This window comes from Hemitrygon akajei, chromosome 11 (assembly GCF_048418815.1).
Source record: "Hemitrygon akajei chromosome 11, sHemAka1.3, whole genome shotgun sequence".
Classification (NCBI taxonomy): Eukaryota; Metazoa; Chordata; class Chondrichthyes; order Myliobatiformes; family Dasyatidae; genus Hemitrygon; species Hemitrygon akajei.
In genome coordinates, this window is record NC_133134.1 from 103,767,949 (window position 1) to 103,912,127 (window position 144,179).

The following is a 144,179-nucleotide window of genomic DNA, read 5'->3' on the forward strand; positions in this document are numbered from 1 at the left end:
TGTCCACAGAAAAATGAATCTCAGAGTTGTATATTGTGACATATATGTACTTTGATAATAAAACTTCCTTTGAACTTTGACTCCCCTCTTACTCCTTGCCTCCTATCATCTCCGTCTGGTGCCCCTTCTCCTTCCCTTTCTCCCTCCCTTTCTCCCATGGTCTATTCTCCCCTCCTATCAGATTCCTTCTTTTTCAGCCCTTTAACCTTTTACTCTATCACCTCCCAGCTCTCACTTCATCCTACCCACCATCCCATTCACCTGTTTTCACTTATCACCTTCCAGCTTGTCTTTGACTCAATTCCTTGGCTTTTTCCCCCTTCCTTTCCAGCCCTGATGAAGGAAATTGGTGTGAAACATCAATTCATTCTTCCTCTCTACAGATAGCCACAGTATTATGCTGAAGTAGTCCTGCAGACTGGCCTCTACATTGCTGAGGCCAGGCGACAACCGTCAAACACCTCCTCTTACCTACCCCTCGAACAGGACCACACTAAGGAGCATGAGGCCATTGTCTCCCACATGATTACTAACCTTATTTACTATGGGGATCTCCTGTCTACTGCCACCAACCTCATAGTTCCTGCATCCCGCACCTCCCGTTTCTACCTTCTACGCAAGATCCACAAACCTGCCTGTCCAGGTAGGCCCATTGTTTCTGTTCGTTCCTGCCTCACTGAATTTATATCTGCAAACATTGACACAGTTTTATCACCCTGGTTCAGTCCCTCCATAACGCTTCACATGTTTTAATCTTTTCAATAATTTCAAGCTCCCAGGCCCCGATCATCTTATTTTCACTATGTATGCTCAGTCCCTATACACCTCTATCCCCACCAGGAAGACCTCAAAGCTCTCTGTTTCTTTCGGGACACCAGATCCAACCAGCTCCCCTCCATACTGGTGGAACTGGTCCTCACTCTCAATAATTTCTTCTTTGGCTTTTCCTACTTCCTCAAGCAAAAGGTGTAGCCAAGGGCATGTGCATGGGTCCCAGCTATGCCCGCTGCTTGTCGACTATGTGAAGCAGTCTATGTTCCAAACCTACACTGGTATCACTCCCCAACTTTTCCCTAGCTACATCGACAACTGCACTGGTGCTGCTTCCTGCACCCATGCAGAGCTCATTGACTTCATGTCTCAAAATTCCACCCTGCCTCAAATGTATATGGCCCATTTCTGACAACTCCCTCCCCTTTCTCAATCTGTCTCTATCTCTGGAGACAGCTTATCTACTGATGTCTATTATAAACCCATAGACTCTCACAGCTACCTGCACTATTCCTCTTCCCACCCTGCCACTTGTAAAAATGCAATCCCCTTCTCTCAATACCTCTGTCTCTACTGAATCTGCTGTCAGGATGAAGTTTTTCATTCCAGAATGAAGGAGATGTCCTCATTCTTCATAGAAAGGGGCTTCTCTTCCTCCACCATCAATGCTGCCCTCAACCACATCTCTTCCATTTTGCACACATCTCCCCTCACCCCATACTCCCGCCACCCCACCAGGGATAGGATTCCCCGCCCTCACCTACCACACCACCAGCTTCTGTGTCCAGCACATAATTTTCCGTAACTTTCACCATCTCCGATGAGATCCCACTACCAAGCTCATCTTTCCCTCCCCTTTCTGCAGGGATTGCTCCCTACGCAACCCCGTTGTCCATTCGTCCTCCTCTTTAATCTCCCTCCTGGCACTTATCCTTGCAAGCAGAACAAATGAAACACCAGCCCCTACACCTCCTCCTTCACTACCATTCAGGGCCCAAGCAATCTTTCCAGGTGAGGTGACACTTCAGTTGGGTTCATCTACTGTACCCGGCACTCCCGGTATGGCCTCCTTTATATCAGCAAGACCCGACATAGATTAGGAGACTGCTTCACCGAGCATCTACACTCCATTCATCAGAAAAAATGGGATATCCCAGCGGCCACCCACTTTAACTCCACTTCCCATTCCCATTTTGACAAGTCAGTCCATGGCCTCTTCTAATTCTGCGATGAGGCCACAGTCAGGTTGGAGGAGCAACACCTTATATTCCGTCTGAGTAGCCTCCAACCTGATGGCATGAACATTGATTTCTTGAACTTCCGGTAATGCCCCCCCACAACTTCACTATTTCTCCATTCCCATTTCCCTCTCTCACCTTATCTCCTTACCTGCCCATCACCTCCCTCTGGTGCTCATCCTCCGTTTCTTTCTTCAATGGCCTTCTGTCCTATCATCTCAGATTCCCTCTTCTCCAGCCCTTTGTTTCTTTTAGCAATCGTCTTGCCAGCTCTTTACATCACCCCTCCTCCTTCCTGGTTTTACCTATCACCTACAAACTTGTATTTCTTCCCCTCCCCCCCCCCCCACCTTCTTACTCTGACTTCTCATCTGTTTTTCCAGTCCTGATGAAAGGTCTCAGCCCAAAATGTTGACTGTTTACTCTTTTCCTTGGATGCTGTCTGGTCTGCTGAGTTCCTCCAGCATTTTATATGTGTTACTCTGGATTTCCAGCTTCTGAAGAATCACTTGTGTTTAGGACATAAGTGCTACTGGACAATAGTGATTGACCTGGGTTACCATGTCCTTCTTGGGCCTGCTTGAAGCAGGTGGGTATCTCAGACTGCTGAAGTGAGAGGTTGAAGATGTCATTTAACATTCCAAACAGTTGACTAGCAAAGGTCTTCAGTATTCAGTCAGGAACACCATCTGGGCAAGATAATTTTTCTGACTTTCCTGAAGGATGTTTTCACATCCTCAGAGACTGAAATAACAGGGTTGATGGGAGTTGTGAAGGTTCGTGAAGTTGCCTCCATGTTCTACTTGTCTAACCAAACATAAAAGACATCTAGCTCATTTGAGAGTGAAACTTTGTTGTCAATGATAAAGTTTCAAGATTCATATTTAATTATCATTCAACCATACATGAATATAGCCAAGCAAAACAGCATTTTTCTGGGGCCAAGGTGCAAAACATATTACCAACGGCACACTGCATGCTGCACATAGGTTCAAAGAATCAAAACGTTTCAAAGGCTTCAAATGTCAGAGAAATGTATACAATATACATCCTGAAATGCTTTTTCTTCACAACCATCCATGCAAACAGAGGAGTGTCCCAAAGAATGATTGACAGTTAAATGTTAGAGCCCCAAAGTCACCCCCCCCCCCAGCTCCCCTCCCTCCCGCATGTAAGTGGCAGGAGCAACAACCCCCTCCCCCACAGCAATAAAATCATCGGCACTCGCCACTGAGCACTCAAGCGTGAGCAAAGTAACGGCAGACACAGATTTGCAGTTACCCCAAAGACTTCACGTTTCACCTGGTATTTGACATACCACAGGCTCTCTCTCTCCCTAATAAGGGAGAAGGAAGTGTCTCCATTTTCACAGCGAGCGGGGAGACATAACAAACAATTCGCTGGTTCATTTATTATCAATGTATACAACGCCGAAATTATTCTTCTCTGGGTAGCCAGAAACCAATAAAAAGAAAAGAAAACATGAGGAAATCTGCAGATGCTGGAAATTCAAGCAACACACACAAAATGCTGGTGGAACGCAGCAGGTCAGGCAGCATCTATAGGAAGAAGCACTGTCGACATTTCGGGCCGAGACCCTTCATCAGGACTAACTGAAATAAAAGGTATCTGATATCTGAAATGATAGGAGAAGACAGGAGGGAGTGGGGTGAAGCTAAGAGCTGGAAAGGTGATACAGAGCTGGAGAAGGGAAAGGATCATTTCAGATTTCCCCCTCCCCCTCCTACTTTCAAATCTCTTACTATCTTTTCTTTCAGTTAGTCCCGACGAAGGGTCTCGGCCCGAAACGTTGACAGTGCTTCTTCCTATAGATGCTGCGTTCCACCAGTACTTTGTGTGTGTTGCTTAAAGAGAGAAGAAGAAAGGCAGCCTGATGAGCAACCCCCAATTCCCCCCCTCCTCACACAAAAAAGTGAACAAAAACAGAACAGGCTCATCAACCCCCAAATCCCTACCCCTGAACAAAAAAAACAAGAAAATTTGGGCGAAAAACACAGAATGCAAAGAAACTATGTTATGGACGGAAAGTTATCCGACCAAGCAGGAACGTGGTATCAGAGAAAATGTATCCGCGACAAGAATGAGACTAGACCACGGATCACAGTATTACACTTGTTTATTGGTAAGGTAAAATATTAGCATAAATGACACTTCATTGCGAAAAGCGGCTTAACTTAACTACCCACAGCTGTGCAACTGCCCTTTTCCCTATACAAGCAATACTTATCAACGTGTGGTTAATCCCACTCCCACACGACTCATACGGGGCCAGGAACAGGTGTGATGAAGCACCCACGCCAGCGAACGCGGTCTTCACCTGGGATGTTTCGTCCCCACCTGGGGTTCCTTCTGGTCTTGCTAGTTGTTGTCCTTCTCCACTTGTCTGGATTGCCCGGTATTACCGTATGTTCAGCCCCAGTATCAACCAAGGCTAGATGGCGCTGGTCATTCCCCTTTCCCCAGTGGACTATTACAGGTATATAAGGCCTGGGGTCACCCTTTATCCACTCTGTGGTGATGTGATACACCAGGGCGACCCCGCCAACCTCCTATTCTTTACATGGCACTGGTGCCTTCCATTTAGCCGCCTCCTCCTGCAATGTTTTACGCACCAGCTGTTGCACATCGTCCAAGCTGGGATAAAGGGAAGGGGACGACTTGCTCACATCATTACGCTTCAGACCCGGTCCTCCCTCCACCTTTCCCTTCACTTTGGTCTTATACAATGCATGCAGGACAGAGGTGGGCTTACCATCTATTTCTTCCTTACGGACACCTGCCTGCAACAGTGAGAGGAACAGTTCTCGCCTACTCGGTCCTGGCGGTCCCTCTTTCTTCTGCCGATCCGTAGACACGGGCCGAGCCCGGCTACGGGGGGTGGCTATTTCAGACAAGGTCTGCATGGCCCCTATAACACGGGCGATAGGGCTCCCGATCAAGGGTCCCGTTATTGATAATACAACTCCCCATAATGCGGGAGCCGCTGAGCGGACCAGGCGGGTCTGCATACCGGCGGTGAAGAGTTCATCCTCTGGCCCTCCCCCATGGGCCCACTGGCCCAGCCGATGTGCATATAGGGCAGCCGCCAGGGCTTGCTGCCGCAGCACCTGTGCTCCTTCCTCCCCCGCCTCCCAATCCGCAACTTTATGGTCCCAATCCATAGCGGAAGGGAAGACTCTATGGGCGGCTGCAGTAATAGTATAGAACAAATAATCAGTGTCGACGCTCCGACCCCGCAACTCTTGGTTAAGGCGAGGGTCTGTAGCTAACGTCCCCATACCTACCAACTCCTCCGGAGTTAGATAGATATGCCCCCCTCCTTCTTCCCATATCCGTTATAACCAAGCCGCCAAAGGTTTCGATGGTTTCTGCCAGAATCTCTGGCCCATCCCGGACAATTCCTTCATGGTGTAATCCTTATATTGTACCTGCCTTCGACCCGTGTTTAGGGCCTCTCCCGGTCTTACCCGCGCATTGCCCTCGGCCTGAGCATAGTCAGAATCAAAATCGTTTCCCTCCGCCTCATCCTGGGGGGTAGGATAAGTATACGTGGTGACCATTGCCGGCCGGGCTTGGGCTTGGGCGGTATCCTCTCCCTGGCCATTGCCCGGGAGAGGTGGATAAGATGGTTGATCCGGATATCGGTCGTCATCATCATACCAGATATCACCATCCCAGGTATCAATGTCATCCCCTTGTGCTAACATTGCCCTTACTCGGGCGGGATCCGGGGACATAGATCCCTTTTGCTTATACAACTGGTGTTTCAATTGAAGGGCCCTACATGCCAATTTGACCCCCGTTTCTTCCAGCTCAGAAGCCCGATTCTGACTGGTGCGCACTACTTCGCCCATCATAGCACACCTCTGTTGCATGGCTTCAACTTCCTCCCTTAATGCACCCAATTCCTTCTTCTTAGCAGATAATACTCCTGATTGATGCCTCAGGGCTGTGGCCAGCAGCCAAAAAGCATCCGTCAGGGACCCCTCTTGCTTCGGAAAATTCAGCTCTCGCAATAACCGTGCCACACTTTCCCCGATAGGGGTTTCCCGTGGCAGCAGGCGATCCTCCCAACTGAGAGGAGAGCCCAGCTGAGACAATGTATTTGCCAGCATCCCGAACCCGGCCGAATTATCCGTCCAGCCGGGAATAAGGAACTGTTCGGGAGTGGCCTCCTTCTTGCGGCGGAACAAATTCATCCTGATACCCTGCTCGCAGCGCCAATTGTTATTTACGGAAAGTTATCCGACCAAGCAGGACCGTGGTATCAGAGAAAATGTATCCGCGACAAGAATGAGACTGTACACCAGATCACAGTATTACACTTATTTATTGGTAAGGTAAAATATTAGCATAAATGACACTTCATTGCGGAAAGCGGCTTAACTTAACTACCCACGCTGTGCAACTGCCCTTTTCCCGATATAAGCAATACTTATCAACGTGTGGTTAATCCCACTCCCACACGACTCATACGGGGCCAGGAACAGGTGTGATGAAGCACCCACGCCAGCGAACGCGGTCTTCACCTGGGATGTTTCGTCCCCACCTGGGGTTCCTTCTGGTCTTGCTAGTTGTTGTCCTTCTCCACGGACTGCATGTCATCCTCTCTCTGTCTACCTGCTTGTCTTCTCTCTCTCTGCTTCTCCCCGCACCTCACAGCCCCTGGCCCCTTTCTATATCCCCTTAGAACAATGAGAGCAATAAATATCTTCTTAAAACAATGACATCCTGTACAGTGTACAGTGCCCCTACATGCCTACACGGTACAGTTACCACAGGACAATTTAGGACGCGTTACGGTTGACGAGCTGGGACCGATTGCATTGTTACATTTCCTGGCCCGACGCCATCCATCCTGCTACATTAACAACCCACTACCCCACCAAATACCACCTGCTCAGTGGGAGCTTATAGCAACCCATTAACCTCTCAAGTCCCACAGTCTTTTTCCTACAATACAAACTATAAGACCACAAAAAGTCTATAGTTCAAGACGACATCCAAAAAACAGAAAACCTGGGCAACATTCTCTGTGCAGAGCGGCATGCTCTCCCCTCTCCGCTGGAATAGCAAGGCAATCCTTGGCAATCAAAAGGCAGCTAGCTGGTGCTCACCTTCCATACTCGCCTCGATGTTTCAACCTCTCTCATCGCTTTACTCAGCAAAATGGAGTCAACATCAGCTTGCGCCCCTTTCCACAGCCTTCCCTCCTTGAGGTTCTTCTATTCTTTCTATTAGTGCATCAGTTTTACTGGGCTTGATATGGTATCTTGTTCTAACAATTTTTTGGTAAAATAAGTTTCTCCTAAATTCCATCCTGAATGTACCAGCTGCATGATCCCCTGTTTGAGGAATGGTGACGTTTTCTTAGTGCCTATACTTCTTGCCCTTTTAAGAGACCTTTATGGGTTGACTTTTACTCTCCCATTTTCTACAGCCACTGAGCTTGGAAAATTGTTGACGTATTTTCAACCTACTTCTCAAATTGTGATGATCAGATTGAATGTGCTTACTGACAGATCCACGCTACAACAGATGCCGGAGCATCTGCCATGCACCTGGCCCTGATACACCTTGAAAACAAGGGTTATTATGTCAGATTGCTGTTTCCCGATTTCAGTTCAACATTCAACACTATTGTCCCATAGATCTTGTTGAACTAGCTCTTACTCCTTGATCTAAATACACCACTGTGCAACTGGGTGTTGGATTTCCTAATGAACAGACCTCAGATATTCAGAATCCATAACTGCTCCTCCCTCCCTATCATCCTCAAAACTGGCACTCCCCCTCCCAAGGCTGTGTACTATATACTCTGCTCACACATGAGATGCAGGACCAAGCATCAAACAATCACATTGGCATGGTCGCTGATGTCACAGCAGCAGTAGGGCTAATCACTAACAAAGGTGAGATGATGGAGTGGAAGAGCTTGAAGCCTGGTGCCAGGCAAATAGCTGCTTCCTTAAAGTCAACAAGACAAAGAAGATGGCTGCCGACATGATGAAAACCCACACCAGTCAAGCCCCACGTTACATTGGTGGCACAGCAGTGGAAACTGCGAGCAGTTTCAAACTCCTGGGAGTGCACATCACTCACGGTCCCAGGACACATCCTACATCGTCAAGAAAGCTCACCAATGCTTCTCCCCTCTGAGGAGGCTGACTTTGGACATCGATATCTGCCATTTTACAGATGCGCAGTAGAAAGCATTCTAACAAGCTGCATCACTGCCTGGTATGGAAACTGCACTGAGATGGACAGGAGGGCTTCACAGTGGGTGGTCAAAACTGCCCAACACATCACTGGCACCAGTCTACCTACCATTAAAGACATATATACAGAGAAATACTGGAACAGGGCCAGTAACATCATGAAGGACCACACATACACACTGCTCAGGGACTGTTTGCCCCATTCCCATCAGTGAGGAGGCTACAAAGCATCTACGCCAGGGCCAGCAGACTCAAAATCAGTTACTGCAAACAATAGCCTGTAATTTCCATTTTGGAGTTGAGCTTTTGAATTGCCTGTACAACCTGGCATTTTTGCAGTGTGAACTGGTCCCAAAGGCCCAGGATGGTTGTGGTGTGGTGTGTCTGGGTCGATTCAAAGTGGTGGGGTTTGGGCCTGGAGAAGGGAATGAGCCAATGTTTGGACATTGCTGGACTGGACTTGAAGGTGATTCGATGTGGCAGAACTGAGGCAAGGCGAGTGGAGGCAAGACAGAATCGAGGTGGAGCCTGAGATTTGAGGTTTGATCGATTTAAGTGCCAGGCTGAATTGGAAAGGTCACGTACGGGCTAAGACAGGGTGGTGAGGCTTGGGCAGGAGAGTGTACTGAAGCAGCAGGGCCCGGGTCCAAGACCAGGGAACAACCTGAGGTTTGGGGAATTTAAGCACTAGGACAGATTGAAAAGGTCAGGCTCCAGAGTCGAGGAACAGCCCAGTTCGTCTCACTGCTCCACAAGGTTTAACATCTCTGCGCTGTACTGAGGCTTAGCCTGCAATTAATGACCTCCTGAATTGGCTGCAGTGATAACTGACTTTGCAGCTATGGACTCTCTTTTGAGAACTGCAGTTCTAAATGCTGTTTGCTTACTTTTATTATTTGCATGATTTGTCTTTTTTTTCTCTACACATTGGGAGTTTGATGGGCTTTTTTAATAGGTTCTATTGGATTTCTTTTTTTTGTGGCTGACTGTAAGGCTGACTCAAGGTCGTATAAAATATACATACCTTGATAATAAATGTACTTTGAACTTCCCTCAAAGCAGAAAGACTGCTCAATATCTCCACCCACTAACTCCACCACTATTTTATTATTTCCTGTCAGTCCCCTTATGTGCAGCCTAGCACTACATTGTGGTAATACAATCAATCTTTCTGCAGAAGCTACCTTATGTATAATATTTATATTTATTGTGCTTTTATTGTTAACATTATTGTTGTCTTTATCATTTGTGTTTTTATTGTGCCTGCATTGAATCTGGAGTAACAATTATTTTGTTCTTCTTATACTTGTGTACAGGAAATGACATTAAATAATCTTAAAACATGAATCTTGAAGGAAAAATAATTTCATTGCTGAAATTGCTAAGTATATTTGGAAGAAGCTAATATGTTGAACAGATCAGTCAGATGGGGGAGAATAGTTAGCACTGGATCCTTTCAAACTGCTTCTTCAAATTTCTCCAGTTGAATTGAGAGGATAAGAATAAATCTTTGGTCCTGGGTGCTAAGCAGAACAATGTTGACCCCCACCCACACTCACACCACTTCTGAAATCTGGCTCATCGAGTGTTGGTGCAAAATCGTGCCTGACCAACCAAGGATGCATTTTAACCCCCGTGTATCCTCTTACAGCTGCAGAGATCAGAAGAGGCTTAGAGTTCTTTCAACACTGCACTGGGTGCTGTACCTCAGTTCTCCGCATGTCTGAGCACTAGAGTTTGAACTTAAAAGATCCTGCTCATCACTGTGCCAATCAAGTCTACATTTCCCATTTGCAAACGATGAAAGACTATATCTGAAGCAAAGCAAAAACTTGTCACGGAGTCACAGAGTGAAAAAGTGTGGAAACAGTTTCTTCAGCCTAATCATTCCACACTAACTCACTTACACAAATCCTGCATTAATCCCATTTTTTTATTCTCTCCATATTTTCAACGAGTGCCACAGTATGTTACCATTCACCTACACACTAAGAGCAATGTACAACAGTCAACTTGCCGAACACTCGCCGCCTTTGGAGGTTGGAGAAAACTGGAACTCCTGGAGGAAACCGACACAGTCCCAGGTAAAAAGCACAAGCTCCATCTAGACGGCACCTGAGGCCAAAATTGAACTGGAGCATCAGGCGCTGTGAGGCAGTAGTTGAAAGTGGCATCTGAAGTATGTAGACAAGACAGTGAAAGAAGACTTTTGACACACTGGCCTACATTAGCATTGATAAAAGTCAGGATGTTATGTTGCAGTTGGCCAAGATGTTGGTGAGACAGTGTTTGGAATGTTCTCTTCAGCTTTGGTCATTCTTAGGAAAGATATCACTGAATGAGAAAGAGTGCAGAGGATGTTTATGAGGCTGTGGAGATTGGGACTTTATTCACTGAGGAGTAAGAGAATGACAGGTGAACTTATAAAATTATGAGGAGCATAGATAATGTAAACACACAATCCTTTTCCCAGTCTTGGGGGAAACAAGAATGAGAGGGCATAGGTTTAAGGTGAGAGGGGAGAGATTTAACAGGAGCACAAGCACTTCTCCTTGCAGCCAGAAATGAGCTGCCAGAGGAAATGGTTGAGGCAGGTACATCAACAGTATTGGAAAAAGCATTTGGACAACTACATAGATAGGAAAGCTTTAGAGAAGCATTGGTGAAATGTGTTTAAATGAGAATCTTCATCATGTGGACCAACTTGGCTTTTTTTCCATGCTGTATGACTTGATGACTCTGTGTTGTGTAAAATGTGTATATATTGTTTTTCTGTTTAGAGTATGCTTGGTACACCCTCCTGTGTTGCAACCATTAATCTCTTACACATCCCTCCTGATAAACTTGCATATGTACTCCAGAATATATTGCTTAAAATATGTAAACACAAGTAATTCTGATGATGCTGGAAATCTTGAGCAATACACACAAAATGCTGGAGGAACTCAGCAAGTGAGGCAGCATCTGTGGAAATGAATCAACAGTTGATGATTCAGTCCATGGCCCTCCACCAGGACTGCAAAGCAAAAATAAGAAGATGGAGGGAGGGGAAAGAGTTCGAACTGGTAGGTGATAGATGACACCAGGTAATGGGGAAGGTTGGGGGGAATAGGGGAATGAAGTAAAAAAGTTAACGGCTATATTTCATTAGGAGTCTGGGGCTATTTGGTATGTAACCAAAGATTATGGAAGACTCTCTTCAACCCTTTCAAGCAGCTACATTTCATTAGGAGCTTGAGAAAATTTGGTATGTCAGCAAAGACCTTAGCATGTTTCTACGGATGCACTGCAGAGAGCATTTTAACTGGTTGCATCACTGTCTGTTATGAAGGGGCCATTGCACAGGATCAAAATAAGCTTCAGAGGGTTGCAAATTTAGCCAGGTACATCATGGACACTAGCTACCACCACCTCCCATCCCCAACATTGAAGGACATCTTCACGATGTGATGCCTCAATAACACAGCATCCATCATTAAGGGCCGCCATCACTTAGGACATGTTCTCTTCTTATTACTACCATCAGAGAGGAGGTACCGGAGCCTGAAGACACACACTCAAGTTTTAGGACACCAGTTACCTCCTGAACAAACAAGTATCCAAATATGAGAGGGCCAAATGTTGCTATAACTTTATCATCAGCTGTTTTATTTGAGGTCAGCAATGAGAGTTGTTGCTCAAAAAACCTGGACTCCAGTCTCTGCTCAATTTAAAGCGGGAAATGCCAGAAATACTCAGCAGGTCAGGCTGCACCGTTCATGTTTCTGGCTTCTGTACTCCTTTGTGACAGGGTCTGGTTTTGAACACACAGAATCCCAAAGCTAGATTAGGAACTACCATATTGTTGCAAATAATGCTGCTTAAAGTTTGAGCATCAGCATGTCCAGATTTTCAGAAAGATATCATCAGGTCCATTTCTTTGGCTGTTATCCAAGGCTGTTTTTCTTGTTGACTAGAAGTATGAGACTGAAATTTAAGTGCAGAATATATTGCACTCATTAATTATTGACACATCACCAGTAATTAATACCTTTTTGTACCACCATTCACCCTGGGTCCAGTAATGGTCCTGATATGAATGATGGTGCCTTCCCAGACAATAGCCCATGTCCTCTGTGTATCTGTGCAGCTCTGCCACACAAGACACCTCAGTAGAAATTCTCAGGAAGTTTTGTCTCTGTCATTTGTTCTTTCACTGTTCACTGCTGAAAGTTAATCGGCGTTTGGACAATATAAAAGCCACACAGGAACTTAGCCAATGTTCCATCAGTCAGAGCAAACTACCCCACAGGATAAAATATCACTTGTGATCGAGTCCCTTCTACTTACTAAAATGAATTGTTTCCAATTACAATACATCATCAGTGTTTTAATTATTTGCAATCGAAGTAGCAGCCTCAGCTTTGAACTGCAAGCTTTCTATTCAAAGGGGCAATTCTCATGGGAATTTAATTTCACTGAGAAGTGAATACTTTTCTTAATCTCTGCCATCCGTTGCCAGGAGCTGCGCTCAGCATTAACATTGGACTACACCTCTCATATCTTGAGTAAGAGGGTCTTGTTATGAAGGCTCTTCTCCCTTGCCATCCATCAGTTCTGATCCAAAAAATTAAACGACTATTAAAATTCAATGGTAATTGTTTTCTGTGTTTCAGAAACTCAGACCTTAAATTTCAATTTGTTTAAAGGATGATAAATGACATAGCTTGCCATGAGCTCCTATTGAAGCCGTGCTCTTGTAGTCAAGATGAGGTACAGGATTCAGACAGGATGAATAATTGCTGACTTGTACCTTGTTTCCATTAGCCCCCTTTTTAGTTTGTTTGTAATGAATACCGTTTTGAGCTCTGTGTCCGATCTGTTTGGCTCATGGTTTGATCTATTGATTATTAGGCAAAGCAAAGGCTTTTCATCTGCCACTACTGCCTTCAAAGTATGAAAGGTTTTCTTGTCAAATATTGCATCTACACTGGTACTCAACAAACTGGAAATACTTGCTGTAGAGTTACCACCAGACTCTACATGAAATGTGGTCTATTAAAGTCTAACAGTGTACAACATATACATATGTACGTATATCTACTTTTAATTTCTGTGTTGCTTCCTCATATTCAGCATCTGCTCTTCCATTTTCCAGACACCTGAAGATACTTTAATGAAAGTTAATCAAAAACTGATATGAATTGCATCAGGGATGGAAGAGGGCTGGACATTTTAGGGAAGGGGGTTGGTTGTGAGTGTAGGCTACTTAGTCTGTCTTACAAAGACTACAGATGATTGTTGTGTCAGGGTTCCAAAGGCTGTAGTATACCAACCTCTAAAAAGTAAAAACAAGTTATAAGTGTGTACGGTGTACAGACACTACATCACAGGACAAGTCTGTAGTCAACAGAAAATCCTAAAAAATTGAGTATGAATGTGATATTGCAACTGGTTGAACATCTTCACCTCTGCTGCATTAGGAAATGTCCGTTCAGTTTCATTGTGTGGAATATCTCATGGCGGACATTGTAAGTAACATTCAGGTAGCCCTGCATCAATATTTGAATGGTGCGGTAGTTTATACTGCTGATTCATGTCTCCACCAACCAGGGCTTGATTTTGACCTCCAGTGCTGCCCATGTGAAGTTTGCATGTTCTCCCTGTAAGCACTGGTTTCCGCTGGATGCTCCAGGTTCCCCTACATCTTCATATATGCTGGTAGAGTCTGGCTGCTCCCCGTTGTCCTGAAATAGGTTCATGACAAACATAAACAAAATTGATGGGCGAGAATTGAGCTACAGAGTCTAAGAACTGAATGGACACAGGGAAATATGGAAAAAGGATTGGGATTGGGGCTTCGCTGGGAAATAACATGGTCTTGATGTGCTGAATGATTCTGTTTGCATTGAATTCAGAAGAACTTTCATGCAAGTAGTGATGAAATTAACTTTTGTCCTGCAGAGTGAGGTCACCTTACACATGACTTCCAATAGCGAAACATCATCTTCAGATTCAAGGAGGTGGTAGATGAATAGTTAGGGATTTTACTAAATGACAGTTGGTGGGTATACACACCATGTGCCATTATCTCCACTGAAGGATTAGATGCGATTTGTTTTGTGAAACGTAATGTCAATTCTTTGAAGTTTTCTGACAGAAATAAGATTCCGTTTTATTTACTTTAAGTTTATGCTTTTAACTTTTATTTGGTAGGAAATAGATGACGATGACTTTGAAGCTGGAGTTTATAGAATTGAAATGTACTGCACAAGGAGACATAAGGGACTGCAGATGCTGGAATCTGGAGGAAACATTAGACTACTGGGCAAACTCAATGGAGCAAATAGCATCTGAGGGAGGAAAGGATTTGTCAATGGTTTCAACCAGAAATAACAATAGTACCTTTCCTCCCACTGATGCTACTCAATCCACTGAGTTCCTCCAGCAAATTGTTGTTGCATTATGAAATGAGCTTTTTTTTTAGCTCATCCTGCTTGGCATGATCCTTGAAATACTGCACCACCTTCACTCTCTGGCCCCAGTGTGATATAATATTATCAATGACCACCTCTTTTCAAGACTACCCCACTTCTCCTTCATCAAATTCTTCTAACAGAGAGAGAAACTGGATGGTATTTCCTTTAGACATGTGATGCTCCTTTTGAGGAGTTGATCTCTTTCCTTTCTGGTCCATGTGAACATTTAACTGCTGACCTTAAATCCAGATCTTAGTATCTTAAATCAATTTTTATTTAATCCTTAGCACCAAGTTAATCAGAATCAGTCATGCTTGTTATCACTGACATACAGTATGTTGTGAAATCCATTCTTTGTTGCTGCTGTACAGGACAGGCATAAAAATTACTATGAATTTATTAAAAGATAGTGCTGGAGATGTGAGGCAATGTTCATGGGTTCATCGATCCATGAACATTTATGGCAGAGGGGAAGAAGCTTTTCCCAAAACACTGAGTAGGAGTTTTCAGGCTGCTGGACCTTCTCTCTGATGGTAGTTATGAGAAGAGAACATATCCTAGATGGTTAGGACCCTTAACGATGGGATTCCACCTTCATGATGCACCGCCTTTTAAAGGTGTCTTCAATAGTGGGAAGGGTTGTGCCCATGAGGGAGTTGGCTGAATCTACGACTCTCTGCAGCCAATTTTGATCTTTGTATTGGAGCCTCCATACCAAGTGGTGAAGCAACTAGTTAGAATGGTCTTCATGGTACACCTGTTGAAATTTGCTAGAGACTTCAGAGACACATCAAACTCCTAATGAAGTACTCAGTGGTGTGCCTCATTTGTAATTGCATCAATATGTTGGGCCCAGGATAAATCTTCTCGGATGCTAATGCCCAGGATCTTGAAGTTGTTCATCCTTACCACTAATGACCTCTCAATAAAGATGTTTGTGTTCTCTGGACATCCCCATCCTGAAGTTCACATCAATTCCTTGGTCTTGCTGACACTGAGTGTAAGTTTTCTGTTCCAACGTTACTCAACAACCCGATCTAACTCATTCTTGGATGCCTCCCCATTGCCAACAACAGTGGTGTCATTGATAAATTTATAGATGGCAGAAGAAATGTGTCCAGCACAGGTTCATACAAAAATCAACAGTGGCATTTGGTATGATTGTGAGAATCCCTCCGTGCTTGTCTCAACCAGTCTGCATTCTTTATCATATTTTGCCACAATGCACAATTCTGCACCTCCATCAAGATCACACACATTTGGTTCTATTCTTCTCTACCCAATGATTTCCAGAGAATCTCCAGAAATGATTTTTCTTTCCTCCAACTTACAGTTATCTTACCTGATGTGGAAAGGGACCACTGTTATTGAACAGCCCTCAACAACATCATACACAAATGCACAGCTTGCATTTAGAATTGCCTCAACATCATCTCCCTTGTCCCTACACAGTCTTTCAATGTCTGAAATTCTGAGCCTTGTACAAAATTTAACAAGTATCCAGATGAGCACTTGACTATCATAAAAGCTTGGAGTGCTATGGACCATGTGATGCTAAATGGAATAAGCATAAATGGCAGGCTGGCATTGACATAAGCCCATAAGCCATTGGAACAGAATTAGGCCACTCAGTCCATTGAGTCTGCTCCACCATTCCATCATGGCTAATTTATTATCCCTCTCAACCCCATTCTCCTGCCTTCTCCCTGAAACCCTTGATGCCCTGACTAAGCAAATACCTTTTAACCTCTGCTTAAAATATACTCAAAGACTTGGCATTGACAGCCAACTGTGGCAATTAATTACACAGATTCATCACTCTCTGACTCACAAAATTCCTTTTCATTTCTGTTATAAATTGATGTCCCTGTATTTCTAGGCTGCGCCCTCTGGTCCTAGGCAAACCCACTACAGAAAGTGTCCTCTCCACCTCCACTCTCTCTAGGCTTTTCAATATCTGATAGGTTTCCATTTATACCACCTCATTCTTCTAAACTCCGAGTACAGGTCTAGACCATCAAACACTCCTCGTATATTAATCCTTTCACGTCCGGAATCATTCTTGTGAACCTCCTCTGGACCCTCTCTGATGCCAGCACATCTTTTCTTGGATAAGGGTGCCATTACTCACATTACTCCAACTGAGGTCTGGCCAATGCCTTATCAAGCCTCAGTATCATATCATTGCTCTTATATTCTAGTCCTCTCAAAATGAATGCTAACATTCCACTTGCCTTCCTTACCACCAGCTCAACCTGTATGTTAACCTTTAGGGAATCCCACACAAAGACTCCCAATTCCCTTTGCATCTCTGATTTTTGAATTTTGCTCCCAATTTAGAAAATAGTCTGCATCTTTTTGCCTTATACCAAAGAGGATGACCATACACTTCTCTACACTATATTCCATCTGCCACTTCTTTGCCCATTCTTCCAATCTGTCCAAGTCCATCTTGTCTTTGTATCATCTGCAAACTTGGCCACATAGTCATAAATTACATTATCCAAATTGTTGACATATAACATTCCCCCAATACTAACTCATGCAAAACACCATTAATCACTAGGCAGCCAGTTCTGGTCATTCTGTCTCCTGCCAATCAGCTAATTTTCTATCCATATATTTTCTATAATTTTCTATCTTCCTTCCAATACCATAAGACCATAAAACCATAAGATATAGGAGAAGAATTAGGCTACCTGGCCCATCAAGTCTGTCTACCATTCCATCATGACTGATCTAATTTTCCTCTCAGCCCCAATCTCTGCCTTATCCCCGTATCCCTTCATGCCCTGACTAATCAAGAATCTATCAATCTCTGCCTTAAATATACAAAAATACTAGGCTTCCAAAGCTGCTTGTGTCAAAAAAATTCCACAGTTACACCACTCTGGCTAAAGCAATTACTCTTCATCTCTTTTGTAAAAGGATGCCCCTCTTTTCTGAGGCAGGGCTCTCTGGTCTGAGATTCTCCTACTATATGAAGCATCCTCTCCACATCTACTCTATCAAGGCCTTTCACTATTCGATTGATTTCAATGAGGTCCCCCCCCCACCATTCTTCTGAATTCCAGTAAATACAGGCCCAGAACCATCAAGTGCTCTTCATATGACAAGCGTTCAATCCAGGAATCATTTTTGTGTACCTCCTTTGAACCTGCTCCAGCTTCAGCACGTCCTTTCTAAGACCAAGGGCCCAAACCTGCTCACAATACTCCAAGTGAAGCCTCACCAGTGCTTTATAAATTTTGAATATTACATTCTTGCTGTTATATTCTGGTCCTCTTGAGATTAATGCTAACATTGCATTTGCCTTCCTCACCACCAAATCCACTGCAAATTAACCTTCAGGGAATCCTGCACAAGGACTCCCAAATCCCTTTGCATCTCAGTTTTAAAAAAAATATTTTCTCTCCATTTAGAAAATAGTCAACCCTTTCATTTCTTCGACCAAAGTGCATGACCATACACTTCCTAACACTGTATTCCATCTGCCATTTTTGCCCATTCTCCTAATCTGTCTAAATCCTGTAGTCTCTCTATCTTCTCAAAACTAATCACCCCCCACTTAACTTAATATTGTTTACAAACTTTGCAACAAAACCATCAATTCTATCATACAAATCATTGACATATAATGCAAAAAGAATCGGTTCCAACACAGAACCCTGCGGAACACCACTAGTCACCTGCAGCCAACAAGAAAAGGCTCCCTTTAATCCCTCTCTTTGCCTCCAGCCAATCAGCCACTGCTTTATCCATGCCAGAATCTTTCCTGTAATACCATGGGCTCTATCTTGTTAAGCAGCCTCATGTGTGGCAGATTGGCCTTCTGAAAAGCCAAGTACACAACATCATCTGATTCTCCTTTGTCTATCCTGCTTGTTATTTCTTCAAAGAATTCCAACAGATCTGTCAGGCAAGCTAACACCACTAGTCAGCAAATTCCAGGCTGGATGTGGTCCATCTACTACCACCCTTTGCAATCTACGGCCAAGCCAATTCCAAATACACATCCTAGCCAAGTTTCCATGGATTCCATTTCTTATGACTTATTGGATGAGGCATTATGGGAACCTTGAAAAAAGCTTTATTAAAATCTGTATGCATCTTATCTACTGCTCTTCCTTCATCAACTTTCTTTATCACCTTTCATTATGTAGAACAATGAATAAAATTCAAAGAGGCCCAGGTCTCAGTATTGTCCAGCAAAGGCTGTTTTCTGTTCCTCTTCTCACCTTGTGGCATATTGGGTGGCAACATTTGCTGTTTCCTTCACCTTTGTCTGTTTTTTTAAGAAGCTGAGTTGCTAGCTCAACTCTCAACCCAGCACAGATGAAAAGCGTGCCAGGAGCCAGCCGGGTTTGAACCCAAGACCACTCACCTCGAAGTCTGGTGCAGATGCCTCTACACCTTGGCCAACTGCCCAGGAAAGGTGGGTGACATTATCTGACCTATCACTTTTAAAACACTGATCAAAATATTCCACTTCACTGGCGGTTCCTCGTGCCTGCATTTCATCCTCTGATTTCAAGTTTATCATGGCCCTCTGTCATTGACTGAACCTGCTGTGATCAACCTAGTCTCTGGAAGATAAAATATCCAGGTAAAGTGACATCAGTTTCTATGCGCAGTTCCCAACAAAGGCCTCGGGGATGTATCCCAGCTGTGGGCCCTAATGTTTCTTTGTAATGTGTCATTTACAATCATGTTCCTGGCGAAGTCATTGACCCAAAACATTAACTTTGTTTATCCACAGCTACTGTTTTGGATCTGCACTCAATCACTGAATCATGGTCATACAGGCCCTTTGGCCCATTATGTTCATGTTGACCAGGAAGTGAATGTCTGCACTAATCCCCATTTATTAGCTTTCGTTTGCAGCCTTCTATTCCTTGGCAATACAAGTGCTGGTCTAGATATTTTGTAAATGTTGTGAGTGTAGCTGGCATCACTAACTCCTTAGTTAGATTCCATTCACCCTCTTGATGAAACATTTCTTTCTCAGATGCCCTCTAAATCTCTAATTCCTTACTCTAATCCCATACCCTTCAGCTTTAGATAACTCTGCTAAGAGTATAATTTTTCCTACCATCGACTCAATTATTCCCCTCATAACTTTGCTCACCCACCCAAGAGAAGCAGGTAAACCAATCCACTCTCAGCTCAAACATTCCATCCTGATGAATTTCTTCTGCACCCATTCCTGTCCAGTCACATTATTTCAATAGTGTAGTGACTCAAATTGTATGTACTATTTCAGCACTAGCAAACAAATAAGTTTTATGAACTTGTTACAATGTCCTTCCTTTCACATACTGAAGGTAATATTCCCGTACACCTTTTTCACCACCCTATCTACCTGCACTGCCACCTTCCATGAAGTAGTCCCTCTGTTCCTCAGTCTTCCCTGGGATCATCATATTCACTCTGCATGTCCTCTCAAAATCCATCACTTCACATACATCAGGATTAACTTTCATCAGTAATTACTCTGCTCATCTTACCAACTAATCAAAATCATCCCATGGCCTATAATTATCACTCTCACTGTCAACAACCCCACTAATTTTTGTGTCACCTCTGAATAAAACAAACACACCTCTGTCATTTATGTCACCATTGAACAAATTTAGCACACCCCTGCCTTCATACCCAATTGTTCTTCTGTTTCTTTTGAGATTTTTAACATCCACAGCTTTGTGATGAAAGCAGTAACCCTGGTGAAATGTGGGACATTACCTTCACAGCACATTACAAATAAAGTCATATCCTTCGCATGTTGTGAGGTATTATTGGGATAGTAGCAACGTCATCGATGACTGTCAAAGTATTTCTTTACTTGCACCACTGAAGCCAAAAAAAAAGATATTGCAATGTGTCTTGATCTTCTGGATTCAAACAACATCATGAAGTGTTATGCTTGATTGTAATGCTCATCCTCCTCCGGTTCCTCCAGCTGTATTTTGGATGTGAGTTGCTGGAACAGAGAGAGGGAAGATTGCTCTTGATATTTGCAATGATTCTGCTCTGAGGTCAACCAGTAGGGGGCACTGAAATGCAGCTTCTGTGTTTGAGTATTTGCAGGCATTTCATTCCAATGGATTGTGAAAAGCACAATTACGCTGTAGAGTTCACTTAACATATACATTTCATGCTGAGGAGAGAAGTTAGGAATAAAATAGAACTTGCCAGTTTGTTGCAACCTTCATTAGTTCACATTTCCTCCTTCAAAAAGATTTGCAACTGTTATGAATTACTAATAAAATGTCATCCAGGTAGTGTCTTGCCATTTGAGAAACTACTAAAACATAATTAAAGTACCCACATTCCACCTTTAAATGAGCAAAGCAATTCACTTTACATCATTCAGTTACACAGTTATTTAATAGGAATAAGAAGTAATTATAGATAAATATCCAATGGTGCTTTCCAGGGACAGGGCAGAAATATAACTGAAGGAGAACTAAAGAGTAAATAATAAATGATTAGCAAGATAGTTTTAAAATGAAAGCTCTGCAGAAGTGAGCTGCTTTGTTGTTAACTGTGGTGTTGGCACAGGAAAGAGTTTGGACAATTCCCAGAGGCGGTGAATACTTAAATTCAGCAATTATTTGTTGATAAGCATTCAAAGGTTTGGGACAGCACTGGTAAGGTGTGAATTTCTAACCCATCCTTGTAAGGCTTTTTCCAACCACTAGCTCCCATTCAGCAGATCCTCCCACAGCACCTCAAGTAGGGGGTTCGAGACTGATACAAGAACATTGAAACAAATGCAGAGCGATGAAAGATGGGTGAAATTGATAATCACTCCACTGAATGCATTGAAATAAATGAAACAGTTTGTAATATAATTAATTATCATTGATTTACATTACAGTAGTGAAAAAGTAATATTTGTAATACATTGAATGAGCTTTACTGAATACATAATATGGTGGAACTCTGGCAGTTTTCAATTAATCCCAGATGGTAATCATATCACTTGCCACAAGTACATAAAGGTAGAAAAAAAGAGTCAGAAATAGATTTCAGAAATGAACTGAATGATAATAGTCACCATGAGGATGGTGTCAAAATCCATTCTGTCTTCAAAGCTTCTTTTTTGACTTTGTCAGTTAACATAAAAGGTTGTTGACCCCAGTGTGGAGCTATAGCTGTGTCCTGTGAATTGTTGTATCTCACCCACTTCAGAGAAGGCTGCCCTAAAGGCAGCCCGAGCAGGAATGCCAAGTGGGATAGTACATAGGCAGGTAGATTTGAAGTAAGCTCCACTCCAACATTATAGATTTTGGGAAAATGGAGAACTGTGTGAAACACAGAAACACAGTCAAATTGTGGTGAGGATCCTCACAGGAGTAGAATTGTTCATCTGCCACTAAAACAGTACAGAAAAGCAGCAAAGGGAAGGTTACGTAAATTAATTCTACTAAATGGAACAGTTGATATAAAACCATATGAGCAGAATCAGGCTATCTGGCCTATTGAGCCTGCTCCACATTAAATCATGTTTGATTAGACTTTCAACTCCCTTCTCTTGTCTTCTCCTCATGACCCTTAACCCTGCTTCCCAATCATAAACCTGCCAACCTCTGACTTAAATACATCAGTGACTTGGCCTCCACTGTGACAACAATTTCCACTAATTTACCATCTTTGGGTGAAGAAATTTCTGTTACCTCAGTTTTAAACAGACATCCCATTAATCTAAGATTGCACCTCAGATTCAAGAGCCTCCTACGTACCTTAGGGAGTAAGAGAACATTCAACAAAAGCAAAGTTTGTTATTAATTACGGATATCCTTCCAGAACAAATCCACAGACCCCTATGATTAATGGTGGGAGTCCATGGCATAAAAAAGGTTGGGAACCCCTTTTCTGGAACTTCCCCTCACTCATTTTCCAAAAAATAGTTTGCCTTCTACTGAATTCTGTCTTTCAGTTTCAGTGTCATTCTTTACTGACCGAATTAATGATGTATGCAACGAAAGAAATGGCCTTCGAGCCAAAACCTGATCATGTTCTACCACTGCTAACAAACTTGCCCTTAAGTGTAGCAAAGGAGCCACAGTCTAGAAGATTTAATGTTGGAATGCTCAGCTGAGCCACCAGCTTGCTTCTGTGCTACAGTCCTCTCCATGTGCTCTTTTCCAATTTAAAACACCAATTATTTTTGGTTGGAAAGTTTCATCTTGTATATCTATAATTTCTCTTGGTGAACTAACTTACAGGCTAATGCTTAGCTGAGCATTAGAAGAGAACAAGTTTGCTTAGGGCTGGGATACGTACATCTTTTCTGCTGTCAGGTCCTTGACCAACAAATATCTTTCACACAATTCTGACTGTGGAAGACAAATTGCAAGTGACATCACTAGCTTTGGTTGCCCAAAGGTGCCCTCGGACATACAGTTACTATTTGCCTAACGTACTATATTTTTTACCAAAATTAAAATTATGTATTAACACTGTGAGGGAGCCTGGTATTATTTTTTTTAGCAGGTATTTAACATAAAGTAAAGACAATTCTCACCAGATATACAAAATGCAGCATGCAGAATAAATTACTGAGCAATATATGGTAATCACCGGACAGTGTAGGTAAACTCTAAAGTGGTTTTTATTGATATAATCTCCTCAGCTATTTATTGCCCATAAAAGAATGGAGGGCAAGCTGGCACTCAGCAACATCATAAGAATCCGCGACTGACATGCAGGATGTTTCTATGAAAATAGGAACAAGGCATCAGAGGAGTTGACACAGTCCTCGCTCAGATCCCTGTGGGTCCTCCTCATTATTTTCTTCCGTGTGTGAATCTACACCTATCACTCTAACTGTGGCCATCAGTCAGTACCTTAAGCAGGGTTCTGATCTGCCCGAAACTGCAAGTGTAACAGTCTTTACTGGTAGCCCTTGAAAATATCATGGTCAGAAATTACCTCCTGCACCGCTTTGGTGACTCTTTGAAAACAATAATTTGCCCTTTACACAAAGCTGATTCACTCTGTACTGCTGAAACAATTCAGGATGTTCAGTCACTGTAGTGGCATTTAAAAGGTTGTTAAGTAGGCACCTGAATACATGGGAAATGGAGAGATATGGATCATGTATAGGAAGAAATTTAGTTTAGTTTTACTTCATACTCAGTGCAGACATTGTGGGATAATGGGCATGTTCCTGCGTTGTACTGTTCTATGTTCCATATATCAGAGAATGAATTCTAATGAGATGGGAGGAATACTGTACAGACTGCCAATGTATTCAAAGGATTGTCATATCACCTGTACTATCTTGATTGCTCCAAGTAGGTAAAAAAAAGTTTTAAAAGAGTTAAATCTGTTATTTGACAGGTAAGTCCTGGATGGAGGTAGATTTCTGCATTATTGTATGTCCTTGTCTGCTCAAATGGAATTGTTACAGGAACCTCTAAGCCAAGATATTTGTGGGCATTGAAAATACTGTGCCATATGATTATAATCCCACAATGTCTACACTGAGTATGAAGTAAAACTAAACTACATTTCTTCCTATACATGATCCATATCTCTCCGTTTCCCATGTATTCAGGTGCCTACTTAACAACCTCTTAAATGCCACACCCCACCCACAGCTCTTTCCAGGCACCTGCCACTCTCTGCATAAAGAACTTGCCCCAGTCCAAAAGAAATCCGTGTCCTCACTTAGGTTCTATTCAACTTTCACCCTGCACCTTAAGTACTAGCATTTGGAATTTGGCATTTCTGACCTGAGATAAACATTCCGGCAGTCTGCCCTCTCAATTCCTCTCAATTTTGTGAATTGCCTCCTTTGTGCTTCCTTTCCCTTAGCAGCCCTACAGGCATTTCCCTGATTTTTCATTGAACTCAGTCCAAAGACTTTGTTGCAGAGAACCCACGCACATTGGCACACAAAGTTACCTGCAGGGATTAGAACATAAGAATTGACAGAAAATAAGAGTTTAGAACCATTTTGAAAAGAAATCTCAACTTAAACCAGAAAAAAATAAGTTGGTAGCTCAAAGTCTAGGAGACAGGGAAGCTGAAACATTATCCCAGGATGACCTATTGCCCAACTATCGTTTGTATATCCTCAGATGTAGATAGATTTCTTTATTCTTCCAAGTCTCTTCATTCTGTAGTGACACTTCTAAACTCCCTTCACCCTGAGAAGGATATCCCAGATGACTTCCTCCTCATCAAAGAAGACCCAACAATATTTCTTTTGCCTGGTTCAAAAAACAGGCTATTAAAAGGAAAATAGAATTTGATATACGTGCATTGCCAATCGAATCATGTGTAAAAGAAAAACCCTAGCTTATTTGTGCTTTTAGAAGAAGGAAATAAGTTGTCAAGCCAACTTGAGTCCTTTTACTTCTGTCATCTCAATTTAAAACAGAGATGCCGAGAAATTTCTTTAGTCAGAGGGTGGCGAATTTGTGGAATTTATTACCATAGGCAGCTGTGGAGACCAGGCCGTTGGGTGTATTTAAAGCAGAGCCTGATAGGTTCTTGATTGGACAGGGCATCAAAGGTTACGGGGGAAGGCCGGGGAGTGAGGCTGAGGAGGGGAAAAAAGAATCAGAAATGATTGAATGCCGGAGCAGACTCAATGGGCCAAATGGCCTAATTCTGCTGCTATATCTTGTGGTCTTACGCTCTTATATCACAGTTACTTCCTCCCAAGACCAAACCAACATTCTTCTTCCACCAAAACCAGCAAAGGCATCCTTTCCCTCATCTTTGTGTGAAGGACCCCAATCATCCAGGACATGCCCTCTCTCATTGTCACCACCGGGAAGGAGGTACAGAAGTTTGAAGGCACACAGTCAGTGATTCAGGAACAGTTTCTTTCCCTCTGCTATGTGATTCCTAAATGGACATTGAATCCATGAACACAACCTCACTTTTAAAAAATATATTTTATTTGTTTTTAATCTGTTCAATATACATATATATGTTTACTGTAATATAATTATCTATTTATTATTTTTTCTTTCTATATTACCATGTATTGCATTGAACTGCTGCTGCTAATTTAACAAATTTCATGACACATTCCAGTGATAATAAGCCTGATTCTGATTCCTTTCTAGGCTTTTATTCACTGTGTGCCTGTGGGAGTTGCCTGTTGCATTACAACATACAAATGCAGGTGCTTTGAGAGTATTTCACTGCGTGAACAGTTATTGAATGCCCCTTATGTAACAATGAGCAACACAAAGATGGTGAAAAGGAAAATTTTGAAAGAAAAATATATCACAGAAAAGCAACCCCTTCACTAGATTAAACTTAGTATTTCCTATTGAAAATCTTCCTACATTTGAAAAATCTTCAGATCAAAGTCCACAGATCTCTCAAGGCTGCCATGCAGGTTGATAGAGTTGTTTAACATAGAACATTGAACATAGAAATCTACGGCACTTAACAGGCCCTTTGGCCCACAATGTTGGGCCGGCCATGAAACTGCCTAGAATTATCCTACTGTATAGGTCTCTATTTTTCTAAGCTCCATGTGCCTATCTAAGAGTCTCTTAGAAGACCACATTGTATCTGCCTCCACCACCATCACCGGCAATACATTCCAGGCGCCCACCACTCTGTGTGAAAAACTTACTCCTGACATCTTCTCTGTACTTACTTCGAGGCACCTTAAAAGGCATATAGGTGAAAGGATGCCCTTGCCGGTTTAGAAGGCATATGGTGAGCTGGCCTTCATTGGGTGGGAGACTGAGTTCAAGAGCCATAAGGTTATGTTGCAACTCTATGAAACTCTAGTTAGACCACACTTACTGCATATGTTCAGTTTTGGTTGACTCGTTACAGAAAGGATGTCAAAGTTTTAGAGATGGTTCAGTAGAGATTTACCAGGATGCTGCCTGGATTAGAGAAAATGTCTCATGAGGAAAGTCTGTGTCAGCTAGGCTTTTATCTTCATTATGACAGAGGATGAGAGGCAACTTGATAGAGGTGTATAAGATTATGAGAGGCTTAGATCAAATGGATATCAAGCATATTTTCCTGCGGGCAGCAATGGCCAACAGCAAAGAACATGAACTGAAGGTGAGTGGAGGAAAGTATAGAGATGTCAGAGGTATGTTTTTTATGCAATGTAGTTGAAATTTGCTGCTGGGGGTGTGGTAGAGGCTGATACAATAGGGATATTTAAGAGACTCTTACAAGGACGTAAGAAAAATAGAGGGTTTTTTGCTGTGTAGGAAGGAAGGGTTAGGTTGATTGTAGAGTAGCTTTATACAGGTTGGCCCAACATTGTGTGTTGAAGGGCCCAAATTGTGCTATACTGTTCTATGTACTGTTTAACTTCCCATTCTCCTCCACTCTGCCTGCTGAAATCAGAGCATCAGTGAGAAGTCAAAACATGAGTAAAGCATTCTCTAGACCTTATCTTAAAATAAGCACGGTTGTAAGATCTTATTCTTGTAGGAAGCCATCTGATGAGCAAGCTATCTAGCTAAAATAATAACTGGATGTGCAAAAGTTAATTGTAACTCCCTACAACAAATATTTCAAATTTTAAAGCAATTTATTAAGTTGTGCCATTTAATTTTTAAAGTTAACCTCAAATCATTTTCTCAGCAAAATGTTAAAATGTTTATGTAGCTCTGTGATGCTTGCCCCTGCTGTTGAGAATGTTTCAGTGTGGTTTGATGCTGAAGTAGCTACAGGCCTGAGGCCAGTTTGTGCTAGATGGTGATAGAGAGGAGGGAGCCACTTGTAGAGTTGGCTCAGTGCTTTGGATGGCTTTATTTGAGGTTAATGCTGAGCACCACCTCTTGAACCATGACTGTGAAAGGACTATTGTTATTCTGAGCAGAAAGAGCATTGTTGTTTTTAGACTTTAAGCACTGTAGCAAAAGAAGTCAAAGTTGAGGTTATTGTCATATGCATAAGGGCATGTATCCAAAAGTATGATGGAAAACCTACCTACAAAAGCATCACAGAATCAGATAAGCACCATTTTTTTCAAAAGAAAAACATAAAAATAAGTTATACCGAAGTTTTAGAAGGCACACGATGCATTAGCCTTCATCAATCATGGGATTGAGCTTAAGAGTCGAGAGGTAAAGTTGCGGCGATATAGGACCCTGGTCAGACCCCACTTGGAGTACTGTGCTCAGTCCTGGTTGCCTCACTACGGGAAGGATGAGGACACCATAGAAAGGGTGCAGAGGAGATTTACAAGGATGTTGCCTGGATTGGGGAGCATGCCTTATGAGAATAGGTTGAGTGAACTCGGCCTTTTCTCGTTGGAGCGAAGGAGGATGAGAAGTGACCTGATAGAGGTGTACAAGATAATGAGAGGCATTGATCGTGTGGATAGTCAGAGGCTTTTCTCCAGGGCTGAAATGGCTAGCACAAGAGGGCATAGTTTTAAGGTGCTTGGAAATAGGTACAGAGGAGATGTCGGGGTAAGTTTTTTTATGCAGAGAGTCGTGAGTGCGTGGAATGGACTGCTGGCGGCAGTGGTGGAGGCGGAAACAATAGGGTCTTTTAAGAGACTCCTGGCTGACTACATGGAGCTTAGAAAAATAGAGGGCTATGGGTAAAGCTAGGTAGTTTTAAGGTAGGGACAGGTTCGGCACAGCTTTGTGGGCCGAAGGGCCTGTATTGTGTTGTAGGTTTTCTATGTTTCTATGTTTTACAAGAAAAAAACAAAAGGAAAGCAAAATGTATTACAGTACAATTTGATTAAAGTGGCCTTAGAGGGGCTATACTGAGGTAGTGATTAGGGTTGTACAGATTGGTTCAAGAACTGAATAGCTGAAGGGAAGTAGCTGTCAATTCACCTGATCATGTGTGACTTCAGACTTCTGTACTTCCTGCCTGATGGCAGATAGAACAAGATGACATAGACCAGATGGTGGAGATCTTTGATGACAGTGCCCCTTGTAGATAATATTGAATGTGGGGAGGATGTGCTGGGCTGCATCCACTATTCACTGAAGCTTCTAGCTTTCCTGCACACTAGAGTTGTTGCACTAGGCCATGATGCAACCAGTCAGGTTACATTCAACAATACATCATAGATGTTTGTTAGAACATTACAGTACATTGCAGGCCCTAGTTCACATTGTGCCAATCATTTAACCTGCTCTAAGGTCTGTCACGTACCCTGTAACCGGGTTAAAGAACCAGCAGAAATGGAAAACACTTTGGAGTCTGGTATCACTATGAACTAATAATATTTATTAGTAACTAAGCAACACAGTAATATAAATGCAAATATATGGAACAGGTTAGCAATGGTGTGTGTGTGTGTGTGTGTGTGTGTGTGTGCATGCGTGCGTGCGTGCGTGCGTATGTGTGTGTGTGTGTGTGTGTGTGTGTGTGTGTGTGTGTGTGTGTGTAAATAGGAACAAAACTAGGCTCTTTCAAACCTAGGGGTAACTGGATACAGTCTTACGATGATGAAGAGAGTTCAGTTCAGTTCATGGTAGTTAGTTGAGTAACGTTGGAGAGAGAGAGAGGTGATGCCGTCTATCTTCCCGTTGTCTTCTGACATCCTGTTGTAGTCACCAACTATGACCATAACATGTACAACCGTTCTTCAGTGGTAGAATTATCACCCAGGTGAGGGTGGACGCACACATAATTCCCCACCGGTCGCACCTTTTCACACTGTGAGCCACTGATCGATTTCCCCGAATCGATCCTCCAAAACCCCACCTTCACGTGGGTGCACAAAGCTCGTTCAGTGTCCGACACTGTGTGCCTCGTGGTGTGTCTGTCTGTGTAACAGTGGATCTGCTTTTTACCTCCACATGTTGGACACCAGCTGTTCATCAACCTGCTCCTCCATCGCTTTCTGCAGACTCTCTGCAAGCAGGCAAGTGACCTTGTGAAAGGTAAACAATCAGCAGAGGAACCATAACATCATTCTTTCAAGCAGTTTATGTCTCTCTCTCTCTCTCTCTTATTGTTGTGCTGGATGCCTCCCTCTCTCTCTCTTAATAGCAACACAGTTCATAGGGTCTCTTCTGGACCCCTTTCCAAACTAGGATGACCCCTAACAGGTCAATCTAACACTTCCCTCACACATAGGCTTCCATTTTTCTATCATCCATGTGCCTATCTAGGTTTCCTAAATGCACCTAATTTAAGTATCTGCCTCTACTACCCTTGGCAGGGCGTTCCACACACAACCGCACTCTGTGTAAAAGACTTAATTCAGACATCCCCCCTATGTTTTTCTCAAATCTCCTTAAAATTATGCACCCTTATATTAGTCATTTCCACCCTGGGAAAAGGGTCTCTGGTTGTCTACTTGATTTATGCCTCTTATCATCTTGTACATCTGTTTTAAATCACTTCTAATCCTCCTTCACTTCAAAGCAAAAAGCCTTAACTCACCTAACCTTATCTTATAAGAGTACTAAGAGTTGCTATCAATTCAAAAATGTAATTGTTGAGATAGAAAGATCCCTGATACGAGATGTAAAAGCATCACATCCTTGGATAAAGGTCCTTCAGAGAACATTTAATTGCCCTGGAAACCATTTTAATTTGGGCACTGCTCACTGTTTCATCACATTAAATCTATTTTCTACATGAATGTTAAAACAAGAGCTTCCCTCCCCTTCATAATTTGACAATTCATACTGAATCAAACAATTAAACAGCAAGTGTTTCATTAGCCACATCCTTAATCAGAGTCATTGAGCCTTATGAGAAACAACTGGAAAACTGGCCCTTCAATCCAGTGAACTGATTCTGATTCATTTACACTAATATTTCACATCGCATCAACACCCATCAGATTTTACCACTCACTTAGACATCAGAAGAAACTTACAATGCCCTATTAATGTAAAAGTTCAAACCTCTTTGGAAGTGGAAGGAAACTGGGACATCAATAAGAAACCCATGCAGTCTCGGAGGAAGGTGCAATTTCCACACAGACAGTATCCAAGATCAGTATTGAACCTGGGTTTTGGCACTGCGAGGCAGTGCCTCCAGTTGCTGTGACACTGTGCTGCTCAGATTTGTTCACTCTACTTATTACATATTCCTGCTTTCATGGCAGAGCATTTCATATGCTGACACCTCAACTTATATTCTGTCTACTTCCACATCACAGAATTTTAACCTTGACTTCATTGTTATGGGTTGTAATCAAGATGTACACTCTGTGATCCAGGGAGAAAATTCATGTCATGCTTTGTAACTTCAAAACAGTAAAATAATTCAAAAGAAGACAAAGAAAGTCTGAAAATACAGGTGTAACTTTGTCTCTACTTTAAGTGAGGCAAGCACGTATCATGTGATAGCATAATGACATATGCAATTAATGTATTGTATATTTACATATAATCCAAAATTAATTATTTAACCAAACAAGAGTGCTTTATCAAACAATATATTTACAAGATTACTCAAATATTATTGAAATATTAAATAAACAACACTCCATCTCGCTTAGCTGTATACAATGCATCTTGGCTATCTACACATAATACAACCACTATATGGAGACATCCACAGCACAGTAAATTTTAAATTGTCCCATTCAAGCTTAAATATTTAATCACTGTGTAGGATTTCTTATTCTTGTGGGATAACATAATTCCTGATAAGGGCGAACATTCTGCTTAGCAGGTGAGACTAATGGCTCTGAAACAATCTCAGGTTCTGGTCTCTTCCATGGTAATGGTAGGAGTTGACTCTGAAACTGAAGGAACTGGTTCTGACAGCTCTGGACTCCTTTCTTCTCCTTTCCCCTCTCTGGATATGTTTTGATTCCTTTCTTTTTCTTGCTCACATTCCTATTCTCTTTCACACCATTCTCTTTCTTGTTCACATTCTTTCTCTCCATCCTTTTTCTGCTTTTCCTTCTTCTAATTTGTGCACTTTCATCTTCGGAAGGTGCATTTAATTCACTTGAGCATGTTCCTCATTAATTCTTCTGTTGCTCCTTTACAATCTGATCTTTCCTCCTGGTTTTCTCATCCACCACATCATCCAAGGAACCCTTTGTTTTGTATCTTCATTAACTCTGTTCTTCTAGGACTTCCATTGGGTTTGGTCTTTGCATCTACTTTTACAAGCAGCTTTTTGTCTCCCACTTGAAGTTCATCAAGTAACCTTAATGCATACAGAGTAGATTCTGAATCTTTATACCCACAAAAGCTGAATACTTGCAACTTTCTTGAAGCTCCTCGAACTCTCTTCTACCTTAAAACCAAGCCATATTTTGCAAGTAACTGCCTGATTAACATATCAGAGGCTTTTTCAAATATATTGTCTATGAAGACGGTTAGAATTGGACCATAGCTTTCATCACTTTCATGCTTCCTCTGAGCAGCATGGTCTTTCCTTGGTCCAATATTCTTTCCAACAAGAGGCACAGAGGTTGGGCAGCAATGCCACTGTTGGGCAATGATTCTTGGTGTTTTGCATGGAGACAGTTGTGGCATCATCCAGAGCCTTTCTTAATTCACTTTCAGTTGGGAATGTGGCATGCAAATGGTGGCTGGAGCTCCAATCAAGTTCTAGTTTTCTTAGTCAATTACCACATCAAGATCAATGTGGCTTGTTGGCTGTTGTACTTCATGGTTATGGATATCATTTCCATAGGCATTACCTTTTCACCAGTATAAGTTTAGTTGGATATCTGCAGGCTTCAGATTGGTATCTTTGAAATGCTGTTCAAGCTCATTTTCTGGAATGACTGAAGCAGCCGAACCAGTGTCCAATTCCATTTTAATTAATTTGCCGTTCAATTCTGGCATAAGCCATATTGTTTGTCAGTTCTTAGTTTTCACATTGTAGATCTTAATGCTACACAATGCTGTGTCACTCACATCATTACCAGATTTTTCATTGACAGTGTGCAGATTAGTGCTCTTTCTGAAACTGTAACTTAACTTTTTAACTCTTTTTCTTCCCTGACTAGTCCATTTATTTTCATCTTCCCAAAATGCTGTTTGCATGTGTCTTACTTTGTTGCATTTTCTGAAAATTTCATTGTTAAATCTACAATTGTTAGTGTATGTGAGTCCTACCTCGATGGTAACACAATTTGTTCAACTTTCCTGTTTGGACAATGCAATTTTGTTCATGCTCATTTTCATTCCTGACTGCAAGCTCAATTGTGTCTCTGTCTGTGGTTTCCCTTGAAACAGCGACTTCCGGTACTGTGCTTCAGTCAGGACCCATTTCAGACTGCTTTCTTTTAAGATTCCACAAACTAAACAATCTCTTAATGTGTCATTAAACCCATTTCCAAGCTGACAATGCTCAATCAGTCTGCTCAATTCAGCCATGTACACTAAAATGGACTCCCTTTCTTTTTGATTTCTCTTATGAAACCTAAAGTGTTCTGCAAAGAATAATGTTCCTGCATCTCTTGTACAAAAACAGAGAAGGTCATTTCTGCAGGTTTGGTTGGAGCAGTCAAAATACAAAGCAAACTGTATGCCTTTAAACCAAATGAGCTCAGTAAAATTGGCACCTGCTTCTCATTGCTATTTCATTTGCTTCAAAACACTGTTCCATTAGCTCAGTATACATGAGCCAATTGCCCATCAAACTCGTCAAACTTTCTGATGTAACCAGCCATTTCTGAACATTTTATGATTATTATCACTTGGTACTCATTCTTTATGAGCTCTGATATCTTCCATTCACAGCCATTTTACCCGATGTTTCTCCAAATGTTTCTCTGTTCTGTCTGTTTCTTCGTTCCTCACTGTGCTGTTTCTTTTAACATGGAAGCCTCGCTATGCTTGAATGGGTCGGTAACTATTTTGGGCTTGTTTTTAAAAATACCTTGTCATCAATCTTATGTTTTGTAACCTCAAATCATTAAATTAATTCAAAGGAAGACGTGGGGAGTCCGAAATACAGGAGTAAATTTTTCTTTATTTTAAGCGTGGTGTACTCGTACCACGTGGTAGCGTGATGACATACTTAGTTATCATATTTTTTACATGACACCTGTAATGCTTAATCAAACAAAGCATACATACAAAATTACTCGGGTATTATTGAAACACTAAATATACAACAATTCTATTTCTTATACCTGTATAGCAACTTCTGGTAATAGTTCCAAAACCTTACGGCTGCATACCATGTCAGGTGTAGGGACAAAGATGAAGGGACCTGGAGATCAGGAGTAGTAAATGAAGAAGAGTTAGCTGAAGGAACTGGAGGTCAGAGTTCAGGTTAGAGTACTCTGAGGTTGAGGCCAGCAATCCCCAAGGATGGAGGTTCATGATCTGTAGCCCTAGAACAAGGTCTGTGATCCCCAGGTTGGTGTGTCCTGGGTTTGTATGTTGGTAGTCAGAAAATCCTGGGATTGGAGGCCTGAATTTGGTTGGCAACTCCTGAGGTCAGAGGCCTGTGATTGGCAAAAGTCTGGAGGTTGAAGTCAGGGTTGGCGGGTAGAAAGGTTGAAGTTTGAAGCCTTCTGAATTCAGAAGTCAGAAGCCTGATGTCTGCTGATCAGGAGCTTGGATGTGACCTGCCCATGGTTGGGGGCCCATCTGTGTGTACAGGTGGGGTATGGTTTGCTGTTGTTGCCTGCTGTATGTTGGCTGAGTGTTCTCCTGAAAATTTTAGGCATGCTATGTTGGCACTGAAATGTGTGGCAGCACTTGTGGGCTGCCCCAGCACATCCTCAGACTGTGTTGGTTGTTAATGCAAATGATGCATTTCACCATACGTTTCGATAAATATGATTAATAAATAAATCTAATATCATTTAATCTAATCTAAGTTAACCTAATAGATTCCTAGACCGTGCCGAATCATTTAAACTGCTTACTCTATTTGAATTGCACCAGGACCGCAGCCCTACATACCCCAACCATTCATGTACCTATCCAACCTTCCAATAACAGTTAGAACTGAACGTTCATGTACCACTTGCACCAGCAGCTCGTTCCACACACTCACAGCCCTCTGAGTGAAAAAGTTTCCCCTCATGTTCCCCTTAAGCTTTTCACGTTTCACCCTTAACCCATGAATTCTCATCGGAGTCCAACCCAATCTCAGTGGAAAAAGCCTGCTTGCACTTATCCTATCTATACCCCTCATCATTTTTTATACCGCTATCAAATCTCCCCTCAGTCTTCTACATTCCAAGCAATAAAGCCCTAACCTATTCAATCTTTACTTATAACTCAGGTGTTCCAGTCCCAGCAACATTCTTGTTTATTTTCTCTGTACTCTTTCACCCTTATTTACGTCTTTCCTTTCCTGCTAGGGCCACTGCACACACTACTACTACAAGGCCTCACCAACGTCTTGTACAACATTCCATCCCTGGTACTCAATACTTTGATTTATGGAGGCCAATGGGCCAAAAGCTTTCTTTATGATCCTGTCTACCTGTGCTGCTACTTCCAATGAATTATGGACCTGTATTCATTGATCCCTTTGTTCTACTGGACACCTCAGTACCCTACTGTGCACTGTGTAAGACCTACCCTGGCGGGCCCTACCAAAGTGCAACACTTCATATTTGTCTGCATTAAATTTCATCTGCCATTTTTCAGCCCATTTTTCCAGCTGATCCTGATCCTGCTGCAAGCACTGATAGTCGTCCTACCAGTCCACTACACCCCAAATCTTGGTGTCCAGATCTGCATCCAGTTCATTGATATAGGTGACAAACAACAAAGGACCCAGAACCGATCGCTATGACATTCTACAAGTTACAGGTCTCCAGTCAGTGAGGCAACCATCCACTACCACTTTCTGGCTTCTCTCAGAAAACCAATGTCTAATCCTATTTACTAACTCATCTTGAATGCTGTGTGACTAAACCTTCTTGACCAACCTCTCATGTGGGAACTTGTCAAATGCTTGGCTAAAGTCCTCGATTTCATTAACATTCCTAGCAACTGCCTCAAAAATCTTCATAAGATTAGTTAGACATCACCTTCCATGCACAAAGCCATGCTGACCATCCCTAATCAGTCCATGTCTATCCAAGTACTTATATATCTGGTCTCTTAGAGTATCTTTCAATATCGTTCCCAATGCTGATGTCAGGATCTCTGGTCTGCTTTATTTTTAGAGCCTTTCTTAAACAACAGAACAACATTAGCTATCCTCCAATCCTTCAGTACCTTGGCTGTTGCTAAGGGTGATTTATATATCACCTTTAGGGCTCAGGCAATTTCTGCACTTGCCTCCCATAGGGTCTGAAGGAACGCTTGTTAGGCCCTGGGGAATTAATCCATTCTAATCTGCCTCAAGAGAGTGAACACCTCCTCCTCTGTAATCTGTACAGGGTCCATGACCTCACAGCTGCTTTGCCTCACTTCTACGGACTCTGTGTCCATCTCCTGAGTAAATACAGATGCAAAAAATCCTTTTAAGATCTTCCCCATTTCTTTTGGCTCCATGCATGGATTACCACTCTGATCTTCCAGGGGACCAATTTTGTCCCTTGCAATCCTTTTGCTCTGAACATATCTGTAGAATCCCTTCAGATTCTCCTTCACCTTGTCTGCGAGGGCAACCTCATACCTTCGTTTAGCCCCCCTGATTTCTTTGTTGCACCGTCTCTTGCATTTCTTATATTCTGTAAGTGCCACACCTACAGCATATTACAGGCCCTTCGGCCCACAAAGTTGTGCTGACCATATAACCTACTCTAGAAGCTGCCTAGAATTTCCCTACCGCATAGCCCTCTATTTTTCTAAGCTCCATGTACCTCATGAAGAATCTCTTAAAAGACCCGATTTTATCCAATTCCACCACCGCCGGCAGCAATGCATTCCCTGCACCTTAAAACTATGCCCCTGTGTGTTAGCCATTTCAGCCCTGGTAAAAAGCCCCTGGCCATCCACATGATCAATGCCCCTCGTCATCTTATACACTTCTATCAGGTCACCCCCTATTCCTCCATCACTCCAAGGAGAAAAGGCCAAATTCACTCAACTTATTCTCATAAGGCATGCTCTCCTTTCTAGGCAACATACTTGTAAATCTCCTCTGCACACGTTCTAAAGCATCCACATCCTTCCTGCAGTGAGTTGACTGGAAATGAACACAGTACTCCAAGTGGGGTCTGACCAAGTTGTAACATTACCTCATGGCTCTTGAACTGAATCCCACAGTTGGTGAAGGCCATCACACCATATACAACACTCTCAACCTGTGCAACAGCTTTGTATCCTATAGACACAGACCCCAAGATCTCTCAGATCCTCTACACTGCCAAGAGTCTTACCATTAATATTGTATTCTATCTTCAAATTTGACCTAACAAAATGAACCACGACACTTATCTGGGTTGAACTCTATCTGCCAGTTCTCAGCCCAGCTCTACATCCTATCGATGTCCTGCTGTAACCTTTGGCAACCCTCCAGATCATCCACAATTACCCCCAGCCTTTGTGTCATCATCCAACTTACCAACCCACCCTTTTACTTCTTCATACAGATGTCGGGATCTTCTCCAAAAACTTGCCCACAAATGAAGTAAGACTCACTGGTCTATATTTTCCAGGGTTATCTTTACTTCATTTCTTGAACAAGGGAACAAAATTTGCAACCCTCCAATCTTCTGGTACTTCTCTTGTCCCTATTGATGATGCAAAGACCATCACCAGAGGATCAGCAATCTCTTCACTCACTCCTACTGTAGCCTGGGGTATACCTTATCCAGTCCTGGTGACTTTAACCTAATGCTTTTCAAAAGTTCCAGCACATCCTCTTTCTTAATGTCTATATGCACAAGCATTTCAGTCTACTGTAAGTCATCCCCACAATTGCCAAGGTCCTCTTACTTGGCGAATACTGAAGCAAAGTATTCCCTAAGTACCTCTGCTATCTCCTCCAACTCCTTGCACACATTTCCACTATTGCACCTGATATCACACCTAATTTCAACTATCATTTGTTCCTACCAGCCTATATCTGCTATGCACCTCCTTTTTCCTTAACCAGAACCTCAATATCTTTTGAGATACAAGCTTTCCTAAATCTGGTATCCTTGGATACTTTTGTACTGACAAGCACATACAAGCCTTGTATTCCCAAAATTTAATTTTGAAGGCCTTCCACTTACCAAGTACACCTTTGCCAGAAGGCAGCCTATCCCAACCACACTTGCCAGATTGGCCTTCTCCAATTTAGAATCTCAACCTATCTTTTTCTGTATTTACTTTGAAACTAATGGCATTGTGATCACCAGATGCAAAGTGTTCCCCTAAACAAATGTCTTTCACCTACCCTGTCTCATCCCTAATGCAGATCAGGTATCGCACACTCTCTCACTGGGAATTCTATTTACTGATTGAGTAAACTTTCTTGAACACATTTGGCAAACTGTATCACATCTAGTCCTTTTCCTGTATGGGAGTCCCAGTCAATATGTGGACAGTTAAAATTACCTACTTTCACAATTTTATGTTTCTTGCAATGGTCTGTGATCTCTCTTCAAGTTTGTTCTACTAAATCCTGCGGACTGTTGGGTGGTCTGTACTAGAGCCCCATTAACATGGTCGTACTTTTCTTCTTTCTCAGTTCCACTGATAAAGCCTCACCAGACGAGCTTTCCGGTCTGTTCTGACAGAGCACTGCTGTACAAAGTACATCTATTACCAAAATATGTACACATCATGCAACCTTGACATTCGTCTTCTGACAGGCAGCCACAAAACAAAGAAACCCAAAAGAACCCATTAAAAAACGAAAACTATCAAACCTCAATGTGCAGAGAGAAAAAAGCAAACCAATCATGCAAATAGCGAAAAAGGATCTCGTGCTTTTGCAATGTATATAAACTCTTCTTGGGCTTCCAATTGGGTACAGGTATCGACTATAATCAACATTTCGAGGACAAACTCTGCCATCTTCATCAGAGATGATGCCTAGGTGTACCACCAGACTAGACATACCCAGGCATCATCCATGATGAAGATGGCGGAGTTTGTTATCGGAACATCGCTTATAATCAATGTCTGTACCCAGCTGGAAACCCGAGAAGAGTTTACTTACAAGCAAGTAGCATTCGAAACTGAAGTCCACAAAGATAGTTCTGTCCACAGACACTTTGTTCAGCGCAGAGCAGAGCAGCAAGCTGAACTGGCCCATCCCTCACCTTGGGCCCTGACACCCTGACCTTTACGTTCTGGCCCAGCGCCTAAATCATCGTCCAGACATTGGGTTCATTTGCTTTGATGCACTCTGGGGCCTGGAACCCACCGCCTTGATTCAGCCTGTACCTGATCTTTCCTATTCGGTATGAGTGATAGTATTGAGGCAGCCCCTGCTATTCTTGGACACTGGTATAATTGTTGCCTTTCTGAAGAAGGTGGGAACCTCTGAATGCAGCAATGAGTGATTGAGGATGTCCTTGAGCAGTCCTGCCAGACAGATGCCCCAAAGCCTGCTTTGGTCCCAATTAATATATGCCCATGGTGATAGGGATAAAAGCTAGTTTCAAGCTTTTCCATGATGTTTTTTTGTCTTGTGTCTCTCGATTACAATTGTACCTGTAACTCATATGTTTCACAGAGATGCCTAGTTGGAATAATGGAGCAGTGACAGATGAGTTTTGTGCATTGTCTCCATTAAGTCAGAGGAAGATCCCTACCAACACACTCAGGTCAGAATTTATCTGATCATAGCGAGTATGAACAATCTGCAAGATCACAGACCTGAATAGCAATAGATACAGAATGCATGTGTTGCCTGGACAGCGTTGCCCAGGATACGAAGTTTCTCACATCATGGCATCAGACATGGAAGTCTCTTTTATTTTCTTCAGGCTTGCTGAGCACGTATCGGCAACTATCAGCCTTGCAGATATTGACCAAAAAGATGGCTGCCAAAGAGAAAAATAGCAACAAAAAGTCAGTGAAGGAAGATAAGACCCCCAAAAGCACTAGTTTCCTGGCTGGTTCAACAATCCATTTATAGGGATAGCAGCAATTAATACAAATACAAACCCATCTTCTACTTTGGGTAAGGACATATGCATGAGTATCAGGAGAGTGGGCCATTGTTTGCAGAGAGAAATATCCCTCAATGGAGTTGGAAAAGAAGGTTATTCTGAGTGTCCAAATTCCCAATAAAGGTGTTATTTAAAATTCTGATATTCCTGTCAGAAGAAATATGCTCCAATGTAAATGTAATATGGAACCATATGTCTCCACCAAAAATGTTGAATTTAAAACTATATTTGTTGCTATTTTTGTGCTTAAAATATCAATATATTTTCAGTTCAAAGAGGTTGTCCAGAGAGTGCAATGAGAGATTTTTCCAGGACAAAGACTTCCACCAGGGATCCTCTTGAATGTCTGCTTGTGCTGAATAATAACCTCTTACATCTACATCTTCAGTCTCAGTGTGGTTTATTCATGGTCACAAGAAGGGCATAAAAAATCCTAATGATAAATGTGAAATTGAAAAGTTAAATAAACAGAAAATGGAAGAAACTATGTAGGAATTAAGAGATTAGTAAAACATGTATATTTGCCAATTTTGTAGAACATTCTTACTTTGTCTTTTCATGCTGGATAGCATAGTTAAAAATCTCTCAGAGTAGGATCTCAAGGAGCAGAGATTTGGTAGGGAATTGTTTGAAGTTGCCAGTCTTCCATTTGGCCTATGGTTTCCCATTTACACCTAGTTATTTTATTAGCTCTCTCTGCTATTTTCATCTTACTCCATTCAAGGCAAAAGAGATGCAAATAAGGAGGATTGACAACCAACAGACATTTAATGCAAAAAAGAGCAAAAGACTATGAGAATGTTCTTGTTAGTTGCTATAACCTGGTAGGAAGAGCCTGAAAGGATTGTTTAGGCACATTCTTTAATAACCTCCAAAACATAAATTCAATAAACATTTAGAAGTTAAGACTTTGTATGTCTTTGGGGAAAGATCAGGAGCATGATAGATCACCGCAGGATTACAGTGTATTGGTCTCTGTCTAGGAGAAGATGTACTTGCAGCAGAGGGAGTACAACAAAGGTTCATCAAACTGATTCTTGACTTACTGAATTCCTTCAGAGGTTTTCTTCTTTTGGTCCAGAATCCAAAATCAAAGTCACATTTATTGTCATATGCAAGAGTTCACACAGGTGCAATGAAAAGCTTACTTGCATCATAGATGGGTAGCATCAGATAGGCAGCAATCGCAAGATAAAATATAACAAACATAAATTATGCAAAACTTTTACAGGGAAGAACGTAATTAAAAAGACTTGCTGTGCAAAGTGATAAAAGTAGTCATGGCATGGTGATTATTGTTGTGCTGGTTGGTTCAAGAACTGCATGGTTGAAGGGAAATAGTCATTCTCAAACTTGGTCATGTGGGACTTCAGATTTTGGTACCTCCTGCCCCATGGTAGCTGCGAGAAGATTGCATTTTCCAGCTGGTAGGGATCTTTGATGATGCAGGCACAAGAAAGATTGCAGGTGCTGGAAACCTGGGCCACACAGAAAACACTAGAGGTTGGGCAACATCTATGGAAGAAAATGGATCTTAAGTGCTTTTGGTTAAGGCTTTTCATCAGGACTGGAAAGAAAAGAACAAAAGTTAACCAGTGGAAAAGTTGGGAAAAGAGATGGAGCAAGAGCTGGTGGGTGATGGATGGATTCAGGATATCTTCAATGATGCCTCTTCAGAAGTTAGAATGTTCATTAGCCAGCCAAATCTCCTTAATCCCCTAAGTAAGTAAAGATGTGAAATACCTTCCTTCTGATTACATCTATGTGTTAAACTTAGTTTCTGCAGTGCAAAGAACCACACTCAATGTCTTAGGAACAGCTTCTTTCCCTCTGCACTCAGATTCCTGAATGGTCCATGAACCCATGAATACAACATTATCACTCTTTTGCATTATTTATTTGTTATAGTTTTACTGTGACAGTAATTTTTTATGCTATGCACTGTACCACTGCCACAAAGCAACAACAAAAGAATATTGCCTGCAGTTCTGGTCACCATTATGAAGGAAAGGTGTGATTAAGCTTTAGAGGCTGCAGCAACGATTCAAGAGGATGTTACTGGGCCTGGAAGGCTTGAGTTATAAGGAGAAATGGAATAGACAGAGACAGTTTTCCCTAGAGTGGAGGAGGCTGGGGGGTAATCTTATAGAGGTTTATAAACAGGGCCAGCTCAGGATGACCCCTTGGTCAGCATAGATGAGTTGAGCCAAAGGACCTACTTCCATGCTACATAAATCTGTGACTCTATGACTCTATCCTTGTTCTGTTCCAGAAGACAGGGCATGACAGTGGAGGCACAGGAAATTGGTGAGATGCCGTCACGGGCTTTGTTAAAAATCGTTGAGGGGAAGCCTCCATCCAGGATGAAAGAGAGCATTTCAGAGGAACCTGTATAGTAAGTCTCAACAAGAATGAGAACTCATGGAAGTCATAAAAGCCTTCAGAAGTTGCAGTATTAAAATGTAAAGGTCACTCTAAAATGACTGCAATGGAAAATCATGGAAGTGCATTTGCAAAAAGGGCAGAGCAAGAATGCATAAAGAAAAGCAAAGAAATGGAAGAAAACCTGATAATTGAAACCATGGAAACCAAGTTAAAATCTGCGTCACAGACAAACTTGCAAGATATTCAAGAAATAGAAGATCAGATCTCAAATGAAGAAAGTGATACTGGATGGTAAGTGGTGGGTTATTAAACAATGATAGAGTATGAGATAAGGCAGCAGTCATAGACTGGTTACCCCAGATGAGCACACTCTTAGCAAGATGGTTCAGGATACAAGCTTGACGAACAGTTAAGAGATGAATGACATGTCAGAAAACAAACTCTGGATCAATGGAGAATCTACCTCAGCTAAGTACTCCTGCCCCATCTGGTCTATTTCTACACCTATAAGTGGAATATATTACTTTAATGAAGTGCCAAGGATACTCAGATGTGTTCGTAAAAGTGAACAGATTTTTAGGATAGGTGGAAGCCATGCCAGCATGAAAGGCTCTGCCACCTACACAGGGAAGCACTGATTAAAGACTACATTCATAGATGCCGATTGCCGTGCCCCATTGACTCTGACCAGGGGACACATTTCACTGGAAATGTTTGTCAAGAATTATGCCGATTGATGAGCACTGAATGGCCTTTTCACTGCCCACATCATCGAGAGTCATCAGGAGAAGTTGAAAGGTTGAATGACATCATCAAACAAAAGCTGACTAAGCATCTCGAGGAAGGTGTGCCATGGCCTACAGCTTTTCCTTTGGTTTTATGCAGCATCAGAGAAACCTCAAACAAAAAAAATGGAATCCATTTGAGGTGATGACAGGGTAACCTATGTCACTACCAGGAACTCTCGACCTCAGAGAGGCTGATATGCACATTATAACAGACAGTGTAATTGATTATGGTGTGAAACTAGCCCAAATTGTTCAGCCTGTTTATTCATTTGTACTTTTTAACAAACTTATGTAATTTCACAGTATGTGAAAGTTCATCCCCACTTACTGGCAGAAAGTGGTATAGCAGTTAAACTGACCTTTCTCATTGTTCATCGGCTAAGTATTGGCACATTGCCCATTGTGCAGCCAGTGGTTGGTTTTCTTTATCTAAGGAATTTCTCTTATCATGATGATAAATTTTTTTCTTGATCTTTTTATTCTTATTCTCTTTTACTTTTGTTTCCTTTGCCGTTGATTCATCTTTAGCTTTGTCTCTCAGCACTTTATTTAGTTGGCTTTGTATTTGTATGTTTGTTTGTACTTTAAAGCTAGCAATTGTTAAGAGTTAAGGCTGCTCACCATTCTTGACTCCTGGAAGGACCCTAAGGATCAGAAAATAAACAAAGATATAACAGTAGTGTCATGTTAGATAGGATGTAAAGAAAACTTTTGGCACTTTGGCCTCCAGAAATTATTGAGTACAGGAGATGGGATGTTATGTTGAAATTATATAAGATATTGATGAAACCTTATTTGGAGTATTGGGTGCAGGTTTGGTCACCTACCTACAGGAAAGATGTAAATAAGATTGAAAGAGCACAGAGAAAATTTATAAGGGTTTTGTCAGGACCAGAGGATCCAAGTTATAAGGAAAGATTGAACAGGTTAGAACTTTATTCCTTAGAACTTAGATGATTGAGAGGAGATTTGATTGAGGTGTATAAAATTAGGAGGGGTATAGATAGGGTAAATACAAGCAGGCTTTTTTTGCTGAGGTTGGGTGAGACTACAACTAGAGGTCATGGGTTAAGGGTCAAAGGTGATATGTTTAAGGGAAGCATGAGGGGAAACTTTTTATTCAGAGTGTGGCAGACTGTGGAATGAGCTGCCAGTGCAAATGTGGATGTGATTTTGATTTCAAAGTTAAAGAGAAGTTTGGATTGATACATGGATGGGAGGGGTAGGGAAGGTTATGGTCTGGGCACTGGTTAGATGTTTCTGTGCTTTAATTTTCATGATCCTCTAACTCTATGTTATCTCTCTGGTTCGAGAGTCTGATGGTTGACGGGTAATAACTGGTATTGTACCTGAGGTTTCTGGATTTCTATCCTGATGGCAGCAGTGAGAAGAGAACATAGTTTGGATGGTGAGGGTCCAAGTTGATGGATGTTTATTTCCTGCAATAGAGCTCCTTGTAAATGTGCTGAATGGTGAGGAAAGCTTTATCCGTGATGGACTGGGATGTATCCACTATTTTTTGTAGTTTTTTTCCCTGTTCAACAGTGTTGGTGTTTTCATACCAGTCTCTGATGCAACCAGTCAATCTGCCCTCCACTGCACATCTATAGAAACTTGTCAGAACTTTTGACGACATGATAAATTGCACAAACGTCCAAGAAAGTAAAGGCACTGCTGTGCCTTCATTTACATGTTCTACCCAGGACAGATCCTGTATATTGATAGCTCAGAGGAAACTATAGTTGTTGTCTTTCTTCACCCCAGATCCCCTGATAAGGACTGGCTCATAGATCTCTGGTTTCCTCCACCTGTACTAAATAATAAACTTGGTCTTCCTGATATTGTGTGAGAAATTGTTGTTGTAGCACCATTTAGCCAGATGCTCAATCGCCCTCCTATATGCTGATTCGTCACCACCTTTGATTCAGTCAACAACAGTGGTGTCTTCAGCAAACTTAAATGTGGCATTGGAGCTCTACTCAGCCTTAGCCTAAATATAAAGCACACACACCAGGGGATCGTGGAGGGGATGCTGTTGCAATCTGAACTGACTGGATTCTACAAGTGAGGATCCAGTTGCACAAGGACGGATTGAAGCCTAGATCTTTTAACTGGATGATACAACTGAATGCAAAGCTGTGGTCAATGAAGACCAGGTCTTTGTTGAAGACCTTTGTCACCCCTGTGTAATGCTTGTCTTATCTCGTACGACTGGTTGCCACACCCTTTATGAGAAAATCAAATTACATAGTACTACACTAGATGCTCAAAGGCCATCAGAAGCTCTAGGTATTGGAAGGGGCAGTGAATAGAAAACACACAATTCTAGAGGTAAGTTTGTTTATAAAAAAAGTAGCAATATATATAAAATATTTACATGAATAAGAACAATTCAAAATTCCAATGTTCTGTCTCAACATTCCAAACACTTCCAATGTTCCAAACTTTAGATGAAATGGAAACAAATTCTTTTTTTAGTTAGAATCAGTGAGATTCATTAGAATAATCTTTATTACTCCAGTTTCTTTAACTAATTAGATCTATCGTTAGTCCCTATTTAAAGGCTCACAGACTAACATTTGCCTTTTTATTTATCCCTTGTTAGTTAGGTAAACTAAATGAATTCTTATTCAGCTTCATTTGAGGTCTGTATGTCTATAAATTCAAATTCAACTCTCAGAAAAAGAAAAAAAATATATATACAGCTTAACTCCTTTCATGACGACGTCAACATCACAACTTTTAAACAAAATAAATCTCATTCAGTAACTTAAAGTCTTAGCAAAAACAATCACCTTGCAGAAAATCACATTTAGATCCTTCGAATGAGGAATAAACTTATACATCCAACCATATTAAATCCTCTACATGTTGAAATATTTTGTCCGCGAGCTGATTCTTCAGTCTTGGGTGGCTCACCATCTTGTTTCTAGGATTGCAGGATGAAACAGTGGGATGAACATCCACAGAAAATCGATTCACAACACTTACATAAAAAGAACTGACCTGTATACAATAGGATTACAATCCATAAGTTCTTACATGCATTCTATTTTCTATTTCCAAATAACTCAATATCACATTGTCATAACCAAGCACTTGAACTGAATTGAATTGAGTTTATTACTTGCATTCCTCATATATATGAGTAAAAATCTTTACGTTATATCTCCATCTAAATATGCAATGTGAAATTTATAGCAATTTGTAATAAACAGTCAATATAACATAGAAATGCAATTATATCAATGTGAATTAATCAGTCTGATGGTCTGGTGGAAGAAGCTGCCCTGGAGCCTGGTGGTCCTGGCTTTTATGCTGCAGTACCATTTCCCGGATGGTAGCAGCTGGAACAGTTTGCGGCTGGGGTGACTCGGGTCCCCAGTGATCCTTCGGGCCCTTTTTACGCACCTGTCTCTGTAAATGTCCTGAATAGTGGGATGTTTGTATTTACAGATGTGCTGGGCTGTCCACACCACTCTCTGCAGAGTCCTGCGATTGAGGGAAGTACAGTTCCCGTAGCAGGCAGTGATGCAGCCAGTCAGGATGCTCTCAATTGTGCCCCTGTAGAAAGTCCTTAGGATTTGGGGGCTCGTGCCGAACTTCTTTAACTGTCTGAGGTGAAAGAGGAGCTGTTGTGCCTTTTTCATCACACAGCCAGCACGTACAGACCATGTGATATGTATGCTGAGGAATTTAAAGCTGTTCACCCTCTCATCCCCAGATCCATTGATGTCAATAGGAATTAGCCTGTCTCCATTCCTCCTGTAGTCCAGCTCCTTTGTTTCTGCAACATTGAGGAGAGGTTGTTTGCTTGACACCACTGTGTCAGGGTGATGACTTGTTTACTGTAGGCTGCCTTGTTGTTATTTGAGATTAGACCAATTCTCTGTTACAACACCATTGAACATATTTCACACACAAATTATACACTCAGACAGTAAAAGTGTTTTTTAAATCACCAAATCCCATGGTAAGATTTAACAGAACTAATTCCGGGTTACACAGTAAAGACCTTCGACACTCTCTCTGCCGATATCGTCTCGCTATAGCTGGTGCTCATTATAGCCGTAGCTTCAATAAATCTTTTATCGATGTCATCTCTCTTTCAGGGGTTTCTCTCTGAGGATATCCAGTAAGTCGAGTAGAGAAGCTAACTACTAATTCCACTTTTAGCAGTTTATATCTTTAGTTAGTTTCCACAGTTTGCTGCGTTTCTGTCGCTTGTGCACACCTCGTCAGCCATGCCTCGTTATTGCATAGCTTCTTTTTCCCAAGTTTTTTTTTAATTTGGTAAACCTCATTTTCATCCTTGCACAGGTGGAGCTTTCTACCATTACATCTTTGAGTTTAATTAACCTGGGTTACACCTTGCTAAAGTCCATATAGAAAACATCCACTGTTTTTATCTCAGAGGATCTATCTGGGACTGAACATATTGATGCAATCATGAAGAAGGCAGTGTTATTTTATTAGGAATTTGACGAGATTTGGTAGACAACAAAGTCTCTACCAAAGTTCTACAGATATGCTTTGGAGAGCTTTTTGACTGGTTGCATAACCGTCTGACTTGGAGTCTGCAATACACGGCATTGAAATAGGCTGCAGGGTTGTGGACTGTGCCAGCTCTAACATGGGCACCAGGCACATTTTTAATAGACATTATTTCATGCAGCTCCTCATGAGGTCCTCTTCTGTTTACTACCATAGAGGAGGAGCTACAGGAACCTGATGACCCACACTTACTGCTTTAGGAACTGCTTTGTCACCACTGCCATCAGATTTCTGAATGATTCATGAATCCATAAACATAACCTCGCTATTTCACTTTTGCGCTATTAGATTTTTTTATTGTAAATATAATAATTTTTATGTATTACACTGCACTGTTGCCACAGAATAACAGACTCCGCAACATAATAAGCCTGATTCTGAGGTTCTGAAATTCTGAACCTTGGGCAAGAACTAGAAGTGGGATTGTGGGGCTGACTCTTTGTAAGATGGGAAGATGTAGAGGGAAGATCTGCCAAGGATATGAGGCCATTGACAGTCTCATAGAGCATGACTTACATTTCACAACCCTTACACTGCCTTCTCCAGGTTTTTTTGTCTGTATTCTCACTTGTTCACTGTCCCCATTCACTCATTGACTAGATACCATTGTTTACAGTTTATCATCATGATCACCCTCCCTGCAGCTTAACAAGTTTCTTTTTTTATCTGACTGTTCTGAAGAAGACTCTTTGACTTGAAATGTTATCTCTGTTTCTCTTCCACTGATGTGAGCTGTCAAGCTGTGAATCCAGGTAGGCAGGTATATGAATTGCATTCTTACTTGTTACCGAAGAAATTGACATTTTCCACTTTTTGCCACTTCTTGTCAGATATAAATAACACGTCAACCAGAGACAGCTAAATTCTCTGGGAACATCTTTCTCTGGAAACAATTGAATGTTAAACAATTTAGAGGAACACAAATGAGCACGAATTGTGTATTTGAAAATGTGTGAATGGTGTACAGGAGCAGTGAGCTGAAGTTAGATATATGACAATGCATCCCAAAGGAAATCTAAATTCCCATAGATTTCCCACTTGGTTTGTCATTGCTTAACATAACTAACGAGCTGCTCAAAGTGAAGCTTTTGGTTTGTCTTTGGGAGCTAGTAACTTACTTGATCATTGTTCTTGGTGGGGAGGGGCAAGAAATCGGTCAAGAGAAAGCAGGGTTTAGCAGGCTGGGGTGAGTGGGAGATTGGATCATTTGAAGTGGGGATTGGAAACAGTGAATCAAAGCAAAGTCACCAGGTGATTTGAAGCCAAGATTTGTGGATAGACCAGGGGAATGAAGGGTTTTGGAGTACGTGGAGGAAACAGAGAATTGGGGGCAGAGGGATTGGTATTGGATGCAAGGTTGTCTGAGGCTGGGAAGGAAGTGTACTTATGGGTCTGGAGTAGCCCTGGAGATCAGACTTATTGGAAAAAAGTCAAATTTGAGTTTATTTTCAAATGGACATGTATCCACAGGTGCAATTAAAAATTGACTTGCAGCAGCATCGAAGGCATGTAACTTCATGCAAGCACTTGCTTCACTGCAGCTTTAAGACCTTGTTGTCCTGGGGGTGCCCCAATGAGTGGCCCTCGGATAACGTTGGCCAATTTCCCTGCTTTTGTCCAAAAGGTATACCACACAGAAAATAACATCTTCTCCCAAGGCCCAGCCAAGGGAAATGTGCAAGGGTGGCTAAGCACAGTAAGTGCCCCAGTGAGTCTCTGAATAAATCAATACAACCACAAGTGTGGGTCAGATATTGAAGTTCAGACATGATCCTCAGAGAGGTTGCTGTCAGCAAACCCATCCGTTTGCAATGGCCATGCAGTAAAGTTGATCCTTCCATCCAAAGCCTCAGGAAGTTTGAAAACTGGGCAATTCAAAATGGCTGCTACCAGTTACTGGAAGGATACTACTGATTCACCTCTTCTCCCACACAAGTATATTATTAATTTTGGCCCTTCTTTCTTCTCTCCCTCTCTTTGGGTAAATGATACAAAAGTATAAAAGCACATACCACCAGCCACAAGGACGGATACTATCCTGTTGTTATAAGACTATTGAGTGGAATTCCTGTGTGATAAGATTGACTCCTGACCTCACAATCTACCTTGTTATCCCCTTACAACATTTTGTCTGCCTACAATGAACTTTCTCTGTAACTGTGACACCCTAATTCTGCATTCTATTATTATTTCCCCTCAATATGTTGATATGATGAAATGATGGTGGATGTCATGCAAAATAAAGATTTTACAAGCACCTTGGTACATGTGACAATAATAAACCTCTTTATTATTTCTCTATCTCCAGTATTCACTGACTCCCCACAAGATTATTTCAATCTAGCTACAATATTAGCTGTCATGAAATGAGAAGATCTGAAAATTAAGAATACTTACAGTAGTTGTCGGCATAGCTTTGCCCAAAGTTTGCCCATGCGATTATCTGGGGCATGTTCAAGTTTCATCTGGGGAGTCAACTATAAAGTGTTACAGGTAGTTAATGAATTAGAAAGCTGCATTGCAGAGATATTGGGCTTTTAAGACCCACAACAAAACAAATTCATTACCGAGGTAATCTGACATTGCTATTCCACACACTCCATGCTGCAGACTCGCAGAATGAGATTCCCAAATTAATGCTGCTTTCGTACGTGGACATGCCCAAGAGCAAACAGACTAGAGTTGCCAGAATTAATTTCTTTTGTGCCCTTTGCTGAGAGCAAATCTTTGCACTGAAATGCCTCTGCCTTAGACTTGAAAGGACAGTATTTCAGAACCTGAATGCTCCAAATAAGCCCCGTCTCAAATAGGCTCAGCAATTAAACATGAGGACAACCTCTGCACTTGATCAAGCTTTGGCAGGTTTTAGCAATCTGACTGGCTGAAGTGGGCTGTTGCATTAGGCAGGCTGCATTAAATCCAGATGACAAATGCCTAGCTTGTAGCAATAATAACCAGAGATCCTGAAAGAAATATCTACTGATTATAATACACCTCACCATAAAGATGATCTTTTTTCCCCTGCTCCAGTGATAAAGCACTGCAGTACACATGCGCTGAGTGCAAGAGGGGAATGATTTGCCCTGTGCTCTCTTCACAAGTTGATTCCCTCCTACCCCCAGACTCTGCTAACCCTGACCCACCAATCTCCCTCTGATCTTCTCCTGAATGCTTGGACAACTGGAATTTTGCAGATGGAAACACATGAATGTTTCTCACACAAGGCTGAAAAGAATGTGGATTTTTTTTGTCCGGTGATCTGTTTGATTCTGACAGCGTGCTGAGGGGCTGATGGCTGGCCTTTTCCTCTATTTCTGTGGCAAGCCCAAAATGAACTTTGACATTATACACAGATTCCCAGCATTCGGCAAGACAGCTTATGTTTCGCCTCTGTGTGAGCCTCAACACAAGTATCAAATGATTACAAAATGCTCTTGCACTCCTGTTGTAAACATTCTGTATGACAGTTCTTTAAGCTGTTCAAAATAGTACTGTCTGTGAGGGAATGGGTCAATGTAGAGCATCTCAAAAGCAGAATCAATCAACCGTACTTTGTCTTAAATGACTTAAAATTCATTGTTTTGCAGCAGTAGGACAGTGTAACAACATAAAATGACTATAATTACAGAAATATATGAATTGGTAAACTAAAAACAATAATGAGGTAGGGTTTGTGGATTTATGGACTATCAGAAATCAGATAGTGGGAAGGAAGAGGCTGTTCCTGAATCACTGAGTATGAATCTTTATGCTTCTGTACCACATACTTGATGATAGTAACACGGAGAGGGCATGTCCTAGACAGGAGATGGCTCGGTCACAATTTAAGTGCAAAGAGGGCAATGAATGCTTGAGCAATGTGGAAGATTACATAATTTAATGATGCAGAATTAGAAGAAAAATTGATAATACAGTGTGAGAACAGATTTGCCGCCAACTTAAAATGGAGTCCAATATTAAGAGTCAGGGAGCTGTGACTGTGGAGCAAATTAGTGTGCAAACTGATTAACTATGAATAAAGAGAGAAACTTGCCTGTGGTGAAGGAATGTTCACAAAGTTATGGTGAAAGAGAAAGTTCTGAGGGTACTACATAAAGTAACGTTAATGAAGGAGGAGGTGGCATGCAAATGAGCAGTTTAAAGTACATAAATTCCCCTGGATGGGTTGTATAGTTCAGGTGGAGCAGGGTAGAATTTGCTAAAATCCGTCGGTCTATATCTTCAGTTTGATGCAGGTTCCTTAAGGTTGTTGTAGCAGGAGTGGTATTGGCGATAACCTCTCACTAACTATTAAATGCTACCAACGGAAGTGACTCAAATAGCCTCTGACAACCTAGTCCTGCCTCTAGCCTTCACGTGTAGCTTAGATACTAAGTCTGGTGGAACCATTTCTATTGACAGGAGGAGGTGCAGAGGCAGGTTACTGGTCCCTTAAAATTAGTCGCTTCGGGCAGATGGAGCTCGTCATTCACCAGGGATAGGGTTCCTCTTGTCCTCACCTACCACCCCACCAGCCTCCTCATCCAGCACGTAGTTCTCCAAAACTTCTGTCATCTCTAACGGGATCCCACCACCAAGCACAACTTTCCCTCCCCTCCACTTTCTGCTCTTCCACCCGGGTTGGTCCCTATGTGACTCTTTTGTCCATTCATCCCTCCCCACTGATCTCCCTCCTGGCACTTATCCTTGCAAGCTGAGCAAGTGCTACACCTGCCTCTACATCTCCTCCCTCACTACCATTCAGGGCCCCAAACAGTTCTTCACCTGTGAGTCTGCTGGGTTCATATACTGCGTCTGGTCTCCCAATGTGGCCTCCTATATATTGCACCTATGCTACATCCACCAGAAAAAGAGTGATCTCCCAGTGGCCACCAATTTTAGTTTCACTTCCCATTCCCATTCCAACACTGTCGCAATGAGGCCACACTCAGACTGGGGGAGCAATACCTTATTTTCTGTCTGGGTAGCCTCCAACCTGATGGCATGAACATTGATTTCTCGAACTTCTGATAATGCAACCCCCCACTTCTCTATTCCCCATTCCCTTCCTCTCTCACTTTATTTCCTAGTCTGCCCATCACCTCCCTCTGGTGCTCCTCCCCCTTTTTCTTTCTTCTATGTCCATTTGTCCTCTCCTATTACATTTCCCCTTCTCCAGCCCTGTATCTCTTTCACCAATCAACTTCCTAGCTCTTTACTTCACCTCTTCCCACCTCCTGGCTTCACCTATCACCTTGTGATTCTCCCTCCCCTCCTCCCTCCCTTTTACTCTGATCCCTCAGCTTTATTTCTTCAGTCCTGCAAATGGGTTTCACCCCGAAACATTGACTGTACTATTTTTCGTAGATGCCGCCTGGCCTGCTGAGTTCCTCCAGCATTTTGTGTGTGTTGCTTGGATTTCCAGCAGCAGCAGATTTTCTTTGGTTTGTGAGAGGACTGTCACAGTGGCTGGGTCCCCGGCACTGAGTCTGCCTCTGTGACTCGGAAGGGAAGTGGGGAAAAAAGGCACAGTGGGGCTGGGGTAAACTTGGGGGTTTCTGGCTGGCACGGCTTTAAGGGCTGGAAGGGCCTATTCTGTGCTGTATCTCCAAATTAACAAATAGATAAACTCCAAAACTTATTTTATACTTTTACCATTTGATCCCTTCAGTGCATTTCTTTACTTTCTAGTCTTTGGGACCTCTTTTGGGGCAGGGCAGACCCAAACAAAAAGGAAAGGGTTCACCTTACCCGGAGAGGAAACAATATCCTAATAAGAATGTTTGCTGATGCTATTTGGGAAGGTTTATGTTAATTTGGCAGGGGATGGGAACCAGAGCACCAAGTCAGAATGTAGAGGGATTGAGGGAAAGGTTGATGTCACCACTAGTAAGTCTGAAAGGACAGACGGTCAAAGCAAGACAATATATACAGTATATGATAGGCCAGACGATTTGGTATATTTATTTTAATGCAAGGAATATTAATAATTATGGTGATGAAGTCAGTGTGTGGATTAATAAATGTAATCATGTTGTTCTGGTCATCACAGAGTCCTGGTAATGGCCAAGGGAGATTGGACTGGATGCTTAATGTTCCAGAGCTGCACTCAGAATAGAGGAGTCATCCAGTGAGATTGTATGTGTAGAACTAAAAAATAAGAATGGCACTGTCACTCTGATGGGATTCCTGAGTAGCCACTGTGACACTGAGGAGCAAATATTCAGACAGCTTAGGGAAAGTTGTAAAAACATCAAGATCATTGTCATATGAGATTTTAACTTCTCTAATATAGACTGGGATTCCATATTGCAAGCCGTCTGTTTAGAGTCAAACTTGTTTGGTGCAACCAAGAAAATGTTTTAAATTAGTGTGTGGATAGTTCTGCCAAAGCAGGGGCTATACTAGACCTTGTACTGAAAAATAATTGGTGATTGACCTTTCAGAGGGAGAGCATTTAGAGAACGATCATGACACCTGAAGTTTTAAGATAGCGATGAAGAAGAATAAGTTTGAAATTTAGAAAAAAAATTAAAATTGAGGGAGAGCAAATCATGAGAGGATTAGGCAGGAACTGGGGAGAGATAATTGGGAACAGTTGTTTTTTGAGCAACTCCACATCTGACGTGGGCGTTAAAGGACAACTACACATGGCAGGTATGTTCCAATAAGAAGGAAGATTGGCAAAGTTAGTCAAGTAACAAGGAAGGACATAGAAACGTAGAAGGTTTCAGAATCTAAAATGGAACAGGGTCCTTGAAAAATATGAACTTAGAAAATAACTCAAGAATAGAATTAGTAGGGTCACGAGGGCTCTGAAATATAGGACAAAAGAGAATTTCGTGGCAGTCTACTCATCTAACAGGAGCAAAATGATAACCGGGCTCAGTTGGGGGTGGCCGTTCCTGTCAGTGCTGCCCACCAGTGGGGGGGCTGTGGAATTACAGGCAGCATTGCTGGGAACCATCAATTCATGGGTCTTGTCGCTCAGGAACTTGGTCTAACAGTTTGTTTTCTTACCTGAATATGTTCTCTTTCTCCTTTCTCATTAGTTTGAATGTGCATATATGTTTTCTCACCTTGGCCCTAGAGGAACGCTGTTTCATTTGGCTGTATCCATGTATGATTTAAATGAACATTAAATTTGATTTGATTTGAACTAGGGAGAAGGTAGGCTAAAACAGGGAAAATGTGCTTGGAGGTAAAGGATGTGGCCAAGTTCCAAGTTTATTTTTTGTATCAGTATTTATCGAAGGACAGGAAGATTGTGAGACATTGTGGAGCATAATCTGCCAAGTCATCTTTTGTCTGCCTTCCCCCTCTCAAGGAATGATGAGATATTTCAATTTCCTAGTCCTCTGGAACCATTCCAGAATTTGCTTATTCTTGAAAGATCATTACTAATAACTCCGTAATCTCTTGAGCTATCTCTTTCAGAACCTTGAGGTAGTCCATCTGGTTCAGGTGACTTATCTACCTTATCAGTTTCCCAAGCACCTCTCCTTAATAATAACTACACTAACTTCTTTCCCCTGGCAGCTTCTTAACTCTACTCACAAGGATTCTAAATCATCCAATGGTATTCCACCTCTTTCTAAGGATTTTATTTCATTTTCTACCAACAAAGTCAAGCCATTACCTCTTTGTACCTGCACGTCCTTTTGATACAAGGCATATCTTTGGATGTTAAACTCCCAAATATGATCTCCTTTCAGTCTTGACTCAGTGATGGCCACAGCATCGTACTTACCGATTTCTAACCACACTACAAGATTTATCTTATTCTATATGCTGCATTCATTCAAGTATAATACCTTCAGTTCTTTATTCATTGCCTTTTGTGATTTTGCCCCCATTTTGCAACTTAACTATCCCACAAACTGCAATTTTTTTTTCCTTTTCATCTGCTGGAGATGTGATTACTTGAGTCTTCACCAAGATCTTGGTGCCCTATCTAATCTCAGATGAGGACTTTAATAGCTAATGTTCTATCGCTCAAGATGCAAAATAGAGCTAATCCTGGAAATTACGGACTACTGAGTTTCACATCAGCCACAGGAAGGCTGTTGGAGTGGATTCTTAGGGATGAGATTTAAATGCATTAGGAAAACCATGGCCTAATTAGGGACAGTCTCTCTGATTTCGTGTGTGCAGGTCATGTCTGAATGAGTTTGAGTTTTTCAAGGGGGTGATGAAGGTGATTGATGATGGCATAGCAGTGGTTCTTGTCTACGTGGATTTTACTAAGACATTCACCAAGTGTCCTTATGTTAAGATCATCTAGAAGATTAAGATGCATGGGATCCACAGTGACCCACAGTGTGTGGATTCATACCACTTGGAAGGAAATGTGGATGGGTGGGTTAGTAAGTCTGCAGATGACATAAAATTAGTTGTGTTGTAGAGAGCCGAAGATTCCCAACAGATGCAGCGTAAATCAGCTACTGATACGGGTGGAGAAATGGCAGTTCGAGTTTAATCTGGGCAAGAGAGAGGTGCTGCACTTGGAGAAATCAATTGTAAAAGTTCATAGCTAATCGCAGGATCCTTAACAGTGATTATGGGAGGCACAGATAGGAGAGAACGTCAGCACCTTTTGCCCTGCATTGAAACATAGAGCAAATGCACTTAAGGTGAAAGGGAGAAAGTTTCAGCGAAAAGTGTGTCACAAACATTTTAAACAGGGTGTGGTGGGTGTATGGAATGCCCTACTAGGAGGGAGGTGGAGGCACAGACAATAGAAGCTCATTAGGCACATTTCCCTTTCTGAACAAAGACACTACATTTATTACCCTCCAGTGCTCTGGAACCTCACCTGTTCTTAGTGAGGAGACATAGATTTTTTTGTCAAGGCCCCAGTAATATTGTAAATTTTGTCGCTTGCTTCTTTCAGTTGCTGGGATATATGCTAACAGGCTTGTTGGAGTTTTCTATCTTAAGTCTTTTCAAAAGACCCAACACTACGTCCTCTCTGAGTACTGCTATAACATTCTGTAAGACCATAAGACGTAGAAGCATATTTAGCCCATTCAGCTCCTCCATTTCTTCATGGTTGATCCAATTTTCCTTTCAGCCCCAATCTCCTGCCTCCTCCCCATATCCCTTCATGCCCTAACCAGTCAAGAATCTATTAACCTCTGTCTTAAATATACATACAGACTTGGGCTCCACAGCTGCCTGTGGCAAAGAGTTCCACAGATTTACCACTCTCTGGCTAAAGAAATTCCTCCTCATCTCCATTCTAAAAGGATGCCCCTCTATTCTGACTCTGTGTCCTCTAGTCATAGACTCTCCCACTAGAGGAAACATCCTCTCCACATCCACTCTATCAAAGGCTTTTATTATTCGATAGATTTCAACGAGGTCACCCCTCATTCTTCTGAATTCTAGTGAATATAGCCCCAGAGCCATTAGATGCTCATTGTATGACAAGCCATTCAATCCTGGAATCTGTTTTGAACCTTCTCCACTTGCAGCACATCCTTTCTGAGGGCCCAAATCTGCTCACAATAATCCAAGTGAGGCTTCATGAATGCTTTATAAAGTCTCAACATTACATCCTTGCTTTTAAAATAAATGCTAACATTGCATTGCATTGCATTTGCCTTCCTCACCACAGACTCAATCTGCAAATTAACTTTAAGGGAATCCTGCACAAGGACTCCCAGGTCCCTTTGTAACTCAGTTTTTTTTTAATATTTTCTCTGCATTTAGAAAATAGTCATCCCTTTCATTTCTTCTACCAAATTACATGACCATACACTTCCCAACTCTTGCCCATTCTTCTAATCTTCTAAGTCCTTCTGCAGCCTCTTTACTTCCTCAAAACTACCTGTCCTTCGACCTATCTTCGTATCATCTGCAAACTTTGCAACAAAGACATCAATTCCATCATCTAAATCATTGACATATAATGTAAAATGAATTGGTCCGAACACTAACCCCTGTGGAAGAGCTGCCAGCAGCCAGCCAAAAAGGCTCCCTTTATTCCCATTTTTTGCTTCCTACCAATTAGCCACTGCTTTATCTATGCCAGAATTCAGATTAATACCACAGGCTCATAGCTTGTTAAGCAGCCTCATGTGTGGCATCTTGTCAAAGGCCTCTAGAAATTCAAGTACACAGCATCAGCTGATTCTCCTTTGCCTATCTTGCTTGTTATGTCTTCAAAAAATTCCAACAGAATTTTCAGTCAAGATTTTCCCTTGAGGAAATGATGCTAGTTACACCTTGTTATATCATGCCTCCAGGTACCCTAAGAAACTGTCCTTAAAAATTGACTCCAACGTCTTCCCAGACTAACTGGCCAATAGTTTCCTTTCTAATCCCTCTCTCCCTCCTTGAAGCATGGAGTGACATTTGCAATTTTCGAGTCTTCCAGGTGTCTGGATTACTAGAATCTAGTAATTCCTGAAAGATCAATACTAATGCATCCACAATCTCTTCAGCTACCTCCTTCAGAACTCTGTGGTTTACACTATGTGGTCCAGCTGACTTATCTACTGTCAGACTTCTCAGTTTCCCAAGAACCTTCTCTCTATTTATGGTAACTTCATGCCCCCTAACACCTGGAACTTACATTATACTACTAGTGTCTTCCACAGTGAAGACTAATACAAAATACTTTTTAGTTCATTTACCATTTCGTTGCCCCCATTACTACTTCTCCAGTATTGTGTTCCAGTGGTCCAATATCTACTCTTGCCCCTCTATTACACTTTATGTGTAACCCCCTGGGTCGCCTCAGGTTCGCTCAGCTCATTCTCGTCTAGGGGGAGCAGCCTTCGGCCCCGCCAAACTGGGTAATTAGCTGGTGTGGATGCTGTGTGATGTCCCCGCCTCGCCCAAAAACAGACAGTACACCATATGCGATTAAATGAGTACAATTTATAAAGGTTACTATAACTACGTGATTAATAACAATACAGTATATATGAAGGAAAAACAATAAAGAAAAGGCGCCAATCTTATCAAAGTCCAAACCACTTTGTGCACAACTGTTGGAGCTCAATTACTGAAGTCTTCTGGCCACCATTCGATCCCCTCCGAACTCCTTGTCTCGCAGCTTAGGACCACCCGAAGTGGTCAGCCAAGCACATCTAGCTTTATCTCCTCTCCTCGGAGTACCTCCTGGCCTTGGACCCCCGCTTGGGGTCCGTTCCTCACCCAGCTTACAGCATCGCGTCCTCTCTCTCTCAACCAATTGCGCCGATCTCCCCAAAAGCCCGCCAACAATAGCTTACAGACCCAGAAGAAAGAACAACATTAATCCCAATTGGTTTACAAAGGAATACAATTCTCGTTATCAGTAAATTTTAACCCAAACAAGCTTCCAGCACTCTCTCGCAACAAAGAAGCATTCCTGCTTTTAACAAAACAAAGAAGCCATTTTGATTACCTACACAGTAACAAAGAAAAAAGAAGAAACCCCCTTTACATATGTATCCGAAGAAACTCTTGGGATCTTCTTTAATATTGTTGGCTAGCTTACTTTTGTATTCCATCTTTACTTTTTTAATTACTTTTTTAGTTGCCTTCTGTTGGTTTTTAAAAGCTTCCCCATCTTCTAGCTTCCCACTAATTTTTGCTCTACTGTATGCCCTCTCTTTGGCTTTTATGTTGGCTTTGTCTCCTCTTGTTAGCCTTGGTTGTGTCATCTTTCCTTTAGAATACTTCTTCCTTTTTGTGATGTATATCTCCTGTGTCTACCGAATTGCTTCCAGAATGATACCAGCCATTACTGCTCTGCCATTATCCCTGCCAGTGTTTTTTTTTGCAATCAATTCTGCTCAACTCCTCTCTCATGCGTCTGTAATTCCTTTTACTCTACTGTACTCTACTGATACATCTGACTTTAGCTTCTCCTTCTCAAATTTCAGAGTGAATTCAATAATATTATGATCACTTGTCCCTAATGCTCTCTAATCAATTCTGGTTCATTGTACAGCACCCAATCCAGAACAGCAGATTCTCTAGTGGGCTCAACCCCCAAAAAGCCATCTCGTAGGCATTCTAGAAATTCCCCTCTTGGAATCCAGCACCAACATGAATTTCCCAATCTACCTGCATATTGAAGGCCTCCATGTCTATTGTACCTTTGCCCTTTTGGCATGCATTTTCTGTCTCCCATTGTAATTTGTAGGCCACATCCTCCTGCCTTATTAGGGAGAGAGAACCCGTGGGATGTTGAAATCTGGGTGAAACACGAAGTCTTTGGGGTAACTGCAGGTCTGGGTCTTTGCTGTTGCTTTGCTCACATTTGAGTGCTCGGTGGCGGTGCCAATGCTTGCTTTTTTTCCCAGTGGTGGGGGGGGGGGGGGGATTGTTGCTCACTGCCACTTATGCGCGAGAGAGAGGAGAGCTGGGTGGGGCTTTGGGGTTCTAACATTTAACTGTTGTTCATTCTTTGGGGCACTTCTCTGTTTTTGTGCATGTTTGCGAAGAAAAAGCATTTCAGGATGTATATTGTATACATTTCTCTGACATTAAATTGGATCTTTGAACCTTTCAACCTTACTACTGTATGTCACTCTCACCTGGACCTTTTTCCCCTTGCAGTTCCTTAGCTCTGTCCACAATGATTCAACACTTTTTGACCCTATGATTTCATTTTTTTACCAACAAAGCAATGCCCCCCTCTGCGTTCTTGCCTCTCCTTTTGATACAATGTGTATCCTTGGACATTAAGCTCCCAGCTATATTTTTTAAGCCATGATTCAGTGATGCCTACAACATCATACCTGCCAATCTGCAACTCTACTGCAAGTTCATCTACCTTATTCCATATACTGAGCACATTGTAATACAAACCTTCAATCCTGATTTCACCCTTTTGATTTTATTCACCTTTTACATTGCAACTCATCCCCTTGTTGACTGTCATTTTGCCCTATCAACAGATACTCTTCACTACATCTTTCCTCTGTTTGTAAACCAGCACTAGTAACCTCCTTTCCTACAATACTTCTTGCATTGAAATATAAGCAACTCAGGATACTAATCACAACATGCTCAATCTTTTGATTCCTAACACTGTCTGAGGTCTTATCAGCATCTGCCTCCACAAACTCTCCACTGTTCTGGCACTCTGGTTCGCATCCTCTGGTTCCCATCACCTTACAACCCTAGTTCAAACCCCACTGTGCAGCATTAACAAACCTTCCCAAGAGGATATTAGTCTCCCTCCAGTTCAGGTGCAAACCATGCTTTCTGAATTGGTCTCACATTCCCTAGAAGAGAGCCCAATGATCCAAAAATCTTATGCCTTCCTTCCTTAGCCACATATTAAACTGTATGATCTTCCTAGTTCTAGCCTTACTAGCACATGGCATGAGTAGGAATCCTGAGATCACAGCTTTGGAGGACCTACCCTATAACTTAGCTCCTAACTCTGTGAACTTCATATGCAGAACCTTCATCCTACCCATGCCATTAGTACCTACATGGATTATTACCTCTGGCTGTTCACTCTCCCACTTAAGAATGCTGGGGACTCGATCCACGATATCCAGGATACTGGCATCCGGGAGGCACATTCCATCCGGACACCTTGTTCACACCCACAGAATCACCTGTCTGTTTCTCTAACTAATGATCCCCTAACACCACAGTGTGCCTCTTTTCCCCTCTTCCCTTCTGAACACAGAAACAGACTCAGTACCAGAAACCCAACCACTGTGTCTCTCCTCTGTTAGGTCCTGCCTTCCCCCCGCCGACAGTTCCTTCTGCATGGCAACATCATAATCCCATGTGCTGATACAGGCTCTCAGCTGATCCTCCTTGCCCATAATACTCCTAGAGTTGAAATAAGCACATTTCAGTCCATCAGTTCCTTCATGTTTCTTTAGCCTTCCCCTTGCTGCCCTTCCTTTCAGTCTTACTTGTCATACCACCTTTCTTTGTCTCAACCCTACCATCTACCATGTGGCTCTGGTTCCCATGCACCAGGTGTCAGTCCAGTCTAAACTCTCCTGAGTAGCACATGCAAACCTTTTGCTGAGAATATGGGTCCCCCTCCAGTTCAGATGCAAACTTTGTGCAGGTCCCACCTGCCCTGCAAGACTACCTAATAAATCTGAAGCTCTCCCTTCTGTACCAGCTCCCTAGCCACGTGTCGAACTGCACTATGTATCTATTTTTTGCCTCCCTAGTACTTGGCATGGGTATTAATCCTGCGTTTACACCCCTGGAATTCCTGCTTTTTTTAAAAAACTTTCTACATAGGTCCCAAAAATCCCTTTGCAGGACTTCATCCCTGATCCTGCCCATGTCATTGCTACTTATATGGACTGCGACCTTTGGCTGCTCTCCCTCCCGTCTCAGAATGTCCAGTATTCTCTGTGAGACACCCTTCATATTGGTACCAGGGAGGCAACACACCACCCTGGACTCTCGAATGCAGCCACAGAAATGTGCATCTGAGCTCCTTATTTTCGAGTCCCTTATCACTCTCACAACAAGTATTCAAAAATGTTCAAACCTGTTCAATAAAAGTTCAGGACCTGTGAACCATATTCTGCCTCAAATACATCACAAAACCTGTTTTGGGCGTTCATTTTAAGCAAGAACTTATCAACAAAAAAGAGGAGCTTGACTGAGTCATTCAGCCCTTGTTAAACAGGGTCAGCCCGATCACCTCCCATCCCAAGCATTGACTCTATTTGCAACAGCAATTTCTGTATGGTGCACGTTTTCTATGAATTTTATTGCACTAGTACAGAGCAGCCTGGACTGAATATTCAGAAGCAATAGCTCAGAATTTTTTAATTATTTAATTAAAAAAACAGAACTATAAGTTAGTAATGATAAATGAAACTATCAAATTTCTATGCAATTCACAAATTATCTCCAGGGAAGGAAATCAGACATCTCTACTTGTCTGGTTTATGTGTAACTCCAGACCCACTAGAGTGGTTAGTTCTTATTGGCCACTGCGATGGCTGAATATGCTTTTTAACCTGGGGGTAGTTCAGAAGGAAAATAATGCTGGTCTGGCCAATTTAATCCACATCCTGTGAAAGAATAAGAAACATCCATTATATTTCAGTGGCCTCATGCATTCAGACAAAACAAAAGTATGAATCAAAACAGAAAATACTGAAAACACTTACCAGCTCAGGCATTGCCCGTGGCAAGAGAAACAAAGTCAATGAATTAAATTTGCTTTCATTTCCCAATTCCAGGATCTGCAGTTCTTTTCATTTTCAAAAAAAAATCCTTTTGACTTTTTTCCATTTGTATCCATATTTGACCCTATAATGTCCTTCCCAGACAGATGTAAAAAAGGATATTAGCCTGTCCCTCCTGTCACACTCTGTTCACACACAGTGGTACACCAGGAAACTTCCCCGACCTTCAGCTTCAACATTCCACACTCAATCTGAGCCCGATTCCCAACAATCTCCAAAACCTAGGTGTGAAAGTCTTACCTGCAGCCCAAGCACCTGATATACAATGCAAACAAAGCTCATGTAAATGGTGTAGCTCCCTGTTTCACTAGAATTGGGACCAGTGGTTCTCTCTCCCTGCGTATTCTAGGCCATGGATTCAGCCCTTTGCTGTGTTTGGCCCATTGCCAATTAGAAGAGTGTCAGGTTATAATCAATGTTCCTTCTAATTTGTAATGATTCAGTGTGTACAAAAATCTTCTGCTGTGCATCTTTTGCCTAGTGACAACAACATGTGCACACTGAATTTTTTAGATGAATAAAAATGGTATAAATAAGCCAGTTCTAAAATTTGCAGACAAATCATCACAATCTCCACATTGCCAACACTGCCCACATGAGAAACTGGAAAAGGAAATGTGATTGTGTACGATCATGAAATATATTTAAAATGCCAACAAGGTAGAGGGTGACAACCTTTTGTGTGCAGTTTAAATTCCTGCAGAAGATGCGGGCATGCACACACAAGCACACCTTAGAGGGAGCATCAGATATAATCTAGAAATTAAAAGTTCTGCTGTTAACTTAAGTCACAGCACAGAACCTTCATAATTGTGGTTGACTCTCACATGGGTGGAATTGATTGGATCTTTCTTCTCTCACTCTGTTCTTTTCCAGACTTGAGGAGATGTCCTGAACATCAAGCAGCAGAGAGCCCTCAGAGCCCACGCATGCGGCCATATATGTAACCAGGTGACTGTTGAATATCCATTTTTTTATTGTTATGTATTCACCTTGGTAATGCAGAAATAGCTGCCTGTGCCTTTAAGAGAAAACGGTGATGTCATTTTGCATGGGTGGAGTAGAATGAAGAGTTGCCATGTTCTAGAAAGGATGACGTTCGAATGTTTTTCCCAGGTTTGGTTTGGAAAGGTGAATACTGTAATATTTAATAATATCCATGTAAATTCACCTATACTTATTTGTAATTCTAGAATATCAGTAATTTGATGTGTTTTACATGTAGATGTTTTAGATTTTCGTGAGTAAATTGATCAGCGCTAGATAGCGTGATTGCGAAGTTCCTTAATTGGCCTACTAGGTTAGGTTTTTTAGTATTCAGCTACAAGGCAATATATTGTAAACATTGTAAACATCTTTCTTTAATGTTCCATGACCGAATGTGAATGTAACAGAGTAATGTGAATGTATTAATCTCTGTTCATGTAGTGTGAGTGAGGAGAACTCATTTCAAGGTCTGGCCTGTATGTGTTTGGAAATTAAAGCACGTGTGTTCCAAATGTAAGTATATCTCTTAGTTGAGATGAGATGTAATTATTCATATTTTTGTGTACTGGGTTGGTGGGATTCTAACGTTGTTTGTATTTTTTTTAGAATTGCCACTACCGTATTGGTTTTGTCTATTTTGTTTTAATTATTATTATTCAGCATACATAACAGGGGGTGTGGTCTGAAGTTAAACTGAAATTGTAATAGTGGGAACTGTTTTGATTTATTTTGTCGTTTTTATTTTGATACCCTCTTTCTGCAACAAAACATCTAAAACAGATAAAGGAATTTAAGACCCAAAAAGGTATTTGTTGTCCTGTGTGTTTATTTTTCCCCAGGAGGCTACAAAATATACAACAATGCCTCTTTCCTGGACTAGACTGAGCCCCAACATCACCTTATCACTCCTACTTAGCGGCATCCTGAATAACATTGTTCATCTTCCTTACGGGGCAACACAGGCACATTGATTTGTCAGAATGTAAGGGATCCTTTCCCATCACATTTCACCAACAAGCTTGATCTCACCTGCAGGAGAGCATTTGCAAACATCCAGATCTCCTGTATGATTGGACAGAAATGTTAATAGTCAAATCTCAGAAATAAGTAATGAACTCAGGAGGAAATGTACACCCAAATGATCCACAATTGATACGGTCATATTACAAAATGTTACTGCTCACATTCACTTGTAAACTTGCAGTGGCAGTACTTTCAATCAACAATATCCTGGAGGTTATGTTTGTTTTTCTATGTAAAACCTCTGACCATAGAGCAAGTTCGGAGGATGAGCATTCTGTAGCAAATGATTCACCTCCAGACTCTGTAACCCCAGGTCATTTCAGAAATATGTTGGAAAATCCCCCACACGCCACCTGCCTGCTCCAGTGAAACTAGAAGTTTGACAGTGCATCAGACAGAGTGACTTTTTCTGTCTCAAATGCATCAACAAATGACACTCCCTTGCTGGAGTATGCCATTCTCTTGAGGAACTGCAGTGTACAATCAATGATTCTTCTACAGCACCTCTGGAACTAGATCACTTCCGTTCAGAAAGATAAGGGTACTGCGCTATTATTGACCTCTTATGGCCCAGTTCATTATGGGTAAAAACCTCACCACCACTGTGCACATTTACAAGGAGTGCTGTCACAGGAAAACAGAATCCATCATCAAGGCCCCCCACCATCTAACCTTCTCACTGTTGACACCAGGAAGGAGGTGCTTGAGATTCAAGTCCCTCAGCACCACGGTCAGGGACATTTATTACCCCACAACCATCAGGCTCTTAAACCAGAGGAGATAACTTCAGCCCAACCTTGAACTGATTCCACAACCACAATTTCCAGTTTATTGCCTTTTGTACATTAGTTGTTTGTCCATCTATGTTGTGTCCTGTTTTTCATTGATTTTGTTGACGTTCTTTGCATTTACTGTGAAGCCCACAAATAAGTGAGTCTCAGGGTAGAATATGGTGACATATATGCACTTTAATAATAAATTTATTTTGAAACTTTATGTGGTAGTGCTCTCCTCTGCAATTTCTCAGCCACATAGGTCCTAACTTGTACCTTCATCACTCATGGCTGAAAGTCTGGAACACGAACTCTGTCAAAGAACTACAGAACAATATGGGGTGCATTCACTACAAGAACTGCAGCATTTCAGTGAGGGTGAGCACATGTATAAGAACAAGTACAAAACATTTTTTACCAAAGCAGTCTACAATCACTGCATGAATTCAGACAAGGAAGCTGCCTGTCAGTTATTGCTTCTCGTCTTACTCCAACTGTTTGAGCAGCTGGTGACATTAACAGAGGCAGAAGTGATGAGGTTCTGCTCATTTTCATACCTTCACTAAGTAATTGTAAGCAGCATCTTGTAACAGCACTTGATCAAGCCAACAATGAGATGGAAACATTGCTTTGTATCAACAGCATGGTCGAAATTTCGCTGAAAATGTATTCTTAGGAAATTGAAAAATTGCTAAACCCTGGCTTAACGTGCTTTCTTTTCTTACCTTCCTGACAAATGAAAACTCATTGGAAAACTGGAATTGAGAGGAACACGAGATTATGAAATATAAAGGTTAAGTTAGTCAATAATATAAATGAGATAAGAAAAGTTTTTTTCAGATATATAAGGAGTAAAAGAGTGGTGAGAGTGGTTATTGGACCACTGAAAAATGATGCTGGAGAGGTAGTAATGGGGGACAAAGAAATGGTGGATGAACTTAATAAGTGTTTTGTGTCACAATATGCCAGAGATTCGAGTGTTGGGGGAGCAAGTGAGTGTAGTTACTATTATGAAGGAGAAGGTGCTTGGGAAGCTGAAGGATCTGATCGTAGATAATTAATCTGGACCAGATGGACTACACCCCTGGGTTGTATAAAAGGTAGCTGAAAAGATCATGGAGGCATTAATAATGATCCTTCAAGAATCACTAAATTCTGGAATGGTTCAGGTGGACTGGAAAACTGCAAGTGTCACTCCACTCTTTAAGAAGGGAGGGAGGCAGCAGAAAGGAAATTATATAGGTCATTTAGCCTGACTTCAGTGGCTGGGAGGATGCCGAAGTCAATTAATATGGATGAGGCTTTGGGATACTTGGAGGTACATGATAAAATAAGCCAATGTTTTAAGGGCGATCCCTGCCTGACAAATCTATTGGAATTCTTTGAAAAAATAACAGGCAGGATAGACAAAGGATGTTGTTCTGTTTGATATTAGGAAGGCCCTTGACAAGATGCTGCACATGAGACTGCTTAACAAGATAAGAGCCTTTGGCATTACAGAAATGATACTGGCAAGGATACTGAAGCTAAACAGTGGGAACAAAAGGGGCCTATTCTGGTTGGCTGCTCTTGACTAGTGGTGTTTTGCAGGGGTCAGTGTTGGGACCACTCCTTTTCATGTTATATGTCAATGATTTGGATGACAGAATTGGTGGCTTTGTGGACATGCTTGGGAAGATACAACACTAGGTTGAGGAGTAAATAGTATTGAGGAAGCAGGGAGTCTGTAGAAGGACTTAGACTGGGAGAATGGGCAAAGTGGCAAATGGAATATAATGCAGGGAAGTATATGGTCATGCACTCTGGTAGAAGGAATAAAAGCACAGACTATTTTCTAAATGGGGAGAAAATTTAAAAAATCAGGGGTGAAAAGAGACTTTGGAGACCTAAAGGTTCATTTGCAGACTGAGTGTGTGTTGAGGAAGGCAAATGCAATGTTAGCATTCATTTCAAGAGGACTAGAATATAAAATCAAGGGTGCAATGCTGAGGCTTTTTAAGGTATTAGTCAGACCACACTTGGACAGTTTTCAGCCCCTTCTCTGGGGAAGGATGTGCTGGTCACATCCATGAGAACGTTTCTGGGAATAAAAGGTTTCAGTTTGAGGAGTGTTTGTTGGTTCTGGGCCTGTACTCAATAGACATTACACAAATGAGCTGGGAAATCTCATTGAAACCTATTGAATATTGAAAGGTCTAGATAGAGTAATTGTGTAAAGGATATTTCCTACAGAGGGGGAAGTCTAGGACCAGATGGACCGCCTCAGAATAGAGGTTCCTCTATTTAGAATGGAGATGAGGAGGAATTTCTTTAGTCAGAGGGTGGTGAATCTGTAGAAAACATTGCCACAGAGAACTTAAATATACCCAAGTCTTAATTAGTCAGGGCGCCAAAGGTTATGAGGTGAATGCAAGGGAATGGGGTGAGAGGGGTAATAAATCAACCATGTTGGAATGGTTGAGTAGACTCGATGGGCTGGATGGCCTATTTCTGCTCCTATTTCTTTTGGTTTTATTACAAACTAGAAACCAAAGCAATTCATTTTTTAATATCATCTGGTTTAGATAGCACTGAGTCTGAGGTTCATCTTCATTTATATTTTTTAATAAATGGCCTTTGTTTTTTGAATATCATATATACTTGCTGATAACTCCCATCTTGATAAAAGCTATAATTTTTATACAAGCTATAGATGTGAAAAATAGCTTCCAAGGACACAGTGAAAGGAATAATCATTTGCAATATTCTGTGAGATAGACTGAGTGACTTGGGCTGGGGGATTAGTAAACAATCATATGCGTCGCTTCAGCAGTACGCTAAGGTGTTTTCCATGAAAATAAACACGTAATTATTCTGAATAATGGCAATCACAAAAGATATAAGTGCAAACTTCTAGAACTGTAATCTAATGTACTGTGGATTTAAAAAAATTTGCATGTGCAAAACATTCTGTAATAAAATCATGTCTGCAGTTAATTTGTTTTAGCTTTCATCTGTTTAACGTAGACAAGAGCAATGGATTTTACATGCAAGATTCATTAAGCAATGAAAACTTGCTTTGCAGCACAATTCTGATATTTTGTCTCCCGTCTGAATTCTGGAATCACTTTCAACTCTGTGTTGAATTCTAATTAATTGTTTCCTTTCCATCTGGGATTATTTTCATTCTTCCTCCAATGTTTGCCTCTTTCCTTCCCTTTGTGGCAGACTCACATAGAAATGGAATTGCAGAGTATTCAATGGCCACCCTCAATGCTAATCCAATCCCTTGTGTTCCCATCCAGTGAGTCTAGATAATACATGAAACCTCCACAACCACAATGTAGGCATTAGAAAACCAATCATGGCTGAACATAAGTTTACCTATATTTCACACGTTCATCTACTAGTCCGGGGATGTCTGGACAAAAATATGTGGACAACAATTTATTTGTAACCCTGGAGGCTGAGACTGTATGGCTTTAACACGGGGTCCATGTTAGGTATTCAGAGCAAGTTCCTGTTATATGTCCAATGGGCAACAAAGAGGAAGTAGAATTTACTTTGGCAAGTCATGTTGCAGCTGTGTGAATCTTCCGTCAGGCTACATTTGGAGCATTGTGTCCAGCTCAGGTCACCATAATACAGAAGTCTGGAAGCTTTGGAGAGGATGCAGGAGAGGTTAACTAGGGTGTTTTGTTAAGTTGGAGAGTATTAGCTACAAGAATTGATAGGGCAGACTTGAATTGCTTTTTCTGCGACATCAGAGGCTGAGGGGAGACCTAACAGAAGTTTATAACTTTGTGAGAGGCATAGGCATGATAGACAGTGACGGACACAAACACAAGAGATTCTGCAGATGCTGGAAATCCAGAGGAACACACACAAAATGCTGGAGGAACTCAACAGGTCAGGCAGCATCTGTGCAGAGGAATAAACAGTTGACATTTCAGGCCAAGTCCCTTCATCAGGACTGGAAGGGAAGGGGGAAGAAGCTAGAATAAAAAGGTGGGGTTTATTTCAGAAGGTGGGAATGTCAAATACAAGAGAGCATTGCTTTAAGATGACAGGGGAGTTTTAAAGGAGGTTTGTGAGACAACGGAGTTGTGGATGCTTCTTTCATACTATTTATTAATTTTTGTAAGTGAAAGTAATTTCTACAGTACAATGTTTTATTTATATATATATCTACGACTTTTGCTCAGTACTCGAGTAAATTTATGCAAAGTACTATCTTCTTCAGCTGTCCATCGATTTTCGATGATGACTGAGGCCTGGGCAAGGTTGTATGGGAGACCAGCAGTTGCCCATGCTACAAGTCTCCCCTCTCCACGCCACCGATGTTGTCCAAGGGAAGCTTGATATCAGTGTCGTCGCAGAGCAACGTGTGGTTAAGTGCCTTGCTCAAGGACACAACACACTGCCTTAGCTAAGTGTCGAACTAGTGACCTTCAGACCACTAGACCGACGCCTTATCCACTTGACCATGTGCCACACATGTACCTAACGGCTGCTACAAAAACATAGCAAATTTCATGACATATGTAATTTATAATAAACTTTATTCTGATATGGGTCTCAATTGTGGACCAAGAGTTGGAAGGGGGCAGGGAGAGGGGAATCATTGTTGGGAAAAGGGGAAGGGAGAGAGTGGGAAGCACCAGAGGGACATACTGTAATGATCAATAAACCAATTATTTGTAAATCAAATGACCTTGCCTAGTGTCTCAGGGTTGGGTGTATCTGCACCTGAGACACGCCCCCGCCCCTCTTGCTCCTTCTCTGCTACCTATCTCACACCCTTCCCTCCACCCTCAACCTTCCCAACATCCTTTGTTCCCTCTAGATTTACAAACTTGCTCTTCACTCCACATTGACGAATGCAGCACTGTACTATTGCTGCATATTGTAAATGATAATAAATCCACACAGATTCTGATTCTGCATTTCCAACGGAGGTGCTGGAAGCAGATACCAGAGTAATTTTCAAAAGGTTTTTATATGTGTTCGGGTCCAGGATATCTCAGAGTGGCTGCAGAATATTTTCATAGAGTAATAGAGTCATAGAAATGTGCAGCACAGAAACAGGCCTTTTGCCCATCTATTCCATGCTGAAACCATTTAAATTGCCTACTCCCATCAACCTGCAAGAGGACCAAAGCCCTCCATATCCCTATAATCCATGTACCTATCCAAACTTCTCTTGTGTAACTATCAGTTTGGCTAGCGGCTTAATATAGGAGATGATAGCCACTCCCCCAGCCTGGCTAAACTTAAGAATCCTCTCTGGCTGGCGGTCTACCAACTCTCTCCATTTGTGTCTGAGAGATGAGTAGATATCTCTCCCTGGCGAATTCTGGCTCCCAGACACACAAAAATGAACAACATCCCGCTCATTGGCTAACATGCCCCGTTATCTCTATTCATAACCCAAATATTGCTGCTACAGAGAAACCTTTACCTTAGCAGTGGAACATTACAGAGAAGCCATTACATTAGCAGTGAAACCTTATAGCGTGTTACACTTGAAATTTAGCTCACATGCACCACGTGAGCTGGCAGCTCATCCACACTCTCATGGCCCTCTGAGTAAAGAATTTTCCCCTCATGATCCCCTTAAACTTTTCACCTTTCACCCTTAACCCATGACCTCTGGTTGTAGTTCCTCCCAATCTCAGTGGAAAAACCTGCTTGTATTTAACCTATCCATACCCCTCATAAGTTTGTATATCTCTTTTAAATCTCCTCTCAAACTTATATGTTCTAAGGAATACAGTCCTAACCTATTCAATCTTTCCTTATAACTCAGGTCCTCCAAACCTGGCAACATTCTTGTAAATTTTCTCTTTACTCTTTCAACCTTGTTTACATCTTTTCTGAAGGTAGGTGACCAAAACTGCACACAATACTCCAAATTAGGCTTCACCAGTGTCTTATGCAACTTCACGTAACATCCCACCTTCTGTACTCAATACATTGATTTATGAAGGCCAACACGCTAAAAACTTTGTTTACAAACCTAATCACATGTGACGCCACTTTGAGCAAATTATGGACCAGATCCCCTTGCTCTAGCCCACTCCTCAGTGCTTTGTCTTTCACTATGCAAGACTTATCCTGGTTGGTCCTCCCAAAGAGCAAAACCTCGGACTTCTCTGCATTAAAGTCTATCTGCTATTTTTAACCCACTTTTCCAGTTGTTGTAAGCCACGATAGCCTTTCTCACCGTCCACTATGCCTCCAGAATTGGTGTCATCTGCAGATTTGCTGATCCGATTAACCACAGTATCATACAGATCATTGATATTGATGACAAACAACAATGGACCCAGCACTGATCCCTGTGGCACACCACTAGCCACAGGCCTCCAGTCAGAGAGGCAACCATCTACTATTGCTCTCTGGCTTCTCCCACAAAGCCAAAATATCTAATACAATGAGAAAATATGAAAAGAAAAAGAAAAAAATACTAATGGTAATAATAAATAAGCAATAATTATTGAGAGCATGAGATGAAGAATCTTTGAAGTCAGTCCGGATCAATGGGAGCAGCTTTGTGATAGCGTAGGTGAAGTTGAAGGAAGTTAACCACATTAAACCTGGTGATGTAGGGTCTTGGGGCTCCTATGCCTCCTTCCTGATGGCTCAGCCAGAAAAGAGCACGCTGGATGCTGGGAGTCCTTAATAATGGATAATGCTTTCCTGCAAAGGTGCTCCTTGTATCTGCACATAATGGTGGGTAGGGTTTTACTTGTAATGTACTGGGCCATCACATACTTACCTGGATGGGAGTGAACATGGGTTCCAGAGGTGCTGTTGAAGAATCATTAATTGGATATTGCAGTTCTTCAAGTGATTGGTATACTCCAGCTGGGAAGTGTCATTTGTTGATACATTTGAAACAGAAAACTTCTTGTTTACTTGGAGCAGGCAGGTGGGATGTGGAAGATTTCCCAACATATTTCTAAAATGACCTGTGGTTACAGAATCCGGAGGTGAGTAATTTGCTACAGAATGTTTATCCTCTCAACTTGTTCTATAATCAATGGTTTTACATTGAAAAACAAACATAACCTCCAGGATGTTGTTCATTGATAGTATTGCAACTGCAAGTTTACAAGTGAATGTGAGCAGTAACTTTTGTAATATGACTATATTAGTTCTGGATCACTTGGGAACTCACCTCCTTCTGAGTCCTTCACTTGCTTCGGAGAATTGGCTATTAACTCTGCATACAAGAGGGCTGCATGTTTGCAAATACTCTCCTGCAGGTGAGATCAAGCTTGTTGGTGAACAGTGATGGGAAAGGATCCCTTACATTATATTATTTGAGAAAGGGAAGCATTCTGACAAATCAATGTGCCTGTGTTGCCCTGTAAGGAGGATGAACAATGTTATTCAGGATGCCACTCATTACAGGTTCTGAGGCTCCTGCACCTTCTTCCTGATGGCAGCAGCAAGAAGAGGGTATGGCCTTGATGGGGATGGGTGTGTTTCCTTGATAATGGATGATGTATTCTTCAGCAAGTACCCCCACCTTTCCTGCTCTGTGCTCAATGGTGGGAGGACATTACCTGTGATGGGCTTGGCCATATCCAGCTCTTTTTGTAGGCTTCTCCATTCAAGTGCATTGATGTTTCCATGCCAGACTGTGATGTAACCGGTCAATATACTCTCCATCACACATCTGTAGAAGTTTTTCAAAGTTTCAAATCATATGCCAAATCTTCCCAAACTTCTAACAAAGGTAGATGCACTGCCTTTGTAACGTACATGCAGGACCCAAGACAGATCCTCTGAAATAATAACACAGAGGAGCTTAAAGTTGCTGACCCTCTCCACCTCTGATACCCCAACCCGGACTTCTGGTTTCCTCCTCCTGAAGTCAATAATCAGCTCCTTGGTCTTGCTGAGATTGAATGAGAGGTTGTGGCTGTGGCACCAATTAGCCAGATTTTCAGTTTCTCTCCTATATGCTGATTCATCACCACCCTTGTTTCAGCTAATGACAGAGGTGTCACCAGCAAACTTAAATAAGGCATTGGAGTTATGTTTAGCCTCAGAGTCATAAGTATAAAGTGAGAAGAGCAGAGAGCTAAGCACACAGCCTTGTGATGCACCTGTGCTGTTCGAAATTATGGAGGAGATGTTGTGAGGAGATGCCAGTGTGAAATGACTGGTGTCTGCAAGAGAGGAAATTGAGTATCCAGTTACAGAAGGAGGCATTGAGGCTTGTGACATGAAGGTTATTGATTAGTTTTGAGGGGATGGTAGTATCAAATGTCGTGCTGTAGTCAATCTGGAGCATCTTCACTCTCCAGATATTCCAGAATTGAGTGTAGTGCCAATGAAATAGTATCTGATGTTGACCATTGTGACGCTAGGCAAATTGGAGTAGATCCATATTGCCTCTCAGACAAGGGGGATGGGTTGCACCTAAACTGGAGGGAAACCGATATCCTGGGTGGGAGGTATGCTTGGGAGGGTTTAAACTAATTTGGCAGATGAATGGGAATAGGCCACAAGATAGGAAAGTGGAGGGAGGGATGTTAAATCAAGTAAAATCAAGTGGAAGCAAAGTAATAGACACAATGGAACAATAATTTGAAGTGTGTGTGTTGTAATGCTTGGGGTATTACGGGAAATGTTGATGAACTTAGAGCATCGATCAGTACATGGATCCATGATGCTGTGGCCATTACAGAGACATGGTTGAAAGAGGGACAGGAATGGGTGTTTAATATCCCAGAGTTTTGATGTTTTAGTAAAGATAGAGAGGGAAATAAAAGAGGTGGGGTGTTGCACTACTGATCAGGGACAAAATCACAGCTGGGCACAAAGGAGGCTTCGTCCAGAGTCTATATGAGTAAAACTCAAAAATAGGAAGAGTGCGGCCACTTTGATGAAATTGTACTACAGACCTTCAGTCACCACCGGGATAATTGAGGAACAGGCATACTGGCAGACTAAGGAAAGGTATAAAAATAATGGGGGGGTTAGAAACATAGAAACATAGAAAACTTATGGCACAATACCGGTCCTTCGGCCCATAATGCTGTGCTAAACATGTACTTACTTTAGTTGTTGTCATGGGGGAATATCAACTACCTTAATATATATTCTATTATTAGGGGTAGCAGATTGGAGATAAGTCTCAGGCAAAGGAGGAGTAAGGCACCCCTTCCCTCCGCTAGCCTGCAAGTCACTGTTGGGTAAGGTTTATTACCTGCTTAGCTCCCTGATCAGGGTCACATGAAGCTATGGGAGTGAGTGGTGGATGTTTGTATGAGTATCTGGTGCATGTCACAAGTCCTGGTTATGCACCCACAGACACCAGGCAGACAATCTCTGAAGTGTACAGCTGGGGTCACCCACCCAGAATAAGGTGATGGCAAAACACTTCTGTAGAAAAATTTGTCAAGAACAATCGTGGAATTGGGACCATGATGACCTAAGACATATGGCATGGCACTTAATGATAATGATGATGAATATAAACTGGAATCTTCTTAGTGCAAGGGGTTTAGATGGGGGAGAATTTGTTAGGTACATCCAGGAGTGTTTCTTAAATCAACATGTAGGTAGTCCTACAAAAGGAGGGCTGAACTGGATCTGGTGATGTGTAGTAACCTGGTCTATTGACTGACCTTTCAATGGGTTAGCAGTTAAGGAACAATGACCACAGCTCCTTAAGTTATAAGGTAGCTATAGATAAGGACAAATATGAGGTGAGAAACAGTGACCAAAGTGACTAACAGCCACATCAAGCAGATGAGTCTAGTTTTTCTTCTCCTTCTTCTTTTAAATATGCTTCTACTACTAACTTGTGTGTGATTGGATGCCTGTTATTTACATTATGGTGATGTGTTTTTGGGCTGACTGAGCGATCTGGCACTTTTGCTGTCTCCAAGGGAATTCAGCATGATAGAGAATGAGGTTGAGAATTAGGTGTGCCTAATGGCAGAGCGCCAACCCATGATTGGCTCCAATTCTTGACCAATTCACCAATTAAACCATCAAGCAAGATTGAAATTAGTGAGGACGAGAGTGGAAGGTGAGTGAGTGTTCAGAGTATTCTGAACCTTTGAATCTCCATCTGCCTGCATTTGACTGGTCTCCTCTCTCCCTCTCGCTCACTGCTGCCAGAGGAAGATGCAGGAATGGACAAGGTTTGATCGGCGAGGTTTGTGGATTGGATTTTTTTATAAGACTGCAGTTCATGTCATATGTGTGTCTAGTTTCTGGTTACTCTTTTTTTTATTGCTATTTTGCACAGTTTTGACTAAGCAGACTGTCTCCGTGGTCTGCAATTAGTGAACGATACAATGGTAAATTGAACTGATCTGAACATTACTTGACTGTTTCAGGGTCTCTGTGGTTTTATGTTATTCTGCATTCTGTATGTTCTTCGCTAGTTTTCTGCTGTTTGCATGATTTGTTCCTTTTTTGCACATTGGATATTTGATGTTTTGTTTGAAAGGGATCCATGGAGCTTGATTCATGGCTGTTTGCGTTAAGACGAATCTCAGGGTTTATTATCAAAGTATACATACTTCGATAATAAATGTACTTAAAACTTTGAACTTTGAAATATGGATCTTGTGGAAGAGTGTAAATTGGAGAAAGGCAAATTACAAGAGTATTAAGCAGGAACTAGAAAGAGTTACACACACAAAATGCAGGAGGAGCTTAGCAGGCCAGGCAGCATCTATGGAAAAGAGTACTTTCTATAGAAGCTGCCTGGCCTGCTGAGTTCCTCAAGCATTTTGTGTGTGTCGCTTGAATTTCCAGCATCTTCAGATTTTCTCTTGTTTGGGAGAGTTAATTGTGAACTTTTCTTTTGGGTAATTTCACACCTGAAACCTAAAGGGTGTTTAAAGACCAACTGTACAGATGCAAGACAGGTACATTCCCCATAAAAAGTATTCACCCCCCTTGGAAGTTTTCATTCTCCAGATTACAACATCTGCAGAATCTCTTGCCCATCATCATTCCCTTAGATAAGGTCACGTCCATCCTCTTTTCCAGTGGAACGGTACTGCTTCAGGAAAGCCTCTTGATTTCATTTCACAAATTACACCTCATCTAAGCCGCTTGCATTAAATCAATACAAGTTAATAATGGGAAGTTAAAGTCAGCCGCTACGGCAACACTGTTCTGTTTATACCGTTCTCTGTCCTGCTGATATAGCCCTTCTTCTAATTCTCATTGACCATTAGGAGTCTTATTCTAGCTGGAGGTCTCTGATTAGTGGTGTTCCACTGGGATCTGTACTTCGATCTCTGCTGTTTGTGATGTATATAAATGTAGATGGGTGGGTTAGTAACTTTCCAGATGATTTGCAGATTGGTGGTGTTGTGCATAGTGTAGAAGACTGGTCAAGAATACAGTGGGATATAGATCAATTGCAGATATGAGCAATGTAATGGCCACTGACATACGGCTAAATCAGAAGTGTTGCACCTTTTTAGGTCAATTTGATAGTGTGGTTCAGAAGGCGTATGGCAAGCTTGCCTTTATTATTTGAGGCACTGAGTTTAAAAGTCAGGAAGTCATGTTGCAGCTTTATAAATTCTCGTTAGGCCCTGTTTGGAATATTGCATACAGTTCTGGTCTCCCTATTACAGTAAAAGTATCAAGGCTTTGGAGAGAGTGCAGAAAAGATTTACCAGGATGCTGCCTGGATTAGAGGGTACGTGCTATACCAAGAGCTTGGACAAACTTGGGCTGTTCTCTCTGGAGCAGCAGAGTTTGAGGGGAGATCTGATAGAGGTTTATAAGATTATGATAGATTGAGTTGACAGGCAGTATCTTTTTCCAAGGGCTGAAATATCTAAAGCCAGAGGACATGCATTTAAGGTGAGAGGGAGTAAGTTCAAAGGAGATATGCGGGAGAAGTTTTTTTTACACAGAATGGTGGGTGCCTGGAATATCTGGGTGGTTGTAAATGCAGGCACCGTAGAGAGTTTTAATGGACATTTAGATAGGCACATACACAAATGTGAGAGAAATGGAAGGATATGGATATTGTGTAGGCAGTCAGCATTTACTGTAATTCAATGAGGCTTGCAGTTAAGGTGAATGGCATTTGTATGACTCTTCCCAATCAGTCCCTGCCTTTGCAAGTGAACAGAAATTCTGTCCCTCAGAATCCGCTGAAGCAACTTTGATGGGATATATAATAAGACTCCTGATGGTCAATGAGAATTAAAAAAACAGATGTATCAGCAGAACAGAGAAGGGTGTAAAAGGAACAGCATTGCAGTAGTTGTTGACTTGCATTGATTTAATGCAATGGGGTGGAATTTGTGAAGAGAAATCATGAGGCTCTTCTGAAGCAGTACTTTTTCACTGGAAAGGAGATGGGCATGACCTTATCTAAGGGAATGATAATGGGCAAGAGATTCTGCAGATGTTGGAATCCAGAGTAACACACACACCATGCTGGAGGAACTTAACAGGTCAGACAGCATCTATGGAAAGAAATAAACAGTTAGCATTTTGGGCGAAGACCCTTCATTAGGACTGGAAAGGTGGGGGAAGGACAGAATAAGGTGAGGAGGTGAATGAGTACAGATTGGAAGCTGATAGGTGAAGTCAGGTAAGGGGAAAGGTAGGTGGGTGGGGAAGGGGGGGGATGAAGTGAAAGTTGGAAAGGTGATAGATGGAAAAAGTAAAGGGCCAAAGAAAAATGAATCTGGTAGGAAAGGAGAATAGACCATGGGAAAATGGAAGGAGAATGGGCACCAAAGGGAGGTGTTGAAAAGAGAAGAGAAAGAGGGATGCCAGAATGGGGAATGCAAAAGGAGTAATAGGGAAGTAGGGAGGAATTACTGGAAGTTAGAGCTATCGATGTTCATGCCATCAGGTTGTGATTGAGATGTCCATGGAACCCTTTGGGAACAGTGACCTGCTTCAAGGTAGTTAAGAAAAAAATAAGGTTGGGGAAAAGCAGACTTCAATAGTGTAAGCCTGGACCTGACAGAAGTAGATTGGGAGTAGCTGATAAGTAGGGACATTAAATTTATTTGGAAATTGCTTTGCAGTTGTCCTATGCCCCAGTGGCCTGCTATCCATAGAGATCATTGCATCATATCTGTGCATTGAAGTTCTTACCAGTGAAGTGTTAAAACAGAATGTAGTGCTAAGTTACGGAGAAAGTGCAACGCAGGCGAACAATAATGTGAAAGGCAACAATGGGTAAAATTGTAGGGTCAAAATTCCATTTATCATACAAAGGGACCATTCATTTGTCTCACAACAGTGACATAGAAGCTGTCCTTGTGCTTGGTGGTAGCCGCTTTCAGGCTTTGGTATCTTCTACCTGACTGGAGCTGGGTAAAGAGAGAATGTCTTTGATTACTTTGGCTGCATGACTGAGGTAGTGAAACTGTAGGAAGCTCCATGGAGGAAAGGCTGATTTTTGTGATGTGCTGAGTGATGTCCACAACTCTCTGCAGTTTCTTGTGACCCTGGGCAGAGCAGTTGCATGATGCATCCAGGCAGGATACTTTCTATGGTGCATCAATAAAAATTGGTAACTGTCAATGGGGACATGCCGAATTTCTTTAGCCTCCAGTGGACACAGAGTACTGGTGCATTTTCTTGGCCATGGTTAGACCAGGTCATGTCAAGTGATGTTCAGTCCAAAGAACTTGAACCTTTCAACATCTCCAACTCAGCACCATCAATATAGAAAAGAAGAGTGTGCACTATCCTTCTTCCTAAAGTCAGTGATCAGCTCTTTTGTTTTGCTGACACTGAGGGAAATGTTGCTGTCATGACACCAGACCACAAAGGTCTCTATCTCCTTCCTTTACTCCCCCACTGTGGCATCATCTGCAAGCTAGTAGATAGAGTCAGGACAGAATCTGCTCACACAGTCGTGCATGTACAGGGAGTAGATACAGTAGGTAATAGATTTTTGAGGTCAATGCTCAGCATCAGAACTGAGGCAGGGTCTTGATCTGAAATGTCACCCAACCCTCTGCTTACACAGTTGCTATCTGACCAGAGGTCAACTAGCAGTTTATTTTATGCTCCAGATTGCAGCATTTGCATTCTCTTGATATATAATTTTCTTCTTGTCTAGGTAAGTATAAGAGTATGAAAGTCAAAATCATATTCAAAATGTTAGTTAGACTATCCGAGTATTGAGAATGGATCTGGTTGTTACACAACAGGAAGCATATGGCAGCAAAAGCAGTTTCTCCAGGATGATGCCAGTAAGTCTGACATCAGCTGTTAAGAAGATGTTGGAGTTAAGATGTTAAGAATGAGGTCTCAGGGTACTTGGAGGCACATGATAAAATAGGCCGTAATCAGCATGGTTTCCGCAAGGAAAATCTTGCTTGACAAATCTGTTGGAATTCTTTGAAGACAAAACAAGTAGGATAGACAAAGAAAAATTGGCTAATATTGTGTACTTGGATTTTCAGAAGGCCTTTGACAATATCTTAACAAGCTGCAAGCCAATTGTGTTACAGGAAAAACTCTAGCATGGATAAAGTAGAGGATGATTAGCAGATGGCAAAGAGTGGAAATAAAGGGAGATTTTTCTTCTTGGCTGCAAGTGACTAGTGGTTTTCCACAGGGGTCTGAGTTGGGTCCAATTCTTTTTATATTATATTCAATGATATGGATGATGGAATTGTTGGCTTTTTTGCAAAGTTTGCAGATGATATGAAGATGGGGCAGGTAGTTTTAAGGAAGTAGAGAAGCTGCAGAAGGACTTAGGAGAATGAGTAAATGGAATACAGTGCCGGGAAGTGTATGGTCATACACTTTGGGAGAAGAAATGAAAAGGTTGACTATTTCCTAAATGAAGAAAAAATACAAAAAAAAACTGAGGTGCAAAGGGATTTGGGAGTCCTTGTGCAGGATTCCCTAAAGGTTAATTTGCAGGTTGAGTCAGTGGTGAGGAAGACAAATGCAATGTTAGCATTAATTTCAAGAGTATTAGAACACAAAAGCAAAAATGTATGTTGAGACTTTATAAAACAACAGTAAGGTCTCAGTTGGAGAATTGTGAGCAGTTTTGGGCCCCTTATCTTAGAAAAGATGTGCAGAAACTACAGAGGGTTCAAAGGAGATTCACAGAAATGGTTCCAGGATTGAATGGTTTGTCATATGAAGAGTGTTTGATGGCTCTAGGCCTGTATTCACTAGAATTTAGAAGAATAAGGGGTTACCTAATTGAAACCTATTAAATGGTAGAGTGGATGTGGAGAGGATATTCCTATGGCGGGAGAATCTAAGAACGGAGGACACAGCCTCAGAATAGAGGGGTGTCCTTCTGGAATGGAGATGAGGAAGAATTTCTTCTTTCAGAGGCTTGTGAATCTGTGGAATTCTTTGTCAAGGGATGCTGTAGAGGCCAGGTCTTTATGTATATTTTAGGCAGAGGTCATAGATTCTTGATTGGTCAGGGCATGAAGGAATACAGGGAGAATGCGGAGATAGAGGCTGAGAGAAAAATTGGGTCAGCAATGATGAAATGGCAGAGCGGACTCGATGGGCCAAGTGGCCTCATTCTGCTCCTATATCTTATGGTCTTAAATTTCAGCTTTGGTTCTGAGAGGAAGGTTGTTTTTCATTTTTTTCATGATTTACTTATTTTGTAACATAAGAGTAATTGTTAAGTCTTGCACTGTTCTTCTGCCACAAAACAATTTCATGCCATATGTCAGCGATAATAAGCCTGATTCTGAGTCTGATTATGAAGTTCAACTTTGGACAGGTTCCATCAGAATTATTCTCATCTGAGTCTGAGGAAAAATGATAAGCTGAGCTTCAAACTTTAAACAAGTTTAAATGGGTATGTGCAGGGATGATTGGTGCTGGAATGGTGGACAAGCAATGACAATAGTTCTAAACCAAACAGAAGAAAATAAGGTAAAATAATACTGAGAACATATGCTTCATGCATTAAAGAAAAGGGAAGACTACAATTATGTAATGTGATTAAAACTGGGGAATGAAATATGAATCTGTGCATAAGACAGCAGAGCAGAACAACAGTATAATTGCATTACCCCTGTAAGTCAGTTTAATAGACATGCATGAATTGGATGAAATTAAAATAATTACAGTTGCAATTTCCATGTGAAAGTTTGGCCATTCAGCACTGTATTTGGGCAAGCATACAGCAAAGGCAGATTAGTTATAATGTGTCACTTTAATTCTTATTATTTGGCATAAGCTGACTAGCTCACATTTGAGAAATTGTTTATTTCCTGAGCAGTTGGAATAATTTTTCATTGCATATGTCCCAGAGCCGATAATAGATCAGCCTCGACTAGATTTATTAACAATTACTGAACCATATTTAGTTGGTAGACTAACTATACAGATCAAAAAGTGATTAACAATATCTATCAACACAGGCGCACCTCAAGGCTGCATGCTTAACTTCCTGCTCCACTCTCTTTATGCACATGACTGTGCGACTAAGAACCGCTCCCATGCTATGTATATATTCACTGTTGGACAAGTCACAGGCAATTTACCAGAATGAGAATGAATAGCTGGTTATGTGGTGCTGCAACAGTGACCTCTCGCTCAACATCAGCAAAATGAAGAAAGACTGCTTGTTGACTTCAGGACGGGGAAGAATGTTGAATATCCAGTCTACATTGGCGATTGGGCAGAGGAGAGGGTCAGCAGTATTGCATATCAGATAGCTGTCCAAAGACCTGCACATAGATGTAATCACAAGGAAGAAAGGTCAGGAGAACCTAAGAGATAGAGAGATAAAAACATCTATCCATTATGTTTAAATGTTATGTGAATGGGCTTTTCTCAGGACTCGACAACTCATCTAGGAGAAGAAAAACTCGGATCTCAAACCTCTGCTGCCATGTGGCTATACTCACTCACAGAGATGTATCGGGAGTAAACCCAGAGAGAAAAATAATGAGCTGGAGTCCATAAGGCAGTCCTACATTGAGTTCAACACTGACTGGCAACTCCTGCAATGCTACTGGCACCACACTGTATCAGTCTCTGCCGTTCCTTTGGGTTCATCAGATGCATGGAGAGGGGAAGCTTGCTGCATGGACAACAGCTTGCTCTCCATATCGTACTATCCTGCCTTGCATGCCTTGACAGCTAGAATGCAAAATCCATGGTTGCCCCTGACCGACGGAGGTCTCATTCATTCAAGTGGACTTCTAAAAGATGTTTGTTAAAGCCGTTTGCAAAAGCTCACAAACTAAAGTCAAAACCCCTGAAACTTTTCGAAGAATTGGTAATGAGCAGGTACTCAAGCTAACAGCATGTAAATGGCGGTGTCCCACTCTTGGGCCCACCAACAATTCACTGACTGACATGACATGATACAGATGGAAGCATTGTATTGCACAAGTAAATTACTAGATTAAGTGAATGGACAAGCTGTGCTAAGCAGAATTCCATGTAGGTGAAACTTCCTGGGTTCCTCGGCTGTGTAAGTCTAGGGAGACAACCTTTAGCCCCTCCTCATGAGATTGAGGCATACTCAATTCTACCCCAAGCCCTGGTTTGTGTGGATGCTGGGTAATTTGCTACCCTGTTACAAGTTAGTGTCACGTAATAACAGACAGTACACTGCATACAATTAAAGGAATTACATTTCTGAATCTTAATTTAACTAAAGGATTAATAAAGGATAACAGAAAGAAAAGGCCCAGGCTAATTAAACAGTCAAATGTGTGCAAGTTGGAGCTCATCTTGTACTTCCCTGTCACTCACGCACTGGGCCCTCAGTCAACGTGAAAGTGCGCATTACCTTCCAAACATTGCTTGCAATGCATCTTGAACAAATGGGTTTCCCCAGCGTTTTCTCTTTTCACTTCCCGCCAAACACAAGCCCAAGACCAACCATATTGTCTCTCACCAAGAAAAGCCTCCCGCTAATTGGATGGCACACATTCCACATCATCTCTTGTCTTCAACAATAACCCGAACAGGTTGAAAGCAGAAAAACTGCTCTTACAGAGCTACTAATTGAAATACCTGCAGCATAACAGTAAAGATGCAAACCAGGGAACTACATAGGGAAATATGATATTAGTCTTCTGCATAATGTGGATTCGAAACAATGAAAATCTGGAGAACAGAAAAGGTAACACTGCAGGAATATCAATTTAATATATCTAACTGGAATTGCAGTTTATTTTTCAAAGTCTTTGTCAAGTCTTTCTAAGATAAACCTGAAAATCTTGGTTTCAGTACATACTTCATTGAAACACCACAGGAAATAAAACAGTACATAAGGAAAAGGTCGAGTGGAACTCTAGTCTTTATATTACAGGGGTACAAAGGAATATGTTATGTTGCAGCTACTTGAAGCTTTCCTCAGGCCAAACTGCAGAGGCAATTCAGCAGGATTAATCAGATGGATAACAAAGCTTTAGGGATTAAATTGCAATAAGGAAGGATATAAGGTTGGATTGCTTTCTTGGGAATTGGGAATTGACAGGTAATGTATCTGGAGTTTTCAAGACCGTTAAAACTGGAGAGGGAGAACCCTGGCACACTGTTTGATGATTTGAGGACTTCAGAGTATTATCTAAACGTTCATCTGGATCTTCTAGGAGCAAGCCATCATACCACAGCTGATAGAACTTTGAAACTGTTCAGCAGATAGCATTTGTTGTCATTAAATTACAAATTTGTAGATATTCTCAGATTCGTCTTAATGAAAGGTATGAGGAAAAAGTAACTGTGTCATTTTAGTCACAGATCCAACATAATCTCATTGTATAGTAATAAGGATAGATTCAAGAGGCAAAGTGATCTGCGCGTTTCCTTCCCTCTTCCTAAATGCCTAATTCATACAAGTCTCCTTATGTTCACTCCCTGTGTGTCTGTCATGGAACTCCAACAAAATCCTGCGTGGTAAAAGAGCAAACCTTAACTGTAGTCCTCTGAGACAAATGCAGAACAGAAATGCAGGAATACCATTTAATATATCTGATGGGAATTGAAGTTTATTTTTCAAAGTCCTTATCAAATCTTTCAATGACACACCTGAATAAGTGTATCCACGATATATCACCATTGCAGATGGCACTAACAACAGCAAGTTCGAATCATTGCTGCTTGTTCAATCAGCAAAAATGGAAGGAAATATATTGGAAACAAACCTGGGAACTAAGTGTGGAGAGTTCTGCAAGTTTGTTCAGAGGCATCGTTAATATAATTTATTGAAGAAATGAATTCACCATCTGACTTCCAGTATCAAAGGTACTTATGAATAGAAATATGCTTACAATGAGAATAAGCTTAAGGCACCCTTGAAGCACTTTATGATGTGTGAGGAGCATTGCATGTAGGCTCTCAATAATACACACTACGATTTCCCTTGGTAGAAAAAAGGTAGGGGCTGACAACTTGTTTCATCTGAAAATGTTTCAGTAGAAATTACTGCTGAGGAAATAAGCTGTTGCAAATGTACTTTGAATAGTGAATAAGCTCTTCTCGGACTTCCAGCTGGGTAGAGGTATTCATTATAACCAACATTTGGTGACAAACTCTGCCATCTTCTTCAGGAATGAAGCCAGGGTATGTCTAGACCAGTGGTATTTATACACCCATATCTCTCCCTCCTGTTTGGCTAGTCCTTATCCAATCAGTTTTCCACTCTCCCACCTTGTTTACATTTGAATTTCTGTTCTTACTTAGAGTGAGACCTTTGTCTTTGTTAAAATTCACAATGACTTATACCTCTACAATAACGGTAACCATCATGCCCTCCAATGTAGAGAGGCTCTTTCTACTTTGATTTACCATGCAAAATCTATTTCAGACCTGGACAGTCCATGAGGAAATAAGACAATCACACACCTACAGAATAGCTACAAGGTGAAAGATGCCAATTGGGCCCTTAAAAGGGCTGAGAGAAAAACCAGGAAACCTAACACAGAGGAGTAACCTAGCACTGACGCCTGTCTTCTCTATATTTCCATGTTTTCTGGAAGGATTGCCAGGATCCTGAAGAAATACTGTATTAATACCATCCACAAACTCATAGGGAAGCTCAAGTCACAGCTTTTGCGTATCAAAAATGACCCAGGACTCAGGTTGGCTGGCATTCCCTGTCAATGTAGAGTAGTGTATAACAGACAGACAGGGTGTGCAGTGGAAACCAGCATCAAGGAGCACAAGAGGTGTATTGATGGTAGCAGAACACTGCATTCGCAATTGCCATAGGTTTGACCTTGATGGCACAAAGCTACTGTGCTGCGCCAGTGGTTTTTGGGACTGCCTGATGAAGGAAGCCATTGAAATAAAACTAGAGGAAAAGAATTTTAACAAAGACCAAGTTCGCACTTTAAGAAAAAGCTGGAATTCGATTGTAAACAAAGTGGGAGAGCCAAAATTTGATTGGATGAAGACTAACCAATCAGGAGGGACGAACTAAGGAGGTGTAAATACCAGTGGACTAGACATACCCAGGCATCATCCCTGAAGAAGACGGTAGAGTTTGTCATTGAAATGTTGGTTAAAATTGACACCTGTACCCAGCTGGAAGCCTGAGAAGAATTTATTTTTCATGTACGCTGGGAAAGCACTAGATCCTTTTTCATACATTGAATTATTTTAGAAAGATACAAATCTGCTCCAAAGAACAAAGGCTTTGGGGTATCTAATTCTACCTTACAAAACCTATCATATATCCATTCAAAAATAACAGAGGGATAAATAAGTTTGGGAGCTCATATTATCATACTTTCCTATATTTCAGCTCTGGGGGTAGGGTTTAATGTAGTTCAAGCTAATGTAATTAACATATCAACACACACAAAATACTGGAGAAACTCAGCAGGTCAGGCAGAACCTTTGTAAATGAACAAACAGTCGACGTTTCATGCCGAAACCCTTCTTCAGGACTGGAAAGGAAGGGGGAAGACGACAGAATAAAAAGGCGGGGTTAGGAGAAGAAGGATAGCTGGAACAGCATGCTGTCTCATAGCACCTAGGTGCAGGATAAATCCATTTCTAAATTAGTACTAAATTATTACTCCCACCCCTTGGGCAAAAGGACATAAAAGATGAGCCCTTGTTACATGTCGTGATATGTGAATAAATTCTTTTTAAATTGGTCTGTCACATTGCTACAAACAGCAGTGCAAGCCCTTGCCCCATGTCTGATGGAATCAAAATGTCACACAGTATTATTGAGCTGTTCAAATGAGGTGAAGGTGATGTTTCCATGTGAGCAAATCAAACATTTGAAAAGATTCCATTTTCCCATGTAGACAGCTGTAATAAGAGCAAAACAAATAAAAAATGAAGATTCAACATAGCAGCTGACAAACAAGATTATTTATATTCCTAATTTAATGACATTTTTGCCAAGCAGTTTAAAAGACTGATAAATTTGTGAGAGCCATTCCGCAATGCAAGCAGTCTAAGTCAACCTTTCTCAACCTTGTTGTCCCGGAGGAACCCTTGAAATAATTTTCAGGCCTCAGGGAGCCCGAGTAAAAATTATTATATCTTCGGCTCACGGTACGTTAGTGTGATCAGTTACTGGTAGAAAAATAATCCAAAAAATAATTGTAAATGCACTTTTGAGTAGAGAATGAAATTTTAACCAACCTTTCTTGAAAAAAAAATCAGGTGGCTAAGCTTAGCTTACCTGACTTGAAATTAATCTCTTTCTTTCCCTTTCATAAATTTTAAAAATTCATAAGGCTAACATAATGCATTTCTGTTAAATAACTGGCTTAAGCCAAATGGAGTTTACTGTAATTTTTCTAAAGGTAGGTTTGGTGGATTTAATTTAAATAAAGGTTGTAAATTGATTTTAATTAGTACAATTTAATATAAATAAATATTATTTATTGACAATATTGAATAGCAAAGTTACTAAAAACCATAATCCAAAGTAATAGAAATAAAAGTATAGCCTTAGACACAATTTTTTACAAGTCTTTGAAAAAACCATTTTCTTACTAATTGACCTGATCAAGTTCAAATGTAGTCCTACCATATAAAACCTACGCTTGTGTTTTTGCTGCATGATACTCAATTCTGGTTCAAACTTGAGATACAGATTTCACCTTCAACTGAAATGAGACGGTCTCTATCCTTGCTCTTGATGCTTGTTAAACAAGAAGAAGCTTGCTCACACATGTTAGAAGTTGAAAACTGCAGCAAAATGTTCATTGCTTTCCTATGAATGGCAGGATACTCTTCTTTCACAGAAATCCAGAACTTATCCAGTGGCAGGTCAATAAATCTCATCTTGAGTGCATGATCAGACTGCAGCTCACAAAATTCTTCCTCTTCTTTCAAAGTTGCACTGTGCACTACCAACTGGGCTGCGAGACCTGTACCAGGATTACTGACGAGGCTGCTAGGTCTCTGCCCACAATTGTGAGTGCTAGCATCGCACGTCAAGCAAAGTTAAGAAACTGTTATTTTTTTAAAATCATGATCTCTTGCAGAACCCCTGCTGAGAAACTCTGCTCTAAGTAATCCTGAGACCTTCCTTTCTCCATCGCACAGATGTTCATTGAACAAAGACACTGGGAAACAATAAGTGGAGAGGGTTTGATAACCTCACTGTGTTAAACCCCTGTTATAGAACTCAGAGCTGGAAGTAGTAACTGTGATGGTCCTCCCTGCCCACCTCCCACCCTACAGTATTCATTAGAATGCTAGGTGACCTAACAAGATATAAAAGGATATCCATATATAATCATAACCACAATCGATTCTGCAAATTAAGGAAAGCTTGAGCAACACACACAAAATGCTGAAGGAGCTCAACAAATCAGGTAGCATCTATGAGCTGGTCCTGATAAAGGATTTCAGCTAGAAAATTTGATAACTTATTCCTCTCCAAAGATGCTGCCTGCTTTGCTGAGTTTCTCCAGCATTTTCTGTGTGTTGCTCCATATATAATAACTTATGCTCATGTCTACAGTTTTCCATTTCTAAAATTCAGTCCCAGCACCATAATGCCCGTAGCTGAACTTTATTTTATTTTTATTTAGAGATGCAGCATAGAACAGGACGTTCTGTCCTAATGAGCCATGCCACCCTGTCGCCCACCTACTTAACCTTAGGCTAATCACAGGACAACTTATAATGACCAATTCACCTACTACCCAGTATATCTTTGGAATGAGTGAGGAAACCGGAGCACCTAGAGGAAACACACAGGGTCACAGGAAGAATGCATAAAATCCTTACAGAGGCCGACAGAATTGAACTCCAAACTCCAATGTCCCAAGCCTTAACAGCATTGTGCTAACCGCTATGCAATCATGACAACCAATTACCTCTGTGCATTACTGCCATATGCTTTAAACACTGAGTTATTGCAAAATATGGCTGTATATTTTTGAAAAGTTAACAGTGCACATTATTACTACATGTTATTACTGAACAATTTTTCTGCACTTCAACACACTTTACTGTTCTGTAATCTTCATTTTGTAAATTATACTTCTCAAAGAAAACTTTAATGACAAGCATGAACATAATGAGTCCTTGGCGGTTGGCATGGACTCTATGTGCTCTATTACCCTGTGATTGTGTAATAATTTGTCACAAGGAAGTGCCGAATGCTTGGCTCAGAGTTGGAGACCTCTTCCTAGAAGCAGAGGCGCTCCTTGTGGTAATACAGGACCAGTTGGTTAACACAAAGAATTATCACAAATACACAATAAATGACCAAGAAATTCCGGATGATAAATGCCGAAAATCCCAAGAGAAACCAGAAGCAATCCACCACATTACAGGAACCTGCGGCAGTTTAACTCAATCTTACACAGGCGCAATCAAGTGGCAAAACCTTGCTTTAAAACAAGACAACATACCTTGCTATAAATACAAGTCTGGTCCAGTTTTTGAGTCAGATTCCAACAGATTATATTACAACTGATCTATTATCACACATTGGACAATGCATAGTAACTGTCCAGATATCATATTGCAGGACACATGAGCGGGAACCCTAATTTAATAGATACAGCCACTCCAAACACACATAACTTACAGAAACCATTAAGTGAATAACAACAGAAAGATGCTGAATTAAAAGAGGAAGCTGAAAGACTGGGAGGTGAACAGGGTATACATTCTCTCAATAGTCATATCCACATCTGTGATGGACTAGGCCATATCCATTACTTTGTGTAGGCTTTTCTGTACAAAAGCATTGATGTTTCCATACCAGGCCATGATACAACCAGTCACGATAGCCTCCACCACTCATCTATAGAAGCTTCCCAAATGTTTAGATGACACGCTGAATCTTTGTAAGTTTCTAAGAAAGTAGATGCATTACCATACTTTCATCGCAGTGGCATTTACTTGCTGGACCCAGGCAGATCCTCTGAAATAATTACACTGAGGAATTTAAGGTTGCTGACCCTCTCCACCTGATTCTCCAGTAGGGACTGGCTTTTGGTCCTCCGGTTTCCTCTGTACAGAAGGGTGCAAGTAAACGTGTTGGGCTTCAAATGAACCAGAGTCCCAGGGTCTGATGGTAAGTCACAGCACCTTCCTTTCTGTCTGTGGTGGGATGGGAAGCCACATCTATGAATCAGGCTTCTGCATTATCTACCTTCATCATTGCCCTAGTTCGTGGCATATTTTGCAAATGAGAGATTCCTGAACATGAATCATGAAAAATGAATGCATAGAGAAGCTCCTCAGGAAAAAGCTCTGTTAATGTAAGATTGAACAGGGTCCTCGATGACCCTGATGATGAAGAATTATGAGAGCCAGAAGAGACAATGAAAAAATATTAGCAAGTAGTATGAAAGAGAATCTTAAGGCATTCTATGCATACGTTAGGATTGAAAAGGTAACTGGAGAGTGGGTAGAACTATTCAAGTATGAAAAATGGAAAATGTGCATGGAGAAGGGTGATGTGGCTGAGGTCCTAAATTAAAGGCTAGTGTCTCACATCAGTGGTAGAGAAGATAATGGAGAGTATCCCTAGGGATAGGATTTATGAGCATTTGGGAAAATTTGGTATAATTAGGGACAGGCACCAAGGCACTGTGCAGGGCATGCCATGTTTTAATTGGGTTGTGTTTTTTGAAGAGGTAACTGATGAAGTTTGTACGAGTGATTCATGGATGCAGAGCAGCAGATGCTGTGTATATGTATTTTAGTAAGATCGTAAGACATAGAAGCAGAATTTGGACATTTGTCCAATAGGTCCTGATCTACCATTTCATCATGGCTGATCCATTTCCCTCTCAACCCTAGCCTCCTGCTTTCTCCCTGTAACCTTTCACACCCTGGCTAATCAAGAACGTATCAACCTTTGCCTTAAATAGCCCCAATGATCTGGACTCCACAGGCACCTGCTGCAATGAATTCCTCAGGTTAAAGAAATTCCTCCTCATCTCTGTTCTAAATGGGCATTCCTCTATTCTGAGGCTGTGCCCTCTGTTCCTCGACTCCCCAAGTATAGGAAGCATCCTATCTACATCCATTCTATCTACACCTTTCACCACTTGACAGGCTTCTATCTGCAACTCACTGGAATTTTGCTCTACCATCTGCCTGTCTTTCATGACAGTCCCATTACACACTGCTTCTGCTTGTATACCAACTGCCCCAACCTCAGCTCTATCATTTTGGTTCCCATCTGCTTGCCAGATTAGTTTAAACCCTCCCAACAGCTCTAGCAAGCATGCTTGTAAGGAGATTGGTCCCCTTCAGGTTCAGATTTAACCCATCCCTTTTGTACAGGTCATACCTTTCACAGAAGAGATCCTAAAGATTGATAAATCTGAAACACTGTTGCCTGCACCAATTCCTCAGCATACATTCATCTGCCAAGTCATCCTATTCTAACTCTCACTGATGTGTGCGACAGACATCAGCCTAAAGATTATACCTTGGAGGCCATGTAATTTAGCTTTCCACTGAACTCCTTAAATTCTCTCTTCAGGACCTCTTCCCTTTTCCTGCCTCTGTCATTGGTGCCAATATATACCAAGTGTTCTGGCTGCTCCCCCCCCCCCCTTCAGAATGCTATAGGCATGTTCTGATCCTGGCACCTATGGGGCAACATACCATCCTGGAGTCTCTATCGTGTCCACAGTATCTCTTCTCTTCTCTTCTCCTCTCACTATGGAATCCCCTATCACTATTGCAATCCTCTTATCCTTCCTTCTCTTCTGAGCCACTGTGCCAGACTCAGTGCCAGAGACCCAGTCACAGTGGCTCCTCCATAGGTCATTCCTCAACAACATCCAAAATGGTATTCTTATTATTGAGGGAACAGCCACAGGGGTACTCTGTACTGGCTGCCCATTTCCTTTCCTTCTCCCGAATGTCGCTCAGGTACATGCCTCATGCACCTTAGGGGTGACTACCTCCCTGTAGCTCCTAACTATCATCTTTCAGATTCCTGTCTGAACCGAAGGTCATCGAGCTGTAGCTGCAGTATCTCAACATGTTTGCTGCACCTGGAGGTCTCCCAGAGTTCCCAATCTTGCACAAAGAACACAACACATCCCCTGGAGCCATTCTCTTTGCTCTAACTATGTACTAATGGATGAAGAATGAAGGACGAAGAAGAAACTTATCAGCTACTTACATGAAAGAAGCCTGTTGTCACCTAAGCATGTTGATTCAAAGCTGCCCCACTCTAACACTGATCCACCCAACAATGGCTACTCCACTTGTCCCTGCCTTATTTTTATTTGCCCTAGCTAATGCACTGTGATTTGGTTGGGTCATAAAAATGCCGCAAGCCTGCGAACGCTCATTTTTAAATCTCTCTCCCAATCTGTTAGTCACCTCCTCTCATGCTCCCGATTTGATTGGGCTACCGGAAAAACTTTTGGAAAACTCCCTGTTTGTAGTCCCATCCAAAAGACTTGGATGACTGGCATCTACAACAACTGTCAATGGTCGATGGGATGAATTCTTTCTGGTGGTCCATCATTAATGGCGTTCTACAGGAATCCATACTGGGGCCTCTACTGCTGTAACATACCTATAAATTACTTAGATGAAAATGTGAATAGCGGTCTACTGATAAAATGAAGATTGATGGCATTGTGGGTGATGTAGAAGATTGCAAGAGATACAATGGGTTACATTTCACCTGCAGACATAGGCAGAGAAATGGCAGGTGGAGTTTAATCTGTCCAACTGTGAGGTGTTGCACTTCAGGAGACCGAATGTAAACCAAAGTGTACAGTCAGTGGAGGACCTTAGTACCACAAAGGCACAGAGAGTTCTCAGGGTTCAAGTCTGTAGCTCCATAAATGTGACACAAAATTATGATAAAGATGTCATATAGCATTCTTTCCTTTATTCACAGAGGTACTGAGTTCAAGGTTCAATAAGTTATATTGCAGCTTTATGAAACACTGGTTAAGTCACAATAGGATTATTGAATTCAATTCTGATTATCCATTACAGGAAAGATGTGGAGGTTTTGGAGACAATGCAGAAGAGGTTTCTTAGGATGCTGCCTGGATTAGAGGGCATGTGATATCAGGGAAGGTTGGGCAAATGAGGGTTCCTTTCTCTGGAGCAGTGGAGGCTAAGGGGAGACACCTGATAGAAGATGATATATTATAAAGGCAAAGATAGATAAGACAGTGAGTATCATATCCCCAATGTGGAAATATCTAATCCCAGAGTGCTTGCATCTAAACAGGGGGGAGGGGGTGGAATTCAAAGGAGATGTGCAGGGTGAATTTTTCTAAACAGAGAGTGGTGAGTTCCTGGGGTAGTGATGGAGGTGTTTAACCGGTTCTTAGATTTGCATATGAATGCACAGAGAATGGAGGGGTAAGGATCACATGTAGGCAGAGACAATTAATTTGGTCTCATTACCTGAATTAGTTTACCACAACAATGTAGCCATTTCCTGTGCTATCTTGGTCTTATGCTCCATGTTTGAAGTACTGGACCAGTTACCGAAAAGTGTAATCATGTCAAGTGTAATATATTGTGGCACTCTGGAGATGGAGGTAGTCCACTTCTGACTCTTCCCTCCCATTTTTCGATCTCCCTGTCTCCATTGCTGAAGACAAGCTGTCAACCGACATCTTTTATAAACCTACTGATCCCCATGATTATCTTGACCAAATCTCTTCCCACCCTGTCTCCTGTAAGATTACTATTCCCTTTTCTCAGTTCCTTTGTTTTACTTTTTTAGTTTCCTTCTGTTGGTTTTCAAAAGTTTCCCAACTGTCTAACTTCTCACTAATTTTTCCAATATTGTATGCCCTCTCTTTTGCTTTTATGCTGTCTTTGACTTCCCCTGTCAACCATGGTTGCCTCATCCTCCCTTTAAAATACATCATCTTCTGTGGCTTGAATCTATTCTGCTAGATTCCATTTCCAATCAACTTTGGTCAGCTCCTCTCCCATGACTCTGTAGTTCTCTTTACTGTAATATTTATACATCTGATTTTAGCTTCTCTCTCTCAAAGTACAGGGTGAATTCTGTCATATTATGACCACTGCCTCCTAAGGGTTCTTTCATCTTAAGCTCTGGTTCATTACACAGCACCCAATCCAGGATTGCATTTTCCTTATTGAGCTCAGCAACAAGCTGTTCTAAAATCAGATCTTTTAGGCATTCTACAAATCCTCTTGGGATCCAGCACAAACCTAATTTTCCAATCCACTATATTGAAAAACCTCCCCCCCCCCCCACTATCATAACCTTGCCCTTTTGACATGCTTTTTTTTGTCTCCCATTGTATTTTGTACCCCACATCCTGGCCGCTGTATAGAGGCTCATATAACTCTTTTCAGGATTTCTTTTTACCCCTGCAGTTTCTTAACTCTCTCCATGTGGATGATATGAGCCTCTGATGATATGTCCCTACTTTTTGAGTGAGGATTTGATTTCATTTTTTACCAACAGAACCAGCCCACCTCCTTTCTTTACTTGCTTATCATTTCAATACAATGTGTATCCTTGGAACTCTCCCTCCAATGTTCTACTAGTGTGTTATCACCAGTACAACCTTCTATGTGGCAGTGTGCTGGGGCAATGGCATCACTACAGGTGATGCCAATAGACTCAATAAGCTGATTAGAAAGGCTGGCTCTGTTATAGCAGTCAAACGACATACTGAAGGTTGTAGTAGAACAAAGGACTCTCTGGAAAATCCTGGCAATTTTGGAAAAAGTTTCTCACCCTCAGCATGCCACCTTGGCTGAACTGAGAAGTGTTTTCAGTAATAGACCAAGACAAGTGTTCTGCTCCAATGAATGCTATATGAGGTCATTCTTACCCTAGGCCATCAAGTTCTGTAATGAGTCAACCTATAGCCAAGCAAGTAATCTTGTAATCTTTGACTAGTAAATCTTGTACATTGTATATTTAAAGTAACTTATTTTTATTCTTTCTTACTTCTCTTCTAGTATTTGTATATCTGTGCACTTGTAATGCTACTGTGACACTGTAATTTTCTTTGGGATCAATAATCTATCTATCCATCTATGTTAAACTCCCAACTGTGATCTTCTTTCAGCCATGACCCAATGATGCCCACAATGTCATGCCTGTCAATTTCTAACTGTGCTACAAGATCATCAACCTTATTCTGTATAACATCTACATTCAATTATAACACCGCCAGTCCTGTATTTATAGCAGCTCAAATTCCCTCAGCAGAATTACTTTCCTTTTTCTCCCTATGATGGTACCCACATGGACCATGACAAATAGATCTTTCCCCACCCAGTCCAAATTCTTCTGTGGGTCAGATGAATTGCCAGAACCTGGGCACCAGTCAGACAACACAGCCTTTGGTACAAAATTTGTGTCTATTCCCCTCACTATACTACCCCCAATCACAAATATATTCCTCTTGTTTTCCTCCTCCCTGAATGGCTCCCTGAACCATAGTGCCATGGTTCACTTGCTCATCCTTCTTACAGCTCCCACTCTCATCCTCCCTTTGCATATTCTCCCTGTACCCACACATTCACCTAAGCCATCCTCCTATTCCTATACTCACTGGTATGTGCTACCCATAAATAATCCAGTTTTAGAGGCTTTGCTTTTTGATCTGAAATCTATGTCACAAAATTTATATTGATGAACTGCATCCTTTTATTATCAATTTTGGTTAACAAACCTACATTCTGAAGCACATTCTAAGTCTTATGGACCAACTATTTCCTCCCATGTGAGTTCACACAGTTCACAAAATTTACTAATGAGAAGCTGAGCTGTTAGTTTTACAGGTGAGAAGCAGAGATATTCACCTGTTGGCTGAATGTGAATGTAAGAGTAGTGAGTTTGTCAAAGACATACAGGAGTTGTTGGTGGTGTTGAAATCAAGATGATCACTTAAGGCTATATTGGGATGCCATGATGCAAACAGTTGATATGTCCTCCAACATTATAGAAGTTTGTCAAAGTTTAAAATGACATTCAGAATTTTTGTAAACTTCTAAGAAAGTGGAGGTGCTGCCTTGCTTTCTTTGTAATGGTACTTACATGCTGGGCCCAAGATAAATCCACTGAAATGATAACACTGAGGAATTTAAACTCTCCACCTCTGATGCTCCACTGAAGACTGGCTCATGTACCTCTGGTTGCCTTCTCCTGAAGTTAGTAATCATCTCCTTGGTATTGCTGACATTGAGTGAGAGGTTGTTGGGGCACCACTCAGACAGATTTATAATCTCCTTCCTACATGCAGATTTGTCATCATCTTTGATTCAGCAAAAGATTTGATGTCATCAGTAAACTTGCATAAGCCATTGGAGCTGTACTTAGCCTCACAGTCATAGGTATAAAACAGGTAGAGCAGGGGTCTAAGCATACAGCCTGGTGGAGCACCTGGGCTGATATAGATCATCGAGGAGATGTTGTTGCCAATCTGACCTGACTGGGTTCTACAAGTGAGGAAATAGAGAATCCAGTTACACAAGGAGGTATTGAAGCCAAGGTGTTGAAACTTATTAGTTAGTTTTGACGATAGCATTGAATGCCACAATTGAATTTCAAAATTGTGATTGATCGGTTCTTTTTGATTCTGGTTAATTAAGAGAATGTCAAAAAGTGGAATGAAGATTTGTAAATGAGTTAACTAGTGCCTTATGATTAACCTTACTAAATGATGGTATAGACTTAAAGATTAGAATGAGTTATTCCTCTTGCATGCTCAAGAGTTGATTGGTCATTTAGTTTCTATTTATTAACAGACGAAGGTGGACAGGTTAGGGTTAATAAGTTGTGGCCATACTAGGCTAGTGCTGGAAGCATGGTGACACCTGTGGGCTTCCCCAAGAACATACTGGGTCTGTGCTGATTGTTGATGCAAATGACGCATTTCACTGTGACAGATAAAACTAACCTTTATTTTTATCTTTATAAAAGTTAACTTTAGGGTTTCCTTCTTGTCCCTCTGTAGGTTCATATGATAGTGACATGAAGTAGATACAATGGAGGGAGAGAACTCTTAGCATTAACACATACATCTCCTAATATAATTATCAGAATAGAAATAGTATTATTTTCCTTTTCAAACACAGAGTCTGAGAGGACACTATAGATATTTGCCCTTGAACTCCAGCATTTCCCTGTGCTGTAGCAGTCAGTGCAGTCAGCAGCTAAGTCTTCCTAGGTTTTCTGTTGCATCTAGTCTGATACATGAAACAAGTTGGCATCTTAAGAAAGAGCAGGTGGGAGGATGTTGATTAGTTCTGATTTGACACCATCCTCACTACTTGCTTTGGCAGGATATAATTGAGATATGTCTGGAAAAGGCATAATCAAAGATTCGAAAGTTCATGAAAATGTATGTGCTTTAACGTGAGTCACAGAGTCATATAGCACAGATACAGGCACCTATTTGTTGAATCCGTATCAGGTCAATCTCTTCTTTCTTTTGAAAAACAAGAAACATTTACAGAATAGGTAACTGGTGCCAAAGTGATTCTGTTGAGCTGACTTCTGAAACTCTTGGGACAGCTTCAATTCAACTGCATGGGATCCAGTAGTCTGACAGGGTCTGACAATGGAAGCTATTTAGTTATATCTTTAAATTAATTCTAATAATAAATTTAATGTTCTAATCATTAATAATTAGCACATGCACATGCTTTCCATCTTATTTAATGTGAAACAAATTAATAGCAATAGAATCATACTCCCATAGAGACATACAACAGAGACAAAGGCGATTCAGCTTGTTTGTCCATGCTGACACCTGCCCATCACATTTGCCTATTTAAGTATCTGTCTGAATGCCTCTTAGATGTAGTTTAAATGTATCTGATTCCACTATCTTCCCCCCTGCAGCACACTCCGGATATAAAACACTCTCTGTGTAAGAACTTACCCTCAGATCCCTCTTAAAACTCCTTCCTCCCACCTTAATCTTGCGGTCTCTTGGTTTTGATACCCCCCGCTATCTATCCTGTCTTGGAATTTTGCATACAGTACCAGTGGAGTAATCAAGATGAGTATGATGTCTATTGGTGAGTCCTCAGGTAGAGGCCAATCTGTGATCCATATATCGAGAGAATAAAAACAGAACTACTGATCTGTTAGCCTGGCTGTAGTAGTTGGGAAAACTCTTGGGGAAGCACTTGACTGAATGAAGAATCAACACACCTAGAAGATAATAATATGGTTGAAGACAATGAAAGGGAGTTTATTTGGACAGATCTGCTGGAGCATTTCAGTGGCATTTAAAAATGGCACAAGTTTGCAACTAGGAGAGCCATTGTCTCACAATCCCAGCAGTCTGGTTCAGTGCTGACATGTGCCGTCTGCATAACTCACATCTCTCAGTTCTCATGGATGAGTGGGCCACTAGAGGTATTGGTATATTTGGATTCAGTAAGTTTTCATTAGGGTCTACACAGAGGAGGTGTTGCACAAAGATAGAATACATGGGACTGGGCACAATATATACCAGTCTGGATTGAGAGTCAGTTAAGAATAATCATAAAAAAGGAATAAATGCTCCCCTTGGGTTAGTTTTTATGCAGCTTGATAGTGATACTGCACTTGGAGTATTAGTTACAATTTTGAATTCTTTACCGGAATAAGGGTATATCAGTTATATAATGAAGATGTACTGGGCAGATTCCTGAGAAAGAAGTTCTAAGTCTGAATTCTACAGAAGAAATGTGGGATTTTCAGGGGGATCTATAGATTGGAACTGGTGAGGAAAAAACAGATAACCTCCTGCTCTTTCACATGAGAACATGTAAATAGTATATTTAGCATCATTAAATACTTTCCTACACTGCATCCTAATCTTCTGCATTGACCTTGAAGATTACGTGTGCTGCAACTCCTGGTTGTGATTTTGACTGAAAGGCATTGTCTTCCCTGCACCTTTGCAGATGAATGGCCTGTACTCCCCTCATTGCCTCTAGCCCTGCAAACTCTGGGCCCAGCTCTTCTAGGGTCATTCAGCTATCACTTCTAGCAAACTTGGCAGACCTGTGCAATGACTTCCACTGATGAGACCAGAGCATCCCAAAAGAATTCTTAATGGAAAAAGAGTAACAAGAAAGAGAATAAGTCCCCTCAAATTCCAGATTGGGCATCCTTGAGTGGAGCCTCAGGAGATGGGTAAGGTCCTTAATGAATAGTTCTCCTCTGTTTTTGCTATGGAACAAGGCATGAAGAAATTGGAACTTGAGGTAGTTAATGGGGATGTATAGGTATAGTCCATATCCCAGCAGATTAATTATTGGATGTCTTAAAATGTATGAAGTTTAATCTCCAGGGCCTGATAAGATATACCTTACCTGATATGGGAGGTGATATTCAGAGGTGGATAAAATCATGAGGGGAATGTATCCAATCTTTATCCCAGGTTTGTGAAATCAGGAACAAGAGGACATTAGTTCAACATGAGAGGGAGAGATTTAATAGAAACCTGAGGGGGCAACTTTTTTATCCATAGAGTCTGTAGAGAAAGAGCTGCCAGAGAAAGTGCTTGAGGCAGGTACATTTACAAAATGTATAAGGTACTCAGACAAGTACATGGACGATGAGTGAAATTTGGACAAATGGGATTAGATGGAATTTTGGTCGGCATGGACCAGTTAGGTTGAAGGATTTGTTTCATTGCTGTATCACTCTATGACTCCATACTTTATTGATCCCAAACAATTACAGTGCACAGATATGCAAATATTAGAAGAGAGGAAAGAAAAAATAAAAATAAGTTACTTTACAAATAGTCAAAGATTACAAGATCACATCCCCGGCTATAGGTTGACTCCTTATAGAGTCTGATGGCTGAGGGTAAGAATGACCTCATATAGCACTCTTTGGAGCAGCGCAGTTGTCTTAGTCTGTTACTGAAAGTGCTCCTTTGTGCAATCAAGGTGGCATGCAAGGGGTGAGAAACATTGTCCAGAATTGACAGGATTTTTGTAGGGTCCTTTGTTCTATCACAAACTTCAGTTTGTCCAGTTTGACTCCTATAACAGAGCCAGCCTTTCTAATCAGTTTATTGAGCTTGTTGGCCTCACCTGTGTTGATGCCATTTCCCCAGTACACCACCGTATAGAAGACTGTGGTTTATGAGAAGCAGGTTGGCTTTTATTAATGTTTTTTCAGCTTGAAAGCATACTGACCACAGAACTTGTACAGGATAGAAGCAGGTCATTTGGCCCAACTTGTCCATGCCAATCCTAATCCCTATCTTCGAGAATCCCATTTGGCTGAATTTGACCCAGACCCTATCAATGTAACCAAACATTCCTTTCTGAGCCAATGACAATGAAGAGGCAGCAGAAAAGTTAGAGCATAGAATATAGAACTGCACAGCAGAGGAACAGGCTCATCAGTGCGCAATACAATCCCAGACTAATTAAACTAATATCTTAAAGTAACCTATTCACTTAGTCTTAGTATATGTGACAATGACAACTCAACTTAATTCTATTCAATTCCATAGCTCCTATCTAATCTAATCCCTTTTGACTACAGGTTGTGTGTGTGTCTAGCACTGAGTTGTATAGATGTAAGCTGATGGCTTAGAATGAAGAATTGTTATTTTACTTGTGTTTTCCTTGTAGTTTAACTTTTCTATGTTTGCTTATAATTTTTATATAATCAACTGTGTAATTATTCAGAAAATTTTCTAGTAATTGTAATATAGCTGATTCCATATTTTCTATAAGCTTCTCAATTTTTCTGCAGCTGGTGTTATGCCACCTGAAAATGGTTATTTTATAGGTGAATTGTTATTACTGGAATGTTGTTATCAGTCTGAGACTATCACAGCAGCTTTTTCTTTTTTCTCTTTTCTCTTTGTTCTTTGTTCTCAATAAAAGGTGTTAACGGTCAAATTGTATGCCTCACTCCTGACTTCCAAAGAACCTTTGGATCAATATTATCAGATCTAACAGTTTGGATGGCTGTGAAGATATAAGGATGTAGAAGAATCCCAGACAAAGAGGAAAGTTTTAGTGTGCATTATTTAACAGGAACTGAGACCTTCCTCCTTACTTTGCTAATCATCAAAGAAGTACCTAGTTCTTGCTTTAACATCTAACCTAAGGAAGTCCAAGAATGAAGGATAGACTCTGCTTTACTTTTTCCTGTTTTGTTTTGGAGATCTTAAAGTGTACTAATACTGGTCCAGTCTTGTCAATTTGGACAGATAAGTTTGATATGGTCTTGTAGAACCAGATTGTGACCAATCTTGTAGAACTGGACTGGGACTCATTCTTCTGGAACTGATCTGATAATCTTGAACTCGGTCCTGTAGAACCAGTCTGATAAATTAGGACTCAGTCATGTAGGACTGATCAACTAAGTACAGTTTGTATGAATTTTGGTGTGAATTATAAAACCACCAAGTTTTGTGTCCAGTTCTTGAATTCCAAAGAACATCTGGATCACTATAACCGGATCCAACAGGACTAATGACACATCACTCTCCTTCTCAGCCCTCAGAGGATCATCAAGTTGAGTGGGAGGAGTTGGGAGGAGCTGGGAGGGAGAGGGAAAGAACACGCATGGCTTGAAATGCTCAACACTGCGTGCACTCTGTAGTTTACCTTTTGCCAAGTGCTTCAGAGCCCTCATTTACATGTACGTAAGGGACCATCTGCCTTTTAAACGATCATCTAATCATGCAAACTGAAGAATAAGATACATCTGCTCTATTCCCAATTCATTTTCTTTCATTGGAAAAGATAAGCAGAAACATGAATTAATTCAGAAGCTTTGGGAAATGTTTTGTGTCTGTGCCTTATGCATTTATATGAAAAAATTAAAAAAAGCATATTACTATACATGCCATGCAGATGGAAAAGCTGGCTCATTTACAAAGGATTTATATTTTGTCAGTTGTGTTGAAGAATTGCAACAAAATTTCTATTTCCAACTATAACAAAAAGATTATTTCTTTTCTCATTCCGTGCATCATCGTTGATTAAAAAGGGGCATGATTATTTGTTTTCAGGTTTTATAGATAAGGTATCTTCTCTCAAGGAAGGTCTGAAAACACCGGAGAAGTGTTAGTTTGAAAATATTGTCTCTGTTAAAAGAGATTTTATTTTGTATTCCAATTCAGTTTTCCACTGGCCCTGCCTTTTGTTATAGGGTTTCAGAAGGTGAGAACAACATAGACCATTCATCTCTTTCTGTTCTTGAAATCAGTGTCCAAGACCAAAGTAAAGATGTTATTATCAAGCTCCTTTGCTCCATCTGCCATAAAAGCCAAGATTTTACAGTGGCCTCACATTTTAATTTGACTTCCCATTCCCACTCTGACATGCCATTCCTCACCTGTCACAATGAGGCAGTAGGAGGAACAACACCTTGTATTCTGCCTGGGTAGCCTCCAACCTGATGGCATGAATATTGATTTTGCTAACTTCCAGCAATTTATCTCCCTCTCTTTTTCTCATTTTCCATTCTCCATTTTGAATTACCTATCACCACTTCTCTTTCTTACCCATTACCTCCCTTTGGTGCCCCCTCCTCTCAGATTCAATCTTCTTTGGTCCTTTTCCTCTTCCATCTATTAACTCCCAGCTTTTTACTTCATTCCCCCCCTCCCCCATCCACCCTCCTTTCCTCTCACCTGGTTTCACCTTTCAACTGCCAGCTTTACTCCTTCCCTTCCCTTCCCCTCACCTTCTTATTATAGTTTCTAACCCCCTTTTCTTTCCAATCCTAATTAAGGGTCTTGGTCTGATATATCATATATATTCCATTCCATAGCTGAGGTCTGACATGCTGAATTGCTCCAGAACTTTTCGTGTTTTTCTCAAGATTGCAACATCTGCAGAAAATTCTTGCGCTGAAGATGTTATTATAATGTTCTCCTGTGACCAGCCATTTCCATCTCCTCACACAATGGAGACTTCAGTGTGAAAACAACCACCAATCATTGCCTGCAATGATCTGGAAATTAAATGAGTAAGCCTACACATTTGTTTCCTCTTTCCCTTTAACTGCATGCATCAGCTTTATTTTGAATCTACTATAGCCCCTTTCTCACTCACTAAACTGGGTCATCACCACCCAATTCCTACTGTTTTTTTTAAAGTATTTTGGATTTAGGTTTATGCTTACCCATCCTAAATCCTGAGCATTCAGTTTTTTGGGAACAATTGACCATGAAATCATCTTTAGTATAAAGAGGAGATATGCATATTTCTGTACTGTGCTTCTGAAAGTTGGCTGTGTTAATGGAACCAAACTTCAGAAGTACTTCTGTAGAGCTGATTTAGCTTTGTCACTGGATTGAATTTCCAGGCAACTAACTTTTTATCAGAACAGGAGAAAGTCTGCCGTTATTGGAAATCCAAAGTCATGCAAAATGCCTGAGGAACTCAGCAGGTCAGGCATGACAGGCATGGACTGAATAAAACAGAACAAAGGTCCTGAAGAAGTGTCTTGGCCCAAAATGTCAACTTTTTATTCATTCCATGGATGCTACCTGAGCTGCTGAGTTCCTCCAACATTTTGTGAGTGTCGCTTTAAATTTTATCATATTATGTCAAGATTTTGAAAATAAATCAGGTGCACTTGATACATTTGAAGTATTTGTAAGGAGCGTAAGAAATGTAGGGAGGCACTTAGAAAGGAAATCAGGACATTGGAAGGGTTCACAAAAGACCGGATTAAGGGGATTTATTAGAGTATTAAGAGAAAAGAATAGCCAGGAAAGTAGTTGGGTCCACCTGGGGCAAAAAGGGTTATCTGTATTCACCAAGGTATCAGACTTTGTAGTAGAAGGAGTCAGTAAAAGGTCTACATAAGTAAAGCCTTTGAGGACTTAAAGGTGAATAAACCTCGAGGACCAGATAAAATTCATCATAGATAGCTCTGAGACATTAAGATGATAAGAAAAAGGATCAGAATTAGACCATTCAGATTATTGAGACTGCTCCATCATTTCATCATCGCTGATCCATTTTCTCTCTCAACCCCACTCCCCATAATCTTTCACACCCTGACTAATCAAGAACCTATCAACAGCTGCCTTAAATATACCCAATTACTCGGCTTCCACAGTTACTGTGGCAACGAATTCCACAGATTCACCATCCTCTAGCTAAAGAAATTATTCCTCATCTCCATTCCAAATGCACCTCTGTTCTAAGGTTGTGCCCCTGGTCCTAGACTCCTCCACTATAGGAATCATCCTGCCCAAATCTACTCTAGCTTGGCCTTTCGATATTCAATAGGTTTCAATGAGATCACTTCCCCATCCTCTAAATTCCAACAAGTACAGGCAGAACCATGAAACACTCCTCACACAATAACCCTTTCATTCCTGGAATTATTCTTATGAACTTCCTCTGAACCCTCTCTAATGTCAGGTCATCCTTTCCTAGATAAAGGGCCCAAAACTGCTCACAATATTCACAGAATGGTCTGAACAATGGCCTACAAATTACAACTAGAGAAACTGGAGATAGAAAATGCATGCCAAAAGGGCAACTTTACAACAGTCATAGGGGACTTCAATATGCAGGTAGATTGGAAATATCTGGTTTGGTGCTGGATTCCAGGAGGGTAAATTTCTAGAGTGCCTTCGAGATGGCTTTAAACACACTAGGGGATCAACTATTCTGGATTGGGTGTTGTGAAATGAATTGGAATTGATTGGGGAGCTTAAGGTAAAAGAACCCTCAGGGGAAAATAGTCATAATATGATTGAATTCACCTTGAAATTTGAGTAGGAGAAGCTAAAGTCATATACATCATATTACAGTGGAGTAAAGGGAATTTCAGAGGCACGAGAGAGGAGGTGGCCAGAACTGATTGAAAAAGAACTCTGGCAGAGATGATGGCAGAGCAGCAATGGCTGGAATTTCTGGAAGCAATTCAGAAGGCACAGGATATATACATCTCAAAGAGGAAGCAGTATTCTAAAGGAAAGATGACACAAACATTGCTAACAAGACAATTCAAACCAACATATGAGTAAAAGTCAAAGAGAGGGCATATTATAGAGCAAAAATTAGGGGGAAGTTAGAGAATTGAGAAACTTTTAAAAACCAGCAGAAGGAAATTTAAAAACTCATCAAGAAGGTAAAGATGGAATACAAAAGTAAGCTAGCCAATAATATTAAAGAGGATGCCAAAGGTCTCTTCAGGTACATAAAGTGTAAAAGAGAGGTGAGAGTGGATATCAGACCACTGGAAAGTGATGCTGGAGAAGTAGTAATGGGGGACAAAGAAATGGCAGACAAACTGAATAAGTATTTTACAACAGCCTTTACTGTGGAAGATACTAGCAGGATGCTAGAATTTCGAGAGTGTCAGCGGACTGAAGGGTGTTAAGTTCGGCAAGTGAATGGTCATGCACTTTAGTAGAAGAAATGAAAGGGTTGACTATTTTCTAAATGGAGAAAAATTACAAAAAAAACTGAAGTGCAAGGCGACTTGGGCGTCCTTTTGCAGGATTCCTTAAAAGTTCGTTTGCAGGTTGAGTCCGTGGTGAGGAATGTCTGGCCTCACTTGGAGGTTTGGGCTCTTATCTTAGAAAGGATGTGCTTAAACTGGAGATGGTTCAAAGGAGGTTCACAAAAATGATTCCAGGGTCGAATACCTTGTCGTATGAAGAGCGTTTGATGGCTCTGGGTCTGCATTCACTGGAATTCAGAAGAATGAGGAGTGACCTAATTGAAACGTATTGAACGATGAAAGGCCTTGATAGAGTGGATGTGGAGAGAATGTTTCCTATGGTGGGATAGTCTACGACCAGAGGTCACAGCCTCAGAGTAGAATGCTGTCCTTCTAGAAAAGAGATAAGGAGGAATTTCTTTCCCCAGGGAGTGGTGAAACAGCAATTTTTTTTGACACAGGCAGCAGTGGAGGCCAAGTCTTTATGTATACTTAAGGCAGAGGTTGATAGATTCTTGATTGGTCAGGGCATGAAGAGGATATAGGGAGAAGGCGGGAGACTGTGGCCGAGAGGAAAATTGGATCCGCCATGATGAATTGGTGGAGCAGGCTCAATTGGCCAAATGGCCTAATTCTGCTCCTATATCTTATGGTTTTATAAAGCCACAGCACCACACCCTTACTTTACTATTCAAGTCTTTTCAAAATGAATGCTAACAATGCATTTGCCTTCCTCACCACCAACTCAATCTACAAGCTAACCTTTGTTCCTTCTACCAAAGTGCCTGACCATACACTTCCTGACACAGTATTCCACCTGCCACTTCTGTGGCCATTCTCCTCATCTGCTAAGTCCTTCTGTATCATCCCTGCTTCCTCAGTACTACTTGCCCCTCCGCCTATCTTTGTATTGTTGCAAACTTGGCTGCAAAGGGTCAAAGAAGGAGGCTTTGGCTGAGTTTTTATATCTTCACTGGCTACAAGATGAGTGGAAGAGAATAAATTTGATTCCCCTTTCACTGTGGCTGTGTTGTGTACCATTAACAAAATAGACCATAAGATAATAAGAGCATAAGACATAGCAGCAGAATTAGGCCATTTGACCCAACAAGACTGCTGCACCATTCCTTCATAGCTAATTTATTATCCCTCTCAACCACATTCTCCAGCTTCCCCTGTAATCTTTGAACCTATCAACCTCCACTTTAAATATACTGAATGTCTTGGTCTTCACAGTTGTCTAAGGAATTGAATTCCACAGACTCACTACTTTCTGGTAAAGAAATTCTTCCTCATCTCAGTTCTAAATGGACATCCCTCTATTCTGAGGCTCTGCCGTCTGGTCCTAGGAATGCTATCATAAACAAGAGGCCCAAAACAGACCAGATTCTTGCCGAAGTCTTCTAATGTAGACTTCAGAGACCTCATTGTAACTTGAGAATGTGCTGCATTTCATTGTGACTACCAGACGACATTGCCTTCTTATAATATGTTAATAAATAGAACATAGATCATTGAACATAAAACATAAAACAGACAGCTCAGGAGCAGACCCTTTGGCCCACAGTGCTGTGCCAAACCAATCATATTAGTAATCAAATGGCCAACTAAACTAATCCCTTCTGCCTGAACAATGTCAATATCCTTCCATTTCCCACACATTCATGTGCCTGTCTAAATGTCTCAGCACATAAATGCAATTCCGGAGAAAGCACATCAATGCTTCTACTTCCTAAGGAGTTTATGAAGATTCTGCGTGACATCTGAAACTTTGGAAAATTTCTATAGATGTGTAGTGGAGAGTATATTGACTGGCTGTATCACAGTCTAGTATGGAAACATCAATGTTCTTGAATGGAAAATCCTACAAAACTCAACAATCAGGCTCTTGAACCCAAGGAATAACTTTAGTCAATTTTACTTCTCCACACATTGAAATGTTTCAACAGCCTATGGACTCACTTTCAAGACCTCTTCATCTCCTGTTCTCAATATTTATTGCTTATTTATTTACTATTATTACTACTTTCTCTTTATATTTGCACAGTTTGTTGTCTTTTGCATACGGGCTGAATGCCAGAGTTAGCGTAGTCTTTCATTGATTCTGTTATGGTCATTATTCTATTGATTTATGGAGTTTGTCCACAAGACTGCATTCAGGGATTCATCTTCAAGTCTGAATGAGCGTGCCACAGCTGTCACTGACTTCATTAAAACCTGTATGGATGAGTGGGAGGCTACAAGTACCTACTGTACATACCCAAATCAAAAGCCATAGATGAACCAGGGGATTTGTAGTCTGCAAAGGGCTAGATCTGAAGCACTCAAGTGTGACAACTCAAGTCTGCACAAGAAAACCAGGTACGACTTGCAGAGGTCTATTTCAAGAGTTAAGGAACAAGTGCAAACAAGGTTGGAGGCCAAATCAGATGCACATCAAATCTGGCAGGGTTTGCAAGCCTTTACTTCGTGAAATCTAACATTATGAATGGCAATGACGCTTCACTCCCAGATGAGCTCAATGCCTTTTATGTTTGCTTTGAAAGAGAGAATAAAGTTATATGGATCTCTGCAGCACCCGCTGACCCTGTGATATCTGTCTCAGAGGCTGATATCAGGCTGACTTTGAAGAGGAGGAATCTCGCAAGGCAACAGGCCCTGATGGAGTATCTGATTAGGCACTGAAAACCTGTGCTAATCAACTGGAGGGGTGATCAAAGACATTTTCAGTCTGTCATTGCTACAGTCAGAAGTTCACACCTGTTTAAAAAGGCAACAATTATACTAAGGCAACACGAGTGAATCTGCAGATGCTGGAAATAAATAAAAACACAAAATGCTGGCAGAACTCAGCAGGCCAGACAGCATCTATGGGAGGAGGTAGTGACAACGTTTCGGGCCAAAACCCTTCATCAGGAGTGAAGTAACATGGGATGGTCAAGGGGGGATAAGAAGTGAGGGGAGGGATGAAGTAGAGAGCTGGTAAGTGATAGGCTGAAGGGAAATGGGCTGGGGGAAGGTGGAGAATTATGGGAAATAAAAGAGAAAGAAAGGTAGGGCTGGGGGGAGATTATAGTGAGGGGGGAAAAGAAAGAAAAAGAGAACCAGACTAAAATTATAGATAGGGATAGGGTAGGGGGGGGAGAAGGGGTATCAACGGAGCAGACAACGGACAACATAAATAGCTATGTCAGGATGCTGTTTATTGACTACAGCTCAGCATTTATCACAATCATTCCTACAGGTCTGATCAAAAAGCTCCAGAACCTGGGCCTCTCTAACTCCCTCTGCAACTGGATCCTTGACTTCCTCACCAGAAGACCACAATCTGTGTGAATCAGAAATAACATCTCCACCTCACTGACAATCAATACTGGCACACCTCAGGGATGCATGCTTAGCCTGCTGCTCTACTCTCTCTACACCCATGACTGTGTGACTAGGCATAGTTCAAATACTATGGAATTTCAGTTGGTGACGAGAGGGCATGCAGGGGCGAAATATTTCAGCTAGTTGAGTGTGGTCGCAGGAACAACAACGTCGGTAAGACCAAAGAACTGATTGTGGACTTCAGAAAGGGTAAGACGAGGGAACACACACCAGTCCTCATCCAGGTATCAGAAGTGGAGAGCATGAGCAATTTCAAGTTCCTGGGTGTCAATATCTCCGAAGATCTATTCTGGAACTCACATATCAATGCAACTATGAAGAAGGCACAACTGTGGCCATATTTCATTAGAAGTTTGAGAAAATTTGGTATGTCACCAAAATCACTAGAAGATTTCTAAAGATGTGCTGTGGAAAGCATTCTCACTGGGTGCATTACCGCCTGGTATGAGGGAGGGGCAGTGACTGCACAGTACTGAAGTAAGCAGCAGAGAATTGAAAACTTAGTTCCATCATGAGTGCTAGCCTCCATAGTATCCAGGAACCTTCAAGGAGCGATGCCTCAAAAAGGGAGTGCCCATGACTAAGGACCCCCCATCACTCAGGTCATGCCTTGTTCTCATTGTTGCCATCAGTATGAAGGTACAGAAGCCTGAAAGCACACACTCAATGATTCAGAAACAGCTTCTTCCTTTCTGCAATCTGATTTCTGAATGGGCATTGAACCCATGAACACTACCTCACTACTTTCTTATTTCTATTTTTGCATGACTTATTTAATTTAGCTATTGCATACAGTGCCTTTAAAAAGTATTCACTCCCCTTGGAAGTTTTCATGCTTTATTGTTTTACAATATTGAATTACAATGGATTTACTCTGGCTCTTTTTGACATGGGTCAACAAAAGGACTCTTCCATGTCAAAGTGGAAACAGATCTCTACAAAGTGATCTAAATTAATTGCAAATAAAAAACACAAAATAATTGATTGCATAAGTATTCACTCCCTTCAAGTCATGCACCTTTGGCAGCAATTACAGCCTTGAGTCTGTGTGGATAGGTCTCTCTCTGCTTTGCACATCTGGACACTGCAATTTTTCCCCATTCTTCTTTACAAGACTGCTCGATTTGTCAGATTGCAGGGGGATCATGAGTGAACAGTCCTTTCCAAGTCCAGCCATGATTCCCAATAGGATTGAGGCCTGTACTCTGACTTGGCCACTCCAGGACATTGATTTTGTTGTTTTTATGCTATTCCTGTGTAGCTTTGGCTTTGTGCTCGAGGTTATTGTCTTGCTGGAAAACAAATCTTCTCCCAAGTTGCAGTTGCAGTTCTCTTTCAGACTTCATCAGGTTTTCCTCCAGGATTTCCTTATATTTTGCACCATTCATTTTATCCTCTACCTTCACAAGCTTTCCAGGGCCTGTGAAGCATCCCCACAGCATGATATAGCCACCAACATGCTTCATGGTAGGGATGGTGTGTTTTTGATGATGTGCGGTGTTTGGCTTACAGCAAACATTGCGTTTAGTCTAATGGCCAAAAACTCAATTTTGGTTTCATCAGACCATAGAACTTTCTTCCAGCAGACTTCAGCGTCTCCCACATGCTTTCTGACGAACTCTAGCCGAGATTCCATGTGAGTTTTTTTTCAATAGTGATCTTTTCTTTGCCACTCTCCCATAAAGCTATGACTGGTGAAGCACCCGGGCAACTGTTGTTGTCTGTGCAGTCTTTCCCATCTCAGCCACTGAAGTTTGTAACTCTTCCAGAGTTATCATTTGTCTCTTGGTGACCCCCTCCACTAGTCTCCCTCTTGCACAATCACTTAGTTTTTAAGAATGCCACGCTCTAGGCAGATGTAAAGCTGTTCCATACTCTTTCCATTTCTTGGTGATTGACTTAACTGTACTCCAAGGGATATTCAGTGACTTGGAAATTTTCTTGTATCCATCTCCTGACTTGTACTTTTCAATAACCTCTTCGTGGAGTTGCTTGGACTGTTCTTTTGTCTTCATGTCTAGTCTAGTTTTTGCTAGGATATTGACTCATTAGCAGTTGGATCTTCCAGGTACAGGTGTATTTTGACTACAGTCAATTGAAACACCTTGACTGTACACAGGTCTCCAAAGGCAGATCTCCATTTGACTAATTATGTGATTTCTAAAACCAATTGGCTGCTCCAGTGATAATATGGTGTGTCGTATTAAAGGGGTCGAATACTTATGCAATCAATTAGTTTGCATTTTATATTTGTAATTAATTTAGATCACTTTGTAGAGATCTGTCTTCACTTTGACACGAGTCTTTTTCTGTTGATCAGTGTCAAAAAAGCCAAATTAAATCCACTGTGATTCAATGTTGTGAAATATTAAAACATGGTAACTTCCAAGGGGGGGGGGGGTGGGGGTGAAAAGGGGGATGAATACTCTTTATAAGCACTGTATATAAATATATTTTTACTGTAATTCTCTATTATTATGTAAAAAAAATTGAACTGCTGCCACAAAGTCAACAGATTTCATGACATGCTGGTGATATTAAACCTGATTCTTCAAAGAAAATTAATCTCAGGGTTGTATATGGTGACATTTATGTACTTTGATAATAAATTTACTTTGAACATTGAGCATTTGAAATTGCCTAATGTATCTGCCTCTCCTACCACCCCAAGCTGCACAGTCTAGGCACCCACCAGTCTCTGTGTAAAATAAAAATCCTTTGAAATTACCCCCTCTCACCTTAAATAAATGCCCTCTGGTATTAGACATTTCAACTCACTGGAAGAAGATACAGTCTGTCTACTCTATTTGTGCCCCTCATAATCTTATAAACCTTAATCAGAGTTCCCCTCATCCTACTCCACCAGCCTGTCTATATCTGCCACCACTTTTAGGGAACTATATTCTTATATTCCCTGTTTGCTTGGTTCAATAACATTTCACAATGCTTTGACATATACTATTTATGGCCTAGCTGGATTTACTATAACTTCCTGAAATACATCTCTTCACACTTGTCTGAGTTAAATTCAATCAGCCATTTCCTAGGCCCACTTTCCCAGTAGACCTAACCCTGTTGTCACCTTACACAACCATCTTCACTGTCCACCGTACCCCAGTTTTGGAGCCATCCTCAAACGTACCAACTCTGCCACTTGCATTCTTATCCAAATTGTTCATTTATATGATAAATAACAAATGGATCCAACGTCAATCCCTGCAGCAGAAACATTGGTAACAGACTTTCAACTTGCCACTCGCACCATCAGCCTCCTGCCTCCAAGCCAATTTTGTATCCAATTGGCCAGATCACCCTGCATTTCATGGATTCTAAGCATCTGAACCAGCCTACCATGGAGGGTCTTGTCAAAATCATGGCTAAAGTCCATGAAGACAAAGTCTACTGCCAAGCCCTTAGCAATCTTCTCTGGCACATCTCCAAAAACCTCAATCAAATTGAGAGGCATGATTTCTCATCCACAAAGCCATTGCTTTTCCATATGCAAATATATCTATTCTCTCAGAATCTTTTTCAGTAAATTTCCTCCCACTGATATTAGGCTCATATTAGGCTCACTTTCCCGTAGTTCCTTGGCTTTTCCTTGCACCATCTTCCTTTCTTTTCCTTTAAAAGGGCTTTAGAGAATTAGAGGCATAGAGAAATACAGCACATAAACAGTCCCTTTGACCCACTTAGTCCATGCCAAAACCATTTAAGTTGCCTACTCCCATTGGGCTGCACTGGGACCATAGCCTTCCATATACCTCATATTCCTACCATCCATGTACATACCCAAACTTATCTTAAATGTTGAAATCGAGCTTACATGCACCATTTGTGCTGGCAGCTCATTCGGCTCTCATGACCACATGAATGAAGAAATTTCCCTTCATGTTCTCCATAAACTTCTCACCTTTCACCCTTAAGACAAGATCTCTGGTTGTAGTCCCATCCAAACTCAGTGGAAAAACCCTGCTTGCATCTTCCCTATCTATACCCCTCATAATTTTGTATACCTCTATCAAATCTCCTCTCAGTCTTCTGTGTTCTAAAGAATACAGTCCTAATCTATTCAATTTTCCCTTATAACTCATATCCTGCAGACCTGGCTTCATCCTTATCAATTTTCTCTGCACTCTTTCAGCCTTGTTTACATCTTTCCCCTAGGTAGGTGACCACATTTGCACACAATACTCCAAATTAGGCCTCACCAATGTCTTATACAACTTCAACATAACATCCCATCTTCTGTAATCTATACATTGATTTATGAAATCCAATGCGCCAAAAACTTTCTTTATGACCCTATTTGTCTGTGACACCACTTACAGTGAATTATGTACCTGTATTGCCAGATCCCTTTGCTCTACCATACTCCTCAGTTCACTGCTATTCACTGTGTAAAACCTACCCTGGTTGGTCCTACCGAAGTGCAAAACATCACACCTGTCTGCATTAAATCCCATCTGCCAAATTTCAACCCTTTTTTTCCAGCTGATGCAGATCCCTCTGCAAGCCATGATAACTTTCCTCACTGTCCATTGCACCCCCAATTTTGGTGTCTTCTGCAAATTTGTTGGTCCATTTAACCACTGATCATTGACATAGATGATAAACAACAAAGAACCCAGTACCAATCCCTGCAGCACACCACTAGTCACAGGCCTCGAGTCTGAGAGGCAACCACTCTCTGATTTCTACCACAAAGCCAATGTCTAATCCAATTTACTACTTCATCCTGCGGGACCTTGTCAAATGCCTTACGAAAGTCCATGTAGATAACATCTATGCCTTGCTTTCATCCACTTTCATGGTAACTTCCTCAAAAAACTCCATAAGATTGTTTAAACATGACCTACCACACACAAATCCATGCTGACTATCCTTAATCAGTCCATGTCTATCCAAGTACTTACAAATCCGTTCCTGAGAATACCTTTGAATAACTTTCCTCCAAATGATGTCATATTCACTGGTCTATGATATCCTGGTTTCCCTTTAGAGCCTTAGAGCTTTTGTTAAACAGTGGAACAACAAATAAAAGCACCATATTAGCCATCTTCAAGTCTTCTGGTATCTCACTGTGGCTATGGAAGATGTAAGTATCTCTGTTAGGGTTCATCAGATCAGTCCTTTGCTTTCCACAGTGTTCTAGGATACGCTTCACTGGACTTCATAGAATTATGCACATTTATGTATCTCATTGCTACCATCACTTCCTCTTTTATAATGTCAATAATCTTCAGGACATCACTGGTCTTTCCTAAATCTCCTGGCAAATGTTATCTTTCCCAAAGTAAATACAAATGAGAAATATTCAGGTAAGACCTTACCCACCTCCTGTAGCTCCACACTCACTTAAGGGGAGCTAATTTCTCCCTTGTTATCCTTTTGCTCTCAGAATACTTATAGAATCTTCTAGGAATTTCTTTTACCTTATCTGCAATGGTAGTTCATGTCCTATTTTTTGGCCCCCTAATTACCTTCTTAGGTGTACTCCTACAGTCCTTAAACTCCTTATACTCCTCACTTACTGCCACCTGCATATAGGTCTTACATGTTTCCTTCATTTTCCCAACTAGATCCTCAGTATCCTTCATTAAACAGGGTTCTCTCATTCCAGCAACACACAAAATGCTGCAGGAACTGGTAGCTGAAACATCAACTGTTTACTCTTTCCCATAGATACTGCCTGGCCTGATGAGTTCCTCCAGCATTTTGTGTGTGTTGCTTGGATTTCCAGCCTCTGCAGACTTTCTTGTGTTTGTTGTTCTCTAATTCTACCAGCTTTGCCCCTCACTTCATCAGGAACATATCTCCCAAACTGCCCACATTCCTGACTAATCTGACCTTTCTGTCTGCTTCTCACCAATGTCCCTGTCTCTCTGTGAGTGCTCTAGCTATACATTATACCTGTCCATCTCTGCTCACACATTGTTTTTCACTGTTCTCAGTTCCTGTTCATTTCCTTCTCCAGCTGAACACACCTCAGTTCTCCTGTTGTTCCCAACACTTGGTTCTGTTGTACAACTATTCCCATATTAATTGCAGTAACAAAAAAGTAATGAAACAAAAGATGAAATCTGTATGTTCTCTATGCCTTTGCAAATGTTTTCTTTCTCACCTACAGACACACATACAGTATACACATACACACACACAGACACACAAGACACATACAAACACACTCATATATACACATCCACATACACTTGTGGTCACATATACACAAAAATACGTATATATGCAACACACACACACACACACACACACACACACACACACACACACACACACACACACACACACACACACACACACACACACACACACACACACACACACACACACACACACACACACCCTACCTCTTCAGCTCTTCGTCACATTCTAATTACTGGGTGCTAGTTAAAAACACTCACCTCTTACACTACCAAAGTCATTGTCCACATGATGGGTCATGAAACACCCACAGTTCCTTGCACTTGTCCTTATCCACTATTCTGGAGATACATTGTCCATGAGCTGTCATGATTTTCACCTGTGAATAACTTCCACTTATCTGATATAGACCTATCAGCAATTTTCTGCTCCCAGTCTACTTTTGCTGGTTGTGTCAGCTCATGATGTTGGTCCAGTTTTGACAGCAATATATGCAAAGTGTTCTCTTCTTGTGTGTCATCCATATTGCACCATTCCCTTCACATTCAAGTCAAGTTTATTGTCATTTAACTATATACATGTATATCATGTATATAGAAATGAGACGTTTCTCCGAACCAGGGTGTAAAGCACAGTAGTGTACATAACACATATAACACACAATAATTTATGAAGTTTCAGATAAAATCTAAAGATGAAACACACATAAATAAGAAACAGAAGTGTATTGATTTTAAATATTGGAAGGTTTGTAATAGATTAACCAGTGACACGTTGAATATGATGTGGCTGGGAATTCAGAAGACTAATGGTCAGGGGAAGAAACTGCTTCTCATCCTGACCGTTCTTGTTTATATGCATCGTAGTCTCCTGGCTGATAGTAGAAAGTCAAAGAGGATGCTGGATGGATGGGTGGAATTCTTAATAATAATAAGGGCTCTGGTTATACAACACTCCTGATAAATGTCCCTGATGGATGGTAAGGAGATCCTTATGATCCTCTCAGCTGTTGTCACAGTTCTCTGTAGGGACTTCTGGTTCGATGCTTGACTGCTCCTATACCAGATGGAGATGTAACCTGTCAGAATGATTTCAATGGTGCTTCTGTAAAGACGGGAGGTGATCATTGCTTGCCTCAAACTGCTTAGAAAGTGGGGACACTACTGTGCCTTCTTGTTCAGGGAGGTGATATTAAGGGACCAGGTGAGGTCATCCATGATGTGAATGCCCAGGACTTTGATGCACTTAACTCTCTCTATAGAGGAACCATGTATTCACAGAGGTGGATGGTTTGTCCGCACCTTCCTGAAGTCCAGAATGATTTCATTTGTCTTCCCCCATTCAGTCTATGTTGTTTTCCATACACCAATCCACTAGCCGCTATACTTCCTCTCTATACTCGATCTCATTATCGTTCTTGATAAGGCCAACCACTGCTGTGCCATCCGCTAACATGATGACACGGTTTGAGCAGGATGCTGCTTCAGTAGTATGAACAGCAGAGGGCTGAGTACACAGCCTTGGGGGGGGGGGGGGGGGAGGTGCCAGTGCTCAGCGTAATTGGACTAAAGATGTTGCAACCCACATGGACTGACTGTGGCCTTACTGTTAAGAAGTCTGGTATCTAATTGCAGAGGGAGGTGTTGTGACCCACTGAGGACAGTTTCCCCACCAGTTTCTGGGGTATGATTATGTTGAACGCTGAACTGAAGTCTATAACAGCAGTCTGGCATATGAGACCCCATTTTCCAGGTGGGTCAGGACAGAGTGGAGGACTGAGGACAGAGGCTATTGCATCAACAGTGGATTGACTTGAGCGATAAGCAAACTGGAAAGGGTCCAGTGTAGCTGGGAGAAAGACTTTAATGTTCACATGTGTGTACCTAAAAACATTTTAAACTCCAGCTGCCTCTACTACTATTCCTAGTAATGCATTCTGGACACCTATCACACTCTGCATAAAAAAAACTCGCCTCTCATCTTTCTTTTAAACTCCCCCTCTCGAACCTTGGAAAAACGTCCACTGGTGTTCAACATTTCTCTCCTGGGGAAAAAAAATCTTATTATCTACCCTATTAATGCCTCATATAATTTTAAAAATCTAAGCATTGAACATTTTCATAGCTGGCGAATGACCTCCTTTCCTCATAAACTCAACACACCTACGAATGAAGCAAGCCTGCATAAACTTTCTTCTTTGCACATGCGATGTTGTCTATTCATGCTCATTGTTCTCTCTCACTCTGGCTGTACTGTGAATACACCAGTTAAGGCCATCTCCCACATGCATGCTTTTAGTTAATATATATTTAGTTGTGCACAGATGCAACAAATTGGCGATGAATACAAATCTGAATGTCAGAACATATCACGAACTGCACGGACAGTTATGGCACAATTACAGGACAAAACAGTGAGAGTTAAACAGCATGAGAAGTCCAAGTAATGCATTAGTGACGGTTAAAGATGCGCTGAATTTAAAGTGAAAATAACTGCCGATGGCTTCAGTTAGGGAAGTTGATGAATTGGATAGTGCTAATAAGGGTTGGCAGTTGTATTACTGCATTGTAACATGAGCAATGTGGAGGAGCAAAAGAAAACCTGTGCACTGCTCAGCTTAATGAGCCCAAGACTGTATAGTCTCTAACGCAGCATAGGGAACAGGCATGCATAGTCAAAGCACTCAATGAACTGCTCAACCATTTGACCCATCCCTGTTCATCAGACAGGCATGCGATGCGTTCCCCTTATGACATTGGGGCCGTTTTGTCACATGTTATGAAAAATGGATCTGAATGTCGGATAGACATTTGCTTCAAGATCACTGATGAGCGCAGAACGCAAATACGTACAGATTGACCGAGAGGCCCTTAAGGCTGATTTATACTTGTGTGTATGGGCTACGCCGTAGCCCTGATTTTCACTTCTGTGTAGGCTCTATGCCGTAGCGAGCATGCTTTGGTGTGCGCCAAAACGCTAGTTGGCAGTAGGGTTTCTGTGCCACTGTGTTGAGTTTCTTCGTGACAGACATGGACGAGGAAATGCATTTCAAACATTTTCACATGTCAGCATGTAGATTTGACTTGGTTTATCTATTTCACACCAATGTACGGACATGGCGGAGAAGAAGCAACTGGAAATGCGATGCTACCAAGTGGACCAATCACAGTTGTTGTGGTCTGCGTCACTGTGACTCGTGAGTTACCTTTTTAGGGAGGTGCATGTCACCCTATGGCGTAGGGTACTGTGTAGGTACGGCTTAGGGTATGCGGCGCAGATGCGACTCACAAGTATAAATCAGCCTTTAGTCTTGTAAGGGGAATAAAAAACCACCACTACTTCTACAGACAGAAGTTTATGCTAGTGACAGATTGCTAGCTCCTTGTGCCCATTTTCAATCCCAGGAAGGGAATTCCAGTGATGACTACTACCCGGTTACAACGTTGAGCACTATTCCTAGGACATAGAGTTCAAGGGTACCAACAACACAGCAGCGCTGATGGCTTGTCACATCTTCCACTATTGGCAACTGAAGAAGAAAAGCCTTCATACTGTGACCCAGCTGATGTGTTCCACACCACATTGGTGAACCAGTTGCTGGTAACAAATTCTGAAAAGCAAAAGTAAACAAGGAATGACCTGACATTTTCAAAAATCTATGAAATCATCTTACAAGGATGGCCAGCTCATGGTGAGACAAGACCAACTGTTGATATGCCAAAGAATGCTGATGTGTGGATCTCGTGTTGTGGTTCCCTCTAAACTGCACATCAGAGTGTTAGGAAGTCTGCATGAAGAACGCCTGGGTACAGTCAAGGTGAAGATTCCTGCCCAGAGCTATGTCTGGCAAGCCTATTTGCAAGGTGGACAAATTCCTTTTTGTGTATCAGAACTCTGTTCATGTAATGACAAACCAAACACCTGCAATACTGTTCATGAACAGGAATCTGAGATCTTACATAGACCTGAAACCAGACATCCAGAGGGAAGTCTAGAATAATCATCCTAGTGGGTGATTACTGAGAAGACAAGTGGACACCCAGCAGGATGGCTACAAGAACTGGACCACTGGTGTACACAGTGGATGCTGGAGGTCGGACATGGAGACATCATGTGGAGCAGATACTGGATGATCAACTGAAGAACACACCTGAGCTGACCACATCCTACAAGATGGACACATTACATTTACTGGACATATCTCTCAGTGATGATGTCTCTGCCAGCAACTTGACACCAGAAACCAAGAATATTGTCTTAGAGAAGACTCCCACCAAACTTATGCCACTCCACAGGTCTAGAGTCACGACGAGAATGTTATGGTTGACAAGACACTTGCCAAACTTGATGTCACTTCACAGATCCAGAGGTGCTATCCTGAAAGAAATGGAATGCCACCCAGAAGACTGAACCTTTAGAACTGTGAAGTTAGCTATGGATCGTTATTGTGAAGGCATTTTTATTTGGACTAAGGGTTGATGAAAGGGAAATAGAATGTTTTGTGCATATACAGTTTTATGTTGGATTAATTTAAAGGGGGAGGAAGTATAATGTATGGATCTATTTCTTTTAGAGCAATGACTGCCCCCCCCCCCCCCGCACTATGTATTGATCTGTTTTCTGCGCAAGTGCTGTTGTCTATGCAATACCATTGTTCTCTCATTCATGCTGGAGTGTAAACGCACCAGCTACAGCCATCTTCCCCCATCCGTGCTTTTATTTAATATATATGTAGTTGTGCACAGAAGCAACAGGAAGTCCCTCTGTACCTCAGTGTTATAAAGAGGTCTAACACTTCTTCATTTCCCAAAATACAGCAACTTGCATTTGCCTGAATTAACCCCTATCTGCCATTTCTCTGCCCATACCTGTAACTAATAATATCTAATTTTATTCTTTGACAGTCCTTTTCATTGTCTACCAATGTTGTTTTTCTGTAAAATTGCTAATTCATCCATCTACATTTTCATATAAATTAATCATATATATCATGAAGCACCAATCATTGTGGAGCACCTCTGGTTACGGTCCTCCAGCCAGAATAACAGCCTTCCACCCCAAATATCTGTCTTCTATAGGCAAGCTAGTTCAGAATCAAAGCTTGCAATTCACTATGCTTCTTTATCTTCTCAATCAGCCCTCTACAAGGAATCTTGGCAAATACTTTATTAAAGTACAATTAAATAATGTCCTCAATCATACCCTCATTGAGCACATTTGTCATCTCCTTGAAAAACTCAGTCAGTTTGTAACGCATGACCTGCCTTACACAAAACTATGTTGACTATTTCTAAGCAGTCCATTCACTTTGGAATACTTGTCCCTGCTAGCTAAGAAAAGTTAATGTCACCCTTTGACCTACCCAGTCATCTGCTTGAGCATTTTCCTGCTGTCAATATACTTCACAAGAATGCAGTCTTATTTCAGCTTCCTGAACTTAAGCATTCATCCATTTACATCCTGACTAAATTTAGGACCTTTTGAGTCATTAGTGTTTCCCTTCTCTTACCATCCGTGACCTTACTCCTCACCAGAACATGTTGATTCTGAACTCTGGTCAGCTGGTCTTTAAACTATTTCCCCATGTGGACTTTTCAGACAGCCCCTTAGCTCCTGCCTTATCCTGTAATAATTTGCCCTGCTCTCATTTAGGTCCTACCTGCAAGATACAATTTATTCCTTTTTCATAACTATCTTAAACCATAATGAGTTGTGGTCACCATTCCCAAAGTGCACCCCAGTATCAGGTCTAAGCTTCATCCAAGTTGCCTTTGTTTGAGCTTTCTGGTGTGTTCTTTCTGAGTACTGCTGTGACTTCTCCCATATCAGTAATCCAACCTCTCTATCACATATAAAACAACAAACTCAGGAATGTTGAGTTGCCATTCCTGATTTTCAGCCAACCAAGCTTATGATATTGAAATCAGAATGTAAATTTGAGGCCCATCTATATCATATTCCATATGAACCTTGAAATGATTACAGTCTCTAAAGTATTCTCCCACTGATACTTCAACCATTTGCATAAAAATGCAATTTTTATTTCAACCATTTGCATAAGAATCCATAAGAATCTCTCCATTATCACTCATAGGACTATCTACACTTTGCCTCAAAAATCTCTCCTGGAAAGACTTAAAGTTTTCACTTCCCATCACCTTTCATAATAAGCCAATCACAATTAAGGTTCAGGAACCTGCGGTCTCCTTCACTGTAATTGGAGAGTGAGTAATGGGGAACTGAGCAAGCATTTTGCATCAGTCTTCACTGAGAAAGACACTAGCAGTATGGTGAAAGTTTCAGTTGTAAGGGGTCATGGAATGTGTGAAGTTATCATTTCTAGAGAGACGGTTCTTGGGAAACTGAAAGGTCTGAAGGTAGATAAGTCAGTTGGACCAGATGGTGTACACCCCAGGGTTCTGAAGGAGATGGCTGAAGAGATTATGGAGGCATTAATAAAGATCTTTTAAGAGTCACTAGATTCTGGAATGATTCTGGAAGACTGGAAAATTGCTAATGTTACTCTACTCATCAAGAAGGGATAGAGGCAGAAGAAAGGAAACTATAGGCCAGTTAGTCTGACCTCAGTGGTTAAGACAATTTTGGAGTCAATTATTAAGAATGAGGTCTCAGGGTACCTGGAGGCACATGGTAAAATAGGCCATGGTCAGTATGGTTTCCTGAAGAAAAAGTCTTGCCTGACAAATCAGTTAAATTCTTTAAAGAAAATGCAAGCAGGGCAGACAAGGGAGAATCAGTTGATGTTGTGTACTTGGACTTTCAGAAGGCTTCTGGCAAGGTGCCACACATAAAGCTGCACATCCATGGCATTGCAGGAAAGATTCTAGCATGGATGGAGCAGTGGCTGATTGGCAGGTGGCAAAGAGCAGGAATAAAGGTTGGCTGCCAGTGATGAGTGGTGTTCCACAGGGGTCCGTGTCCGATTCTTTTTGCATTATATGCCAGTGATTCAGATGATGAAAGTAATGGCTTTGTTTCAAAGTTTGCAGACAATATGAAGATAGGTGGAGGGGAAGGTTGTTTTGAGGAAGTAGATTAGTTACAGAAGGACTTAGATATATAAGGAGAATGGACAAAGAAGTGGCAGATGGAATACAGTGTCGGGAAATCTATGGTCATGCACATTGGTAGCTGAAATAAAAGGGTTGACTATTTTCTAAATGGAGAGAAAGTACAGAAAAACTGAGGTGCAAAGGGACTTGGGAGTACTTGTGCAGGATTCCCTAAAGGCTAATTTGCAGTTTGTCTTGAGGAAGGCAAATGCAATGTTAGCATTCATTTCAAGAGGACTGGAATATAAACACAAAGATGTAATGTTGAGGCTCTATAAAGCTCTGATGAAGCCTCACTTCAAATATTGTGAGTAGTTTTGGTCCCCTTGTCTTAGTAAGGACATGTTGAAACTGGAGAGGGTCAAAGGAGGTTCACAAAAATGATTCCATGATTGAATATCTTGTCATATGAAGAGTGAAGGCTCTGGACTTGTATTCTTCAGAATTCAGAAGAATGAGTGGTGATCTTATTGAAAATTATTGATGGTGAAAGGCCATGAATGAGTGAATATGGAGAGGATGTTTCCTGTGGTGGGATTTTCTAAGACCAGAGGACACAGCCTCAGCATAGAGGGGTATTGTTTTAATACAGAGTTGAGGAGGAATTTCTTTAGCTGGACGGTGATGAATCTGTGAATTATTTACCATAGGCAGCTGTGGAGGTCAAGTCTTTATGTATATTTAAGGCAGAGGTTGATGGATTCTTGATTGGTCAGGGGATGAAGGGATACAGGGAGAAGGCATGAGATTGGGACTGAGAAGAATATTTGACCAGCCATGGTGAAATGGTGGAGTGACTCGATGGGCCGATGGGCCAAATAGCCTAATTCTGCTCCTATATCTTATAGTCTTATGGTCTTATTATAAAACCTGTATGTCTCTATGATAAACTGGTAAGTAGGCTTACTGTTGTCACATGTACTGCGATGCAGTGAAAAGTTTCATTTTGCACTCTATCAATACAGATCATTTCAACCCAGCAGTATTCTAAAGTAACTTCTTAGAGTTTCAGAGATGGTGCAGTATAGATGCAAGGCCACGTTGATGTAGACTGTGAGGTCAGCTGTCCATCTTACAGTACTAGTGGATAATACAGAAGTCTTATGCCAATGGGATAGAAGATATCCTTGACCCTAATGATGTGTGTTCTCATGGTTCTGTATCTTCTGCTCAATGGGAAGGGAGAGAAGAGAGAATGTCAGATTTTAAGGGGTCTTTGCTTATGCCTGCTTTACCAAGGCAGGAATTTGTATAGGCAGTATCCATGGAGGGAAGACAGGATTCTTTGATGAGCTGAGCTGTATCCACAACTTTCTGCAGTTTTTGTGGACAGTTAGCCATCTGGATGGCCTGCCTTCCTTGGTATGTCTATAAAAGCTGGTGAGGCTCAACAGGGACAAATTCAATTATTTGAGCCTGCTAAGGAAATAAAGATACTGGTGCGGATTCTTGACCATGGTATCTGTATATGAAAATACAGATAGATAAGGTATGCACAATAAGCCTTAGGACACATACCACCAGGCTCAGGAACAGTTATTACCACTCAACTATTAGTCTCTTGAACCAGAGGAGATAACTGCAGTCAATTTCTCTCACCCCATCACACAACCCTTATTTATCTCATGTTCTCAATATTTATTGTACTTTTTTCTCTTTCGTATTTGCAGTTTTTGTTGTCTTTTGCACATTGGTTGTTTGACTGTCCTGTTGGATGTTGTCTTCCAGTGATTCTGTTGTGTTTCCTGAATTTACTGAGTATAACTGCAAGAAAATGAATCTCAGGGTTGTGTATGATGGCATATATGTATGTACTTTGATAATAAATTTACTCTGAACTTTGGACCAGGACAGGCTATGAGTGATGTTTACTCCTAGGAACTTAAAGCTCTCATTCCTCTTGACCTCCGCATCTTTGCTGCAAAGAGGAGTGTGTGCACCACCCCTGAAGTCAACAGCAATTTTTAGTGTTTTGTTGACATGAGGGGAAGTTTTATTTTGTCATGACACCATACCATGAGAATCTCTGTCTTTTTCCTATACTCCAACTCATTGCTATTTGATATTTAGCCCACAATGGTGGTGTCATGTGCAAATTGTAGTTAGAGCATAATCAATGTATCTACTCCTCTATCCACAAACAGTATGTACAGACATGACATATCTACATACTTGCTCTTCTATCTCTTGTTGATTCTAAGGAGTTCAATAGTATATCGTCCTGTTCTATGAATTCTGCCCATACAGCCTCATTTGAAAACTTTTCTCTAATATCCTTCCTCACAATAGTAGTAATGAACTTCCAAATCAATATTGCAATGCAACCTTCTTTTTGTCCTATTGTATCTGAAGGTTCTTTCCTGCAACCTGCCCAGTACCTTGATTGCATTCTCTTCTGCCCTGCTTCTAAGGAAGACCCTATTCTTTTTCTTCCATTTCCAGTCTTTAAAATGTTTCTGCTTTGTTAACCATGGCTTATCCCTTATTTATTACATTATTTGTATTATTTATCACATCAAAAACGGATTTTAGGATTGCAATAGAAATATGCATAAGAAAGGAATTTCTGCATTAAAATGCAATACAAAATATTAACCAAAAGGACTTCTTTAACCAACCTGAAAAGAGCAAATGTTTAGGCAGATTTACCTGTTCAATTTTTGCATTAATAATTATTACTGTTGGCCAAACAAAATGCAAAGGTATTTCTTTTTATTCCAACTTTGAAAATAGTTTACAACAAAAAATAATTTACAACTGACATGAAGATTTAATTTCTGTTATTTAAAAATAGCAGTGCAATTATGAACAGAGTAGCCATTTGTTGAATTACCACTGGAAATTATGGCTGATTATTAATCAGGTGGAAAATGACATAATCTCAGAAAAATCTTTCCCTCATCATTTTTGATGGCTTTCCGTTCTCTTGATTTCACAACCAATGTTTACACAGATGAGTTAGTTTTACTGTCTTACTTCACTTAATGATTGCTGTCTAATTTTCTTCAAGTTTATTCTAGAGGAACAAATTCTATTTTACCTTTGAAGGACTATTAGCAAACATTCACTCGCTCATTATCCATGCACTAAGCTGATATGGATAATGTGATCCAGTCTCTGATTTCCTCGTGATCAAATAAAAAGATTGACTTTACCCTACCACCAGTGCAATTACACATTAATTTGAAATCTAGATGGAAGACCCAAGTAACAAACATAACATGCTTGAGGAACTCAGCAGGTCATAGAGCATCCACAGAAATAAGCAATTGACGATTCGGGCTGAGACCCTTCTTCAGGACTGGAAAGGAAGGGGAAAGATGCCAGAATCAAAAGCTGGGGAGAGGGGAAGGAGGACAGCTGGAAGGTAATAGGTGGGTTGGAAAGGCAAAGGACTGGAAAGGAAGGAAGCTGCTAGAAGAGAAAAGTGGACTACAGGAGAAATGGAAGGTGGAGAGGCACCAAGGGAAAACGATAGGCAGGTGAGAAATGGTAATAGGCCAGAGCGGGAAATAGAAGAATAGAGTGGGAGGGAATTTTTTTACCAGAAGGAGAAATTGACATTCATGCTGTCAGGTTGGAGGCTGCCCAGACAGAATATAAGGTGCTGCTCCTCCACCTCTGAGGCTGGTCTCATTGCGGTAGAAGAGGTGGCCATGGACCGACATGTCACATTGGGATTAGGAATCGGAATGAAAGCATTTGGCCACTAGGGAATTCCACAGGTTGTCTCCAGAAATGGAGAGAAAAACATCAATAAAGGGGAGAGATGTGTCAGAAATGGACCAAGTAAATTTAAGGGCAGGGTGGAAGTTGGAGGCAAAGTTGATGAAATTGACAAGCTCAGCACTGGTGCATGAAAAAGCACCAATGCAGTCATCAATGTAGAGGACAAAGGGTTGAGGAGCATTACCAGAGAAGTCTTGGAACTTGGACTGTTCTACATAGTCATAGCTGGAGACATAGCTAGAGCCCATGGCTAAACCTTGAGTCTAGAGAAAGTGGAAGGAGCCAAAAGAGAAATTGTTGGGGTGAGGACCAGTTCTACTAGATAGAGGAGGGTGATGGTGATGGTTGGCTCTTTTGTTGAGAAAGAAACAGCAAGCCTTAATGCCTTCTTGGCGGGGGATAGAAGTGTATAGGGACAGGATGTCCATGGTGAAAATGAAGCAGTCAGGGCCTAGGAATTGGAAGCTAGTGAGGAAATTGAGAGCATTATAATGGTCGTAGATGTAGGTGGGAAGGGACTGAACCAAAGGGGATAGAATGGAGTCAAGGTATGAGGACACTAGTTCAGTGGGGCAGGAGCAGACAGAGACAATGGGTCTACCTGGAGTGTCATTTTGGTGGACCTTGGGTAGGAGGTTGAAGCGAGCAGTTTGTGGTAAAGGAACTATAAGTTTGATGGCAGTGGATGGGAGTTCTCCAAAGTTGATATGGTCGGTGACTGTGTTGGAGGTAGTTTTATGATTGTCTATAGTGGGGTATTTTTCAAGGGGTAGGTAAGAGGAGGTGTCTGAGAGTTGCTTCTTGACTTCAGCAAAGTGAGTTTAGTCTGCCATACTATAACAGCAGCTCATTTGTCTGTAGGTTTGATGGCAAAGTCATATTTAGACCCTGGTGAAGCTTCCGGTGAGCTTCTGACCTATTTATACAAAACAAAATACAACAGAGGCCATAAATTGGTAATAAAAGTGGGAACTAAGGTAGCAGTGACATACACAGAAGGCTGGAAAGAGATACAGAGTTAAATGGGAACCAGATCACCAAGTCTGTAGGTGGAAGGATAGAGGAGAAACTAGATGTCATGAACAGTAAGTCTGTAAAAAAAAACAGGCAGAAGTAAGGTAATACATGCAAGGGAACAGAAGGGGTGAAGGGTGAAGGGTGTCTATTGTAACACATGAAGTACTGATGGTAAGGGAGATGAACCTGGAGGACGGATCAATACATGGAACTATGATGTTGTGGCTCTTACATTGACTTGGTTGAGAGAAGTTAATGTTATTTAATGCTACTTAATCTTAGAAGAGGTGGAGAAGGCAGTGAAAGTGCAGCACAGGCAGGTAAAATGGTGCAAGGTGTAAGAGAGATACGTAAGTCGTGAGATAAAGAATTCATGTTCACCATACAAGAGGTTAGTTCAGCTGATTATATAACAGTGTGATTGAGGCTTCATGGTACATGTTTTCAGGGTTTTGTATCTTCTGCCCAGTGGCAGTGGTGAAAAGAGAGAGAATATGTGGATGTGCGGAATCTATGAACATATTGTTTGTTCTCCTGTGCAGCAGGAAGTGTGGGAGTCCATGAAGGAGAGACTGTATTTCATGACGGACTGAGCTGTGTCCACAACTCTCTGCAAATTACTGCGGTTTTGGACAGAGAAATTGCCATACTAAGCAGTGACACATCTCATTAGGATGCTTTCTATGTTGCCTTCATTCGTTGAGGCACTGAGTCAAAGGTCAGGAAGTTATGCTGCAGCTTTTTAAAACTCTATTTAGGCCACATCTGGAGTATAGCATACAGATCTGGTCGCCCCATTATAGGAAGAGTATCGACAGTTTGAAAAGAGTGCAGAAGGGGTTTACTAGGATGCTCCCTGGATTAGAGGACATGTGCTAAAATGAAAGGTTGGACAATGCCTTATATGCTCTCTTTAACAGTCAAAAGATGGAGGAACCATCGGAAAGTCCCACAGTTGCCAATGATCCAGTGCTTTAGTCTGTGCAATGTGTAAGCAGCCTTCAGGAGGGTGAACCCACAAATAACATCGAGGATAGTTGGCTAAGTATTAAGACCTATGCTAATCATCTGGCTGGAGTGTCCATTCAGTTCTGCTACAGGCAGGATTCACTTATACCCGTGCCTAAGAAGAACATAGTAATCTGCCACAATTCTACATCCGGTAGCATTTACATCTACACTGATGAAGTTTTTTGAGAGATTGATGATGAAATGTATCATCTTCTGTCTGAAAAGCAACTTGGATCCACTCCAATTTTCCTGCTGGTGCAACAGGTCCACAGCAGATGCCATCTCAACCCTGGAACATCTGGAGAGCAAAGCCCTATACATCAGGATGCTCTTTAGTGACTACAGCTCAGCATTCAGTACAATAAACCCCTCAAGACTAATCAATAGGCTTCAAGACCTTGGCCTCAATACCTCCCTGTGCAATTGATCCTCGATAACCTCACTTGCAGAGCCCAGTCAGCTCCAATTGGCAATATCTCCTTCACAATCTCCATCAGCACAGGTGCACCACAAGGCTGTTGGCCTAGTGTCCTGCTCTACTTGCTTCACATCTATGACTGCATGGATAAGCTTAGCTCCAATACCACATTCAAGTTTGCTGACACCACTGTCTTAGGTTGAATTAAAGGTAGTGATGAATCAGCATATGGAGGGAGATTGAAAATCTGGCTGAGTGGTGTCACAACAACAACCTCTTACTCAATGTCAGTAAGACCAAGGAGCTGATTATTGATTTCAGGAGGAGGAAACCAGAGGTCCACAAACAAGTCTTCATTGGAGGATCAGAGGTGGACATGGTCAGCAACTTTAAACTCCTTGGTGTTCTCATTTCAGATGACTTATCCTGAATCACAGTCATAGAAACACGGACCATACTAACCTATTCAGTCTTTCCTTATAATTCAGATCCTCCATTCCTGGCAACATTCATCTAAATCTTCCCTGTACTCTTTCAATCTTATTTACATCTTTCTTGCAGGTAGTTGAACAAAACGACATACAATACTCCAAATTAAGCCTCAGCAACATCTTGTACAAATTCCACCTGACAACCCATCACCTGTACTCAATACGTCCGCTTATGAAGGCCAATGTGCCAAAAGCTTTCTTTATGACCCTAACTACCTGTGATGCCACTTTCAATGAATCATGGACGTATATTACCAGATCCCTTTGTTCTACAGCATTCAATACCCTACCAGTCACTTTGTAAGATCTACCCTGCTTGATCCTACTGAAGTGCAACACCATATACTTGTCTACATTAAGTTACATCTGCCATTATTCAGCCCATTTTTCCAGCTGGTCCAGATCCCACTGGAAGCTCTGATGCCTGGTTGCATTAGAGCCTGGTATGAAAATGTCAATGGCCTTGTATGGAACACTGTACAGAATGTAGTGGATACTGCCCAGTCCATCATGGGTAAAGCCTTCTCCATCACTGAGCACATCTACATGAAGTGTTGTCGCAGGAGAGCAGCACCAATGATCAGGGACTCCCACCACCCAGGTCATGCTCTCTTCTCACTGCTGCCATCGGAAAGAAGATACAGGAGTCTCAGGAGTCACACCACCAGGTTCAGGAACAGCTATTTCCTCTCAACCTTCAGGCTCTTGAACCAAAGGGGGTAATTTTATTCAATTTCACTTGCTGCGTCATTGAAAATTTTCTACAACCAATGGAATCACTTTCGAGGATTCTTCATCTCATGTTCTTGATATTTATTTATTTATTATTATTATCATCATTATTATTTATTATTATTTCTTTTTTGCATTTGCACAGTTTGTTCTCTTTTGCACACTGGTTGAATGCCAAAGTTGTTCCAGTCTTTTATTGATTCTGTTCTGGTTATTATTCTATTATGGATTTATTGAGTATGCCCACAAGAAAATAACTCTCAGAATTGTATGTGATGACATACATGCACTTCGATAATAAATTTACTTTGAATTTTGAACGACTTTGGGTTGTTTTCTCTGGAGCAGCAGAGGCTGAGGGGAGATCCAATAGAGGTCTATAAGTCTGTGAGATGCACAGATAGAGAAGACAGACAATATCTTTTTTTCCAAGGGTTGCCATGTCTAAAACAAAGGGGCATGCATTTCAGGTGAGAAGGGGTAATTTCAAAGGAGGGGTGAGGAGCAAGTTTTTTTTTACACAGAGTATGGTGGGTGCCTACAATGTGCTGCCTCTGTTGGTGGGAGAGTCAGGAACATTAGAAACTTATAAGGGACATTTAGATAGAGAAAAGGATGTGAGATAAAAATGGAAGGGTATGGACATAGCGTAGAGATTAGTTTCTCTAGCCATTTGATTACTAATTTAATTGGTTCAGCACAACATTGTGGGCCAAATGGCCTGTTCTTGTGCTGTATTGTTCTATATTCTATGTAAAAAAAATTCAAGAAGGGAATTAGAAGAGCCATGCGTGGCCATGGAAATTCCTTTGTTTGAAGGATAAAAGGATTCGGGAGCATCCCAACACATACATCATGAGCAAGAGGTTAACTTGGGAGAGGGTAGGACCTCTCAAGGATAAAGAAAGGAACATACACTTGGAGTCAGAGGTGAGGCCCTAAATGAGTACTTGGTGTTAGTATTTCCCAAGGAGGTGTACACGGGTGATAGTGAAATCAATGTGGAACACATTAATTTGCTAGGGCATTTTGAAGTAAAGAGGGAGGGATCGTTGGGTCTTTTGAACCATGGTAAGATGGATAAGTCCTTGCAACTTGATGGAATATACCCAGGTCACTGAGAGAGGCAAGAGATGAGATTGCTGGGTCCTTGAACAAGATCTTTGTATACTCTCTAGCTACAGTCGAGATTGCTGAGGAATGATGAGTAACTAATACTGTTCCATTATTTAAGAAGAGATTAGGGTAATCCTGGAATCTATAGACTGGTGAATCTCATGTCAATAGCAGCGAAGCTATTCAAGAAGAATTTTAGGGATAGGATCTATATTTGGATGACTGAATCAGGAACTTGGATTTGTGTGGGATTATCATGTCCTAAAAGCTGAATTTAAAAAAAAAAGATTAATGCAACTGATGAAGGTGAAGCAATGGGCAATTTCTACATGGATCTTAGTAAGCTATTTGAAATGTTCTTCATGGTAGGTTCAAGCAGAAGGTTAAGATGCATGGTGACTTGGTCATTTGGATTTGGGACTGGCTTGCCCATAGAACACAGAGTAATTATTGATTGTTTTTTCTTCTAGCTGGATGTTGATCACTAGTGGTGGTGCAGAAAATGCATCTGGGTCTTCCACTGTTTGTGAGACTAAATTTTCAGATAACAGAAAGATTGGTGGAGTTATAGATTGTGTAGAAGATTGCCAAATGATACAAATGTAGCTATGTTGCAGATATGGGGAAGAGAAATGGCAGATGGAGTTTAATCTGAACAAATTAGACATTCATAACGCAGTTAGTGGCAAGACCACTAATAGTGTTGCTATCTAGAGGGATCTTGGAATTTAAGTCCATTGCTTCCTTAACATGGTTGAACAAGTTGATAAGCTAGAATGGTGTGCTTACCTTCATTAGTGAAAGCAATGAGTTCAAAGGTCAGCAAGTTATGTTGCAGTTTTTTAAAGTTCTGGTTAGGCAGCATCTGGAGTATTGAATTCAATTCTGGTCACCCTCCTCCATCCATTATAGGAAGGAAGTTGTGACTTTGGAGAGGGTGCTAAAGAGCTTTACATGGATTTTGCCTGATTAGAGGGCATGAGCTATAAGAAATTGGATAATCTTATGCTATTTTCTTTGTTGCAAGGAAGCTGAGGGAAGACCATATAGAAGTTTATAGAATTATAGGAGGCATGGATAGTGTAGACAGCGTATATCTTTTCCTAGGGTCGGAATGTATAATACTAGAGGGCAGGTACTTCCAGTGAGAGGGGAAAGTTCAAAGCAGATATGTGAGGCAAGTTCTTTTTACAGCAAGAGTGGTGGATGTCTGGGATATGCTGCTGAGGTGTGGAGGAGGCTGATACAATAGGGGCTCTTGGATAGGCATCTAATTATGAAGAAAATGAGGAAATGTGGACACTGTGCAGTGAAAAGGGACTAGGTCTCATTAGCTTAACTGGTTTAACACAACATTGTGGGCTGAAGAGGCTATTTCTGTGCTGTATTCTTTGAAATTCCACAATCTATTTTCATCTGCACATCACGATGGATGAAGGATTGTTGTAGGCAAAGTGTCATTGTCTCCTCAGTAACAACCATAGTGTTCTTGTATGCATTCTGCAATGTTATTTTGAATTGCTGGCCTAATGAGGACTTGGGAGGTTAAGCAGAGGCTTCTGTTGGGACCCAACTGCCCACTTCTCAACTCTTGAAGCTAATAGAATTCTTGGCACAACTGCAATTCATTTGGAAAAACAAATGCATTACTTAGTATTCAAAAGCAATGGCTTAGCCTGATGAGGATCTGCGAGTCTCATGTGAAACAGGAAGATATCAGAGTAGATGCACAGATTTGCGCCGAGTTTGAATTCTTCCCACTAACAAAATGCTCCCTGCTTTCACTCTACATTCATTGTTTTCTGTTTGGTACAGTGACTCTATCCCCTAATAAATGGAAAACATTCTCAGTAATCTCCCAAACCTTCCACTTTGGAAATGAGACAGCTGCTGCATGATCTATATTGTATATCACAACAAACGTTACCAGAATTAAAGCCACATAATTGACAGATTTTCATCTGTCTTGTGTCTATCATACTACTTATTTACATGCTGGAAAATTGTGAAATAATTCAAGTACCTAATTACTGTAAATGATTGATTCACTAATTGAAAAGGACTGAGTAAAATGACACAACTCTGCTCTCCCTTTCACAGAGGAATATTTTGCTCCCCTTTAGAAATCTGAACACAACACCTAGGCTGCCACTTCAGTGTAGAACTGAGGAAGTATTGTTTTATCAGAATGGCTTTTCATATTGTTGGATATTACACTAAGGCTGCTGTGTTCAAATCATTAATGATAAAGAGCAGCATAGTTCTTCCTTATGATGAGGTTAGTATTTATCTCTCAAACTATACTACTGTTCAAATTATAGGTACACTATCACCTTGGAATCTGTGGAAGATTGAAATGTGTAACTCTGTTGTCACATTCTCAGAAAGATTTAGAGAATGTACATTTAAGCATATTTCATTAGTTATTATAGAAATTTAGTTATTTTGAAGCCAGAGAGAACATAACACAAATGTGAATCAGTCATTCCTGTTTTCCCTTCTTTCTCTGAATTAACAACAAACATGGTGCCTATGACTCCAGACTACCCCATTCCTGACAATGAAGTGTCATTTACACACCTGATTCTCTTGCATAATATCCTCTGCAATAAATTGTCAACTTATGTGTCACTCTTCTTCAGCTACACAAGATCCTGTGTGTTCAAGGTACCAATTCACCTTAGCAGGGTTGTCAGCAGCAAGTGCTATGTAACTTGATTAACAGGCATTAAAAACAGATAATGCCAACTTAAAATAGAAATGATAATGTACTCTTCAGGAAAGTTTGTAACATTTCTCTACAAAAAATATTGTCTATTGGAAAATGGGTAACTCTTTCTACATCTGAGTTTGACTCAATTGTTTAGAACAATTATTAGCTATGATACACAGAGAGAGAGTGAGAGAGAATTTGATTAAGTATTCTTGTTCATATAAATCATGTATTACAAGTTGTATGTAAAAATACTAACATACGCAACCATGTCATATGCACACACCACCATTAAAGTAAAAACGCAACTTGACAGAGATGCAATTAAGCTGCAGGCAGGAATGAAAGCGAGTGTGAGCAAAGTTGTAGTGTTTAGATGGAGGACTGCCTGGTCAGACAAATTGTGTTACCAGTGTGCTGGTGGCTCACATACACTAGACCAATGCAGGTTTAAAGATGAAACTTGCAGAAGTTGCCTCAAAGTAAGACACATACAAGGAACATGTTGGGCAGACAAAAATAAATGGACTGCACAGGGAAGAGAAACAGATGAAAAGTCAAGTTGCAAAAAGGGCACTAATCTGCATGCTGTTGATGAAAAATCTGATAGTGATGGAAGTGACACAGGACTGCTAGCCTTAAGATCCACAAAGTGAAAACTAACAAAAGACAAGCAATATGGATCACACCAGAAGTGTACAGCAAATTAATTAAAATTGAATTGGACATTGGCTCAGCTGTTTCACTCATTCCACAAAATGAGTTTGAATGGTACTTCAAAGATACTAAACTGAAGCAGACATCCATCTAAGAAATGGAGGAAAGATAACTCTCATGGGAATGATATTCATAAAAGTGGATTATAACAAGTAACATGGCACATTTGTATGTGGCACAACAGGAGGGCCAGTATTGTGGGGACGTCATTGGCTGAGACACCTACAACTTGATTGGAGGTCCATCCATTATTTACATGTCACATCCTCTGAAACAAAATCAACTGAAAGTGAATTAAGAAAGGTACTGGATGAAGCCACAGTAATTTCAGCGGAGATATTGGAAACACAAACATACCAAGGGTAAAATAATGTTAAATGAAAAGTTTTACAAAACCCTCTGGTTCCTTATACCGTTTGTGATAAAGTAGCCAGAGCACTGGATCACAAAGAGGTTGAAAGAATTCTTTCCAAGCTAGAGTGGAGCCCATGAGCAATGTCAGTGATCCCAGTAGCCAAGGAGAGAAGGGGTCTGTCAGGATCTTATCACCACAGGTCCCCATCAACCCAGTATTGAAAGTAGACCTTAGTCCTCTGCACAGGATTACAGATATGTTTGCAAACATTTCTGGAGGGAAGCACTGCAGCAAAGTGGACTTAGCTAAGGCCTGCTGATGGAGCTGAAAGATGAGTCCAAAGTGTTTCTCACCATTATCACATACAAAGGGTTTTATCACTGTAAAAGGCTTATTTTTGGAGTAGCATCTGTACCTGCTCTCTGGCAGAAAGCTATGGACCAGGTGCTGTAAGGCTGTCTGGTGTTACCTGGATGACATCATTATTACTGGTATGGATGAAAAGAAACATCTCCAAAATCTCAAGACAGTGCAAAAAAGATGAGAGGATTTTGGGCTCAGAGCACAACACAGCAGATGTGAATTCTTTAAACCACTTGCTGTGGTCATTGACTCAGAAGGATTACAAAAGTGTGCTGAACAATTTCAAGCAGAGATCGATGCCCCAAGGGTAAAGAATATGTCACAGGTGCAGTCCTTTTAGGATCTCTACATTACTATATCAGGTTCCTGCCAAACCTGGCTACTGTGCTCATATCTACAGATCGGGAAGGAATGGCAACAGTCAAAATCAGTGTGATCTGTTTTTCAAAATTATAAAGGAAATGGTGACATCAGACACTGTACTCACGTATTATGATCCACACCATGCAGTAAAGCTTGCCTGTGAAGCCTCACCTTATTCTATAGGTGCAGTCATGTCACGCATTGTGAGTGATGGAAGTGAACACCCCATGATCTTTGCATCATTTTCTCTAACCGCTGGAGAGGAAAATTACACACAGATTGATAGAGAGACATTGAGTCTGGTATGGGTATTAAAACTTTTCAACAGTACTTGTATGGAAGAGAGGTTACCTTCATTAATAATCATCAACCACTAGTTTTAATTTTGAATCCACAGAAGGTGTTCCACTAACTGCAGCAGCATGAGTACAGAAATGCGTTCTGTTTCTTGGAGATTGAATTCAGGAAAACAACTAGTCATGGAAACGCTGATGGGGGTTGCCTTGTGTTGGATTGAGAGTTATTGCACCATCGAAGATGAGAGCTACGTGCCAATAATCTAGGTGTGGTCAAAATGAAAGTGTTGGCTCAAAGCTTTGTCTGCTGGTCTGGGACAGATCTGCAGATTGAACAGCTTGCTCTGCACTGTTCATGATACCAAAATGTCCAGAAGAAAGCTGTCCGGAGCTGTAAGGATCAATCCCTGCAGTCCCAGAGTCAACTCCTACAAGCACCACGGAGGAAGCCCCAGAACCTGAGATTGTTTCACAGCCACAAGTCTCTCCTGCCAAGCAGAGTGACCCCCGTTGTCAGAAAGACAATATCCTGATGATAAACTTCCTGAGGAAGTTGATCATTTTCTGTTCGGAAGTTGATCAGTTCCTGATCGGTCAGGGCATCAAAGGATATGGCGAGAAGGCAGGTGTATGGAGTTGAGTGGAATCTGGGATCAACCATGATAGATTGGCGGAGCAGACTCAATGGGCTGAATAGCCTAATTTTGCTCCTTTAAACCATATAACAATTACAGCACAGAAGTAGGCCATCTTGGCCCTTCTAGTCCGTGCCGAACGCTTACTCTCACCTAGTCCCACCTACCTGCACTCAGCCCATAACCCTCCATTCCTTTCCTGTCCATATACCTATCCAACTTTTTTTTAAATGACAAAATCAAACCTGCCTCTACCACTTCTACTGGAAGCTCGTTCCACGCAGCTACCACTCTCTGAGTAAAGAAATTCCCCCTTGTGTTACCCTTAAACTTTTGCCCCTTAACTCTCAACTCATGTCCTCTTGTTTGAATCTCCCCTACTCTCAATGGAAAAAGCCTATCCAAGTCAAATTTATCTATCCCCCCTCATAATTTTAAATACCTCTATCAAGTCCCCCCCCAACCTTCTATGCTCCAAAGAATAAAGACCTAACTTGTTCAACTTTGTCTTGTGTTCTTATGGTCTTATCCCACAAGAGTAAGAAATTTCTCACTGCGATTAAATCTTCAGACCTGAATGGGAACAACTTCTTCCCCTCTGCTTTCTGAATGTCCGTGAACACTGCTTAACTCTTTTCCACTATTTATTTATTTGTTTAATTTATATTTGTAACTTGTAATTTTTTTAATGTCTTGCACTGCACTGTTGACAAATAACAATCAATTTCACAATATACGTCTGTCAGTAATGATAGACCTGATTCTGACTCTTGAGTTTTGTACTGACAATGGTGAGCATATTGAACAAGCTGTCAGAGGACGTGGTTGAGGCAGGTACAACAGTATCGTTTAAGAGGCACTTAGATAGGTACATTGAGGGGCAGGGCTTAGCGGAATATTGAACGTTGGCACAGCTGGTTTTGTATCATGGTCAGCATAGACTGGTTGGGCTGAAGAACTTGTATCTCTGCTCATAAACACAAGAGATTCTGCAGATGCTGGAAATCCATAGCAACACATAAAATGCTGGAGCAACTCAGCTGGTTAGGCAGCATCTATGGAAGTGGATAAACAGACAACGTTTTGTGTTGAGACCCTTCATCAGAGAACATCGATGTTTTGGCTCAAGACCTTGACGTTTTATTCCATTTCCATAGATCCTGCCTGACCTTTTGAGTTCCTGCAGGATTTTGTATGCGTTGTATCTATGCCCTACTGCTTTGTGAGTTCTTGATTCTAACAAAAAAATCAAACACACTTGAATGGCTAAGCAGAATCGATGAGCCAAATTCTGCTCTTTTATCTTCTGGCCTTACGGATATACTCAGCAATTCAGCCTTCATTTGTTTTGGACTACAGCACCTCATCAGTCAAAGTCAAGGAATTGAAGCTGAAACTTGATGTACTCTGGACCATCTGAGAGGCTGAAAACTTCATAGAATAGTTATTTACTGATGTAGACATACCCAGAGTGCAGGCTTCATGTAGTAGGTGAATGGCCACCAGGAAAAATGAGGGGAGTAAGCAGTCAGTGCAGGGGTCCCCTGTGGCCATTCCCCTCAACAACAAGTCTGCACCTTTGAATACTGCTGGGGGGGTGGGGGCGCAGTTTGCAAATGACCTATTAAGACACAGTAGTGGCACTGTGGGTAGCTCTGAGGTTCAGCAGTGAAGGGTAAAGGGCAGTAGTGATAGGGGGCTCAGTAGTTAGGGGGACAGGCAGGAGATTCTTTGGCCACAAGAGAGAAGCCAAGAGGGTGTGTTACCTCCCAGGAGCTCGGGTCCAAGATGTCTCAGATTGGCTGCAGAAGATTCTCAAGTGGGAGGGTGTGCAGCCGGAGATCATCATGCACTTTGGCATCAATGACATAGGTAGAAACGGGGAAGAAGTCTTGCACAGTGAATACTGGGAACTAAGGAAAAGGCTGCTTAACAGGACCTCAAAGGTAATAATCTCTGGTTTACTCCCAGTGCTGGTCAGGGCAGGAATAGGCTGATAGTACAGATGACTGAGTAGCTGAGGAAATCGTGCAGGGGGCAGGGTTTCAGTTTTCTGGATCATTGGGATCTCTTCTGTACAAGGTATGACCTGTACAAAAAGGAGAGGGCCAATATCCTTGTGGGCAGGCTTGCTAGAGCTGTTGGAGAGGGTTTCAATTGGGTTGGAAGGTGGATGTGAACCAGAATGATAGGGCTAAGGATGGGGTAATTGTTTTACAAGTTGATGCAGTGTGTAATGAGACAGTGAGAAAGGAGAGGCAGATGATAGGGTAAAATTGCAGTCAGTAAAAAGAGGTGAAGTGTTATAGAGGAGCAAAATCAAAAAGGGTGATGAATGCAGTACTGAAGGTGTTATATCTGAATGCACACAGTAAATAGAATAAGGTATATGATCTTGTTATGCAGTTAGAGATTAGCCGGTATGACATTGTGGGCATGACTGAGTCATGGCTGAAAGAAGATATAGTTAGGAGTTTAGCATCCAGTGATACACATTATATTGAAAGGATAGGCATGTAAAAAGAGGGGTTGGAGTGGCTCTGCTGGTAAAAAAACAAAAGCAACTCCTTAGAAAAAGTTGGCAATATCAGAAGATGTAGAATTCTTTTGGGTAGAGTTAAGAAACTGCAAGGTAAAGTGAGCCTGATAAGAGTTATATACAGGCCTCTGAACAGTAGGCAGGATGTAGGATATATATATGAAATGAAGAGTCCTTGAAGGTAAATTCATAGGTTGTGAGAACAACTCAGTGTTGGTGTGAGTGAAGGTAATCCTTCTGGCTTGAGAGCCTGATGGTTAAGTAGTTCCTGAACCTGGTTGTGTAGCTCCTGAGGCTCATGTACACCCTCCTTATGGCAGCAGTGAGAAAAGAGCATTGCCTGAATGGTAGCGATCCCCTTGATGATGGGTGCTGCTTTCCAGTGACAGTGCTCTGTGCAGATCTGCTCAATGGTGGGGAATGCTTTGCCTGTGATGTACTAGGTTGTATCCATCACTTTTTGTGGCTTTTCCATTCAAGGGCACTGGTGCTTCCATATCAGGCCATCATGGAACAAGTCAGTATACTCTCCACCACGCATCTATAGCAGTTTGTCAAAGTATTAAATGACATGCCAAATCTTCACAAACTTCTAAGAAGGTAGAGGTGCTGCTGTGCCTACTTTGTAACAGCACTTACATGCTGAACCCAGAACAGAGCATCTGAAATGAGAAGGCTGATAAGTTTAAAGTTGCTGGCTCTCCCCACTTTTGATCCTCCAATGAGGACTGGTTCATCGACCGACGGTTTCTTCATCCTTTTGTTTTGCTGACAGTGAGTGAGGGGTTATTGTTGTGGAACCATTCAGTCAGATTTTCAATACTCAGGGTGTGAGGGGTGTTTGATTATGTTGGCTGCATCTCTGAGGCGACACATAGTGTAGACAGAGAGGCTGGTGTCAGCGATGCGTTGAAATGTGTCCACAAAGCTCTGTAGTTTCTTGTGGTCTTGGGCAGAGCAGCTGCCGTACTAAGCCATGATGCATCCTGATATAATGTGTTCTATAGTGCATCTATAGAAATTGGTGCTTGATGCTTTGATCATTCTCAGTTGTTACTTTATACCAGCTTCAGTTCAAAAGCTGAGTCAAAGAACCCAGCTTCAATTTATTTTTCTCTTTGATTCCTGAAATATAGTTTGTTGAAGTAATCTTCAAAATTAAACTGGAAAGCCTGTCCTGCCACAAATTCAAGAGCTACCAGTATTCTAATATGGTCCTTTCATCTCCAGATCCTGTCAATGCTCAAGGTAAATCAAAAACTCACTTCAATACTACATTAAGTTCAATGAACCACTGAGGTAAATGAACATCCCAGCACATAAGAGACTGCAGATGCAGAAAGAAATCCTTTGAGAGTGCATAGTCTGTTTTCAAGAGACACCTCACCTTGAGCAAGGCACACAAGTGCTGCAGAAACTCAGCAAATCAGCCAGCATGTATTGAATGAAATAAACAGTTGATGTTTTGGCATGAGACACTTCATTCTGTGCACTGCATTTCCCAAGGAGATGTCAGATGTTGTAGCGGAAAAGAGCTCAAAAGAAGTGAGTGGGCGCAGTCGGGCCATTGTACAAGCCACACTTCCCAAGGAAACATTGGATAGTCCATAATTAGGCAGCTGGAAAGGACCAACAAAAAGAAGTTAGATTTAAATAGAATGACCATTGTGTGAGTGGGCAGTTGTTAGAGTGGGGAGTTCAGGCTTTGGTGAGGTGAGGCGAAGGCTGTAGTTAGAATTCTTTTCCTTTTCTTTTGTCTTTGTCATTGCACATTTAGAGCAGTGGTTTGAGCAGGTAAGATTTCTGTTTTACCTTCTCAATCTGTTCCAGCCAACTCTGATTGCATGCGTGATACCCAACACTTGCAGATAATTGGAACTGATGGTGAAGGGGACACTGGATTGGTCAGGCCTATTGCTGAGGACATGATCTCCTTCTTCATGCAGTTAACCCTGGTCCCTGATGTTGACTCAAACTGGTTGCGTTTGACTCAATCCCAGAGTCAATGGCACTGGTGTTTCCATACCTGGCCATCATGGAACAAGTCAGTATACTCTCCACCACATATCTATAGCAGTTTGTCAAAGTATTAGATGACATGCCAAATCTTCACAAACTTCTAAGAAGGTAAAGGTGCTGCTGTGCCTACTTTGTAATAGCACTTACATGCCGAACCCAGAACAGAGCCTCTGGGAGCAATCTGGGAATGGGATAAGCAGATTTGTGGATGACACTTGAGTTGACAGCGAGGAAGACTATCAAAGCTTGCAGCAGGATCTGGACCAGCTGGAAAAATGGGCTAAATGATCAGAAATGGAATGCTTTGGGAAGACCAACTAGGTAGGACCTACATGGTAAGTGGTAAAGCACTGAGGAGTTTGGTAGAACAGAGGGGTCTGGGAACACAGATCCATAATTCTTTGAAAGTGATGTTGTAGCTAGATAGGGTTATAAAGAAAGCTGATAAATTGGCCTTCATAAATCAAAGTATTTTGTACAGGAGTTGGGATGATATGTTGATGTTGTATAAGTCTTTAATGAATCCAAATCTGGAGCATTGTGTGCAGTTTTGGTCACTTACCTGCAGGAAACATCCCAATATGATTGAAAGAGTACAGAAAAAAGAATTTATAAGGATATTGCCAGGACTTGAGTACCTGAATTTTAGGGAAAGGTTGAATAGGTTAGGAGTTTGTTCCCTAGAACAGAGAAGAATGGGGGGACATTTGATAGAGGTGTGCAAAATTATGAGGAGTATAGATAGAGTAAATGCAAGCAGACTTTTCCCACTGAGTTTAGGCGAGACTAGAACTAGAGGTCATGGGTTCAGGGTGAAAGGTGAAATGTTTAAGGGGAACCTGAAGGAGAATTTCTTCCTCAGAGGGTGGTGTCAGTGGAAGCTGTGGATGTGGTTTGATTTTAGCATTTGAGAGAAATTTGGATAGGTACTTGGATGTCTGTGGTCCAGATATAGTTCAACGGGTTAGGGAAATAAATAGTGTTGCAAGGACTAGAAGGGCTGAAGGGCCTGTTTATGTGCTGTGGTTGTCTATGACTCTATCAGACCTGCTTACTTCCTTCCTTACATCCTGCCTGACCTGTTGAGTTTCTCCACCATTTTGTGTGTGTTTCTATGGATTTAAAGCATCTGCAGAAACTCTTGTGTCTCTGCAGTGAGCTCAGATTTGTACCTCTGTGACCATACTTAGTGAGTTACAGGCTCACCATGATACTCAGATTTTTTTTTGCTACTTCCTCCTCCTTGCTTATATATGATGTTCAGGTCACTCCACTGTTGTCATTTTGCCCTCAACACCTTCCTTGCTCTACTATCTTTTCCTGTCAGATTCCACCCTCTGCAGCCCTTTGTTGTCTTCATGCAAAACCCACCAGCCGGCTGCTTCTTCTGTTCCACCCTCCAAATGCCAATCACTCCTCATCATCTGGAGCCACCTTGCCAGCTCTTGCCCATCTCTTCCCCTCAGCTCTTTGAACTATCCCCTTCTATTCCCAGTCCAGATGAAGGGTCGAATTTCTAAGCAGTAACTGTGCACTTCCCTGCACAGATCCTTCCTTACAGCAAATTATTCTTTGCTCCAGGTATGGGTATACAGCTTCAGTTACAGATAAAGCAAAACATGATGGTATTAATGGCTGAGTGTCTGCTTAATAGCAGAATTAATTCTGCTCCATAATGACCCATACTCATCTAATGATAGCTTTATTGTGTTGTGCATGAATATGAAGCAAATCACTAAATAACCTCTATTGATATTTTAGAAGTCAGTCATATTGATCAGAAAATGCTGAGGAAATAAAGATAAAATCTCTCTTGAGCATTTCCTGAAATATATTTCCCCATAAAGGTTGGATCAAATCTTCATGGTCTGCAATTTTTTTAATCCAAAATGCAAGTATCCTTTTTGTAAGATGGTGAACATTATGCTCGGACTTTGAAAGTTTTTCGAGGACCTGATGTGAATAAAATACTTACTTGCTGGGAGTGAGTATCAAGTGTTCCTATTCCTAGTTTATGAAATGAAAGCTGCATCCTTTGTTCTTACCTACATGCTACACACAGACCACTCTGATGGTACAACTCCTGACATCAGTGTCGTCTCCAATTGCTGGTTTGCTCTATGCTGTGGGAAGATCACTCTTGTTCCCTGCCTCTTTTCTGCAGCTGAATCTGTGTCCAGGTGTTTCTAAAGATCCTGCAGTGTCCTTGAGTTACCTGCAACACAGGGTCTCCACAGAAGAGCAATGACAAGGAAACTGTGCTCCCTTTTCCTATCTTCTGATTTGTGCTTGCTGTTCAAAGACTGAAAGAACGTTTATTATCGAAGTATGTATAAGTTATACCACCTTGAGTTTTGTCGGCTTACAGATAGCCACAAAGCAAGAAACCTGAAAGAACTCAATTTAAAAAGAAGGACCAACACCCAATGTGCAGAGAAAGAAACAAACAAACACAAAATGCAAACAATAGAAGCTGCAACATCATTTGGAACCAAAATGAGCCATAGACTCAAATCCCCGGAGCAGCCGGAGTAGGCCCAAAGCCTTAGTCTCGGTTCATCATATTAGCGGAGCATATCACATGAGGCTCACATACGCAAAGAACAGTAGCTGGAGCAATCTCACAACCTCAGCGCCGTGGAGAGAGGAGTGAAAATCGCAAGAGAGTGAACAAAATCATCCTGACCTTCGCCTCGGCCTTTCCAGTCTATCTGGGCCAACATCTAAATCATCCAAACACCGGATTGTGCCTCATATTAGGACCCAGGCCCCACTGTAGCGATACACTCTCAGCCTAGACGTCATTGTCTAGCAATACACTCTGGGCATAAACCTCATCACCCTGCCTGAGATTGTTTTCGACCTCTCCAAATTGGCTCAACGCTTAGAACGGTCCAACCTCATATCCAGTTTAGGTGGACAAGCATCAAAACCTCTCCATCTCAACTCATCACCAAATCACTTGCTCCAACTCCACTTCAATCTCCAAAATCGCCTCTATGTACTATGCATTATGCAAAATTGCGACTATGAATGGATCACAATTTACCTCATAAAAAGTGTTATTAATGATGTTTTTAGTCATTTTTTTGTCTTTTGAACTACCAGTAAACTGTCGCACTGCTTCAGTAGTGCCATATTAAACTGTAAAAATATCTCTCTAAAGCGATTTGGATTAACATCACTGAGGTAATTCAATATCTCAAAACTTGAAAGAATACTGGCATACAGAGTGCAAAACCTCCTCTGCCCTCACCACTGAAGCTTGCATTAGGTAAGGTGAACAAATAAGTTGCTGCCAAGTCCTTTAGTAATGAAACATTGATGGAAATTTGACCATTGACCATTATGCAATGCATCATATTCTGTCCCCTAGTATCAAGAAATACTTTAAAAGCACAAACAAAGATTGACATGATGCTGACAGTCTGATGTTATTAAATCACACCACAAGCTAATTATCCTGTTCAGAGATATGTTGAATAGTTCATTTGTTCCACATTCTGGCCTTTGCTGGAGCTGATTAGTGTTTGACTGCATTTATCCTGTAGGGGAGTACCTAATGTGATTAAACCTATTTAACAACTTGGATTTTCATGCAAAGTACCCATACTGGTTACTTACTATAGGCGGAATTCTAAACACGTGTGGCCATGAGACTGGTACAGCCACTAACCCAGAGAATTACTGTAGGCATCTAAACAAGCGAAGTGTACTCAGATGTCAATGATCAGCAGGCAAACTGTTCTGAACAAGCATTGATTTGAAAAAGGATTGAGTGCTTTCCCGGTGTATATGACAAATAAACTCTTCTCAGGCTTCCAGCCAGTTACCGATGTCGATTTTAACTGATGTTTCAATGACAAGCTCTGCCATTTTCATCAGGGATGATGCCTGGTCATGTTTAGTGCGGTGGTATTTATACTCCTGTTATCCGTCCATCCTGATTGGTTC